At 43.4% G+C, this 144,179-nt stretch overlaps 2 protein-coding genes across 2 annotated transcripts; one reads left to right on the top strand and one right to left on the bottom strand.

Moving 5' to 3' along the window:
- The first annotated feature begins 24 nt into the window (after positions 1–24).
- LOC137675664 (uncharacterized) lies at positions 25–6,004 on the top strand. Its single transcript, XM_068421841.1, has 3 exons — positions 25–187; positions 1,238–1,353; positions 4,988–6,004. The coding sequence occupies exons 1-3, from the start codon at positions 25–27 to the stop codon at positions 6,002–6,004; spliced, it is 1,296 nt and encodes a 431-aa protein (XP_068277942.1).
- Positions 6,005–35,058: 29,054 nt separating this feature from the next.
- On the bottom strand, positions 35,059–127,775 carry LOC137675663 (fibroblast growth factor 10-like). The gene is made up of 3 exons (XM_068421840.1): positions 127,445–127,775; positions 41,006–41,109; positions 35,059–35,256 (listed from the first exon to the last, which is right to left on the bottom strand). Exons 1-3 carry the CDS (start codon positions 127,773–127,775, stop codon positions 35,059–35,061), a joined length of 633 nt encoding a protein of 210 aa, XP_068277941.1.
- Positions 127,776–144,179: the final 16,404 nt, after the last annotated feature.

Below are 144,179 nucleotides of genomic sequence, written 5' to 3'. Positions count from 1 at the left end.
ATCATTTGTATGTTATAACCACACATGATGCTTTGGAAAACCCTCTTCCTCGCCTTCGCCATCCTTGATGAGGGAAGAGGAAATGAGTCTCCAAAACTTGCCTGGGAACTAATTCAAGGGTTCGTGCGCATCTGGAACCATACTAACCAAGGAATTTATGTCCCAACTCCCAAGTCTTCAGGAGAAGGTATTGGCTTTTCTATAGTTAATCTTAACCTCTCCAAGTTGCTAGAAAATAAATTACATACAATCGTTAATGACTGTACCGCCAGTTGCACTTGGGGCAGAGTGAAAGCTCCATTTGAAAATCAGCTTAACGATACTTTTAGTAAGGCCTGGAGGGTGAACTAGGCTGCGTTTTATCAAATTCCCCTGGGAGATTGGACTGATCTTTGGAACAAACATGTAATAGATGGAATATGAGTAATCTGGTAACTCCCATACTGGACACTCCATCTACATTGCCAATTCTTCTTGTCCTAAAGATTTGGTGAACATACATAATGTGTCAGGTAAATGGTGGAGCCAAACTTACTGTGTGAATCCCCGCAGGATATAATGTACTCAAATCCCCTACTGTCCTCTACCTCCTGAAATGGAACCTTTTGAGCACCCCTATACTGTTAAGTAGTCCTCTCCATGGTGTATACAGATTCCGGATCACCCAGGACAGGAATATGGCAAAATTAATAGAACCAGATATGAGTGGGCTTGGTCCATCAAGCATATGTTGTATGGAGACACCAATCCTGATTATCCAGTTGATGAGAAATATGTTGAAGCCCCTTCCCCAGAATACTCCCAGTTAATGAACTGTACCACAACCCTAAATTGCACCACGGGTGCAGGAGTCCCCATTGAACTATAATGTATATATGTATATCCCTGAACTCCGAACCTTTATATGGGATATGTGTACTTGCTGGGGATACTCTTCCCAGGGCTTCTGAAATTTGGAGAAAAGGTGCAATGGAACCTGGAAAACGGAAAGAACTGCGATTAGGCATGGTTTTCCCACAAGCCATGGTCTGGAACACAGAAAGGTATGGGACAGGGACCTACAGGGTACTTGGGTACCCAGAGATGATGGTTACAAATGTAATACTGCATGGTACCCTGCCCCACAGGGAACATTATGGGGGTGCTCAAATGGAAAATTATATTCCCATCTTAATGTAAGAAAACATGCCAGATTACAGTGTGGAATAGAAATTCCTACAATTATGTGTCCTTCTAGAGTGTTCAATTTCTCAGTGCCTCATCAAAACAGAAGACACCAGGAAAATAATGGACCCCAGGCACAACCTGAGTGGGCAGTACATGGATTCCAAGTACCTGATTATTACACCTGGGGTATGACAACATCTCTGATGTTAGAAACTATAGTCACCCCATCTGTGACCCTCAGAAGACACCAATTTGTCTTAGAAAATCTAACCTGGCAAATACACATCCTAAGCAACTGGATCAATCATGCCTTCGGGGAAATGAATTTACAGATTCAACAGGTATCTAAAATGACTTTACAAAACCGATTAGCTTTAGATATGTTGTTGTTAAAAGAGCAGGGGGTATGTGAAATGTTAAATCTCACTGATGGAGAATGCTGTCTCACCATACACAATGCAACTACCACCATAGAAGCAGCACAAAAAAGGATGAAAGAAGTGTCGGATCAGACTGGAGAACTTCTCTAAGCAATGCAGATGAAAGACTGGTTTAATGGCTGGAGCCCTGGATCTTGGTTAAGGGCTTCTGTATGCTGCAGAGTCCAATCCCATTTCCTGTTTTTCCAGAGCAGGTCATACAGAGGACAGGCAATCACTGAAAATCCAGGTATATGCTTTCTCCAATAGCCCAATGTACCTAGCAATTGCTGTAATTCTGTCTTGTTGCCCAGAGTTTGCCCTTTCTCAATAGCTGACATTGTATCATCAGGTACCGCAACTGCTCCAGCTATCCACCAAGCTCCTAGGAATTTAATCTCTTGTCCAGGACCTTAAAATTTGGAAGACGGAATGTCTAGCCCATTCTTAGCAGATTCCAGATGACCTCAGCCACTTGCCCTACCTGTTCTTTGTTATCTCCACCAACTAGAATATCATCCATATATTGATATACATGGATACCTGATGGCACTTCTACGGTATCAAGAAGTTTAGCTAAGACATTGTGGGCAATGGTAGGGGAGTATTTGTATCCCTGAGGTAGTCAGTTAAAGGTGTATTGCACTCCTTGTCAAGGGAATGCAAACAGGGGTTTATCCTCTTCTCTTAGGGGAATCATAAAAAACATGTCCTTAACACCTAAAGTGGCCATCCATGGATGGACGGCTGCCTGGATTGCCATCACCACTGATGTTATGCTCAGGACAGCAGCAGTCAAGGGTGGAGTATGTCACGGGTTAAAGCTGGACCGGCTATTAAACCGGTGGCAGATGCTCTCTGTTAACCCGCCCCCCCCCCAGAAGGAAAAGGGAAAAGGGAGAGAGACTTACGGGTTGGAAAGTTAAAACAGTTTTAATGAACTATAATAATGAAAAAAAGTATAATAATAATAATATTGGAATAATCAAATATATACAAAACCAAGATCAAGCTCCCCCGATGTCGGCCACGTCACCACTGGCACTGCAGGGCAGACTCCAGGAAGGCCCAGGCTGGGCCCAGCGACAGTCGAGAACTGGATTCAGGGATGCACGGATCGGGATCGGGGGCAGCAGGAAAACGGACAGAGTCCTCCTTGGACACTGGCCAAAGGCTCAAGCCGCAGAATCAGCCCGAAGCAGCAGAAGCAGCCCAAGCAGACAGAGGCCCCCAAAAAACAGGAGAGAGATGAGACCCTCATGATCCCCCTGCTTTATACTAAGAATGACATGTATGGGATGGAATACCTTCGTTGGTCAATTTTGGGTCACCTGCCCTGTCCACTCCTCTCTGCAGGTGCGACCCCCCCTTCGGCTCTTCACTCGTAAGCAGTGAGGAATTTAGCAGTGACCTTGGTTTCTCTAAGACTAAGTACAGCAAGAGCCTTTCTGCATAACATCCCTCCCGGTGCCTCAGTGATAACTACAAACTTCGAGCCTTATCAGTCCTGGAAGCAGACACTGTTTGCAAAACATGCAGTTAGTTTCAGAAAGTGCAGTTCCTTAGAAGGGACTTAGCTGAAAGTAAAAATCACTGAAAGGAAAATTGGCCTGGTTTAGGCCAAACCAGGACAAGTATTTGGGGGTTGACCTGCTGGAAAGCAGCTCTGCGGAGAAGGACCTAGGAGTCCTGGTGGACAAGTTCATCACGAGCCAACAATGTGCCCTTTTGGCCAAGAAGGCCAATAGTATCCTGGGGTGCATTAGGAAGAGTGTGGCCAGCAGGTTGAGGGAGGTTATCCTCCCACTCTACACTGCCCTAGTGTGGGGATCTGTTCCTTGTCCCCCTTTTTTTTTCAGCATTGTCTCAGAAACCGTCCTATCCCACGTGCTCAGACGCCGTCTTCTGGGGTACAGGACTACCTGACCTTGATGACATTTTGTGAGGCAAGAAGTTAGTTGCTGACTAGGGGTGAGGGACGTCTCCGGCCTCCAGCCCTCCACTTCCCCCCGGAGAGACCCATCTGGGACATCGGGCGACAGCCTGGCAATGGGCCAATCCTATGGCGCGGGAACCGGACCTGTCCCGCCCTCGGGCCTGTGAGTGGTGCAAACTGTGACTGGCGGCTCCATGTCACATGACTCTGCAAAAATTCTCTATAAAAGAGGCCGTCTTGCCCCACCACGCGCGCGCCCACCCCCGATTGCCGAGAATCAACAAAGGACCCACGGGACGCCGCGGGATCCAGGGTGGTGACTATCCTTTCCCTCTCAACTGTTCTCTTTTCCTCTCTTCCTTTTAGTTACTTCTCTCTCTCTCTCTCTCTCTCTCTCTCCCCCCCCCCCCCCCCCCCTTCCTTGCTCACTAAGTTGCCTCATTGTTGGACTTAATAAAGTCAAAGTTAAGTTTATTGATACCATGCCTCGGTTGTGCTTTGTCCGAACTCAACGATCACGAATCTATTTTATTTCTGGTCAGGATTTTGGGGGTGCTTTACCTGCAGGCAGGTAAAGCATACCGGGTGATTTATACCGGGTGATTAATCAGGCGGGTCCCACGTGGACTGACTGCATTGAACCAGGCGGGTCCCACGTGGACTGACTGCATTGAACCAGGCGGGTCCCACGTGGACTGACTGCATTGGAGTTACTAATCAGGCGGGTCCTTCTCAGGACTGACTGCATTTAATTTCTAGATTTACTTTTACTAATCAGGCGGGTCCTTCTCAGGACTGACTGCATTTAATTTCTAGATTTACTTTTAACTAATCAGGCGGGTCCTTCTCAGGACTGACTGCATTTAATTTCTAGATTTACTTTTAACTAATCAGGCGGGTCCTTCTCAGGACTGACTGCATTTAATTTCTAGATTTACTAATTAGGCGGGTCCTTCTCAGGACTGAATGCATTTAATTTCTAGATTTCCTTTTACTAATCAGGCGGGTCCTTCTCAGGACTGACTGCATTTAATTTCTAGATTTACTTTTACTAATCAGGCGGGTCCTTCTCAGGACTGACTGCATTTAATTTCTAGATTTACCAATAAAGTGGATCTTAATCCGGAACCTGACATTTTAAATTGGCGTCACGGACAGGATCCTTGAGTTTCGGAAGGTATCAATAGCTTAGAGAGAATGGGCGCAAGTCTGAGTGCATCTGTTGAAACCCAAAATCAGGAATTAGAAGACCTGGCACAGACGCCGCAGGCACTAAAGCTTTTGGTGCAGTTGTTGCAAGAGCGGGTGGCAGATTTAGAGGAAAAAAAACTGTGAATTGGAGGAACAGGTTAAAACTCTGCAAGATGAAGTAGGGAATGAACAAGAGAATGTAAGGTGCTTGCAGGAGGCTTTTGTAGAAAAGTTACTTGCTTGTGACTGCAGGGGGGGACGGAATCGTCAACAGGGAACTGATGGAGCCCTGTCCTATGGTGATTATCACAAAGGGGCTGGTTTGTACCCCAGTGGAGAACCAGAGGAAGCGAGGATGCGATATGATTTACCGCAGGGTCCTCTGCAACCCCTTCAGCCGCTGGTCAAGGTAGAATATGCTTATGAGGATAGTGAGGACAGTAACCCTAAGATGGTTACTAAGGAGGTGCCATATACAGCAACTGAATTGGCTAAGTTGAAAAAAGAATATTCACGCAGTCCAAAGGAGTCTGAGACAGAGGATGTGTGGAGAGTGTCGTTAACTGGCGGAGATCAAATTATGTTGAGTGAAAGAGACGCTGAGGGATATTGGGGACCTGGAGTGTTTTTGACTACTGGTGATCATAGGGCCCCTTGGTCTCTCACCCAGCGAGCAGCTTATTGGGCTGGAGGTTTAAATCCCTTGGAAAGGGGAGATCCTCTTGCGCTTACAGGCTCGGTGGATCAGCTTGTGGAGAATGTGCAAAAGGCAGCTTGTTTGCAGATGATGTATGATCAGGAATTGAAGCTTAGGCAGGAATCCCCAATGATGATACCGGTAGATCCTGAGAGGATGACTCCCCTGATTAGAGGTTTGCCTGATTCATTGAAACCCTTAGGAATTCAATTACAAGGCACTATCAGAAATACCCCTCAGAGTGCACAGGTGACAGCTGCTTTAACCGGAGCTTTAACCCCGGATCGCCATATCCCAGGACAAAAAGTGTGGACGTGGGGGGAAGTAGCTCAAGAATTGATTAACTATGGGCGGAAATATGGTCCAGTGAAATCAGAACCTAAAAATGTGAGGCGTACGGAGGCGAAGTTTCCTCCAGTGAGGCCCTCTCCCCCAAACCTGGTGAACTTAAAGAGAGATAGTACATCTCGAAGGAAAGCGTTGTGGATAATAGGATTGTTTGTGGTAAGCTTAGCACTACGAGAGGCTGAGCGCACCATTCGTCAGCAACCAATCATTCTCAGAGGCCCCTTAAAATTGGGTTTATTACCTTAATCAGGGACCCCTCTCCCTGACGGGGTGGCACAACGAGCATCCGTGCGGAAATGGTATGCACAAATTGAACATTATTGTGGCATCTTTAATGTATCAGAAGGCACACCTAAAAAACTAGCTATACAGGAGGAATTCTCTTCAGATCGTGAGAATAACTTCCCACCTCCTGTCATACAAATAGTGCCTCCATTTTCCAAGCAATTACCGAATGTCTGGTTCACTGATGCCTCAGCCAAACGTGAGGGAAAAGTGTGGAAGTATCGAGCCGCTGCCTTACAAGCCCAGACTGATGGGAAAATCATAACAGAAGGTGAAGGTAGTGCACAAGTGGGTGAATTAATTGCTGTTTGGAGTGTATTCCCACATGAGGCTCAATCTTCTTCTCCTGTCTACATCTACACTGACTCTCTCACTGTCTTCAAGGAGTGGACTGAGTGGCTTCCTTTCTGGAAGCAAAAGGGGTGGGAAGTAAACCGGGTACTGGTATGGCAAAAGGAAAAGTGGCAGGACATTTTAAGAATTGTCAAACGAGGGAATTTTGCCATAGCCTGGGTAGCCTCTCATCAAAGCAGTGATGATCCAGCTAGTTGGTGGAACGGTGGGGCAGACAAATTGTCTCGTTTGGCTCGCCTGCAAAAAGAACCAATAACAGAAAATTGGGAGAGACTATTGGAGTGGTTATATGTCAGATGAGGACATACAGGAGCCAAAGATCTTTACTGTGAGGCACAAGCTCGAGGCTGGCCTGTCACTGGGGAAAACATAGTCCAAGCCTTGAAAGAATGGTTTTGCTCATTCCCAAGACCCCAATCAATTCCACCAGACAATGGTTAACCAAAACCTCACCTGATCCTTTCACTAATAGGACCGAGAAGTTTCTTTTTTTTTTTTTTTACAGGCTGTAAGATAGAAGTTCAGAGAAGAAGAAGAAGAAAGTAACATTTAGTGGAAGTTTTGATTGTGTGTATAGTTGTAAATTGTATAGCTTTAATAATCTTTGCAGTATGCCTTTATCACCATTGGCAAAATTGTTTTGGGCAGTTGTATGTTGTCTCGTCTGTACTGTTCAAAGCATGCCCGGCGAGAACCTTGCTTTCTTGTTTTCAGGTTTAACATGGGAAAATGAGTTCTTGTTCTTGGGGAAATTGATCGCTCAAGCTTTTAATCTTATTAATCGCTGGGTGTGTGGCGGACCGTTTGGTCTGGAAAGTTGGCTGTGGATCTCCATTCCTCTTGCTCCCGAGTGGACTGTGAGAAGAATCACCCTCATCTTGGCCCATACAATACCCTGCTCCTGGTCGCTATTGTATTAGTCAAACCCAAAAGGGAGGGTGGTACAATCAGTCCCTGGTGGGAGAAGGTTTTCCGATCCCCCACTAATTACACTCACTTTGGGGAAATATAGGTGCAAATTGTGTTTGGAAACAATGGGCAGGAGCATGGTAATGTAAACGGTGATGGAATTAAATGAATCGCATTAACTGTGGTGTGACAGGGAACCCCTTTGACCTGGGAACCATCTGAGTCAAAGGACTACCGCCCTGCCAGATCATGGCCAAGTCCTTTGCAAATGGGATGCGAACCCTGAAAGGTCATTATTGGATTTGCGGGCACCATGCATACAAAATACTACCAAAAAATTGGCCTGGGGTATGTTATATTGGGATGATATGACCACCGTTCTTCATACTTCTGAAAATGGACAGCTAAGAATTCGGAACCAAATTATATGATCCCCAACAAATTATTGAGTATTATGGACTCGCATCCTGGAACACTGTGGGGTTCCCACGGGACAATGGTGGGAACGAGCTACTGAACGAGCTATGTCCAGGCATGTCCAGGGGGTGGTAATGGGGTGGTGATGAACTAGCCAATCATAATACAGAACAAGGGCCTTGGCTATGAGACCAACAAGATATGGGGGAAGTTGAAAAATAAGAAAGAATGCTGCACCTGCAAGATATAACTTTTTAGCATAAGCCAATCAGAACTAATATAGAGGCGTGTGAACAAAGCATACTAACCAATCATAATAGAAATGACATGTACACAGAGTGTGTACAAAAATAGAATAGTATAAATGCACCCTCAATGGAATAGTATAAATGTACCCTCAGATACGTAAATAAACGAGATCTGCTTAACGATCATATTGGTCTGCGTGAGGTGTCTCCGTGCCCTCTCAACACCTGTCCTGAAGCATCAGTGGTGATGTGATCATCATCGGGGGGAAGCTCAGTAGCAGTTTTGTATACAGGTCATTATTTTTTATAGTCTTTCTTTTCCTTGTTATTGTTTACTATAACTGTTTTATCTTTCCAACCCATAAGTCTCTCTCCATTTTCTCTTTTCCTTTTCCCCTCTGGGGAAGGAGAAGGTTAACAGAGCGTCTGCCGTCCATTTAACCGCCCACCCAGCCTTAAATGGTGACAGATTTATTGGCACCCAACATGGGGCTCGAGGGGCACCCCTGACCAACTGGTCCCCTGAATAATTTGTATTTCACCTCCAGTGGGGGGAGACCCGGCTAGCTCAGCCAAGGGAGCATCAGAGTTCTTCCTTTGAGAGTCTCAAGGGGTTGGAAGTTGAAACAGTTTGCAACATGCCTGTGTCTTTGTCCCTGGGCACAATTCATTATCAGGTTTTCATACAGTTTTGCTCTGAGTTAAGTGTCCTGATATTGCCCTACCTGCCATACGCATTCTTTACTGGCGGTTTTTAAGGGCTGGGTGAAAGGCGTTGCTTTGTTATGGGTTTTAGTGTCTATGTACTCCATGCTGAAGTGGGCCATTATCACACCAATGGCTTATCTCTATGGAACAATGATGGGCAGCAGCGAGCAGGACTCAATAGCAGCGGCTTTAGCAGAGCACTTCCAGCACCTCCTGTCGACCATTGTTAATGACTACAGTTATAATTTTACCTTGGGGAATCATACTTTTCCTTTTTCCTCCCAAGCTGACTTCACCAGGTTTTGGGGATTTTGGATGTACTTGGGACCACCATAATAGCATGCTCCTATTACTGGTTCTCTCAAACATTTTTCAGGTGTGGTGTAAAGTTAAACATCAGTGCAAGTGCAGGTGTAGGAGTTGTGAAGCCACCTCAACTCCTACAAAGTGTGCTGCCTCCCCAACAAGCACCACAGCCATGCCACCCCTGACAACAGGCACTGCCACTATTCCAGCTCCAGCAATGGGCACTGCAGCTACACCAATGTAGGCGACTGCAGCCATAACCACTCCTATTCAACCGGTGTCAGTCGCCCCTGTAACCAGGAGAAAACACAAAAGAAAATCCGTTCATGTAGTGGAGGACAGTGAGGATGGAAGTGAGGGAGAGAGTCCTTCTCAGTCAGGGCCATCACAGGATGAGGAGTACAATGCAGAGGTAATGGTCCCTGAAGGAGCTAAGAAACATGTGGAATGATTTTAGCCACCATGAAGGTGAGCCAATTATCACCTGGTTGCTCAGATGCTGGGATAATGGGGCCAAGAGCTTGGACTTGGAGGGTAGAGAAACCAAGCAGTTGGGACCCCTGGCCAAAGAAGGGGGGCATTGATAAGGCACTTGGGAGAAAGGCAGATACTCTTAGCCTCTGGAGGCGACTCCTGTCAGCTGTAAAGACCAGATATCCCTTTAAGGATGATATCGTATGGTGCCCAAGTAAGTGGACCAACATGAAAAAAGGTATTAAGTTCCTGAGAGAACTGGCTGTGTGGGAGATGATCTATAGCAACCCACAGACAATTGTAGACCCTGATGAAATGCCATGCAGCCGACCTATGTTGCATAAGTTGGTGCAGAGTGCCCCATCAACATGTGCCCACACATTGTGAATATTAGTCTGGGGAGGAGAAGGAGAGATACCAACTGTGGGCGATGTGGCTAACCAAATACAACAGTATGAAGACAGTCTCTCCCCTCCCCTACAGGCTTGTGTCTCACCTGTAGAAAAAATGACAAAGCGATCTAAGAATTTATTTGATAGATTGTTTGACAGGTTGTCCAAGATGGAGAATAGATGCTACTCACCACCTGCATGGACCCACGTTGCAGCCAGCCAGAGAAGATGCCCTCCCACAAGACCGGCCCAAGAGAGATGGAACACACCTCGAGGTGTGTCGCAGACTGCTTTCCAATGTTGATGGGGGCTGGACAGAGCCCAGGCGCTGATTGGTTTTCACAATCTATGCCTGCTTGTTCTGAGAAACATCACAGAATTGTTACTTTGCCACAGTAGCTGTGAATGATTATTGATGATGATATTCCAGAACTGTTAGCAGTCCATCTCTCCTTGAGCCTGGAGACGTTTTATCTCTTGATTGCTGGGTGTGGCATCAGGTCTCTTGATTGCTTGGGTACAGCTGTGTGGCATCACTTGAGTCAGCAAGAGCAGCAAGTAGCTTCAGCTATTCCTCTTAGCTCTTGCTCTGGCATAATAGGCTTCCCACATTTCCCCCTTTTTTGTTTATTGTAATATGTGTTTCACAAGCAGTAAGTTTACCAATAAAGTCTGATGTTAAACCAGCAAATAAGGCAGTAAAGATTTCTCTGATAAATGCATGCGTCCCCGGAGGTCGGCGCTTGTTGGCATGTATTAGCTCTGGAATTACCACAGTTATCCAAGGAGCAGGAGAGGAGCGACCAAAGGAGCCATAACTGATTTAATGAGCCATTCACAGTTTCACTGTACTGCCCGTGTGTACTTAGACATGCATGGCGTAAACTTTGAGACAAGCATATGCTACTGGCAGGATCAACCAGGTAAGTATTGACAAGCAGTTTTACTTTACATTGCTCTGCTTGTAACCTGTTGCCGCTTGTCTGTGGCAAGCTCCGTTCGGTTGCTGGCTGGCCTGAGGCTATCCGCACCCCAGGGCCATTGAGCACTGACACCAATGTGAGGATGCAACAAATGGCGTTTATTTAACTGCGCAACAGCCTTATATAGTCGTCTTGTCCCGTACGAACTCGCACGATACTTGCACATCCTGCTCCTTTCACCACGCCTACCTTCCGTTACAGCCTGAGATTTTCCGGTCGCCGTACCCTAATCTACCTACAGTAACCCCCCCTTTTTTTTAATGTCTCGTTTTTGTTTTTTTTTTTGTTTGTTTGTTTGCTTTTTAGGGTTTTATTTTTTTGTTGTTGTTGTTTTTGTTTGTTTGTTTGTTTTTTGTGTTGGTGGTTTCAAATCAAACTTGATCAGTTGTGGTAAGATGCATCTGGCATACAATTATTCCTGTAAGGCTGCCTTTTGAACATTTTATGATCATTGACTATCATGAGCTCCAGATATTTCATTTCTTCAAAGATTCCACGAGATACTGCTCTCTTTCTTCTCTTCTCCTCAGCCACTGTAGTTCAGACAGAAAGGGCCATTCAGAACTAGATTCAGTCTCAAGGTCCTGCAACTTCTTGGAAGCTTGTGTTCCATAAGTTCTTTGGATGATATGGGGAATACTCATATTCTTTTATCATTCAGCCTTGTATCGGTGGCTGAGGCCAGATCCAGCCCGCTGGCAACGTGTTCTGAGGCTGTTTGTTTGTCAGGTTCTCGGATTGAGTATGTACACAACAGACCCTTGTGCCCCTCTTCCAGTTTCCCTGTACGGGGTTTCCATCTTTATCAAATTTCAATCGACATTGATTGCTCCAGTGATAGCCCCTTTTTACACCTAGGACATACTTTTTTGGGTGTTTTAGGTCTTCTCTGCTCATCCTTTGTCACATTTGGACAGTTCCTTCCAATATGTCCCATTTGGTTACATTCAAAACATTTTACTTCTGCTCATCCCATGATGAGTTGCTGAGCTAGGGCACTTGCCATTAAAGTAGCCCTATGCTCTTCAGTGCCTACGTTCTGACAGGCTTTGATAAATTCCGCTATGCTTCTGGAGGAGTTTCTTAGAGGGGCTAAAATTTTTTGTCAATCTGCATTTGCATTTTCATAGGCCAGTTGTAATAACAGTGTTTCTAATACATTTTCGTCATCGATGTGCGTGCTTAATGCAGTTTGTAAATGGTCAATGAATGTGACATAGGGTTCTTGGACTCCTTGTCTGACGGCCGCAAAAGAGGGTTGGCATTTCCCTACCTCCGGAACGCATTTCAAACGCTTCATAGCCAATGCAGAGATCTGTTGTAGTCATTGTCAAGGTAGCCTGGACTGTGCTTCTGGTGTTGAAAAGCGATTAGTTCCCAAATATTCATCTAAGTCATCCATATTTTCCAAACTGTCTATAGAAGCAGCCTCCTGGTACTCTGCCTGCCACACCGAATATTGTGCAGGCATTAAAATAATTCGTAAGAGTGATTTCCAATCATGTGGAGTCATAGTATATGAGTCCCCAATAACTGTTATTAAATTCAAAGTATAGTTACTGTGCAAACCATAGTCTCTTACCACCTTCCGTACTTCCTTAATCATTTCATAGGTAAGGTATTGGTATTCAGGGGGATGATTTGGGCGGTATGTTACCGGCATTGCTGTCAGCATGGTGAGATCTCCATTACGAGCAGCTTCCTCTCTGCATCTTTCTGATAGCATTTTATATTTCATTGTATGAGACACTGGTATCTTTTCAGATTTCATTACACGAGACTTTGGTGTTTTTTTCAGAGAAACCAATAGGTGGCTTGGCAGACACAGGATATGGAGGAGCTGTCGGTGCTCTGGCCGTAGCCGCTGCCGCTACTGCTGCTGGCTGCGAGATCTCTTGCACTGGAGGGACAGCAGCAGCCGTTTCTTTTGCTGATGTTAATCCTGGGAAATCTGGATTATAAGGATCGTTTGATTCTCCAGGGATTGTTTCACATGCAGGCTCCTTTTGCTCTTTCACATCCACCAAGGTATTAATAGGAGTGGATGCCTGAGATTTCAAATACTCCTCTGCAGGCTGAAGTGCAGAGAGTGCTGTGAAAATAACCCTCCATGTTCTTCCTAGTTTTTGTATTTCATTCCCCACTTTCACACAAATCTTTGCATCATAGGTCCCTGATACAGGGAACTAGGTACAGTTGTCTTTGATCCATGCCAACAACTGCGTCAATTCCACTAATTGAACCTTATAGCCTTATTCTCTCAGTAAACGCTGTAATATCTCAGTATGGAGCTTATGCTCTTGGGGACCAGCCTGTCCCATGTTTATTGCCATTGTGGAACTCACGGGTTCCTGGGAACTAGCGGCCTGTCCCATGTTTACTGCTATCATGGAACTCACCGGTTCCTGGGGTTCTCACTGGTCCTGTGGGACTTCGCTCGCAAAGTCACCGACGGATCAGGTCCCTGTTCAGGCGCCACTTGTCACGGACTGCTTTCCAATGTTGTTGTGGGCTGGACAGAGCCCAGGCGCTGATTGGTTTTCACAATCTATGCCTGCTTGTTCTGAGGAACATTGCAGAGTTGTTACTTCACTGCAGTACCTGTGAATAATAATAATAATGCTGCTGCTCCAGAAACGTTAGCAGTCCATCTCTCCTTGAGCCTGGAGACGTTTTATCTCTTGATTGCTGAGTATGGCATCACGTCTCTTGATTGCTTGGGCACAGCTGTGTGGCATCACGTGAGTCAGCAAGAGCAGCAAGTAGCTTCAGCTGTTCCTCTTGGCTCTTGCTCTGGCATAATAGGCTTCCCACAGAGGTGACCTGTGGCATACCTTGTGTGACTATAGAGAGGACATGAGCAGGTGGGATGGAAAACCCACTGCTGCCCTACGAGCACGGGTACGTGACTTGCGAGGTAAATCAAATACAAGAGAGGGTTCTTCCAGGAGGGTGGCTGCTCCAATTTCTAGTGGGCAGACCTCGAGGCAGAATAAATGGAATTCTAATCCCTCCCTGCCAGGCACAAGTAAACAGGATTAGAGGGGCCCTGCCTCCAGCCAGGTGGAGGAGAGGGATAACCGAGTTTACTGGACTGTGTGGATCTGATGGCCTGGCAGGTCAGAGCCAGAGGAGTATAAAGCCCTGGTAGACACCAACACACAGTGCACCCTGATGCCGTCAAATCATATGGGGACTGAATCCATCAGCATTTCTGGAGTGACAGGGGGATCTCAAAAGTTATCTGTATTGGAGGCTGAAGTGAGCCTGACTGGTAATGAATGGGAAAAGTACCCCATTGTGACTGGCCCAGAAGCTCCATGCATCCTTAGCATGGACTACCTCAAGAGAGGGTATTTTAAGGACCCAAAAGGGTATAGGTGGGCCTTTGGTATAGCAGCTGTAGAGACTGAGGACATTAAACAGCTGTCTACCTTGCCTGGCCTCTCAGAGGATCCTTCTGTTGTGGGGTTGCTGAAGGTAGAGGAACAGCAAGTGCCAATCGCTAACACAACAGTGCACCGATGCCAGTATCACACTAATCGAGATGCCATGATCCCCATTCACACACTGATTCGACAGCTAGAAAATCAAGGAGTGATTAGCAAGACTCACTCACCCTTTAATAGTCCTATATGGCCAGTGCAGAAGCCTAATGGAGAATGGAGATTAACAGTAGACTATCGTGGCCTAAAGGAAGTTACACCACCACTAAGAGCTGCCATGCCAGACATGCTAGAACTTCACTATGAACTGGAGTCAAAGGCAGCCAAGTGGTACGCCACCATAGACATTGCTAATGTGTTTTTCTCTATTCCCTTGGCACCAAAGTGCAGGCCACAGTTTGCTTTTACTTGGAGGGGTATCCAGTACACCTGGAATCAATTGCCCCAGGGGTGGAAACATAGTCCTACTATTTGCCATGGAGTGATCCAGACTGCACTGGAAAAGGGTGGAGTTCCAGAGCACTTGCAATATATCAATGATATCATCATATGGGGTGACACAGCAGCAGAAGTTTTTGCCAAAGGGGAGAAAATAATCCAAATTTTTCTGCAAGCTGATTTTGCTATAAAAAGAGGCAAAGTCGAGGGACCTGCACGAGAGAGACATTTTTTGGGAATTAAGTGGCAAGATGGGCGTCGCCAGATCCCAATAGAGGTGATCAACAAAATAATGTCTATGTCCCCATCAACGGACAAAAAAAGAAACACAAGCCGCCTTAGGCATTGTGGGCTTCTGGAGAATGCATATTCCAGATTACAGCCAGATTGTACACCCTTTTTATCAAGTAACGTGGAAGAAGAATAATTTTCAATGGGGCCCTGAACAATGACAGGCCTTTGAGCAGATTAAACAACAGACTGTGAATGCAGTAGCCCTTGGTCCAGTCCGCAAGGGAAAAGATATTAAAGATGTGCTCTACACAGCAGCTGGGGACAACGGTCCTACCTGAAGCCTCTGGCAGAAAACACCACAGGAAGCTCAAGGTCAACCCCTAGAATTTTGGAGTCAAGGGTACAAGGGCTCCGAGGCCAACTACACTCCAACTGAAAAAGAAATACTGGTAGCATATCACAGAATCACAGAATCAACTAGGTTGGAAGAGACCTCTGGGATCATCGAGTCCAACCATTGCCCTGACACCACCCTGTCAACTAGACCATGGCACTAAGTGCCATGTCCAGTCTTTTCTTAAACACATCCAGAGATGGTGACTCCACCACCTCCCTGGGCAGCCCATTCCAATGTCTAATAACCCTTTCTGAAAAGAAATTCTTCCTAATGTCCAACCTGAACCTCCCCTGGCGAAGCTTGAGGCTATGTCCTCTTGTCCTATCGCTAGGTGCCCGGGAGAAGAGGCCGACTCCCACTCCACTACAACCTCCCTTCAGGTAGTTGTAGACTGCAATAAGGTCACCTCTGAGCCTCCTCTTCTCCAGGCTAAACAACCCCAGCTCCTTCAGCCGTTCCTCATAGGTCAGACCCTCCAGACCCTTCACCAGCTTGGTCGCCCTCCTCTGGACTCGCTCCAACACCTCAACATCTTTCTTGAAGTGCGGGGCCCAGAACTGGACACAGTACTCAAGGTGCGGCCTCACCAGTGCCGAGTACAGAGGGACGATCACTTCCCTAGACCGGCTGGCTACACTATTCCTAATAGAGGCCAGGATGCCATTGGCCTTCTTGGCCACCTGGGCACACTGCTGGCTCATGTTTAGCCGGCTGTCGATCAGCACGCCCAAGTCTCTTTCCGCCGGGCCGCTCTCTAACCACTCTTCCCCCAGCCTGTAGTGCTGCATGGGGTTGTTGTGGCCAAAGTGTAAGACCCGGCACTTGTTCTTGTTGAACCTCATGCCGTTGGTCTCGGCCCATCTAGCTAACCTGTCCAGATCCCTCTGTAGGGCCTTCCTACCCTCCAGCAGATCGACACTCCCACCCAGCTTGGTGTCATCTGCAAATTTGCTGAGGGTGCACTCAATCCCTACATCTAGATCATCTATAAAGATATTGAACAGCACCGGCCCCAGAACTGAGCCCTGGGGAACACCGCTAGTGACCGGCCGCCAGCTGGACTTTGCCCCATTCACCACCACTCTCTGGGCTCGGCCATCCAGCCAGTTTTTAACCCATTGAAGAGTCCACCCATCCAAGCCCCGGGCAGCCAGTTTGTCTAGGAGGATGCTGTGGGAGACAGTGTCGAATGCCTTACTGAAGTCTAGATAGACTACATCCACAGCCCTGCCCTCATCTACTAAGCGGGTCACTTTGTCGTAGAAGGAGACCAGGTTGGTCAAGCAGGACCTGCCTTTCATGAATCCATGTTGGCTGGCCCCGATGCCCCGATTGTCCTGCATGTGCCATGTAATGGCACTCAGGATGATCTGTTCCATCACCTTGCCTGGCACCGAGGTCAGGCTGACAGGCCTATAGTTCCTGGATCAGCCTTCTGGCCCTTCTTGTAGATGGGCATTACATTTGCTAATTTCCAGTCAGCTGTAACTTCTCCAGTTAACCAGGACTGCCAGTAGATAATAGAGAGTGGTTTGGCAAGTTCATTTGCCAGTTCCTTCATTACTCTGGGGTGAATCCCATCCGGGCCCATAGCCTTGTGGGTGTCCAACTGGCACAGCAGGTCACTAACCGTCTCCTCCTGGATTACGGGAGGTTCACACAGCCCCCCGTCCCTAACTTCAGGCTCTGGGGGCCGAGTCTCCTGAGGACAACCGGTCTTGACATTAAAGACCAGTTAGAAGGAGTTATGAAGTTATATGAAGGAGTTAGAGCTGCTTCAGAGGTAATCAGCACTGATGCACAGCTCCTCCTAGCGCCTCGTTTACCAGTAATGTGCTGGATGTTCAAGGATAAGGTCCCCACTACTCATCATGCAACTGGTGGCACCTGGAGTAAATGTATTGCATTAATCACGCAACAGGCTCAAATAGGAAATGCCAGTCGCCCAGGAATCTCAGAAGTGATCAAGGACTGGCCAGAAGGTAAAGACTTTGGACTGCCACTGGAAGAGGAGGTGACACGTGCTGAAGAAGCCCCACCATATAACAAACTACCAGAGGATGAGAAGCAGTATGCCCTGTTCACCGATGGATCCTGCCGTCTTGTAGGAAAACAGAGGAGGTGGAAAGCTGCAGTATGTAATCCTTCATGACAAGTCACAGAAGCCACAGAAATACAAGGTGAATCAAGTCAATTTGCAGAGGTAAAAGCCATCCAGCTGGCTTTAGACATTGCTGAATGAGAAAAGTGGCCATGGCTTTATCTCTGTACTGAGTCGTGGATGGTGGCAAATGCCTTGTGGGGGTGGTTAAAGCAGTGGAAGCAGAGCAACTGGCAGTGCAGAGGTAAACCTGTTTGGGCTGCTGAATTGTGGCAAGATATTGCTGCCCAGCTAGAGAGACTAATTGTGGAAGTGCGTCATGTGGATGCCCACGTACCTAGAAGTCGAGCTGCTGAGGAACATCTCAACAACCAATGAGTGAACCAGGCTGCTAAACTATTTCAAGTAGATTTAGACTGGGAACACAGAGGTGAACTATTTCTAGCTTGATGGGGCCATGACACTTCAGGTCATCAAGGGAGAGATGCAACATATAGATGGGCTCGTGACCGAGGGGTGGACTTAACCATGGACACTATTGCGCAGGTTATTCACGATTGTGAAACATGCACCACAATCAAACAAGCAAAATGGTTAAACCTTTGTGGTATGGGGGGGGAGGCGGTGGTTGAAATATAAATATGGGGAGGCCTGGCAAATTGACTATATCACACTCTCGCAAACCCGCCAAGGCAAACACCATGTGCTTACAATGGTGGAAGCAACCACCAGATGGTTGGAAGCATATCCTGTGGCCCATGCCACTGCCAGGAACATTATTCTGTGCCTTGAAAAGAAAATCCTGTGGCAACATGGCACTCTAGAGAGAACTGAGTTGGACAATGGGACTAATTTCAAAAACAATCTCATAGACAACTGGGCCAAAGAACATGATATCGAGTGGGTATATCATATCCCCTATCATGCACTAGCTGCTGGTAAAATTGAATGGTACAATGGGTTATTAAAAACTAACCTGAAAGCAACAGGGTGTGGAAGCTTTAAAAATTGGGATAAGCATTTGGCACAAGCCACCTGATTAGTTAACACCAGGGGATCTATCAACCGAGCTGACCCTGCTCAGTCAGGACTTCTGCGTATGGTAGACGGAGATAAAGTCCCTGTGGTGCATGAAAGGCATTTGTTGGGGAAAAACTGTCTGTGTTTTTCTTGCTTCGGGCAAAGGCAAACCCATTCGTGGGATTGTTTTCGCCCAAGGACCTGGATGTACTTGGTGGGTGATGCTGGAGGATGGTGAAGTCCAACGTGTGCCTCAAGAGGATCTAATTCTGGGTTAGAATGCTCAGTTTTGAAGTGTATGATGTTAATCACTGCGTTAACGCAGTGGTGATGAGCCCAGGGCTAGCTTCATCAAGTGGCATCCAGTAACCTCTTCACAGTTGACATCTTTAACCCACAACCCATGGGCATGAACCATGACAAATTTTATACCATCTCTCCTGCCCTGAGAAACTGCTATGCCAGATGGAAACCCGCAATCACAAACTAGTGATATCTGTATATATGTTTGGAAATAGAAAAAAAGCAGTGGTGAACCGAGTATAACATGAATGATATGGAATAAGGGGTGGAATGTCCTGGTTTGGACTAGGGCAGACATTTAAGTCAAGTTTCTTTTAAGTGACTTTACTTCCTGAAGTTGACTCTACGCGCTTGTTGCCATGGGAACTAGGGTCCCTGTTGGGTCTCTTTGTCCCACAGAGGAAAGGACCGTAAAGTATTGCACCTGTGGGGAGGGGCAGACAGTGCAGGTGACCCAAATCTGACCAATGGTGTATTTCATCCCACCCATGTGATATACTCAGTTAAAAGCTAGGGGACCAGGAGGATTGTGCTCTTTTCCTCTATGGCCGACATCCTGGGAGGACTCTGCCCACGCTCCTGCCTTCACTCCTGAATCCGGTTCCCGCCTGCTGCTGCGTCTGGTTTGGAACTTCCCAGCGCCCGCCCTGCAGCGTCAGCGGTGACATGATCATCATGGGGCGGGGGGGAAGCTCAGTAGCGGTTTTGTATACAGTTCATTAATGATTATACTCTTTCTTTTCCTTTTTATCATTTATTAAAACTGTTTTAACTTTCCAACCCATAAGTCTCTCTCCCTTTTCTCTTTTCCTTTTGCCCTCTGGGGAAGGAGAAGGTTAACAGAGAGTGTCTGCTGTCCGTTTAACCACCCACCAGCCTTAAATGGTGACACCTAACCATTCTGTGATTCTGTGATTCTGTGTGTATTACTATTCAATTTTCTATAATCAATTGTTAAACGCCACCATCCATCAGGCTTACAGATGGGCCAAACTGGAGAATTGTATGGCAAGTGTGTGCGATTTATGATTTGCCTTTTCTTGAGATTGTTAATTACTTCTGTAATACCCCATTTTGCTGCAGTTGGCAGAGGATATTGAGAAATGCAAGTCACTTTAGATTGCGGTAGTGCGGGAACAAGTTGCAGCGTCCTAACATGGGTGGCTTCTGCACCTCGCCTTCCAAAGCTCCATATCTTGCCATTAGGTAGGCACCACCGCCTGCCTGCTAGTACATCAAATCCCAATATATTTCCCTTGTGAGGGCTTAGAGCCACCTCCACGGCCATCGTTCTTTTCTCCCTGGGTAGCCAAAGTTAAGTCCAAGCTAAAGGACTTTTTTCTCCTACACCCGTTACCCCTATTATGTTCATAGCTTTTCTTGAGGGTTTAATTCCTAATTCCTCAGCCTGTTGCTTATTTAAAGTGCTAATTTGAGCCCCTGTATCAATTAAATATTCTAAACTTAGCCGTCTTGGACCCATAGGAATATGTATATATGACAGGTTCCCTGTCAGCGGATCATTGGCAAGAATTCACCATGCGGAGTGGGTAGCCTGAACCCCAAACCATGGCTTCTAGTTGTTTAAGTCTTGCAACTCCTCTCACAGAGGTGCGAAAGGGTTAAGTTTCCACTCCTGAGGGAGTGTGGCTGCCGGGGCTTCCCTTTGATCCTTAGTTTTCCCCTCTATCAATGCCACCACTTTCTGTATATGGTCAGTGGATTGCCAGTGCAGCACTGCCCGGGGTATTCCCAATCCTAACGCCTTTTGCCACAGGTCATTCCTTTCCAGATCATAGGTTTGACCTGGTCTGTCTTGGGAGGGTGCAGGCTCCCTGTGGGGAGGCCGTTCCAGGTGAGGTTTGTGACTGGCTTGTTGGACCCTCCTATTCCTGTCTGCACTGCTACCTGGATCAGTCCATCCCATCTTGTGCCCGTGAATGACTAGATTGTGTAACGTCTCTGCCCAAGTCAATACATGTACCAGTGGGTTCTGAGGGTTTCGCTGATTGTGCTCTGTGGCCCGAGGAGAAGAAACTGGAATCCACACAATCCAATGTGAATCAAAGTGAAGATGCTTTATTAAGCATAAGCTGTCCCTTTTATACATTTGTACTTTCCCTGGCTGTAAGCATGTGCATTGCTATTGGTTAATATTACTGTCCACACTTCAAGCACACTCTTCTTTGATGTGTTGATTGGTTACTGCTCTGCCACTGGTCCTTTCTTAACTGGCTCCATCAGTTCCTGTTTCTTCTCCTCCGTGTTCGGCTCCCACCGGCTACTCCCTCAATTCTTGTTTGCTCAACTGCTGTTTTTCCTCATTTCTTCTCTCCAAGGTCAGCTTGTTGACACTAACTACATGACTCTTGCCACGCAGCTAGGCCCTCACTCCATACTCTCATACTTCTGGCTCATTACATGACCATTCTCCTCCAAAAACCCCTCTACAATTCCCCCTTTCTTTTCTTGAGCCAGAAAGGCCGTGTTTGTCATCCGCTGCAGGGCCCTTTGCAAGCAGGAGAATAAACACGGTAATACAAGCATGATAATACAAATCACGAACAATCCCATTAATAGCATTTTAATCAATCCGACCAGCCACCCTCCAATTCCCAGATTACCCAACCAATCATCCAGGAACCCATGCTGTTCCCATATTTTCTGTGTGACGTCCATGAGCTCTTTGATCTGCTTATGAATTGACTTGGAGCGATCATTCAGATCCATGCAACACATCCCATCAAAATCCTGACATCCATGACCATGTGCTAATAATAAAAAGTCTAGAGCAGCTCTATTTTGTAAGGTAGCATGTCGAACACTATCTACATCATTGGCTAATGCTTCTAAAATTCTAGAAGTGCGGTTAGCTCTTTTTGCAACCCAGCAAGCTAAATTTCGCAGTTGCGTCAACCCTTGGGCAGCACCGTTACATTCTATCACTATGTTAGTAACACTTCTTTTTTACCTGGCCTTATGTAGGTTAGTATGGTTAGTATGACTTTTCGCGTAGGCATTAGTAGACTTAATTTGCTTATCGTACACGAACCTCCCACCTTCTTACTGGGCAGCCTCGGCCAAGCCCTATCCCCATAAATCAGGAATAAACCCTTTGGTAATTTTTGCTTTCAGATCCGTTTAAGGGGACCCCCACTAGACATGTATGAAAGGGCTGTTCAGGCTGATCTAAGGAGGCACAAAACTGCGTCTGGTTCAGGCTCCGCATCAGAGTCACCCAAACGTTGTGACTCCCCTTCCATGGTGTCGGCAGAAGGACTATCGGCTGGTGTCCTCTTGTCAGCTCCAGGATCCAAAGCAGGCTTAACACAGCTGGTGGGAAACCACCGCGGCCCTGCATCTGTGGAGACACAAGCATACCCACATCCCCAGGTAACTAAATCCCACGGGCCTGTCCACTTTCCCGTTTGCAGGTCTCGTGCTAAACCTTTGCCCTGACAAGAGGATCGCCTCCCTGCAAAGACAAATAATGAGAGATAATTACAGGACACTCTTTCCCGGTTGGCACAGTTAAATGATTCAATGTGTACACAGCCTTTCACAGGCGAGCATGTGGAGTCTCAGAGCTCATTCCCCCTTTTTTTTTTTTCCCCCGAGAAGTTGCTTCAGAGTGTGGTGCACTTGTTCCACAATGGCCTGGCCTGTAGTATGTGTGTTATGTTCGTTTGCCACAGGTCCAAGGCTTGGCAGCCGTGTGGGTTAACCCCGCGTGGAAACACCCGTCCGGGTCCTAGGCATTGACATTCCGGACAAGCGGCGGTGATAGATTTCACGTCTGCAAAAGAGACCTTGAATTGACGGACTTATGCCCGAGCCCCTTGGTGAAAAAACTGGTGAGACAGAAACGCTTGATGAACTAGGTCTGGCACTGGAGGGGTCCAAGCGGGGGCTGCGAGGGCGTCGGCACGCACGTTCTCTTCACATATGAATCCTGGCAGACCAGTGTGGCTGCGAATATGCAAGATATAATATCTATGCATACGTCGGTTCACTACAGTCCATAGCATTTTTAGCAACGAAAATAATAGTTCTGAGTTTACCTCTTTGAGTAGCGCACGATCAACACGCTGCGCAATGTCTGCTACATAAGCAGAGTCCATAACAATGTTTACAGCACAATGCGAAAATGTTTTAAAAGCAACAATGGCAGCACTAAGTTCAACCAATTGAGGTGATCCCTGTACTAAATGCACCAATTCCTGCCATTGCCTTCCGTCATACCAGGTAACTACTGCTTTTCCCGATTTTCCAGAGCCATCAGTAAAGACCGTGGGGCCTTGTACTGGGCTATCCGCTGCCAGCGGCTTTTGAATCACTTGTAACTCTGAATGAGCTTGTAATAATTTGTGACTGGGAAGATGATAAGATACCTGCCCTTCAAATCCTTCCTGGGCCAATTGAAATGGTAAACTGTTTGCCATACACCAGCTCACATAATCGTGTTCAATGGGAATGATCAGTCGACTGGGGTCTCGGCCCGTGAGTTGAACGCATCGTGTGCGTCCTTTCGTGATTATTTTCGATATCAGCTCAGTCTGAGTGCTCACTATTTTTTCGTGGTTGAACGGATAAAAACAGCCACTCTAGAACATGTAGCGGATCCTGCCAGCGCTCATTCCACTGGCCCAGTAATCCCATGGGATGATAGTTGGCAATGGCTACATAGAAACTTACTGGTGTCTCTAAATCCACACGATGTACCTTTTTCTGTTGTATACCATTGACATATTGTGGGACTGTTTTTCATGCCTTGCGGTAATACCGTCCACTGATATCGTTGACAAGGCGCCATGTTGTTCCTACTAGGTATTGAAAAAGCTAATTAGCATTTGTCAGTTTCATGTAAAGGGATGGCGAAAAAAAACAATCTTTCAGATCAATAACCAAAATGTATAGTCTGCATCAATAACTCCTGGTAAAACAAATAGACCTTGCAAGGTTACACTAGGACGTCCGAGTAATAGTGCACTTAACCCGTTTCCAATAGGTCCCACGGCATTCATTGGTACCTTATGCACTTTGCTATTCTCTATTGTGATTGCGGTTGCTGTGGTAACATCCAGTCCGGCGCTCCCTGCGGTTCGGGCTGCGAGTTGACTGCTTAGGCCTGGAACTGGTTGGGAAGATTCATTTGTGTCAGCACGCGGTTCCTCCCCGCGTTCTTTCTCCAGTTTCCCTGCACTCTGCAGCTGCTTGTTATCAGCTGACCTTGAGCATTATGCTTAGACCTGCACTGCTTCACAAAATGCCCCAGCTTCCCACAGCAATGACACATCAAAACAGAGTTACCTCTCCCACTCAGCTTCGACTTCTTAAGGCAGTTTTTCTTAAAGTGACCTTCTTGCACGCATGTATAACAACGATGAAGTACCTTAACTGCTGCCGCAAATGTTTTTGCTAAATGCTCCATCTGAAATGTGGTGGTTCCTACTTTCTCACAAGCATCCATTAGTTCGGTTAAGGTGGGGTTACGATTTGCCATCCCTGCAATAACTTTCCTGCAGTCCTCGTTTGCGTTGTCCTTCGCTAACTCTAACAACAACGCTTCTTTAGCAGCCCCGTTTTGTATTTATTTGTCTAAGGCAAATCACTCCCCAATTGAATGACTCCCATTCGGGTGGGCTGCTTCCATCCCCCTGATATACCGGACAAGCCAATACCCCGCCACCCATAGCAGCCACGGCCCCGAAATCACTGTCCGCAAGTGCGTGCTCTCTTAATCTTCTCCAGAACCTGGCCGGGTCCGGGCCAGGCACAGTAACCTGGACTGACTGCAGCATGAATAACTCCTCCACGCTACCGCCTGACTTTCCCGACCCTCGAGCTCTGCAGCAATTATGTCCCGCTTCCGTCTCTTCTGAAAGGTCTATTAAGGGTGGCTCAGTCTCAGATTCGGGTAACGGGACGGTAGAAGGATCAATGTTCCGCTGCTGTTCCCTGGGCGGTGGGGGGGGCTCTGGCGGCGTGGAGGGTGGTGGTGGGGGAAGCTCTGGTGGTGCAGAGGGCGGTGGGGGAGGGTCTGGTGGCGCGGAGGGCGATGGAGGCGGGGGGACTCTGGTGGCGCGGAGGGCAAAGTCACTGTGAAAGGAGCTGTAGCCGCCTCAGCCGCCGCCTTTGCCTCTCTGTCCTCCTTCAATTGCTCCAGTGAGTCTATAACTAATCTCCACGTCGTCAACGACGCAGTGGCGATCTTGACCCCCTTGAGGCAGCCTCAAACAGAGAAATTCCAGCGCTTTGCCACATGCTAACTTTGAAAGCAGTCTGCGCCGTAGCTCGCAAATTATTCTTTTTACACCATAATTTACAATTATTTACACCAATTATTTACATCAATAGTCTCCGCAGCAAATGCTCATCGTATTTTACCCCTTCTCTTAGAGAGGATATGTAGGAGAAGCCTTACTATCGCACTTTCTTCTTTAGAAATATTTTGGCCCATCTCCTTTTCCCCGGCTGCTCACCTCACTGGGTGTCCCGTTGCAACGTACTTTTTTTTTCTTGCGGGTCGTCCTCCGGCCCGCCCCGGTCTTCAGTCCCACTGAGCTGTCCTCCAGCCGGTGTACCTCCTTCTGGGCTGTTTCCCGAACTTGCCATCGATTTACTAAATCAGTATCACGTCGGGGTCACCATCTGAGGAGAAGAAACAGGACTCCACACAATCCAATGTGAATCAAAGTGAAGATGCTTTTTTAAGCATAAGCTGTCCCTTTTATACATTTGTACTTTCCCTGGCTGCAAGCATGTGCATTGCTATTGGTTAATATTACTGTCCACACTTCAAGCACACTCTTCTTTGATGTGTTGATTGGTTACTGCTCTGCCACTGGTCCTTTTTGATTGGCTCCATCAGTTCCTGTTTCTTCTCCTCCATGTTCGGCTCCGCTCGGCTACTCCCTCAATTCTTGTTTGCTCAACTGCTGTTTTTCCTCATTTCTTCTCTCCAAGGTCAGCTTGTTGACACTAACTACATGACTCTTGTCACGCAGCTAGGCCCTCACTCCATACTCTCATACATCTGGCTCATTACATGACCATTCTCCTCCAAAAACCCCTCTACAATGGCCCTCTGAATTCTCTCTCTAAGGGATTGAACATGTATTTTCAAAGTGTCTGGCAGACCTTAATGAGAGGTCTAAGGTGGCTGGGGTCCACCCAGCCCCCAAACCGCCCTGCCTCAGCAGTATCCGATTATCACCAGTTAGAGAGACTCTCTACAAATACTCGGTTTCCGTCTCACCCGACTTGCCTGAAAACTTAGTTTGCAATTCACTGAGCTTGGGTCCTGTCCAGGGAATATTGCGGACTATGGTTTGGGAGTTTCCATCTTGCAGACCTGTGTGCCTTTCTGTTTTAATAAGAGGTCGCATATCTCTTTCCTCCAGCTCCTCTGCTTTTTCAGGGCTAATTTCATTAGGGTCTTCCCAGATGTCCCTATCCCAGTTCTCAGGATCTGTGCCTGAGATCAGCTTTCGGATTTGGACAAAGCTGGGGATTCTTTCTGCTTGTGCTAGCGTTATTTCAATTTTTTGTTCTAATAGACGCGTCTGCTCTCTTTCTCTTTTCAGTTCTCCTTTTAAACAATCTATTTCTATTTGTTTCCTTAAATTATCCTTTGCCATTCTGTCACAATCATTATTTTGTTCCTGTGCTTGAATCAAGCAGGTGCCTAGGATGGCACACATAGTTCCTTTACTTTTGCTATCTCAACTATTTCCATGTGTGGGAATATAACGGAAGATTGGCGAGGAGGATTGGAAACACACTCAAGTGACTTGCACCTGGGGTGTCGAAAAACACATATATCATACTAGTAACTGTTGTTTAGTCTTGTGTGCTGGACAAGTAGAACATCTGCATTCAGATAACATAGGCCTGTGATAAGGCTCAGGGGCACCTAATTGTTCATGCCTGAGATTCCTGCCCTGCTGTGAGAAAGATCAAAGCACAGTGGAAAACCACCACTTGCAAGAAACCCCTAATATACAGGCGAAAGCAGCAGGCCCGGAATCTCTCGCTCGCTCTCTAGCAGGAACCGAGCTCCGCAGTGCCTGCATCCCCGCTTGCGTGCCTTTGCCCTGGGTGCTGCTTCGGAGATCCCCCGGTTTGCGAGGTAACGGGAATAAATTTGTTCTTTGCATTTTATCCGTGGTCTTGTGGCTGTTCCTGCGTCCTGCCTGTGTTGGCTCACACACATTTTGGTGTAGTCGGCAGGATCCAGGAACAGCCATGCCACGGCTGAAAAAGAAGTCGGGGACTGGGGAGGCTGTGACGGTGACTCCCCGCATTCCAGGATGGCCCAATACTGAGGACTGGGCCCCTGTGGCCACTTTCCTGGCTACGCTGGCTCCGCCAGAAGCATGGCCTGAAATAGATGACAGGGTGGTGATTACCCCCCAGGCAATTGACACGGCTATGCGCGGGTTGCCATGGAAAACGGCATCAGATTCTTCTCGCAAATTAGCGGGGAGATTGGGATGGTTGTTAGCTACTGGTCTTAGAGCTTTTCACCATGAAAATGTTGCATTACGGAGTAGAGTGAGAGAATTAGAGAAGGAAGTCGGGACTTTACAGGATGCAAAGGTGATTGCGCATGAAGTAATTACTATTCAAGCAGAGCGGTGCTATGAGTTGCAAGATAATGTAGAGCGGTTGGCAGCGCGTATTGCTAATAGACGAAGGAATAAATATGGAAAAAGTAAGGTTTCGATTTCCCAAGTTCGTGCTCTCACTGCAAAACGGTCATGGGATCCTGAGGAATGGGATGGAAATATTGAGAGTGAATCCTCAGACTCTGAGATTGAGTTTGAATTTGATCCGGACTTAAAAGGCAGGGAGGTGGTGGAAGCACGACCCCTCATACAAATGATGGGGCAGCAGGAACAAGCGGACGGGGGAGTGCAGGTCACACGTACTTACACTCCGAAAGAATTAAGGGAATTTTTAGAGATCTATCAGCAGAAGAGCAGGGAAGGCATACTGGCATGGATTTTGCGAGCTTGGGACAGTGAGGCTGCATCTATTCATTTATTAGCAGGTGAAAAAGATTTATTAAGCCCTATAGCCCATGATGATCAGATACAGTGGGGATATGCTCAGTTGCAAAGTGTCAGGGGCCCTGATGGGCAAGTCATTACTGCACCTACGCTGTATCAGTGGTTGTGTGCAGCAGTTTTAACAGCATATGCAGAATCTGTTGAATTAGTGTCGTCCCTTGTAAGCTGGTGCACATTGGAAGAAGGTATTAATTTGGTGCGGCAAATGTGGAATGATTTTGTACAAGCCGGCATCCCACGATCAGAAATAGATGGGATCACAACATCAGAAATGTTCCGCAAATGGCAAAAATTAGCATTTACGTGAAAAAGCCGACCACCCCCAGCCCCACCACCAACTCCGCGCCCACCCTCTGCCCCTCCTGCCACCGCAATGCACGACACTACTTGGCAAATGAACTATAAAGTGGCTGTCTTGGGGCGGGGGTGGGGGGTTTACATGTATTAGCTCTGGTGAATACTGGAGCTGAAGTTACTGTATTGCATAGTATTGTTAATAATAAAGATGCCACATCACAGATCTGTGGATTGGGGGGAAATCTGACCCCCGCCCTCCAAGCTAAGGTGACCTTAACAATAGAAAATGCTACACCATTTACTGCGACCGTGTTAATTGCCCCAATTAAAGAATATTTCTTGAGTATTCATATGTTGACAGGACGAACAGTTGAAACTTTAAATGGTTGCTTCTGCTTTGGAAATTCGCAAGCAGGATTTGCTATTCGATCTATAACTGCCTTGCGTGCATTCCCAAAGTGGGATCCTGTTGTGCTGCCTGTGCCTGTCAAGGTGATAACAGTAAAAACAGTATCGTATTCTAGGGGGGGAGGAGGAAATTACCCAAACCAGATGGCACTTGGAGAATGGCTGTATATTACATAGAACTGAATAAAGTCCCCCACTCCCCCACCCCATGCAGTTACTGTACCAGACACGGTTACTCTTATAAAATAATCAGCAAAAGTTTACAACCCTGGAGAGTGGTGGTAGACCTTGCTAATGCTTTCTTTTTGCTAGCCATTGCTTCAGAAGGCCAAGACCAGTTTGCCTTTACCTGGCAACAAAAACAATATACTTTCCAAGTTTTGCCTCAGGGATACAAACACCGTCCCTCCATCTGCCACCAAATGATAGCAGTTGATGTTGCCCTATGGTCAGGTACTGTTACTGTTTATCATTATATTGATAATCTATTGATTATGGCAGAGTCACAACAAGAAATCGCAGCAGCTGCTGAATCACTGAAAGTGCATTTAAAGGACCAAGCCTGGGCAATTAATTCAAAGAAAATACAGGGCCCTAGTACTACCATACAATTTTTGGGAATAGATTGGCATGTACTTCTCCTCTTATTTTACATCTTTTGTTGATATTGGATTCTCGAGTTCTTGTATTTCAGGTATCTTTGACGAATACCTGTACCTTATCTAGAGAAGATAGCACTGGAACGGTGTTATTGGTGTCACAAACCCAACATCAAATTGAAGTTCAATCTGAAAAAAGCACATGCCCTGGATACATTTCTGCAAGGCCAACATGTAAATACTTAGATTTGGTGTAACTAACTCATCAGCTTTTTATATTAAGGGAAGATCAACAGCTGCAGATCTTTTGACAATGTGTTTCATTAGCATGCCAGTAGCTGTATTATACAATTATATTATGCTAAGTGATTGTAATATTAATGTTTTTTCATTTGCTATTTTTTCTGAGTAGGTAACGACTGTATGCCAATGAACATTACAACATTGATTGACAATGGGCTATTTCCTCCTCCAACACCATAAATGCAACCTCAACATCACTGATGAACCAGCCAGCACAGAGGACAATATTCAACATCTCCGGGACTTATAGCATCCAATGGAACAATCTACTGATGGTGCCTGGCTGGCTGAGGGGTTTCATTGGTTTACAGTATTATTCTATAGATATATATGTTTATTCCTTTTCCTATATGTATTCATCGCATGCCTCTGTATATTACTCTGTTCTATACCCAGCAAGCCAAAATGTACGCGTCCAGCTTTGTACTCCCCTGGAGAAGCGGTCTCTTGAGCGAGGGGGTGGAATGTGGGAATATAACGGAAGATTGGTGAGGAGGATTGTAAACACGCTCAAGTGACTTGCACCTGGGGTGTCGAAAAACACATATATCATGCTAGTAACTGTTGTTTAGTCTTGTGTGCTGGACAAGTAGAGCATCTGCATTCAGATAACATAGGCCTGTGATAAGGCTCAGGGGCACCTAATTGTTCATGCCTGAGATTCCTGCCCTGCTGTGAGAAAGATCAAAGCACAGTGGAAAACCACCACCTGCAAGAAACCCCTAATATACAGGTGAAAGCAGCAGGCCTGGAATCTCTCTCTCTCCAGCAGGAACCGAGCTCCGCGGTGCCTGCGTCCCCGCTTGCGTGCCTTTGCCCCGGGTGCTGCTTCAGATCTCCCCCCGGTTTGCGAGGTAACGGGAATAAATTTGCTCTTTGCATTTTATCCGTGGTTTTGTGGCTGTTCCTGCGTGCTGCCTGTGTCGGTTCACACACCATGGCATTGTTCTATTCTCTTCACAACCACTACTGGGTCAGACCACTTCTCCTTCACCCGTTGTATACCTGGGGGAGAAGGGCTACAGCCGTGCCTCCATAATAATTCCTCTATAGACATCCTGCCGACTACGCCAATTTAAATGTCGCAGAACGTCACAAAACCAAGCCAGACCAACTAACAAACTAGAAACAGGATTTACTTTACAAAATGGTAACAAAATCAAACTAAGTTTTACTTTAACCAAAACTGCTTTGAGACTCTGATGAACATTAACAATCCACAGGTTCAGAATGTCATTCAGGAGTTAATACTACACAACTGACTTAAGAATTCTTAAGGTTTATGGCCGATGACCCAAAATGTGCAATCACTCACCTAATAAAGGGAGGGCTCTCAACCTCGAGGAGTTTCCTTAGGTGGTGTCTCGACCCAAGGGGAGAGTCCCTGACTGCAGACCCTTTTGACCGAAATGCGTAGGTGCTGACCACCACTGTGTGGGCGTGGCAAGAGCTGTGACGGGAAGTTTTCATGGGCTTTTGTCAGGTCTTTGTTAAGTCTTTATGAGGCCTTTGTCAGGGTGGGTGCATCTGCCACAATTTCATCACTGAGATAAGATCCAGTAGTCAAAGACTGGTCACAAGAACTTGCCTTTCACAGTAGCATATTATGACTAGCCAAAGATCCAGTCAAAGACCAGCATAGGTCATATATTGGCTACCAGTTAAGAAAAGCACTGAAGACTGTAAATAGTAATAGCTGACTCACACATGCAAAAAATTAAAGGAAGTTACAAATGTTCAAGTGATTTTTTTTTAGTTGTTTTGTTTTGTGGCTATACAGCACCAAACCACATCCTGTAGTAGAACAGATCTTTTCCCTTTTTATTTTTATTGTGCAGTATGACTTCAGGTTAATAAAACAAACAAGGGACAATACTCTTATTCACTATTCCCCACTTTTTATTGTTTTTATTTAACTATAGCATACTATACATTGTTGCTCAGTGATTTTTGTTTCCCTTTGCTTTTTATAAATCCCTCCCCCTGTTTTCCTTTTGCCCAGGAGTCTGTTATGCTGAGGATGACAGAAAACGGAGCTTATGGTTGAGCATCTGTGATACTCTGAATGATAGTGTGTCTGCAGTTTGCTCCCACCACAGTGGGTATTATAGTATGCCAATCATGCAGGAATCATTGACTCCTTCAAGAATTTTGTTTCACCACTGTTCACGTCACAAATGGCTTCTGACTCACTTTGGAAAAGTGATATTTCCTGGTTTTGGCCTCTGAGCAGCATGGTGTTTTGAGTACTATGATAATGTTTAAGCATGATTTTTCCCCTGACCAACTCATCTAGGTAATTCTGTCAAAAGAGAACTTCATTTGTACCCTAAATGTTCTTTAAGTGGTCATCCAATACTGCATTTGTCCAATCTCACATTGAATGTTCACTGCAGGTGGTCCATTATGTCTTGTCAGTTTTAATTATTGATTACAAATTTTAAACAACAGAAACTCGCTTTTATCATGGTAGTTAAGTTTTGCTGTGACCTCCAATTACATTTAAAATCTGAAATTCTTGTTTCCCTTTCTAGAAAAATCTCATTTGTGAAGAAGCAAGCCGGAGATAAAGTACCATGAAAGATAATGTTAGCTATCAGCTAAAATGTTGTCTCTCAAATGACTTCCTGTTTTTAAAACAGCTGACTTTATTTAAGGACAGGAAATGTAATCTGACCATTTTGTATTTTATGGGAAAGCTATTAATTTTTGGTTTTGTTTTGTTTTTAAACCAGCTAATAAAAAACTAAAACTGGGAGGAGTGGCTGACACACAGGAAGGCTGCGCAGCCATTCAGAGAGACCTAGACAGGCTGGAGAGTTGGGCGGGGAGAAAGTTAATGAAATATAACAAGGGCAAGTGTAGAGTCCTGCATCTGGGCAAGAACAACCCCATGTATGAGTACAAGTTGGGGACAGACCTGTTGGAGAGCAGCGTAGGGGAAAGGGACCTGGGGGTCCTAGTGGACAGCAGGATGACCATGAGCCAGCAATGTGCCCTTGTGGCCAAGAAGGCCAATGGCATCCTGGGGTGTATTAGAAGGGGTGTGGTTAGCAGGTCAAGAGAGGTTCTCCTCCCCCTCTACTCTGCCCTGGTGAGGCCGCATCTGGAGTATTGTGTCCAGTTCTGGGCCCCTCAGTTCAAGAAGGACAGGGAACTGCTAGAGAGAGTCCAGCGCAGAGCCACGAAGATGATTAAGGGGGTGGAACATCTCCCTTATGAGGAGAGGCTGAGGGAGCTGGGTCTCTTCAGCTTGGAGAAGAGGAGACTGAGGGGTGACCTCATTAATGTTTATAAATATGTAAAGGGCAAGGGTCATGAGGATGGAGCCAGGCTCTTCTCAGTGACATCCCTTGACAGGACAAGGGGAAATGGGTGCAAGCTGGAACACAGGAGGTTCCACATAAATATGAGGAAAAACTTCTTTACGGTGAGGGTAACTGAACACTGGAACAGGCTGCCCAGAGAGGTTGTGGAGTCTTCTTCTCTGGAGACATTCAAAACCCAACTGGACATGTTCCTGTGTGATATGATCTAGGTAATCCTGCTCCGGCAGGGGGATTGGACTAGATGATCTTTCGAGGTCCCTTCCAATCCCTAACATTCTGTGATTCTGTGATTCTGTAATATTTAATAACAGATTAAGATTGAAGTGCTGGTTAAACATTGACTTAAATAAGTTATAGAAGATTCCAACACCACCAGCCTTTATAGAGGTTAAACATTCTCAAAAAGACACATTAATCAATTTTCTCCTTTGTTGCAAAATACAGTTTCCAAACAATAAAAATAAAACCTTTTTCACAACAAAAATATTGAAGATAGAACTGCAGCATCAATATAATCTCATACTTAAAGTATTTAGAACAAAATAATATTATACTACTTTTGTTTCTTACTACAGACACTGCAAAGGCTTATTTATTTATTTAGTAGAATACAATGTGAAGACAGTGGTACAAATTGTTTGATGTACTGTTTTCTATTTATCTGCTCTAACAAAATGAATTTCAATATGGTTACATTGGTGAGCTATCCAGAGCTCTCTAAAATTAAAGCAAAGCATAAAACAAACCTTATGTACCTTTAATTGAACAGACTTCATATTATGCTTAACTTTTTTATACTGCAGTTGCTCAAGTTAAGCCATGGGACTAGTAACACTTCATAAAAATGTGGTGGATATTATGTATTTTGAGCCTTCAGCTACTATGATGGATATGAAAGACATGCTAAAGCTGGATACCAGCACGGCTTTTTGATTGTCTCTCATATATCATATACATGTGAGTAATAATCTCTGAAATGCACGAGCATGATTTTGGATCTCCTATCCCTCAGTCCTTACTTAGATATTGCTCCCACTATATGTCCGTGATTCTACAAGCTGGTAACAAGGGCAAATGTGCTGAATGGGCGTATTAACTGAATAAGGAGTGCAGAAATGTGTTGCCTTCTTACTTAACTTTTAGAGGCCAAATTTTACACTTGGGAATTACATGCTGTTTAATTTAAATGTTTGCAATCTCAGTGTTTGTCCACGTCTAGGTTCCAGCCCAATGCTTGCTGCAGAATATCACACTGATTGCAATGCATATCTTAGTTCCAAATTGAAATGAAAGGCAGATGAATGTACACACAGATGCATTGACACCCAAGTACAGAAGTGCCCCCTTATCTCAATTTCAAAATAGCAGAATGACCCCTTGAACAAAGTATTTCTTGAAGTTTGTTCTTCAGTGCTGATAAGTAAAGAAAAACTCTCCAAAGACACCCAATACTATAAATCCAAGCACTGCTTGTTTGGTCTTTTTGCTTAAGTGCAAGACAGTTTAGGAAAAAAAAAGGATTATACACATTAAATTCTGCCTTTAAAGCCTTGCCTAATACCTATTCTCAGAGTACTTATGAGGTTTTGACATTTTAACCTATCAGCCTCTGTGTGAAGTACTGAGAAAAAGGGAAAATAACAAAGCAGCAAATGAGGAAAACATTTCAAATGAAAAAGATATTTAACATCCTATTAAATAAATAACTTAGAAATAAAAAGGAATGAAGTTAGAACATACAAGCAAACCATACTATTTGTTTTGTTTTACACTACTTTACTTATATACCTTAATCCTATCCATTCTTCCACAAGGCTTCTCTAGAAATGTCATTATTTGTGCACGTGATCCAAGCACTTCCAGTAAATGCTAGCATGTCTAACTGTTCATTGGATCATTAGGCTTGAATGAACAATTAAGGTCTTTGATATGAGTTAGTATTCTATAAATAACTTTCCCCATGAAGATCATTCAACAGATTGTCTCAAGTCCCTTAAGTTCTGTCGCAGAGATTAAAAAAAATTGTTAACACTGGCAATAACTTCCATCCCATTTGATCCAGCTTGTATCTTGATTATAAGATATGATACCAAACTAAATAAAAGTATTTCATGTGCCAGCAATGAGTACAAAACCTTCAAAGGCTTCCCTTGCTCTCTTTTCAAACAAGCAGATGTCTGTACTGTTTCCTTGCGTTTACTCTTAAAGAGCATTACCAAATATTCTTGACATAAGAGCCTTTGGTTCAACTGCATCGATAAAATACTTCCTTCATCTATGGCATTACTACCATTGGGAGAAAGTGAGCTGAAGTGTTTTTCCTTCTTGTTTTCTGTCCTCTCTTTGTGGCTCCCCTTCCATTCAGGGCCACGAACATTTGCCTTCCGTTGTGCTTCCAAATTAAGGATGCATACGTGTTATATCCATTTTCTTCTATTCTTTCCTTCAATTTGCAATCACTGTTAAACTCCTTCTGTTAAAAGAAGAAAATAAATGCACAAATTCAGAATAAACATAATCTTTCAGAGTTGCAGCATAGGTAAATAATTTCTAAGAATGTTTTGGAAGATTTGAGTGTTCTGTATGTGACACCCTTTTAAGATTATCACAGAATCACAGAATCACAGAATCACAGAATGTTAGGGATTGGAAGGGACCTCGAAAGATCATCTAGTCCAATCCCCCTGCCGGAGCAGGATTGCCTAGACCATATCACACAGGAACGCGTCCAGGCGGTTTTTGAATGTCTCCAGAGAAGGAGACTCCACAACCTCTCTGGGCAGCCTGTTCCAGTGTTCGGTCACCCTCACCGTAAAGAAGTTTTTCCTCAAATTTAAGTGGAACCTCCTGTGTTCCAGCTTGCACCCATTGCCCCTTGTCCTGTCAAGGGATGTCACTGAGAAGAGCCTGGCTCCATCCTCATGACCCTTGCCCTTTACATATTTATAAACATTAATGAGGTCACCCCTCAGTCTCCTCTTCTCCAAGCTAAAGAGACCCAGCTCCCTCAGCCTCTCCTCATAAGGGAGATGTTCCACTCCCTTAATCATCTTCGTGGCTCTGCGCTGGACTCTCTCTAGCAGTTCCCTGTCCTTCTTGAACTGAGGGGCCCAGAACTGGACACAATACTCCAGATGCAGCCTCACCAGGGCAGAGTAGAGGGGGAGGAGAACCTCTCTCGACCTGCTGACCACACCCCTTCTAATACACCCCAGGATGCCATTGGCCTTCTTGGCCACAAGGGCACACTGCTGGCTCATGGTCATCCTGTTGTCCACTAGGACCCCCAGGTCCCTTTCCCCTACGCTGGTCTCCAACAGCTCTGCCCCCAACTTGTACTGGTACATGGGGTTATTCTTGCCCAGATGCAGGACTGATATACAGTGTATTTTAAAGAAAAGTCCATAGCATTTAAAACAACATCAGTTAGACTGCAAAAAGTGAAACCAACAAAAGACATATTCAATTATTCAGTGCATAATTGTAGCAGTAAAATGATCTAATTCACTCACAGACAAAATGAAACTTCCCTGTGTTGGAATATGGCAACAATATTAAATCAAATTCTCAGTCATAAACTCAGAGTATGAGGTAGCAATCTTGGAATCATTCATCCTATTTTAGTTCTAACAAATATAACCCTTAAATATCTTGAACCAGATTATTGATACCATATGTTAAACAAATATGGATGGCATAGGCCTACTTCTTATTTAAAGTAAGATCCACATTAATAAAATGGACATAAGAATATTTAAAAATATATATTTGCCATTTCTATTAATTTAAACTAGAATTTTTAAAACAATTAATGTTCAGTACTTCGATACAGTAAGAATTTTCAGGTCTATAATTAATGTTTTATTTAGTTGCTGCTAAGATATGCTTATGTTTTCCTAACAGAATTGCACATACTCAAACTCAGTTTGGCTCCCAAAATGCATTTCAATTTTGGAATTAGTAGTTAGTTGAAAATGACTGTGGGGGAAGACACTATCAAGCAAAGACTCTCTGCAAAATGACCCTTGATACTGCCTGTATTCACAAAGCTACATACAGATCATTTAACTTTTACTTGCTGTAATATGCCACCTCCTGCTTCAAGGTATTAAGAAGACAGGTGACTATCAATCAGTCACAGTTCTAAATTGCAGTAATTTCTCCTATCTATCTGCCAGCACCTTACATCACAGAATCACAGAATCACAGAATCAATCAGGTTGGAAGAGACCTCTGGGATCATCGAGTCCAACCATTGCCCTGACACCACCATGTCAACTAGACCATGGCACTAAGTGCCACGTCCACTCTTTTCTTAAACACATCCAGAGATGCTAACTCCACCACCTCCCTGGGCAGCCCATTCCAATGTCTAATGACCCTTTCTGTGAAGAAATGCTTCCTAATGTCTAACCTGAACCTCCCCTGGCGAAGCTTGAGGCTGTGTTCTCTTGTCCTATCGCTAGTTGCCTGGGAGAAGAGGCCGACTTCCACTCCACTACAACCTCCCTTCAGGTAGTTGTAGACTGCAATAAGGTCATCTCTGAGCCTCCTCTTCTCCAGGCTAAACAACCCCAGCTCATAGAATCACAGAATCACAGAATGTTAGGGATTGGAAGGGACCTCGAAAGATCATCTAGTCCAATCCCCCTGCCAGAGCAGGATTACCTAGATCATGTCCCTAGATCAGCTCCCTCAGCCGTTCCTCGTAGGTCAGACCCTCCAGACCCTTCACCAGCTTGGTCGCCCTCCTCTGGACTCGCTCCAACACCTCAACATCTTTCTTGAAGTGCGGGGCCCAGAACTGGACATAGTACTCAAGGTGCGGCCTCACCAGTGCCGAGTACAGAGGGACGATCACTTCCCTAGACTGGCTGGCTACACTATTCCTAATAGAGGCCAGGATGCCATTGGCCTTCTTGGCCACCTGGGCACACTGCTGGCTCATGTTTAGCCGGCTGTCGATCAGCACCCCCAGGTCTCTTTCCGCCGGGCCGCTTTCTAATCACTCTTCCCCCAGCCTGTAGAGCTGCATGGGGTTGTTGTGGCCAAAGTGTAAGACCCGGCACTTGTTCTTGTTGAACCTCATGCCGTTGGTCTCGGCCCATCTAGCTAACCTGTCCAGATCCCTCTGTAGGGCCTTCCTACCCTCCAGCAGATCAACACTCCCACCCAGCTTGGTGTCATCTGCAAATTTACTGAGGGTGCATTCAATCCCTACATCTAGATCATCTATAAAGATATTGAATAGCACCGGCCCCAGAACTGAGCCCTGGGGAACACCGCTAGTGACCAGCCGCCAGTTGGACTTTGCCCCATTCACCACCACTCTCTGGGGTCGGCCATCCAGCCAGATTTTAACCCATCGAAGAGTCCACCCGTCCAAGCCCTGGGCAGCCAGTTTGTCTAGGAGGATGCTGTGGGAGACAGTGTTGAATGCCTTACTGAAGTCTAGATCATCTAGTTCCAACCCACCTGCCACAGGCAGGGACACCTTTCCACTAGACCAGGTTGCTCAAAGCCTCATCCAACCTGGCCTTAAACACTGCCAGGGAGGGGGCATCCACAACTTCTATGGGCAACCTGTTCCAGTGTCTCACCACCCTCACAGCAAAGAATTTCTTCCTAATATCTAATCTAAATCTACCCTCTTTCAGTTTAAAACCGTTACCCCTCAGCCTGTCACTACATGCCCTTGTAAAATGTCCCTCTCCAGCTTTCTTGTAGGCCCCCTTCAGGTACTGGAAGGCTGCTAGAAGGTCTCCCTGGAGCCTTCTCTTCTCCAGGCTGAACAACCCCAACTCTCTCAGCCTGTCTTCATAGGAGAGGTGCTCCAGCCCTCTGATCATCTTTGTGGCCCTCCTCTGGACTTGCTCCAACAGGTCCAAGTCCTTCTTATGTTGGGGGCCCCAGAGCTGAACGCAGTACTCCAGGTGGGGTCTCAAGAGAGCAGAGTAGAGGGGCAGAATTACCTCCCTCGACCTGCTGGCCAAGCTGCTTTCAATGCAGCCCAGGATATGGTTGGCTTTCTGGGCTGCAAGCGCACATTGCTGGCTCATGTTGAGCTTCTCGTCAACCATCACCCCCAAGTCCTTCTCCTCAGGGCTGCTCTCAATCCATTCTTCGCCCATCCTATATTTGTGCTTGGGATTGCCCTGACCCACATGCAGGACCTTGCACTTGGCCTTGTGGAACTTCATGCGGTTCGCACAGGCCCACTTCTCAAGCCTGTCAAGGTCCCTCTGGATGGCATCCCTTCCCTCCAGCGTGTCGACCGCACTACACAGCTTGGTATCATCGGCAAACTTGCTGAGGGCGCACTCAATACCACTGTCCATGTCACCGACAAAGATGTTGAACAGCACCAGTCCCAATACCGTTCCCTGAGGAACGCCACTCGTCGCTGGTCTCCACTTGGACATTGAGCCATTGACCACAACTCTTTGAATGCGACCATCCAGCCAATTCCTTATCCACCGAGTGGTCCATCCATCAAGTCCATGACTCTCCAATTTAGAGACAAGGATGTCATGTGGGACAGTGTCAAATGCTTTGCACAAGTCCAGGTAGATTACATCAGTTGCTCTTCCCCTATCCACCAGCGCTGTAACCCCATCGTAGAAGGCCACCAAATTTGTCATGCATGATTTGCCCATAGTGAAGCCATGTTGGCTGTCATCAATCACCTCCTTTATTTCCATGTGCCTCAATATAGTTTCCAGGAGTAAACTTTGTATATATAGGGTTGGAATGAACTCTCACCACACCAGCCATGGCTAACAACTTGGGTAGGAAAACTTATCTCAGGCTTTGGGATAGATCATCATGAACAACTATGTTAAACACTGTTCACTGAGACATGTGAATTGACTATGGTGATTTATGCTAACACCTTCACATATGTCCAGAAGCACACCCACAATCAATGAATGGAGCTTAACTGACAAATGGTGACTTTGTGAGCAACTCAGTATACCCTTATACCTCTCAATGGTGCAGGACTGAGCACTGATCATCCTGTATTTTTGAGCAGTGTAATTTTAGAAATTAAAATTCACATTTATGGGAGCTTAAAAAACATTTTTCTGTTCTGGTCTTTCCTTAATGTGATTCTTTGACACTGCCCAGGAGTTTAGGTCAGAAGTAACCTTATGAACCAGGAGTGACTAGCCACAGTGCAGATGAGGGAAGACAGTTTATATAGTTTGTATTAACTAAACCCTCCCCATAGAAATGCTTCCTTAAAAAAAAAGAGGGCCAAATGACTTCAACCCCCTCGAGTCTCAGTTGATTCTGCTGGTAGTCTCAGACTGACATTACTTCATCATTTTCAGCAGAGGTAGGCTTAGCTACATTGCCTGAGGATAAACCCAGCCCCAGTACCTATCTGTGAAGAGCTCTCTTTAAAGACTATGGATGTTCTGAATACTGAACAATCTGAAGATTGGCTCATAACCTTTGCAGATGACTTGAATAAGTTTACATTTATGTGGGCTCAAACTCACTGGAACTGGCAAAAAGCTGCAAAATTACAAACCAAACCAGATGTAATACCAGAACAATATTTGTTTGTTTGGTTGGTTGTTTTTTTTTTTTACTGAAAGTATCAGTAACCCCAAACTTACAAAAATACAGAGTATATATGGACAATTTTCAAATTATATACAAATTCTGCTCAGTCAAAGCTTATCGATCTGCTGATATATGTGTCTCTGTCTCTCTGTACTGCCCATAATCTTATGTATTAATTAATACAGTCAATTTAAAGCTGGCTACTCTAGAAATCTTCTTCTTGGCAGTCGTAGTTTGATAATTTGGTATATCTCCTCCATCAGCTGAAGTTTACAAGATTTTAGGTACACTTTATCCCCCTGGAATTACTGATATATGTGGCTGTACCTCAGAAAAAAACAGGGAAAATCAGCCTTAAAGATTACATTTTGTAGGACCCTCTCCATTGGCCACTACTTAATAAGAAACCCGACTGAAGCGGTAAGCATGATAAATCCCCCAGCAGCTGCTTTGGTATGATATGAGCCTTACAAACACCAGGGAGCTTGTGGAGAGGGGGGGCTGCTGGTTTACCATAGGATGAAATTTTGATGAACAGCTCATTTCAGCCCTGATTAGTAATAATACACAGTCAAGTGGGGTTTTCAGTAGGTAAGAGAGGGAACCGTGCTGCCTACTGCAATCCATTTAGAAGATAAAAAAATACTTACAGAGCCGTAGACTTTTCCTTTCTTGTTCATAGCTAAATAATAGTTGCTCTTAATGGACTTAACTGCCACAACTCCGATTTCTACAGATGTTATCTCCAATATGCCTAAAAAATAAAAATTGAGCTATTTAATCACTTCATTAGAGGATTTTCTTACTATAGAAAAGACCAATAAACCTGAAAAATACTAAACTTCTAATATTCAGAACCAACTGACCAACAAACTTTAGCAACGTTCTCCAAATCATTGCAAGAATATACACATTGTTTCAATTAACATGTTTCCTTTGCTAACCCTGCATTTTAAACCCCATAAATACTGAAACAGCTCCATTCTTCTTAGCATAGATTTTACTAAAATTTATCAGAAGAGACATCTGAACCACAGCGTTAAATTAAATCTATAGCATATGTCAATAGAATGTTAGATTTACCCCAATCTTCAAAAACAGTGGTAAACTATTTATTCCTTGTAGGACAGTTAGATAAACTAAATCCCTTGGCTGCACTGAGCTGATAAAATTAATTTTTGGCAAGTGTGTTGACATTTTGGGGTATAGTAAGACTAACTCTAACAGCCAAATTATCTTTGTCTTTCAGATATTGGAAATATTTTGTTGTGTTTGTAATAAATATGATTAAGTTTTTTTCTTTAAAACAAACTCTTTCTGGGATATTGGGTGGCTCAAGGGGCCAGTAATGGGAGACAGAGCTTTTCATCTCTATATTTTCTGCCCAAGAGCATACTGATTTGGAAGTAGTAGAAGTTACAACAACTTACATAGTGACTTTAGAGATCCCTTTTCAGCTATTACTAGAGTAACTGGATGGCTACATTGTTTGGGCATCGTGTCTTAATATAAGAGAAATATAGCTCCAACAAAATATCTTCTAAATGGTTTATCCAGGTAGTATGCCTGGCTCCAACCTTTCTTCTGATTTTTAAAGTAGTAGTAGTTAGAACAATAGTCCATTTAACTCAGTGGTCATGACAGGTCTACCACTGGGGAAATTACAGGAGGGGCAAAAGTGTTGAGAAATTTTAGAGAAAAACATCCTAGACCAAGCCAACAAACAATGTGACGAATAGATCAGCTGGAAAAACATTGATGACTTGCCAACTGCTTAAAAAAAAAGGAATCTGCAATAATTTCCTCCTAAATCTGTTCTATGCTTTTTGTCTGAGCAAAGAAGTACTGGGAAATCCATATGTTTTTTCATTTACTTAAAAATTCCTTATGATAACCACACACCAACTGAAGCCAACAGTGTAAATTGGTATTCAGTGCTTTTTCTGGAAATGCTGATTTTCTGTCCCTGAAAATTGAATGCAGTCTGTTCAGACTGTGGAACCATGTGGACTTTAGTGTGCAGCGAGGTAAGGAGGAAGGTTTTTCACTGAAAATTTTTTTGAAAATGGCTGATTTATATACAATGCAAAAGCTATTCTGTATGGCCATTGTACTGGTCTATGCAACTAAGGATTAGCAGAGGAGTTGAGGGTGTTACTTGTTCTGTGATTAGAAGTAGAGGCTTTGATGGTAGCTGGGCAGTGGCTGTGAATCAAGCATGACAAAGTAATAGCTGATTTTTATTGGGAAGCAAGCTGATGACATGTTTATGTGCATGAAGAAGAGAGAGAACATCAAACTAAGCAATTTAACATGAAAGACCTCCTTTTATTGTCAAGAAAGGAGAGGTGGCCTTTCCTGGATGCATTTTTTAATATATAAATATAGATTTTTTTTAGATATATAAATTACATACATTTTGATATGAAGATATATACATTCTAGTGCAATTACCAGAGACTTTGTATTTACTTAGCAAGAAGCATTAGGTTGGCCACAGCTAAAAGGTCTAGAGTCTTTGCATATGAGAAAGACTTCAGTGAGAACTGCAAGATAAACAATAGGTCTAGGATCTAGTAAAGCCCTTCAGAAAATGGGCCATATTAAACCAGAAATAATAATAATAAAAAAAAGTTTCTTGACCAAACCTATAAAGAGCTGAAAGAGGAGGATTATTTTGTTTTAATTTCTTTGTCAGTGCCTCACAATACAAACATTGATATCAAAATGCAAATATAAATGTTGATAGGCACAAATGATCATGTATTTAAAAAAAACAATTATAAAGCCTTCTGCTTTAAGGTTTTTATGGTAAGATTCTTAATTGCAGCATGAAAAATCAGCATTGCTAAGGATGGAGTTGCACATATAAACTAAAAAAAACTTCACATGTGCTGTGACAGATCTGAATATCCACTGAGTTTCTTATAGCTGTGTGAGAATAATTCTGCACTAGTCGCCACTCAGGCTTGAAACCCAATGGACTTGAACAAACAGAGTGAAGACACAGTTACATATGACACTGCAAGTCTGCTACCTGTGAGGGGGTAAGAACAACAGTTCCCAAAATCAACTCACTCCATTATCAGTGGCATCCAACTCAGTAGCAGCAAAGGCCCCTCTGATATCTGGAGCTGCCTAACTACTGCCAAGCAGAAAAAGATACGGCCAGTTAGATAAATGAAAACTCTAAACATAACTTCCATTAGTTACTTATATGTAATGTTAGCTTGAGAATTAGCATAAGGTGATTAGGTGGAAATAAAAGGAGCTATAACTTAGGGGAACTCTGTAATCTCGGAAGACCCAGAAAATGTGAGGGAAGAGTCAGTTAAGACCTACGACCTACTTTTAAGGTTAACTTATCTGCTCTTGCAAAGGAGCAATATATCATTTTCCATATGTAAGATGAAGAGAATTATACTCTCTAATCTCAAGAAAAGTTGTGAGGGCTCCTTAATTAGGTCTTGATAGCTCATATATACCAGTGTCATGCTATTGATACAAGCAGATCAGTGAATCCATACCAGCCAAAACCTATTATGTTTGTATTACTCTTAAAATGTTGCTCATTTTCACAGCAAAGAAAAGCCGAAGTTGCTTTCTTGATTTTCTGCAAGAGCATTAATATAGAGCAGTGGTCTTTAATATTTCTCTCCCATGAGTCATCCCCTAAAGTATTTGTGCTCAAAATCAGTTGAGTGCTTTAAGTTATATGGATGACAAGCTATTAGATGGTGTGAACACTGCTACAATGCCCACTTCTTTTTACGAGTGACCTTTTTTTTGGTATTTTCCATGCTAAAAAGTGATGAGAAGAATTTCGTTAATTCTTTCTACAGAAATCAATTGCTGTAACCAAACCGTGAAACCAGTAAAACTAGGCTGGGTCCATTTCTAGCAACAGCAGTAGCAAAAAATCAAAAAGAAAAAGATACTGGCATAACTTGTGCCATTATTAATTTTTTTATGTTGAAATGGATTAAATTGAGTTATATTTTGTCATATTATCCTTGTAACAATAACACCATATTAGACCATTTCAATTGACTATTACACTTGTGAAATTTTTGAGAGCAGCTGAAGGAGAACAGTGCTTAAATAAGAAACTTGCACTGAATTAACCCATTTTAACTGTTTTTCACGTGAATGATGGAGATAGATAGATAGATACACTGCCCAGTACAGTACCCAAGTTAAAGCAACAAAAGTATTCATATAATTCATGAAAATATAGTATTTTTTTTTTTATAAAGTTTGGTCACAATCTCACACTCCATTATATCCCCAATAGGGCAGCTGAAAGGAGGTCATGAGGAGAAATGTTAGTACATTTACATTATATACCACAGTAACTAGCTAGATTATACCTAGTTATGCTATTTAACTGGAGCCAAATGTAGCTGAATTCTTTGGAACTATGATCAGTTTGATCAGTTTGACCACCAATGATCCTGGATTTATTCTCACTGAGTGTGTTTTGTGTATTTGGAAGTTGGAAAATGTTATATAATTTTCAGTGATAATTTTGCATATTCTAACCTCTGCAGTATTTTGGGGGGAGAAGGGGGAATTTTAATAGATGTTTTTCTTTCAAATAAATATAATACTCTTGATCTATTACCCCTTGGGTAACAGGGATCTAATTTGGTACTTATCTACTTTGCTACTACCTGTACACCCCAGAGACTTCACTGGAGTTGCATGCTAGTTACAAGCACAGAACTAGCTTTTGTCTAGATTGCAAATTATTCATCATTATTTACAGATTTTTCTCCAGGATGAGATTCTGTTATGAGTTTGATTGATAGGAATCTTTTCATAGGTGTCAGCGATGTAAACACAAATTTCAGAGGTCAGCATGAGAGCACCAACTCACTGACATGGATCTACAAGCAGAAGTCATAAGGACTTTCCAGAACTTTGAAATAGACTGGATTTAAATTAAATTACTTTGATGTAAGGGTGAAAATATGTATTTGATTATTCATTATTAAATTCATCAGGAATGTATAAGAAAAAGAAATTGAGATATATAGCAGGAAGCTTAGAACTGTAGTGTTTTCACCATCTAATGAAACTGACTTCTTTGAGGGCACACAAAATTTTGTATTTTCCTCAAGGTTTATATAGTAGAGTCATGGGCCACGATTGGACTTCTATACTACTGCAATAAAAAGCATAATTTCCATGGGCTCTCAAGATTAACTCTGTAAAGTTTCATATTCTTCAAGTGCTGCAGGCTTGGAGGTAAGAGCCTATGTGTAGTCATAGACAATATGGCTGAAAGTATGCCAGACCACTGAGGGTACGCCACTGGCCTTAGTTACGAAAACCATTCTTGACAGATGATGATTGTTCTCAGACACCTTCAAAAAACAAGATTCTATGACCTCCTGGGTAACCTATTCCACTATCTACATTATAAGGTTTTTCTAGTATTTAATTTAAATGGCCTCGTTGCAATTTGAGCCCATTAATTCTTGTTTAAACTGTAAACTAATATGAAAAAGAGATTTTTTTTTTCTTTGCAGAAACCTTTTACATATTCAGGAACTATTATCACATCTACCTATCTTACCTTACCTTTTACTCTCTAAACAAGCCCAGTTTTCCATGCTTTCCTTAAAGCTTTCAGGTTTTCTAGACCTTTCAGTGCTCCTGTTCCTTGTCCCCGCTGCATGGCCATAGTACTCTTATTGAAGTATTATCAGTGTTGATACATAAAGGAACATTTCATATTTCCTTCAAAGGATTTATGCATACTCATACATTTATGCATACTTCCCTTTTTCACAGTAATATGATAATACTGATTCATGTCCAACTTGTGATCCACCACCCTTGGATACGTGGAAGAAATGTAAGCAATCATTCCTCATTCTATAGTTGCGAATTTGATTACTCCTAATTAAATTTCATACTTTGCACATGCCCCAGTGGTCTCTTATTTATTTTATCATTTCTCTAATTTGTCAGTGTTGTTTTGTGTTCTTATTTGGTCCTCCCAAATACTTGCAACTATTCCAAGTTTCATATTGCCTTCAACTTTTATAACCATATTTTCAATTATTTCAGTCAAGTTATTAATGAATATTTTATTAGGATACCTTGAGGAGACTCTTGTGGAACTTGATGCCTCTGTTCAGATTGGCAGTGAAAAACTGATAATTCCTGAGTATAGCTTTCCATACTGTAAGACTTTCACTTAGATTTTGCTTGCTGATCTTGGTTAAGAGAATATCATTAGACATTAGTTTCAAAAATCTTTCCCAAATTTATGGTATCTACTGCTTCTCTCCTATACATGAAGATTTTTATCTCATCACAGATGAAAATTAGGTTGGTTTGGTATTACTTCTCTTTGATTAATTCTTTGATTAATTCTCTTTGGTTAATAATTCTTAGGTGCTTATAACATATATTTAAAAATTACTTTTCCCATATTTTTTCTCAGGATATGCTGACTTGTCTCTAGGTCTTTGTTTTTTTCCCTTTTTAAAGAGAGGTATTATATTTACTACTTCCTTAGTCATCTGGGAAGTCATTTTTCTCCTCAAGTTTTCAGAATGAATCTCTAGAGGCTTGGCTGACCTACTCAGTAGAGTGGATAAATTTTATCAAGTAAAAAATAGATAAATCACCCAACTCATTTTCATCTTGTTCTTTTTCTATTCCAACCTATGTTAGCTTCTCTTCGGAGCTCATGTTTCTTTTCTGTGAAGACTGAAACAAAAAAGGCATTTCAAATACTACTTTGTATGTTTCTTGTATCTGATTTTATACCATTGCTTGGGCTCAGGCATTTCCATGGCTTAAAACTTTTCACTCTAAGAAAATGTGTAAAAAGTAAATAATTTCCATGGTATAATTTGACTTGTAATTAGGCTTGATAATAAGCACTACAAAAACTTAATATTCTTGGGGGGAAAATTCTCATTAGTAGTTAATTCTTTCTGGTTCCATGCTCTTTAGGAACTTGGAAAGGAAAACATAATAATAATTAAAAAAAAAAATTCTGCACCCTCTATTATGGTTTTAAAACAGATAGTACACTATTATTTTACAGTCGTAACTCTCTAAACTTCAACAATTACAACTAATCCACTTCGACCACATCCACTGTAAAAGCATGGTTTTCAATACCCAATCCATTTCCAACTCATTATAGAAACATTTTAAATATCAACTTGAGATGTGCCCTGTAGCTATGTATGTGCTCTCTTTACAGGTCCCAAAGGCTAGAAACGTATTCCCAATAGAAACCAAATATATTTATCTACTATCTCCATGGTGATAAAGACCATATAAAAGACTAATTATTAGAGCCCTTTCTCAGATCCACAAGAGGATTAAAGGAAAATAAGCTGCTTCTCCTTTCCTTATCTACTACTTTTATGACTTTAATTTCAGAGCAGAGCAAGGAGCACTCAACCAACACTCCTGTGTAGACCAAGTAAATGGAAGGATAGCAGCAGCAGGATACATGGGAAGAGAGAACCTCATTAGTGATGCAATAGTGAGAGCAAAGGAGGAGTATAAGTTTAAAGTCCTCCAAAGGACGAGTTTAAGTTTAGCTACAAGAATAGCAGGAATCAATTTATGCTAGTATACATCTTGACGTGTAACAGAAACAATTAATTCAGGAGCACAGTTAGTCTGCATTTTCCCCTCTAGTCAGTGAAGAGAGATAGGCAACTCCAAAGAACAGTTCTGAACACCACCACTCCTCTGTTAAATGTCCAAAGTTAGATGGGTTAAACTTAAGCAAAGGAAATGCAAGAAGTGACTTTGAGGACACACCTATACTGTCAGTTGAGTTCAGATCTGCCCTCACCTTGTCCATCACTTTCATCACTTACATGCAAGCATGTCACCAGATTTAGCCAAAGTGCTGGAACTATCTTTCAGGAGGGAAGATAAACACATTTTCTGCCTTCACATGGATTTAATTCATGCTGTGGAGATGGGATAGCTACAGGTAGAGCCAGCTGTACCTAGCTCTGTTAATCAGAGCTCAGATTTCTTGAGCTCCATGCTTTGAGCCAAGACAGGAAGAGGTACAGCCAGCTACGTGAATGTTGATGGAAAATATAAGGGTCTGAAGATCTCAGCGTGCTTGACCCCAACATTGCAAGATTTGATAACTTGTAGATTAGACACAGACACTGTCAGAATTAATTATCTGAAATGTTTCTGGGATGGAGGAGTTATAACTGATGACTCATAGTGACCAAGGAATGGTAGCAATTCACATGCCAAGAGAAAAAAAAAGGAAAACAAAAAACCCCCACCCCCACCTAGTATATATGGTTAGATGCAGGGTTGTAGTTATCTGATTTGTTAGCTTTCTTGACAAAGATGGCTTAAGGAGTTTCAGCCCTCCATTCCCCTAGATACTTTTTCCTGTCTCTGTGCTGAAATTCACCAACCCTTCAAATATAACTGTTTGTGGAGAAGCACTATAAACAAAATCATTGGAATGATCTGGCTTGGAAATAACTCTCAATAGAAAACAAATCAACCTAAAACCCTAAGGACTAAACAATCCAAGTTTTCGCAGTCATTCCTAGTAGTATATGTTTTCTAGACGTATTGCTCTCTTTCTGGTCTCTTTCCAATTGGCTAAGTTTTTTTGAAGTGAGATGCCCAAGAATGGACTGGTATTCTAAGACCTGATGGGTACTGAATTGAGCAGAAAGATTACTTCATGTGTTTATAAGGAAACTGGGATCCCAATCCAAATCCTAATTGAAACTTGGAAGTCCATATATGTTTCCATTTAGTAGACAGGACCAGGCACTCAGGATTTCTGCCAAATCTTAAATTTCTAGGTCTTCACAGAAATACATAGGACAGTCAAAAGCTTATAAGACTAGTATAGCTCAGTAAATTTTCTCAGGGGTGTATGGAGCTGCCTATTTCAACCTGTGTGGAATCCCAAGTTATCTTTCACATTCATAATCACTATGTTCACCTCCTGCATTTCACCATTTGTATAAGTTTCAATGTGAATAACAGCAAAGTGGAGAAACTGGATGGAGTGTGATGGACAGAGTTTGTATGCCTTAAACAACTTGTTTGACAACTCTGGCTGGAGGAGGGGATGGGTATTTGTCCTGGTTTCCCTGGGATTTGGTTTCAGTTTGTGGCCAGCCATGGTAATCAAGGCCCTCAGCAGTTAAATCTGGGGCAGCTGACCCTGGCTGGCCCACAGGTATATTCTATATCATTGACATCAAGCTCACTATAAAAGAGAGGGTTTGGTGGGAAGAGGGGGGGATTTTGTATGCTTTCTTTGCCTCTTATCTTTTGTTGTTATGATTCCTAGAGCAACTTGCCAGTGATTTATGGATGAGTATATTTTTTGTCTGTTTTGTGTTGTTGTTTATATTGATTTTCTTTATTTCATTAAATCTGGTTAACTTCATCCCATGAGTCTCCCTCTCTTTTTCCTAATTCCCTTCCTCATGTGGGAATGGAGACTAACTGTGGACTATTGTGGCCTGAACGAAGTCATACCACCGCTGAGTGCTGCCGTACTGGACATGTTAGAACTCCGTTATGAACTGGAGTTAAAGGCAGCAAAGTGGTATGCCACGATTGACATTGCAAATGCGTTTTTCTCCATTCCATTGGCAGCAGAGTGTAGGCAACAGTTTGTCTTCACCTGGAGGGGCATCCAGTACACTTGGAATCGACTGCCCCAGGGGTGGAAATATAGCCCCACCGTTTGCCATGGACTGGTCCAGACTGCACTGGAGAAGGGTGGAGCTCTGGAACACCTGCAATATATTGGTGACATCATTGTATGGGGTGATACAGCAGGAGAAGTTTTTGAGAAAGGGGAAAAAGTCATTCGAATCCTTCTAGAAGCTGGTTTTGCCATCAAATGCAGAAAGGTCAAGGGACCTGCAAAAGAGATCCAGTTTTTAGGGATCAAGTGGCAGGATGGCTGCTGTCACATCCCAATGGATGTGATCAACAAAATAACAGCCATGTCTGTCAACTAACAAAAAGGAGACACAGGCTTTCCTAGGTGTAGGAGGCTTCTGGAGCAGGCACATTCCCCATTACAGTCAGATTGTGAGCCCTCCATATGAAGTAACTCGAAAGAAGAATGACTTTAAATGGGGCCCTGAGCAACAACAGGCTGTTGAGCATATTAAACAAGAGATAGTCCATGCAGTGGCCCTTGGACCAGTTTGGATGGGACCAGAAGTAAAGAACATCCACTATACCGCAGCCGGAGAGACTGGTCCTACCTGGAGCCTCTGGCAAAAGGCACCGGGGGGGGACTCCAGGTCGACCCCTGGGGTTTTGGAGCCAGGGATACAGAGGATCAGAGGACTCTTATGCTCCAACAGAAAAAGAGATACTGGCAGCCTCTGAAGGAGTTGGAGCTGCCTCAGAAGTAATTGGCACTGAGGCACAGCTCCTCCTGGCACCCTGATTGCCAGTGTTGAACTGGATGGTTAAAGAACAGACCCCCTCTACACATCATGCAACCGATGCTACATGGAGTAAGTGGGTTGCATTGATTACTCAGCGGGCCTGAATAGGGAACCTTAATTGCCCAGGAATTCTGGAAGTAATCATGGACTGGCCGGAAGGGAAAGATTTTGGATTGTCACCAGAGGAGGAGGTCATGCGTGCTGAAGAGGCCCCACCATACAATAGACTATCCGGGAATGAGAAGCATCATGCCTTGTTCACCAATGGATCTTGCCACATTGTAGGCAAGCAGCGAAGGTAGAAAGCTGCTGTGTGGAGTCCTAGACAATGAGTGGCAGAAGCAGCTGAGGGAGAAGGTGAGTTGAGTCAGTATGCAGAAGTAAAAGCCATCCATCTGGCTCTAGACATTGCTGAGTGAGAAAAATGGCCAGTACTCTACCTGTATACTGACTCATGGATGGTGGTAAATGCCCTGTGGGGATGGCTGAAGCACTGGAAGTAAAACAACTGGCAGCACAGAAGCAAACCCATCTGGGCAGATGAATTATGGCAGGATATTGATACCCGATTAGAGAAGCTGGTTGAGAAGGTACGTCACGTAGATGCTCACGTACCCAAGAGCAGAGCCACTGAGGAACAACAAAACAACCAGCAGGTGGATCAAGCTGCTAAGATCAAAGTGTCCCAAGTAGACCTGGACTGGCAGCATAAAGGTGAATTAGTTTTAGCTTGGTGGGCCCATAATACATCAGGCCATCAAGGCAGAGATGCTACATACAAATGTGCCTGTGACCGATGGCTGGATTTGACTGTGGACACCATCTCACAGGTCATCCACGAATGTGAAACATGCGCTGCAATTAAACAAGCCAAAAGACTAAAACCCCTGTGGTATGGAGGATGATGGCTAAAATCTAAGTATGGAGAGGCCTGGAAAATTGATTACATCTTGCTTCCATGAACCCGACAAGGCAAGCGCTATGTGCTCACGATGGTGGAAGCAAGTACCAGCTGGTTGGAAACATACCCTGTGCCTCATGCCACTGCCCATAACACTGTTGTGGGCTTTGAGAAGTAGATTTTGTGGTGACATGGCACTCTGGAAAGAATAGAGTCAGACAAAGGGAATCATTTCCAAAATAGCCTCATAGGCACCTGGGCTAAAGAGCATGGTATTGAAGGGATATATCACATCCCCTACCATGCACCAGCAGCAAGGAAAGTTGAACAATGTAATGGACTGTTGAAGATGACACTGAAAGCAATGGGTGATGGGACTTTCAAAAATTGGGATGAACACTTAGCAAAGGCCACCTGGTTAGTTAATACCAGGGGATCTACCAACCGGGCTGGTCCTGCTCAATCCGAACTGTTGCGCACTGTAGAGGGGGATGAAGTCCCTGTGGTTCATGCAAGAAATTTGTTGGGGAAAACAGTTTGGATTACTCCTGCCTCGAGCAAAGGCAAACCTATGCGTGGAATTGCTTTTGCTCAAGGACCTGGATGCACCTGGTGGATGATGCAGGAGGATGGGCAAGTTAAATGTGTACCCCAAGAAGATTTATTCTGGTTTAGAATAGCAAATAACTGTATGATGCTAAGTGTCATTTATTATAGTAATTATCAGCCCAGACCCTGAACGTGGGCTGCAGCAGATACATGCACTGCAAGATCAAGATGCAATACACCATCCTGCTGTGCCCAACTTCAACAGTCCATAACACCATATGGAGGCCTGGTCCCGAGCTCCTAACTGAGTGGATCCCACCCTGACTTTTTTTCTGCCCTGAGAAATATTCTGAGAAATGGAACCCATGGATTCGGACTGAATTGATCCAATGGACTGGATAGTTATCTGTGTGGATGTGTATTTATGTTGAGGGATGGGGAAAACAGTAGTGACTTGATGTAAATGATATAGAATAAGGGGTGGAATCCTGTCCTGGTTTCACTGGGGTTTGGTTTCAGTTTGTGGCCAGCCATGGTGATCAAGGCCCTCAGCAGTTAAATCTGGGGCAGCTGACCCTGGCTGGCCCACAGGTGTATTCTATATCATTGACATCAAGCTCACTATAAAAGAGAGGGTTTGCTGGGAAGAGATGGGGCTTTTCTTGCTCTCCTTGCTTCTTCTCTCTGTTTGTTGTTGTGATTCCTGGAGCAACTTGCTAGTGATTTGTGGATGAGTATTATTTTTTTTTGTCTGTTTTGTGTTGTCATTTATATTGATTTTCTTCATTTTATTAAATCTTGTTAACTTTATCCCAAGAGTCTCTCTCTCTTTTTCCCAATTCCCTTCCTCATTTGGGGAAGGGACATTGGGTGAGAGAAAAACTGCTATTGTTTAGCCCCGGGTATGGGCTAAACCAAGATAGTACTACAGAGGCCTGCATATCTGGCAAGAGATAAGGGCCTTGGGAGCAGAACAATGCCTTTGCTGTGCCTTAATTGATGTGATTTACAGCTCTGGCTGGAGGAAGAGATAAGTCCTGTAGAGGCAGGAGGGTGTCTTTTCCTTGGGGTGAACCTACATCTTTGTAACATGAAGGCACCAACCACGCTTGTGCAGAAGTGGGGTCATACAGTGGACATCACAACTAGGGGAGATCACCGACTCATTTCAAGAACACTCTAAGACTACAAATGCGCAGGTGTCCCTATTAGCATGAGAAGCGAGAGGAGGGGGGAGACAAGAGGGATGTTACCACCCTCCCCTATCTTGCATGCAAATGACCTGAAGTATTTAGAACTTCTTGCTTGGGATACTGGTGTGCGCTCCCACCTGCCACCTGAGTACCGATCCTGATGGGAAGACTGATCCTGCACACAATTTACTGGAGGAGTGACTCTGCAAACAATTTACCGACTCTACAACTTACATCGCTGGATTCAAGGGTAATGATACCTCTTTTCTTCTCTCTCATAGTCTCTATCCTCTTTATCTTTTTCCTTTTCTCCCTTTTTCTCAATGCCTTTAGAAACCCAAGACACTTACGACCATGCCACTTTCCCTGTATTAATAAATTGTTCTTAATTTCATGCCAGTTATTTGGTGGCGTTTCACCTTAATTTACTCTAAGGGATTGTCCTGGTTTGCCTAAACCAGGCCGATTTTCCTTTCAGTGATTTTTTCCTTTTAGCTAAGTCTCCTCTAAGTAACTGCACTTTCTGAAACTAACTGCATGTTTTTGCAGACAGTGTCTGCTTCCAGGACTGATAACGCTCGAAGTTTGTAGTTATCACTGAGGCACCGGTAGGGATGTTGTGCAGAAAGGCTCTTGCTGTACTTAAGAACCAAGGTCACTGCTGAATTCCTCACTGCTTACGAGTGAAGAGCCGAAGGGGGGTCGCAGCTGCAGGGGGGAGCAGACAGGGCAGGTGACCCAAAATTGACCAACGAGGGTATGGTATTCCATCCCATACATGTCATTCTCAGTATAAAGCGGGGGGATCACGAGGGTCTCGCTCTCTTTCTGCTATGGCCGGTGTCCAAGGAGGACTCCGTCTGTTTTCCTACTGCCCCCGATCCCGATCCGTGCATTCCTGAATCCAGCTCTCGACCATCGCTAGGCCCAGGCTGAGCCTGCCCTGCAGTGCCGGTGGTGACGTGGCTGACTTCAGGGGAGCTCAATCTTGGTTTTGTATATATATTTGTATATATTTGATTATTTCTATTATTATTATTATACTTTTTTTTTCATTATTATAGTTTATTAAAACTGTTTTAATTTTCCAACCCAGAAGTCTCTCTCCCTTTTCCCTTTCCCTTTGGGGGGAGGGGGGGGGATAACAGAGGGCATCTGCCACAGGTTTAATAGCCAGTCCAGCTTTAAACTGTGACAGATTTATTGGCGCCCAACGTGGGGCCCGAGAGAAGCTCCGACAGGTTGCTCTGATAAGTTGAATCCCAGCTCCAGTGGGAGAAGACCCGGAGAGCTCAGCCAAGAGAGTATCAGATTTCTTCCTTTGAGATTTACGAGGGGTTGGAAATTAAAACAGATAGCTAAGATGATAATGTTATTTGTGAGCCTTGTGTTACCTCTTTTCTTTATAAAGCTTGTTTTACATTTAAGTGTAATCATACCTTACTTGCCGTATGCGCTGTGTGTTAGTGCTTTCATGTGGTTTAACAGGGCGTGCTGGTCGAAATGTGTCATTTTGGTATGGGTTTTGATACTGATTTATGTCGTGATAAACTGGGCAGTTATTATTCCGATCTCTTATCTCTATGATACAATGATGGGCAGCTTTAATCGCGAATCCGTAGCTGCGCACACCGGGCGTCTTTTAACTGATTTTGATAGTATCTGCTCCTTTTTTGCCAAGCTGATTCCTGCAAAATTCGAACAGGGCATGTTGTTATTTTCATGTGTCCTGAATGTGTTACTGGTGTGCTATGTGATTAGATGTCAGTGCAGCAACAGCGGGAGGTATCATGCTGCCCCTGTAACCAGGAGAAAACACTGAAAGAAATCAGCTAGTAAAGTGAAGGATGATGACTCAGAGGCTTCTAAGGCAGAGCCAGCACAGGACCCAGGTGAGGGCCCTTCTCAGTCAGAGTCAGGGCCTGACACAGAGGGGGGTTTCCTTGATCGTCTTTTTAAAGCAGACCCATTACACAAGAAGGACAAGAAAGGTCCTTCTAAAGCAGAACAATCACAGGAGGACTCGGAAGTAGAGATAACCTACCACTCCTTATCCCTGAAAGAACTGCAAAATATAAGAAAAGATTTTAGTCGTTATGACGGTGAGCCAATTATTACCTGGTTGCTCCGATGCTGGGATAATGGGGCGGATAGCATAGAATTGGATGGTAGAGAAGCCAGACAGTTGGGATCCCTGTCCAGAGATGGTGGTATTGATAAGATGCTTGCAAGAAGGTCGAACAGTATCAGTCTCTGGAGGCGACTCTTGTCAGCTGTAAAGAGCAGGTATCCCTATAAAGATGATGTTATGAGCCACCTAAGCAAATGGACCACTATAGAAAAAGGTACTAACTACCTTAGAGAACTAGCTGTGCAAGAGATCATTTATAAACACCCTCAGGACATTGTAGATCCTGTAAATCCTGATGAAGTGGAATGCAACCGATCCATGTTCCGGAAGGTTGTGAAGAGTGCTCCACCAACACATGCCCATACATTGTCAATATTAGTCTGGGGAGAAGATGCTATGGCACGACCTAACGTGGGCGAAATGGCTAACTATATGCGACAGTATGAAGATAGTATTTCTTCCCCACTGCAGGCCCGTGTCTCGGCTGTGGAAAAACTGACTAAGGAGAACAAGGACTCATTTAAACAACTGTCAGACAAACTGTCCAGGATCGAGAATAAACTTGACTCTCTACCTACACAGGCCCGTGTTGCAGCCTTTAGGAGGAAACGCCCTCCTACTGGACCGGCTCAAAGGAAACCGAACACGTCACGAGGTATCCTGTGGTTTACCCTGCGTGATTATGGGGAGGACATGAACAGATGGCATGGACAACCTACCAGTACCCTACAGGCATGAGTACGTGAGTTGCAAGCTAACAGAAATACCAGTGAGAATTTTCCTAGGAGGATGGCTGCTCTAGTTACCAATGAGCAGGACCCCAGTCACAGTAGATGGGCCTCAAATCCCTTTTTTCCAAGAGTGAATAGGGGAAATGAAGGTCCAATCCCTGTGAGCTGCACGAATCCAATCTTTAATTAGAGGGGCCCTGCCTCTAGCCAGGAGGAGGAGAGGGATAACCGGATTTATTGGACTGTGTGGATTCGATGGCCTGGCACATTAGAACCACAGAAGTATCGAGCCCTGGTAGACACTGGTGCACAGTGCACCCTCATGCCATCGAATCATAAAGGGACAGAATCTGTCAGTATCTCGGGAATAACAGGGGGATCTCAAGAGTTATCTGTATTGGAGGCCGAAGTGAGCCTAACTGAATGGAAAAAGCACCCCATTTTGACTGGTCCAGATGCTCCGTGCATCCTTGGCATAGACTACCTTAAGAAAGGGTATTTTAAGGACCCAAAAGGATATAGATGGGCCTTTGGTGTAGCAGATGTAGAGACTGAGGACATTCAACAGCTGTCTACCTTGCCTAGCCTCTCAGAGGATCCTTCTGTTGTGGGGTTGCTGAAAGTTGAAGAACAACAGGTGCCAATTGCTACTGCCACGGTGCACCGATGACAATATCGCACCAATCGAGACTCCCTGATCCCCATTCATAAACTGATTAGACAATTAGAAAATCAAGGAGTGATTAGCAAGACTCGCTCACCCTTTAATAGTCCTATATGGCCAGTGCAAAAGTCTAATGGAGAATGGAGATTAACTGTGGACTATCGTGGCCTAAATGAAGTTACACCACCGCTGAGTGCTGCTGTGCCAGACATGCTAGAACTTCAATACGAACTGGAGTCAAAGGCAGCCAAGTGGTACGCCACTATAGACATTGCTAATGCATTTTTCTCTATTCCCTTGGCACCAAAGTGCAGGCCACAGTTTGCTTTTACCTGGAGAGGTATCCAGTACACCTGGAATCGACTGCCCCAGGGGTGGAAACACAGTCCTACTATTTGCCACGGACTGATCCAGACTGCACTAGAAGAGGGTGGAGCTCCAGAACATTTGCAATATATTGATGACATCATTGTATGGGGTGATTCAAAAACTTCTGCTGCTGTCAAAGGGGAGAAAATAATCCAAATTCTTCTGCAAGCTGGTTTTGCCATAAAAAGAGGCAAGGTCAAGGGGCCTGCCCGGGAGATCCAGTTTTTAGGGATTAAATGGCAAGATGGGCGTCGCCAGATCCCAATAGAGGTGATCAACAAAATAACAGCTATGTCCCCACCAACTAACAAAAAGGAAACACAAGCCTTCTTAGGCGTTGTGGGTTTCTGGAGAATGCATATTCCAGATTACAGCCAGATTGTACGCCCTCTTTATCAGGTGACCAGAAAGAAAAATGACTTTCAGTGGGGCCCTGAACAACAACAGGCTTTTGAACAGATTAAACAAGAGATTGTGCATGCAGTAGCCCTTGGACCAGTCCGTATGGGACAAGATGTTAAAAATGTGCTCTACACCGCAGCTGGGGACAATGGTCCTACCTGGAGCCTCTGGCAGAAAGTGCCAGGGGAGACTCGAGGTCGACCCCTAGGATTTTGGAGTCGAGGATACAAGGGCTCTGAGGCCAATTACACCCCAACTGAAAAAGAGATACTGGCAGCATATGAAGGAGTTAGAGCTGCCTCAGAGGTAATTGGTACTGAAGCACAGCTTCTCCTGGCACCCCGATTACCAGTACTAGGCTGGATGTTCAAGGGTAAGGTTCCTACTACTCATCATGCAACTGATGCTACATGGAGTAAATGGATTGCATTAATTACACAGAGGGCTCGAATAGGAAACCCTAATCGCCCAGGAATCTTAGAAGTGATCATGGACTGGCCAGAAGGCAAAGACTTCGGAATGCCACCAGAAAAGGAGGTGACACGTGCTGAAGAAGCCCCACCATATAATGAACTACCAGAGGATGAGAAGCAGTATGTCCTGTTCACCGATGGATCCTGCCGTCTTGTAGGAAAGCATCGGAAGTGGAAAGCTGCTGTATGGAGTCCTATACGACGAGTCACAGAAGGACAAGGTGAATCAAGTCAATTTGCAGAGGTAAAAGCCATCCAGCTGGCTTTAGACATTGCTGAACGAGAAAAGTGGCCAAGGCTGTATCTTTATACTGACTCATGGATGGTAGCAAATGCCTTGTGGGGGTGGTTAAAACAGTGGAAGCGAAGCAACTGGCAGCGTAAAGGTAAACCTATTTGGGCTGCTGAACTGTGGCAAGATATTGCTGCTCGGCTAGACAAACTAGTCGTGAAGGCACGTCATGTAGATGGTCACGTACCTAAAAGTCGGGCAACTGAGGAACATCGAAACAACCAACAAGCAGATCAGGCTGCTAAAGTGTTCCAAATAGATTTGGACTGGGAACATAAAGGTGAACTATTTTTAGCTCGGTGGGCTCATGACACTTCAGGTCATTAAGGGAGAGATGCAACATACAGATGGGCTCGTGACTGAGGGGTGGACTTAACTATGGACTCTATTGCACAGGTTATCCATGATTGTGAAACATGCGCCGCAATTAAGCAAGCCAAACGGTTAAAACCTTTGTGGTATGGGGGGCGGTGGTTGAAATATAAATATGGGGAGGCCTGGCAAATTGACTACATCACACTCCCTCAGACCCACCAGAGTAAACGCTATGTGCTTACCATGGTGGAGGCGACCACTGGATGGTTGGAAACATACTCTGTGCCCCATGCCACTGCCCGGAACACTATTCTGGGCCTTGAAAAGCAAATCTTGTGGTGACATGGCACACCAGAGAGAATTGAGTCGGACAATGGGACTCATTTCAAAAACAGTCTCATAGATAACTGGGCCAAAGAGCATGGCATCGAATGGGTATATCACATCCCCTATCATGCACCAGCATCTGGGAAAGTTGAACGATACAATGGGCTGTTAAAAACTACCCTAAAAGCAATGGGAGGTGGAACCTTTAAAAACTGGGATAAGCATTTGGCACAAGCTACCTGGCTAGTCAACACCAGAGGATCTATCAACTGAGCTGGCCCTGCTCAGTCAGACCTTTTACATACAATAGAAGGGGATAAAGTCCCTGTGGTGCATGAAAGGAATCTGTTGGGAAAAACTGTCTGGGTTCTTCCTGCTACGGGCAAAGGTAAACCCGTTCATGGGATTGCTTTTGCTCAAGGACCTGGATGTACTTGGTGGGTGATGCTGCAGGATGGTGAAGTCCGATGTGTCCCTGAAGGTGATCTGATCTTGGGTGAGAATACTTAATTCTGAACTGCATGATGTTAATTGCTGCATAATCCTAACAGTGTTCATAAGTGTCTTTCAGGTTGAAGCAGTGGTGATGAGACCGGAGCTAGCTGCAAGTGGCGTCCAGTAACCTCCTCGAGACTGACATCTTTAACCTGCAACCCATGGGCACGAACTGTGACAAAGCTCATACCATCTTTCCTACCCTGGGAGACTCCTAGCCAGATGGAAACCCACAATCCTGAACTAAATGAACTTGATGAACTTTTTTTTTCTGTATAGAGATGAATCATAAACTAATGTTATCTGTATATATTTTAAAATGAAAAGGTAGTGGTGATCTGAGTATGACGTGAATGGTATGGAATAAGGGGTGGAATGTCCTGGTTTGCCTAAACCAGGCCGATTTTCCTTTCAGTGATTTTTTCCTTTTAGCTAAGTCTCCTCTAAGTAACTGCACTTTCTGAAACTAACTGCATGTTTTTGCAGACAGTGTCTGCTTCCAGGATTGATAACGCCCGAAGTTTGTAGTTATCACTGAGGCACCGGTAGGGATGTTGTGCAGAAAGGCTCTTGCTGTACTTATTCTTGAGAGAAACCAAGGTCACTGCTGAATTCCTCACTGCTTATGAGTGAAGAGCCGAAGGGGGGTCGCAGCTGCAGGGGGAAGCGGACAGGGCAGGTGACCCAAAATTGACCAACGAGGGTATGGTATTCCATCCCATACATGTCATTCTCAGTATAAAGCAGGGGGATCACGAGGGTCTCGCTCTCTTTCTGCTATGGCTGGTGTCCAGGGAGGACTCCGTCTGTTTTCCTGCTGCCCCCGATCCTGATCCGTGCGTTCCTGAATCCAGCTCTCGACCATCGCTAGGCCCAGCCTGGGCCTTCCCGGAGCCTGCCCTGCAGTGCCGGTGGTGATGTGGCTGACTTCAGGGGAGCTCAATCTTGGTTTTGTATATATATTTGTATATATTTGATTATTTCTATTATTATTATTATACTTTTTTTTTAATTATTATAGTTTATTAAAACTGTTTTAATTTTCCAACCCAGAAGTCTCTCTCCCTTTTCCCTTTCCCTTTCCCTTTGGGGGGAGGGGGGGGGATAACAGAGGGCATCTGCCACAGGTTTAATAGCCAGCCTAGCTTTAAACCGTGACAGGGATTTATGAACTAGTTGTGACCAGGTTAACATGGAGTTAAGGCTGTTCCATTTATTGCCCATCCTAACACACAAGGAATAATATATAGGCAGTGGCACTGCAGAAGAAACAGTCAAACGCATGGTGACTGCCAGAAGAAGTAGCTGGCCATCACCTACAATCTCGGGTGATCACCTACACCTACAATTTTCTGAGCTGACTGCTCAGGCAGAAGCTCCTAGGAGATACAGTACATTTATTCACAAATGGAGCACAAATTATAATTATTATAATCACTACTTAGGCACTGACAGGTATGAGCAGACAGAAGCGAGCCTGAGTGCTAAAGCAGTCACAGTATGTACAAATAGATGAAAAAAGGTAACCCTATGAGATGTATGAAAGTTGTGACACATTGTATTGAGTTTGCATGGCAAGGTTTTGGTAGCAGGGGGGCTACAGGGGTGGCTTCTGTGAGAAGATGCCAGAAGCTTCCCCCACGTCCTATAGAGCTAGTGTCAGTTGGCTCCAAGATGGACTTGCCGCTGACCAAAGCTGAGCTGGTAGCACCTCTGTGATAATATATTTAAGAAGGGGAAAAACTACTGTGCAACTGCAGGCGAAGAGAGGAGTGAGAATATGTGAGAGAAACAACTCTGCAGACACCAAGATCAGTGAAGAAGGAGGGGGAGGAGGTGCTCCAGGCACCAGAGCAGAGATTCTCCTGCAGCCTGTGGTGAAGACCATGGTGAGGCAGGCTGTCCCCCTGCAGCCCATGGAGGTCCATGGTGGAGCAGATATCCACCTGCAGCCCATGGAGGACCCCACGCCGGAGTAGGTGAATGCGTCTGAAGGAGGCTGTGACCCCATGGAGAGCCCGCATTAGAGCAGGCTCCTAGCAGGACCTGTGGAGAGAGGAGCCTGTGCTGGAGCAGGTTTGCTGTCAGGACTTGTGACCCTGTGGGGGACCCGCACTGGAGAAGTCTGTTCCTGAAGGACTGCACCCTGTGGAAAGGACCCATGTTGGAGTGGTTTGTGAAGAACTGCAGCCCATGGGAAGGACTCACATTGGAGAAGTTTGTGGAGGACTGTCTCCCGTGGGAGGGACTCCACGCTAGAGCAGGGGAAGAGTGTGAGGAGCCCTCCCTCGAGGAGGAAGGAGTGGCAGAGACAACATGTGATGAACTGACCCCAACCCCCATTTCCCATCCCCCTGTGCAGCTCTGGGGGAGGAGGTAGAGAAATTGGGAGTGAAGTTGAGCCCAGGAAGAAGGGAGGGGTGGAGGGAACGTGTTTTAAGATTTGGGTTTATTTCTCATTACCCTACTCTGATTTTGATTGGCAATAAATTAAATTAATTTCCCCAAGTTGAGTCTGTTTTGCCTGTGACGGTAATTGCCGAGTGATCTCCCTATCCTTATCTTGACCCACAAGCCTTTCATCATATTTTTCTCCTCCTGTCCAGTTGAGGAGGGGAATGATAGAGTGCCTTGGTGGGCACCTGGCCTCCAGCCAAGGTCAACCCACCACACTTATGAAACTCAGTGTACTACAGATGGCCTCTGCTACTTGTCTCTCAACAATCTTTATCCAAATGACAGGTTTGTTGCCTCCTACTGAGACTGTCTGACACATACTGTAGCTGTTGTTCTAGCTAAGGCTGCTCAGCTACACATCAAAATGAGACAACAGTTTCATTCAACAGTTATGTTTAATTTTGGGCCTCATTTGTTCTTATGATGGATCTCAACTTGACTCCCTATTATGCGAGACAACAGGACTGGAAAAATATGGTCTCTCATTTGCTAGTCTCAAATACTTATTTTCTTGTGGAAGGTAGGAGACAGAGGGAAGCTCACTGCATAACTGTACCACAAAGCTTGGGAATGTGCATTGCACCGCCTGTGGCAGATGGGATCCTCTCCTAAATATGTATGGGCACAATGACGTAGTTTTGGGGTAAAATAGAAAATCACAAAGTTCTGCAGGCTTCTCTTTAAGGGACCATGGCTAAGTACAGTTCCTAGCAGTATCCTGCTACTGCTATGTTTCTCTGGAAAAAAAGGATGTTTTAGTGTTTTCCCTGCAAATCAGAAACTTGCCAAATATACTAATCCACCACATCAATTAGTTGTTGATTCTAATGGTTTATGTCTGTCTGTGCCTTACACAGGAAAAAGGAATCCATGGTATTTTAAAATATGGGTTCCACATGTTTATAATGCAAACTACCCCTGGACAGCTATAATGATAGCTCTTTTTCACATAATTATCTTAGGTGGCAGTTACTCATCAATACTTTGAGCAGGTTTTTTCTACAATGACACAAATATTCCTAATATTGCTTGGTCACAATAATAACTTTTTTTTAAGGAAACTTCATAATGACTGTGAGGACAGAATGAACATATGAGAAGTGTAGATTAGGGCAGCTGCATGGTATGGGTGATCAGTATTAAGAAAATTACTGCAAACAGTATTTCAGTATATCTTAAAATTCCTAACTGTTGTTTGTCCCTTGTAGCTTTTTGTTCTCCCCAAATTCTTTTCTTGACTGACGTGGATGTGGTCAAATAAAAGGCAGGTCTCTGATTCTAATGCTCTTATTTACATAGTTTGGGTCAATGTTGTATATGGTTTAAGATGACCAGTCATAGATTATGAGTAGCTCATAACCCTGGTGGGTGCTTTGCAAGCAAACTACTGTCTAAACTTTTTCAGACAAAATATTTATTGAAAGAGACAATTAACATTGGCACTTGTTATTGGACAATCTTGGAGTAAATAAAGAGACAAAGTGAATGGACTAAAAAATCAATTGCAAGTTGTTACTGTATAAGATGTTAAAGCCAATAGTTTAGCAGCTGAAAAGAACTAGGTGATCTCTGATCACCAGTTCATTGCTTTGCTCATTCATTTTTTTGTTTTCCTTGACATAAATAATTCTTTGTACTTAATTCATCCTAAATTACAACCAATCAAAAAGACACCATTCAATAACTGCATGTATAATTCTTGTTATAATGTGTAGAGGTGTAGAGGCTTGGTTAAGTGAGAAGGGGCACGATCTTGTGCCACTGAGCAGTCTGAGCAACCCAGGCTTTGAGCTATGCAAGAGTTAACTCCAGAGCTCTGAGTATGTAAATCTGTGGACCGATCGCAGGTGCGATCAGGACGCATGATTAGCAGCCCCGCCTATATATCCGCTGCGTGCTTTGCTAAGAGAGAGGATACTTCCATGCTCACATTGAGATTGGGTCGTTGCTCCGGGCCGTCGCCCGACACCCGGTGAGCCGCCGCCCCGCTTCAACTGGTAGCAGAGGATGGTTCCCTTCGGCGTGCTCTCTCCGAGACTGCGGTAAGCAGCGATAAGGAGGGTGTTGGGAGTAGTGCTGCTCGGGTCAAAGAAGGCAGAGCAGACACTGGAAACGGCTGGGAGTAGTGCTGCTCGGGTCAGAGAAGGCAGAGCAGACACTGGAGACGGCTGAGAGTGGTGCTGCTCGGGTCAGAGAAGGCAGAGGAGACACTGGAGACGGCTGAGAGTGGTGCTGCTCGGGTCAAAGAAGGCAGAGCAGACACTGGAGACGGCCGGGAGTGGTGCTGCTCGGGTCAAAGAAGGCAGAGCAGACACTGGAAACAGCCGGGAGTGGTGCTGCTCGGGTCAAAGAAGGCAGAGCAGACACTGGAAACGGCTGAGAGTGGTGCTGCTCGGGTCAAAGAAGGCAGAGCAGACACTGGAAACGGCTGAGAGTGGTGCTGCTCGGGTCAGAGAAGGCAGAGCAGACACTGGAGATGGCTGAGAGAGTGCTGCTCGGGTCAGAGAAGGCAGAGCAGACACTGGAAACGGCTGAGAGTGGTGCTGCTCGGGTCAGAGAAGGCAGAGGAGACACTGGAGACGGCTGAGAGTGGTGCTGCTCGGGTCAAAGAAGGCAGAGCAGACACTGGAAACGGCTGAGAGTTCTGCTCGGGTCAAAGAAGGCAGAGCAGACACTGGAAACGGCTGAGAGTGGTGCTGCTCGGGTCAAAGAAGGCAGAGCAGACACTGGAAACGGCTGAGAGTGGTGCTGCTCGGGTCAAAGAAGGCAGAGCAGACACTGGAAACGGCTGAGAGTGGTGCTGCTCGGGTCAAAGAAGGCAGAGCAGACACTGGAAGAGTTGGCCACTCAGCTCCCAGGGTTAAAAAGGGCAGCCATGGAGACAGAGGCTGCAGCCGCGTTACTCGCAAGTATCCTCTCTAAGAGAGGGAGCGAGACAGCGGAAAAAACAGCTAATTAAGCTGATAAAGTTGGGCCAGCGCTGGGGACATTAAGACTATTGAGAGGGACCCCGAGGAAAAAGAAATTAGGGAGGTGCGTGGACTCTGGCAAGATGTGATAGAGACTTTAAAAACTATGAGGGCAGAAAGAGAGGTCGCCTGCATGGCTGCTGAGATGCTGGCGGTTCCGGAGGCCACCCCCCCCCCCCCCGCTAAAAAGGCAAAAACTTCTGGGGCTAGGGCTCGTTTCTTCGGGTTACCAGCAGTTAAGGGCATGTCGGCGCCGATACAACCGTCTGTAGCCGAAGCCCGTGCGGCGGTAGAGGCGGCAGCCGCTCAGGAACAGTGGCTCTTGCGAGAATTAAAGGATTTAAAGGTACAGCAACAAAACAGAGACAACGCCAGGGATGCTCCACTTCCACCTGCACCTCGGGCACCTAGGTGGAGTGGGAGCTTTTCCAGTACTACAACAGAATGGAGTAGCTACTTGGGAACCACATGACTGGAAAATTCTTCAACAAGCAAAAGCTGCAGTTACACAGTATGGAGTAAAATCAGATGCTACAAGGAATATAGTCATAAGTGTATTTGCAATATCAAATATACAGGTTTAGTACTTTTGCCTGTTAGTCATTGTTTTTCATGTGTGGCGTTTTGGTTGAGATGTTGAATGGTGGAAGAGTACTGTGGATGTGAATGTGGGAAGTAATTTTAATCATGTGCAATTGGTCATAGGGCCTAAACTGCAATAATTAACTTTTTGCTGATTTATTCAACAATGCCTTGTTGCTTTGTATGCATTAATGTTTGAGTGTAAAGATTGTGTGTATATCCAACAGGGAGCCACAGTATTTAAATTGACCAACCTAATGTTACAACTGCTTTGAGGTGGCCAAATGTAACTGAATTTTCTGTATTTGACAAGGGACTAGTAGAGGAACAGTTAAAAGCAGGACACATCAAACCCTCAGTTAGTCCTTGGGATACACCCATTTTTGTCTTATTGGTGTTACCATGTCTATTTTCTTGCCTGCAGAAAGCTTTAATGAAACTTGCAAATCAGGCCTGGCTTGCTCACAAACAAGAAGGGGGAATTGTAGAGGTGTAGAGGCTTGGTTAAGTGAGAAGGGGCACGATCTTGTGCCACTGAGCAGTCTGAGCAACCCAGGCTTTGAGCTACGCAAGAGTTAACTCCAGAGCTCTGAGTATGTAAATCTGTGGACCGATCGCAGGTGCGATCGGGACGCATGATTAGCAGCCCCGCCTATATATCCGCTGCGTGCTTTGCGAAGAGAGAGAGAGAACTTCCATGCTCACATTGAGATTGGGTCGTTGCTCCGGGCTGTCGCCCGACACCCGGTGAGCCGCCGCCCCGCTTCAGTAATGCTATGTGATCAACTTCTCATTTTTTAATGCTAGATTTGTACTTTGTCTTACATATTCTGTACACTTCCTTCAACATCAAAGGTATGCTGAAACATTAAAGCAAGTAACAAGGTCTGTACTCTAGCACAGAGATGTAAACTATTGCCCGCTATAGTGCAAGCACCTGATATATATCTTTCACAGTGTTTTCATCTTTAATATTTGACTGTCTCCTAACCTGGCTGGACCTGGTATCTCAGTCTTCTAGTATAAACAGGTTTTTTTAATCTCTGATGAGCAGTGATAAGTGTTGTCATCTTAAACATTCATTCAACACCTCATCAAAAAGCAGGATGACAAAATCATCAATCTTACACAGAAACTTAAAAGGCTGATCTGCAGAGCACAATCACTTCACATCCTTCTGCTTTCATTATCTTCAAGTCTCCTCCTATATTGTTTCCTATCATCTTGCCTGCTGACATCCGCAGGTAGCAGCTAACAAGCATGTTTCGCACACAGGATTATGTGATCTAAATTGCACGTGCTTGCACCTCATGTCTTGTCCTTTTATACAAACTCTGATTCCCTAGCCTGAGTTTCTGAAGTCTTTTTGTTTTTCCCTTTCCTTGAAATATGTAAGTCTTTTGAACAAACACAAAACTATGCTTGGGACAGTTAATGGACAGTACAATTCAGAAGGTTTGATACATTCTTTCCACCTTTTCTACTCAACCTTCCGTATTTAAATCGGGGTTTCTGCTTACTGGAGTCAAACAGCACAAAATCCCAATCAATTTCAATCAGTCACTCAACTGACAGTGACTCTGATTTCTGCTGTGATCCCAGCAGAATCCTTGTCAGGGGACATGTAGAGGGCAGGCAAAGAACCTCTCATATTCTCTATGTACTTTTATGTCAGGCTCAGACACACCTTTGCTTACACTGCTGTCTAACATTGCAAAGAGCATCTGACCCCTAGGCCAGTTGGTGAAAACTGGCTAACAATCATATTCACACCTTCTAGAGTTGTCTGGTGCATCCATGAGAGTGCTTGGATCAATTTTCCTCAGATTATTATCTCTAGAGACTTTACCCATAGCCCTCAGATATATCTATGGTTTTTCTGTTCTGAGTGTCTGACATATAGTGTGCTGTTTGTATAGTCTGATGCCAGGGTCATGTAGACATCCTCTTGCAGGGCCTGGCATGAGAGTGCATAAAACCAAAGGAACCAAGCCTGTCTTGGTCTTGTCCATATTCCCTCTCAGGAGTGGTCCCTGCAGTGAAGTATGCTGAGAATTTTGTGGAGGTTCATCTCAGGAGGAAATAGTTCATGCCAAAATAAAAGCTAAGAGTGAACTAACATACGTGCAGTGCAAAGGGTCAGGAATGCTGGATCCAAAAGCCACCTGGGGAGCTAAGTTATTTAACAGTGTAGACCTAGCCTTAGACAGCTATGGAGATGAGCAGTTGAAGAACAGAGCTGCCATATTTTTGTCTGGGATTTTGCATGTGGAGACAGACACTTCTGAGAAATGTCAGAGCTATGGTGTGTGTGCTGCTTGTACAGCCTGTGCACAGACAATAAATATAAAACTTTCTATGTACAGTGTCTTATTGCTTGTGCATGAACCAACTCCACAATTATATTCCAGGAAACATCAACACTTCTATACACATGCTGTGTAGCTGATGTATAGATAACAATAAATAAATAAGTAATGGGTTAAAAATAGGGAATAAAAGAAATCAGTTTTCCCAGGAAAGTAATCAGCAAAGTCCTGGCGTTGTCTGTGCTCAACATATTCATTCATGATCTGCAGTAATGGGTGAATACTGCCATGACTAAACCCTGCTGATTATACTAAACTATTCAGGATAGTAAATCTGAAAGGGAACTGGGAGTAACTGCAGAAGAATCTCAGGATCCAAGCTGACAGGGCAATAAAATACCAGATAAAATTCAATGTAGACGAATGTTGTAAAGTGATGCATACAGGGAAGAGTAATGTTAGGTTTATAAACATGGAACGTGTTACAGAATGGCTTATGGCCCAGCTATCACTTCTCAGTCTTATATACAGCACAGAAGAGTAATAGAGAATATTAAGAAAAGATTTTAATAAGGATGGTGAAAACTCTCTGTATTCATTAAAGACGCTTTGGAGTGTGTGAAGTCTTTAAGAGCAGGTGATAAGTGTCCGGCAGAGTTGATAAGTATCACCCATATGTACATTGTGGGACAAGGGGAGGCACCACATGATCTCTTGAGATTTTTTCCAGTCCTGTAAAGCTGTGTTTCCACATACAAGTCGTCAGTCAAATGTTTCTGAAAATGTTGGACTTCCTGTGCTACACAGCAGTATTCTGTACAGTATTTGCATAGGAAGTCCAACACTTCCAGAAATGTATGGACTTACAGTGTATATGGTGTGCAGGTGAGAAATATTCAAGATTTTTGGTTACCCAGTCAGAACTACTGCATGATATTTCTGATCAGTGCACTGGAATTCCAAAAGAAATGCAAAGAATTATTAAAAGCCCCACACAGTTGAAGAAGTCAGTTCAGATATGCGGTAGCTAAATCTATTGTCGTGCATCTGCACAATCATAATTCACTTCCATGCCACTACAAAGCAATTGGATTGCCTGACCCCACTCAGTCCCACCAGTTGCATTGTCAGCTGCCTATGAAAAAATGAAAGCCCTCGGAGAAAGCAGAAGGTAACAAAACCAGTCTCTGGTAGAAAAGATGAAAATAAATTTTTGTATCAGGATAGAAATTATATTGCAAATATTTCCTTCTTTATGACAATAGAGTAACATCAATATATTACTGACACTATTTCCAAGTGATTTATAATTTCCATGTCCCATATGTTTCATGTACATACTACACAACAGCTAGTGCTCCGTAAAATCTTTAATAAGACCAAGATGAAGAAATCCCAGTTAGCAAACCACCTTCTCAATTCTCTAGTATCAAAGTGGAACAGTTCTGATGCAAGGAGTTCTAGCAAGTTGCCTGAAGGATCTCAAAGCTGTCAGTGCAAATGCCAGCTGACAAGACCCAGTGCCCACTGACCTCAGCAATCACACAGACCTTTCTAATTGATCTTAACTCTTTGAATATCAATCTCTGATTTCCAATGTAACAATTCCAGTGGTGTGGGACACATAAAAGGGAGATCCGTGACCACATTCCCAAATCAAGGTAGACTACCCACAGTCAGGAAGACTGGAAGTTTCCACAGGCTGACCTAAGTTTATGCCAGATATATCCTTCCTCCTTAAATCTCATTTCAACAGGAGATGTCAGACAAATAAATAAGTGACCAGACTGGCACAGTTCTCTGCTGGTTCACCATTATTTCTTTGAAAACATCTTAAGTCCAGTGCTCAGAAATAGAAAGATTTTAATGAGCATTATGCTCTAATTTATGAAGCCTTATCTCTTCTTCTTAGTCAATGTATGATGTGTAGAGCCAGTGATCAGTACTGTCCCAAAATATACTGTAATCATCAGCTGATACTTCAGAAATTCCTTATTACTGTGCTGCTTCTGACAAAATATGAAAAGCTCTGAAAAGATGTTCTTGCAGATCTGTGGCCTGTGGTTGATTAAATCTACCATTTTCCTTAGCATAGAACTAATAATTAGTCTCTTCTCTGCTTGCCTGCCTATTATCTCATAAGTGCTATATCTTTGTTTACATAAAATCATAGAACCGTTTTGGTTGGAAAGGACCTTTAAGATCATCGAGTCCAACCGTTAACCTAACACTACCAAGTCCACCACTAAACCATGTCCCTAAGCACCACATCTATCTGCTTGATAACCCTTTCAGTGAAGAAAGTTTTCCTGATATCCAATCTAAACCTCCCCTGGCACAACTTGAGGCCGTTTCCTCTCGTCCTATCACTTGTTACTTGGGAGAAGAGACTAACACCCTCCTCATTACAACTTCATTTCAGGTAGTTGTAGAGAGCAATAAGGTCTCCCCTGAGCCTTCTTTTCTCCAGACTGAACAACCCCAGTTCCCTCAGCCACTCCTCATAAGACTTGTGCTCTAGACCCTTCACCAGCTTCGTTGCCCTTCTTTGGACTCATTCCAGCACCTCAATGTCTTTCTTATAGTGAGGGGCCCAAAACCGAACACAGTATTCAAGATGTGGCCTCACCAGTGCCAAGTAGAGGGGGACAATCACTTCCCTAGTCCTGCTGGCCACACTATTTCTGATACAAGCCAGGATGCTGTTGGCCTTCTTGGCCACCTGGGCACACTGCTGGCTCATATTCAGCCGGCCATCGATCAACACCCCCGGGTCCTTTTCCAGCAGGCAGCTTTCCAGCCACTCTTCCCCAAGCCTGTAGCATTGCATGGGGTTGTTGTGCCCCAAGTGCAGGACCCGACACTTGGCCTTGTTGAACCTCATACAGTTGGCCTTGGCCCATTGATCCAGCCTGTCCAGATCCCTCTGCAGAGCCTTCCTACCCTCAAGCAGATCAACACTCCCACCCAACTTGGTGTTGTCTGCAAACTTACTGAGGGTGCACTCGATCCCCTCATCCAGATCATTGATAAAGATATTAAAGAGAACTGGCCCCAAAAAACCATGAAACCTCCAAGCTATTCATTAACAAACCTGAATGAAAATTTCCAGCAGATGCAAAAGTTATTAGGAGAAAACAACTAGCATGAATGCATAAACCTTACTACTTCAAGAAATCTGGCTTACCTCTTAGTAACAAGTGGGCTAAAGAAAATCACTGATGAATTTGTTATAGAACCACTGTATAATGTCTTCCTATTCAGCCCTCATAAAATATTTCTTATCATATACGTTAAAAGCAGGCTATTACCTGTTTACTGTTAACAGACATACCCCTGAATGCCATTTCCCCTTTATGTACATATTAGTACACATATTACAATACCCTGAAAGAGTATGACCCTCATTCCAGGATCGTTAGGTATCAGAGCCAGTAAGATCAGTTTGAGAAGCCAGTAAACCTCACTGGTTCAGGAGCTCCAGTGTTGTGGGACATAGAAAAGATTTCCAGATGCCTTTTTGATTCATACAGTAATTTAGGTTGGAAAAGGAGGTCATCTGTTCCAAACCCCCTGCTCAGAAAAGGGCCAACTTCAAAGTTTCATTAAGTTGCTCTATTTCTTCTTTTTGGTATCTATGTTATCTCTCACATGGCTGTCCTGGAAAAGAGTTAAGTGACTTCCATGACTGAGGATCCTTAGAATCCATCTCTATCAACAATCTCTTCCAAAATTGGATTTGCCATATGCAAACTGAAACCTCAGTGGAAGTCACTGTGGCAGAACTGGCATCAGATTCAGAATCTCATCCTGATTACACTGAAAATTAATTAGAAGCATTAAGCTTGGAGAAGATGACTGACTTTTGACAAAAGATGGCTAATGGGGCACTGTAAAACATGCAAGAATACAGTGACAGCTGATTCTGATTTCTCTTCCAACATGTGGATTATGTTACATCCACCCAAGGTCTAAGCTTTCATCTCAAACAGTTGTGAAGGTGAAGGCTTCTGAGAGTCTCATTCTCTAATTATGCCTGACTTTGAATTCATTTAACTTAGACTAACATGCATAGGAAGTCAAGTTCTGTTAGCTGTTCCACCTTTCACCTTACCATGCATCTGGGAAATATTCAGATTAAGATCATAACTTTGCATTTTGGTATTAGCTACCTAAAAAAACATTAAGATGTCACCAACAATTTGCCTTTGACTGGGAAAATTAGAAGCATATTTGAGATGTAAACACTGTTGTGGCACTAATATTGCTGGTAATGATTAAAGGCTGCTACTTTAACTATAATGGAATAAACCAAAACTGACAGTCTTAGTCCACGCTCATTTTCAGTTAAAACAAGATAAGGAAATCCCAGTGGTATATCATATTAGGAAAGAGAAGGAAAGCTGGAAATATTTAGAGATGAATATTTTCAATGAGGTCTACAAATGAAAATCAGTATGTGTAAAGTACTGTAACAAATTTGTGGTTACAAAGCAGAAGTGTGGATAGGACCCAGATTGTCCTGCTATAACAGGTTTCTTGATCACTTGAACCTAGGAAGAATTACCTTTGAGTGTAAACAGGCTAGACCTATGCATACTCTAGAGGGCAGCATTTATCAGCCAATATATTTTGTATTCCTTAGCCAATTTATTAGATTATCATCACCATCATTTTTGTTTTACTTCAAGAAAAAATATTGGAAGTCAGATGCTGGTACATACAGGAGTTCAAGGGGGAGAGTAGCTGGGGCTATCCACATGCTGGAACAGGGAGATCCAAACTCCCTTTCCCTTTCTGTTTCCAACTCAAATTTAAGAACTCAAGTCTAAAGTTGGGGAGGGGGGAAGGGGCTTTCCCTTTTATAGTGAACCTGACATTAATGTTATAGAATACACCTGTGGGCCAGACTGGGTCACCTGCCCTGGATTTAACTGCTAAGGGCCTTGATCACCATACCACAGCTGGTCACAAACTGAAACAAAATGTAACAGAAACTTGATTCTATAAATTTTATCCCCACGAAACCAGGACAGTCATGTATGAAGGAACTACTAAATGTGGGTAACACTCTAGGAAAGGTAGAAATAGATGCAAAAATTTGACGCCACTGTCAAATATCACCCCACAAAAGGAGGTAGAAGGGGAAGAGAGAACATAACTTGCAAAATCCAAGAGGCGAGGCATTTTTCAGAGTCTCCTTCCCAAAGTGTACATATTTTTAAGTTAATTAAGTTAATCAATAACTTATTAATTTATCTAGTCAGTATATGCTTTAAGTTTAATATCAAAATTTAGTATGATTGCTCCTTTGAGATAAATAGAAAGTGTGCCTAATTCTGCCATCTTTACCCCTTAAGATTCTCCTCCATTCTCCCTGAGTTGCTTTGCCTGAAACCACAGGATGAATCGGTACTGTAAACAAAGCAGCACATCTATAATTACTTCTAGGTACCCAAGGCTAAAATAGTGAATACTGACTTACACTTAAACTAAAGTAACTTTGGCATTCATTTCCTTCAAACAAGCATTGGTTTCAAATACAGTTTTTTGAACATCTGTGACAATAAAACTCAATGTATTATATACATATGATGTGCAGAAACAACATATAAAATCACATGTGTAGGTGCTGGAGGTAGGAGTTTGCATGCTAGAGAGGAAGGAAAATACCACAGTGTAAACTGAAAACGGCTCTTCTGAAATCCTTGGAATTCACTAGTGTTTGTGACTAGAGAAACTTGGTTAACGTCACTTACCAGAACAATTAAAACAACACAACAGAGGTTTTGCAACAGTTGAGGCAGTACAAAGAGTTTTTAAAAAGGAAACGTGATTTGTCAACTTGTTAGTTCAACATCTGAGAAAGCAGCCCTGCCTGTGTGACAAACTCCCATGCAGGCTAGGAGCCTGCACTGATTTATCTAAATAATTTGATTTGAATGTAACACCCTTAGAGGCATTACACTGTATCTGATCAAAAATAAAAAACAGGCAAATAATATATTTAATGCCATCACATTGTTCAGATGAACTGTCTCCTGTTTTGTATTTGTACTGTAGTTAGCATAACGGGATTAGCACCACAGGTTTCTAGGTGCTCAGCACGCAATGTGTTGGCTCTGCAGAGGGGTTCAGTCCAGTGGCTTGACTGCTGCTGGTACTCAGGCAGCTAGTTTAAAGCTAGTTTGAAAAGCTCTGTAATACTATGGTGAAGCCTTTCTGTTTGACTCATTCTGATTCTCTGTGCTTAGTCACTCTCCTGCATTAGATGCTATCTTTTTGTGGGCCATTGGTCCAATTGACCAATGATCTTTCCACTTTTGTTCCTATGTTATGTTTTCAGATATAGTATTTATAAACTGGCATCTGGTTGTAAAGACTAATTTGCCATAAACAGTTTTACAGGTCCCTTTACTTAAAAGACACCAGAAAAACAAATGACTTTTAGGTTTAGCAACAAAACTAAACGGATAGAGGTCAAATTGAGGAAGATGGTGAGGATGACAAGGTTGAATGTTTATGGGTGAAGATCAGGGGGAAGGTCGGCAGGGTGGACATTGCGGTGGGAGTCTGTTATAGACCACCCAACCAGGATGAGCAGGCGGATGAGGCGTTTTACAAGCGGCTGTCGGAAGCCTCCCGGTCGCCGGCCCTTGTACTCGTGGGCGACTTCAACTTGCCGGATGTCTGCTGGAAATACAACATGGCAGAGAGGAAGCAATCTAGGAGGTTCCTCGAATGTGTGGAGGACAACTTCCTCATGCAAGTGGTAAATGAGCCCACTAGAGGAGGTGTGGGGTTCCCACGGGACAACGGTCAAGTACTGAACGAGCTATGTCCAGGCATGTCCAGGGGGTGGTAATGGGGTGGTGATGAACTAGCCAATCATAATACAGAACAAGGGCCTTGGCTATGAGACCAACAAGATATGGGAGAAGTTGAAAAATAAGAAAGAATGCTGCACCTGCAAGATATAACTTTTTAGCATAAGCCAATCAGAACTAATATAGAGGCGTGTGAACAAAGCATACTAACCAATCATAATAGAAATGACATGTACACACAGCGTGTACAAAAACAGAATAGTATAAATGTACCTTCAGATACGCGAATAAACGAGATCTGCTTAACGATCATATTGGTCTGCGTGCATTTACTCCGTGCCCTCTCAACAAGGAGGGGCCCTGCTTGACCTGTTGTTTGTGAACAGAGAAGGACTAGTGGGAGATGTGAGGGTCGGTGGCTGTCTTGGGAGTAGTGACCATGAAATGTTAGAGTTTTTGATAGTGGGGGAAGTAAGGAGGGGCAAGAGTAGAACTGCCTTAGATTTCCGGCGGGCTGACTTTAGCCTGTTTAAGAGGCTGGTGGACCGAGTCCCTTGGCAATCGGTCCTGGAGGGCAAAGGAGTCCAGGAAGGCTGGACATGCTTCAAAAGGGAATTGCTAAATATTCAGGAGCAGGCTGTCCCAGTCTGTAGGAAGACAAGCCGTCGGGGAAAAAGACCGGCCTGGTTAAACAGAGAACTTAGGCTAGAACTTAAGGAAAAAAAGAGAGCCTACTTGCTCTGGAAGAAGGGTCGGGTAACTTGGGAGGTCTATAGGGGCGTGGCCAGGTCGTGTAGGGAGAAGATTAGAAGGGCCAAAGCTCAATTAGAGCTTGATTTGGCTGCTACGGTCAAAGATAACAAAAAAAGTTTCGACAAATACATTAACAGCAAAAGGAGGGTCAAGGAGAGCCTCCACCACTTGCTGAATGAGGAGGGTAGTGTAGTGTCAGGGGATGAGGAAAAGGCAGAGGTGCTCAATGCCTTCTTTGCCTCGGTCTTTAATGTCAAGACCGGTTGTCCTCAGGAGACTCGGCCCCCAGAGCCTGAAGTTAGGGACGGGGGGCTGTGTGAACCTCCCATAATCCAGGAGGAGATGGTTAGTGACCTGCTGTGCCAGTTGGACACCCACAATGCTATGGGCCTGGATGGGATTCACCCCAGAGTAATGAAGGAACTGGCAAATGAACTTGCCAAACCACTCTCTATTATTTACTGGCAGTCCTGGTTAACTGGAGAAGTTCCAGCTGACTGGAAATTAGCAAATGTAACGCCCATCTACAAGAAGGGTCAGAAGGATGATCCAGGGAAGTATAGGCCTGTCAGCCTGACCTCGGTGCCAGGCAAGGTGATGGAACAGATCATCCTGAGTGCCATTACACGGCACATGCAGGACAATCGGGGCATCGGGGCCAGCCAACATGGATTCATGAAAGGCAGGTCCTGCTTGACCAACCTGATCTCCTTCTATGACAAAGTGACCTGCTTAGTAGATGAGGGCAGGGCTGTGGATGTAATCTATCTAGACTTCAGTAAGGCATTCGACACTGTCTCCCACAGCATCCTCCTAGACAAACTGGCTGCCCGGGGCTTGGATGGGTGGACTCTTAAATGGGTTAAAAACTGGCTGGATGGCCGAGCCCAGAGAGTGGTGGTGAATGGGGCAAAGTCCAGCTGGCGGCCGGTCACTAGCGGTGTTCCCCAGGGCTCAGTTCTGGGGCCAGTGCTGTTCAATATCTTTATAGATGATCTAGATGTAGGGATTGAGTGCGCCCTCAGCAAATTTGCAGATGACACCAAGCTGGGTGGGAGTGTCGATCTGCTGGAGGGTAGGAAGGCCCTACAGAGGGATTTGGACAGGTTAGATAGATGGGCCGAGACCAACGGCATGAGGTTCAACAAGAACAAGTGCCGGGTCTTACACTTCAGCCACAACAACCCCATGAAGCTCTACAGGCTGGGGGAAGAGTGGTTAGAAAGTGGCCTGGTGGAAAGAGACCTGGGGGTGCTGATCGACAGGCAGCTAAACATGAGCCAGCAGTGTGCCCAGGTGGCCAAGAAGGCCAATGGCATCCTGGCCTCTATTAGGAATAGTGTAGCCAGCCAGTCTAGGGAAGTGATCGTCCCTCTGTACTCGGCACTGGTGAGGCCGCACCTTGAGTACTGTGTCCAGTTCTGGGCCCCGCACTTCAAGAAAGATGTTGAGGTGTTGGAGCGAGTCCAGAGGAGGGCGACCAAGCTGGTGAAGGGTCTGGAGGGTCTGACCTATAAGGAACGGCTGAGGGAGCTGGGGTTGTTTAGCCTGGAGAAGAGGAGGCTCAAAGGTGACCTTATTGCAGTCTACAACTACCTGAAGGGAGGCTGTAGTGAAGTGGGAGTTGGCCTCTTCTCCCGGGCACCTAGCGATAGGACAAGAGGACATAGCCTCAAGCTTCGCCAGGGGAGGTTCAGGTTGGACATTAGGAAGAATTTCTTTTCAGAAAGGGTTATTAGACATTGGAATGGGCTGCCCAGGGAGGTGGTGGAGTCACCATCTCTGGATGTGTTTAAGAAAAGACTGGACATGGCACTTAGTGCCATGGTCTAGTTGACAGGGTGGTGTCAGGGCAACGGTTGGACTCGATGATCCCTGAGGTCTCTTCCAACCTGGTTGATTCTGTGATTCTGTGATTCTGTGAAGTCTTTATCTAACTTTGCAAGTATCTACATTTATCTTGTTCATAACATTAAAGTGTGTGTAGGAAAAAGTTTTTTTACACATGTATATATATGTATATTTTTCCATATGTACTAAACATATATATATATCATCGTATATATATGTACCTCACTATGTTTGTGATGTAAAAATATAGATCCAACCATATGAATGTAAGCTACTGAAATACTCTTTATGAAGGCTTCTTATATATATTGAGCATTTCACATATAATTTAGACATTTATTCCTAAACTCTGAAGTACATCTAACTGGATGCAAAATCCCTGGTATATTTCCCATCAGAAGCCAAATTGTTGCAGAGCTATCAAATTGTTCATACTCTCAAATGATATTGAACATTTATAAAGCGCACTAGCTAGTAATGAATATTTCTGATATAGAAAATTATGTATAAAAATTACAGGATCATACAAGCAGGCAAAATTATAGTGACCTCTTGTAAATAATTCATGTAGTCCAAGGGCACAGGGTGAATTTGCTTCTCTTAACATTTGATATATTTCAGCACAGGCATGAGACACCATTCATCTTCCCTTCTCATATTTCTACCTACAAGACAGATGTCAATGTTGTCTAATGGATAGATCTGGTCTAAGCTATTTCCCATCTGGAGGCAGGCAAACCAAAAGAAATAACAGCTAGAACCAGAGAAGGATGTCTTTCAGAAAGTATTCGAAGCTTTTCACTAATTATGGGTATCTTTTCAGCTCAGCTGTGTTTAGCCAACTTTTAGCAAACATCTATGAAAAACATGATTTGCTTTTGGTGATGTCAGATAACACATATGTTTAGATCCATATATCCCTAAAGATAATAATATCTACTACTAATAATCTAATTGATTAGTATTATGATCATTAATGCAGGTGTTTGCATCACTCTCCATGCCACAGAAATTTTCTGCCACATATCCCGATGATGATTTTTCACTAATCCTATAAGTAAGCAGAAACACCGTCAAATGACATAAAAGAGAATAAATAATGAAAACTGAAATTGATTGCAGTGTGTGCTTCAGCATGGGACTGAAATGTATCCACGCAGTGTGCTCACAGACTGACCGCAGATACATCACCAACGCATCATAAAAAAATTGGTCTGTACAGGGATACTTCATTAATAGAGATCACAATGAAACATTTGGCTGGCTTTGCTGAAAAGGAATTGTGAAATGTAATTATGAAATGCAGCGTTTGAAAACGGGTGTACAAAATGGCTGGAGTTTATAGCTTTTCTTCCTGTGAGCCATGAGCAGGGCTGGCAAATACAGTGGTGACAGCAGTTTTAGTAGAGATGTGTCAGCTATAGTTAAATCTCAGGTTTGCTCTCTGACTTCTCCACATAAAATATTTTCACTTTACAGCCTGGAAGTCTTGCCAACACTGGAAACCATCTACTGCTTGAAAAAATGGCTCAGATTCCTGAAAACATCACAAATAATAAAAATCAGAGTTTAGTGAATATTGCAGAATTAGTAGATATTAGAGTACACAAGAAAATTTACAGTTCATCATACAACTTCCAAGGCAACATTATTTTGCCTTGTTTATTGCAGTAATATTTTATTTTTGCCAGTAGAGTGGGCAAATAAGATAAATGCACAGTGACATTTAAGATTGGCCTAAAATCTAAAATGTTAATTTTTGTGCTAAATCTGCTTCCATCAAAATCAATGTTGAATCTCTCTCAACCCTGCATCCCTCTATCCCTTATAATAGCCTCCTCAGTATCTACTGATTGAGCATTTAGCCTTGAAGGACTCACTGAGTGTATCAGGTGCAGAGTAAATTTTCAAGGGTGGTTTATAGTCACCTTGCTCCTCTAGATTAGGGGCTAAGCATGCCATCAGTAAGAATAAGTAGATGCTGGTTTTCACTGATGTGAGAGAGGGACTCCTAGCTCCAGCTCATCTTGCTGCCAGCATGTTGTCTCTGTGCAAGCTCAAAATGCTGGGAGCTAATGATGGGAGCAGCTGCCCCTCAAATACAGCTTTATCAAGAGATTCAAATGCCTGCAAGCTTCTTGGATGTCCCTGCCATGCACTGTGGACCTCTTAAATACATAAACAGATATTTCTTTGATTGCAGTGGGTTGTACAAAAATCTGAATACAATACTGGTTTTGGTACTGGTTTTGGCTGGGAGAGAGTTACATTTCTTCATAGTAGCTTGTATGGGGCTGTGTTTTGGATTTGTGATGAGAACAGTGTTGATAACACGGGGATGTTTTAGTTACTGCTGAGCAGTGCTTACATAGCATCAAGGCTTTTTCTTCTCCTCACACTGCCCTGCCAGCGAGTAGGCTGGGGGGTGCACAAGAAGTTGGGAGGGGACACAGCTGGGACAGCTGACCCCAACTGACCAAAGGGATATTCCATACCATGTGACATCATGCTCAGCAACAAAACTGAGGGGGGGAGGAGGGAGGTTGGATGGGGTTGCTGTTGCTTGGGGACTGGCTGGGCATCAGTCGGTTGGTGGTGAGCAATTGGTTTGGGGTTTTACTTGCATCACTTGTTTTTCTTGGTTTTGTTTCTTTTCCTCTTCATTGTTGTTTTGTTTTGTTTTTTAAATTATTAAACTGTCTTTATCTCAGCCCATGAGTTTTGTCACTTTTACCCTCTCCAATTCTGAGCAAGCAGCTGTGTGGTGCTTAGTTGCCTACCAGGGTTAAACCATGACAGTTTTGAATCATTTAAGTTGCTTAAGTAATTATTATAGGCAATGTTACAGCACTCTCCATTATTAAACTGTCCACCATGTCTCTCTTTTGTATAAATGGAAAGATGCAAATCTGTAGCATTAAATTTGTTTTAATTAAAAAAGAATCAATATTAACATGTTATTTACTTTTAACATATTTACTTATCTAGATTATTTTCCATTTAATAAATATTATTTAATGAGAATGTTCAGCTGTATGACAACATATTAAGGCTGACACTAAAATCATGATATTAAATGAAGTAGTACATTTGCTAATGAAGTTAGGTGTCAAACACTTGAGTAGTAAAGTACATGGATGAAACACCTTGCATCAAAGTTTTAGCAGAGAAAATAACTTCTTCATTATGATTTGTTCAACTTATTCATGTCAGTAAGTCATCCATTCAAAGTTGAGAAGTGATTGAGATTTTGAAAGAAAGTAAAATTTGTATCAGGAAATAAATAAATGATTAAAAATAAGGTGTCAGAAGATGAGTTCTACTACTTCTAAAAACCCAAAGGAAACAGTAACCAGAAACAGCCAGTTTAGTACACTAACTGCATACACTTCTTTTGCTTAATAAATTAGTTCATAATAAATGCAAACCATGTTTAGACAAATTACTCTTTGTTTCCAACATGTCATTTAATGTAATTTAACTAACAAAACAATGTTAAATTGTTGTTGTTTATTTTTTTTAGTTACATGCTAATTCCTTTCCAAATGTGGCTTGACAAAAGCCATATGTAAATAATTATCTTGTAAATAACTAACTTATCCTCCACCATTTTCTAGCAAAACCAAAAAGGAAAAACTAAGAATCTGAATAATTTTTCATTAAGCCATATAACTACATATATACAAATCTGCAGATACTTTGTGGTTAGCAATAGTGTTAAACAGTACCAAGCAGTGAGAACCAACAAAAAAGACTAAAACAAACAAATGCAAAATGATTGTTTTTAAATTAAATATTCCTGTTGGATGCTTTAAATCATTATAATATAGAGTGGAGTAGTAAAACTGAGTTAAGTTACTTGTTATGTGAAGCAACTGCATCATATATTTAGTTCATAAACTGATAAACCTTAATTCCTGCTTAGAATTCCTCTCTTTTATTGTAAGCAGTCATCTTGTCTCTTTCCATATCTGTAGGGTTACTCCTCTCTATCTTCCTGCTTAGATATATTAACAGAGAAGTCTTACATCCTCTTTCAGCCTTTCTTTGCTTGGTTAAACAAGTCAGTTTTTTTCAGACTCCCTGGTAAAACTGTGCCTCTCCATTGCAGAGCTATCCACAGATTCTTGTCTGCCTCAGCTCCCATTTCCATTTTTTTCTTGACTAGAATTGTGCATTTTATTTCAGATGAGCTCTTAACAGTGCTTTGTAGAATGGACCCACAATTACTCCACCTCTACAGGAAATCTGTAATGCAGAACACTAGAGTCTTGCCTTTATATTTTCCATGGCTGCATCACATCAGAAATTCTTATTCATTCTGTGATGAAGCTGTATGCCAAAATCCTGCTTCCAGATTAATCAATACTTGCCTATAATATATATTCTTGTTACTAGCCCATAACGTTGCCTTGCTCTTTATACTATCGAATTTCCTCCCACCTCTCCACTCACCAATCTCATCAAATACTTCCCATATACTACTACTGCTTTATATTTTCAAGATTTCCCAATGTCACAGTGCTGAGACTATGCTTTCTTAAGTGCTCATACAGCACCTCGCAAAGTGGCCCTTGTGGTCCCAGAATCCAACTTCTTCATACAAAGAAAATTAAAAAAAACCACCAAACAACTAGAAACAATGAAAGAACAGCCTCACATCTTTTAGATGCACTTTCAAAAATATTCAGTACTTCTTTTTATGATAAGACTAAATCAGGATAACGTTACTATAGAGGAGAACCCATCTAATGTCTCTAGCTTGCAAACATACACAATTTAGGGCAATCTTCCTTTTGATTGCAGCAGCAGCAAATCAAATTAAATTCTTTTATTGGCTGTTTTATTAGGGAAAAGGAAGTTGCATTCACTAGGTGCTTGCTTACACACACACTTGCACCTAGTTTTAATTCACAACTTTGGTTTTCTAATGGTTGTTAATGTAGGGATAACTTATTGATGTGAACAAAAATAAAATTAATTATGAATTACAACTGATTGATTTGCTCTGGTGTAGTTTAGTAACTGGTCCTATTTCTTTGCTTTTTTTGCTTAAACAGTATCCATCAGAGAAAGTTGAATGGCAGTATCTGAATGGCAGTGTTTAGCACTTCTATGCAGTGTTTAGACTCAACCAGTCTTTCCTCCTGTTTTGTTTGTACTTTCATTATGATAGGCAGTAGCATTTATGAAAAAAGAAAACATGGTGAGATGCAAATTTAGGTCCAACTAAAAGGTATATGATCATGTAATTTTAAGCAGTTAAAGTAGAAAAATACTTAGAAGGCAATCCTAAAATTAAAAACAAAAATCCAGACTTGAGCCAGATGATATTCATTGGCATGCCATTGTGAGGTTTTTGCATGAACACCCACACCTCTAACAGCTTTTACATTTCATATGAGATCATCATATAATATTGTTAAAAAGAATTTTGGCCTGTGGAGATGAAGCCTCCAATGAGTACCATGAAATGAAGAAAAACTCAGTGATGCCTACAGTCTACTTAGGCCCCATGAGTATGATGGGAGTGGGATAGTGGTACTCCATGCACCTTACAAGAGAAGGAGAGGTGCGTGCCTGCTATCTCTAGCCACAACATTCGCCTTCAGACCAGGCTGCAATGGAAGGCCACAGCGTGCATTAAATGCCTCTCACACCCTAGGTATCAAGCGAGGACAGGATATATGAACCATGCCTTATTCTTTCCCTTTTCCCCCACAATACAAGAACAATATTTCCTCAAAGTAAGAGAATAAGCAGTATTTGCCAGAGAGGCATCTTCTAACTGAGCTAAGATCTGTATCTACTGGACTGGGACCAAAAGACTGCTCAGCCCCTTGGAGCATATTAATAACAAAAGACAGGTACACATCTCAAATTCCTGGATTCAGCTCACAAGTTAACAGGGCAAGATATGTGACACTTGGTCTGGTTCCAGCCAATCTTTATATAATGGAAGACATTTTCAAACTGTTATTTTTCAGAAGGAACAGGAGAGGAAAGAGAGGTGGTGGGGTGGCTCTACATTAGGGAGAGTTTTGATTGTATAGAGCTTAGGGACAGTGACGATAAGGTTGAGTGCCTATGGGTAAGAATCAGGGGGAAGGCCAGCAAGGCAGATATCCTGGTGGGAGTCTGTTATAGACCACCCAACCAGGATGAAGAGGCAGATGAACTATTCTACAAGTTTCACGATCGCTAGCCCTTGTTCTAGTAGGAGACTTTAATTTGCTGGATGTCTGCTGGAAACTCAACTCAGCGGAAAGGAGGCAGTCTAGGAGGTTCCTGGAGTGTGTGGAAGATAACTTCCTAACACAACTGGTTAGTGAGCCCACCAGGGGAGGTGCCCCGCTAGACCTGCTGTTTACAAACAGAGAAGGTCTGGTGGGAGATGTAGTGGTTGGAGGCCGTCTTGGGCACAACGACCACAAAATGATAGAATTTTCAATTCTTGGGGAAGGAAGGAAGGGGGTCAACAAAACCTCTACCTTGAACTTCCGGAGGGCGGACTTTGGCCTATTTAGGACACTGCTTCAGAGAGTCCCATGGGAAATAGTTCTTGATAACAAAGGGGTCCAGGAAAGCTGGACATACTTTAAGAAAGTAATCTTAAAGGTGCAGGAGCAGGCCATCCCCATGAGCCGAAAGACGAGCCGTGGGGGAAGAAGTCCGTCTTGGTTGAACAGGGAGCTTTCGCAGGAACTTAGGGAACAAAAGAAGGTTTATGATCTTTGGAAAAAGGGACAGGCAACTCAGGAAGAGTACAAGGATGTTGTTAGGTTATGTAGAAGGAAAATTAGAAAGGCGAAAGCTCAACTAGAACTCAATCTAGCCACTGCAGTAAAAGATAATAAAAAGTGTTTTTATAAATACATAAACAACAAAAGGAGATCAAGGGAATATCTCCATTCCTTATTGGATGCGGGGGGGAACATTGTGACCAGGGATGAGGAAAAGGCTGAGGTGCTTAATACCTTTTTTGCCTCAGTTTTTCACAGTAAGACCGGTTATCCTCAGGCAACTGCCCCCCTGAGCCAGTAGACAGGGACGGGGAGCAGAACAGACCCCCTATAATTCAAGAGGAAGTAGTTAGCAACTTGCTGTGCCACTTGGATGCTCACAAGTCTATGGGACTGGACAGTATCCACCCAAGGGTACTGAGGGAGTTGGCGGAAGAGCTTTCTAAGCTGCTCTCCATTATTTATTATCAGTCCTGGCTAACTGGGGAGGTCCCAGATGACTGGAGGCTGGCCAATGTAACGCCCATCCACAAGAAGGGCTGGAAGGAGGATCCCGGGAACTACAGGCCTGTCAGCCTGACCTCGGTGCCCGGCAAGGTCATGGAACAGATCATCTTGAGTGCGATTACACAGCACATACAGGACAACCAGGGGATCAGGCCTAGTCAGCATGGGTTTAGGAAAGGCAGGTCCTGCCTGACCAACCTGATCTCTTTTTATGACCAGGTGACCCACCTAGTGGATGAGGGAAAGGCTGTGGATGTAGTATACTTGGACTTCAGCAAAGCCTTTGATACTGTCTCCTATGGCATTCTCCTGGATAAGCTGGCAGCCCACAGCTTGGACAGGTGCACTCTTTGCTGGGTTAAGAACTGGCTGGATGGCTGGGCCCAGACAGTGGTGGTGAACAATACTGCATCCAGTTGGCATCCGGTCACTAGTGGTGTCCCCCAGGGCTCAGTACTGGGCCCAGTCCTGTATAGTATCTTTATTGATGATCTGGATGAGGGTATCGAGTGCACCCTCAGTAAATGCACGGACGACACTAAGTTGGGTGGGAGTGTTGATCTGCCTGAGGGTAGGGAGGCTCTGCAGAGGGATCTGGACAGGTTAGATAGATGGGCCAAGACCAATGGCATGAAGTTCAACAAGGCCAAGTGCCGGGTCCTACACTTTGGCCATAACAACCCCATACAGCACTACGGGCAGGGGGGAAGAGTGGTTGGAAAGTGGCCCAGTGGAAAAGAACCTTGGGGTATTGGTGGACAGCCAGCTGAATATGAGCCAGCAGTGTGCCCAGGTGACCAAAGCCAACAGCATCCTGGCGTGTATCAGGAACAGTGTGGCCAGCAGGACTAGGGAAGTAATTGTCCCCCTGTACTTGGCACTGATGTGGCCGCACCTTGAGTACTGTGTCCAGTTCTGGGCCCCTCACTTCAAGAAAGACACTGAGGTGCTGGAGCGAGTCCAGAGGAGGGCAACAAAGCTGGTGAAGGGTCTAGAGGGTATGTCCTATGAGGAGCAGCTGGGGGAACTGGGATTGTTTAGCCTGGAGAAAAGGAGGCTCAGGGGAGACCTAATTGCTCTCTACAACTACCTGAAAGGAGGTTGTAGCGGGGTGGGGGTCAGCCTCTTCTCCCAGGCAACTAGCAACAGGACTAGAGGACATAGCCTCAAGCTGCGCCAGGGGAGGTTCAGGTTAGACATTAGGAAAAATTTCTTCACAGAAAGGGTTATTAGGCATTGGAATGGGCTACCCAGGGAGGTGGTGGAGTCACCATCCCTGGATGTGTTTAAGAAAAGACTAGATGTGGCACTTAGTGCCATGGTCTAGTTGACACAGTGGTGTTAGGTCAAAGGTTGGACTCGATGATCCCTGAGGTCTCTTCCAACCTAGCTGATTCTGTGATTCTGTGTGATTTATCAATTTCGGGGTGATCCTGTTGCTCTCATACTTTTGTGCCATGAATTTCTGAGGAGTGCTTACTTCAGAGCTGACGAAGATCATAGAATCATAGAATGATTTGGGTTGGAAGGGACCTTAAAGATCATCTAGTTCCACCCCCCCTGCCATGGGCAGGGAAACCTTCCACTAGACCAGGTTGCTCAAGGCCCCATCCAACCTGGCCTTGAACACTGCCAGGGAGGGGGCATCCACAGCATCTCTGGGCAACCCGTTTCAGTGTCTCACCACCCTCACAGGAAAGAATTTATTCCTAATATCTAATCTAAATCTACCCTCTTTCAGTTTAAAACTGTTACCCCTCATCCTATCACTACATGCCCTTGTAAAAAGTCCCTCTCCAGCTTTCTTGTAGGCTAAAAAAGTTGCCAAAGATGCCAGAAGTTGACTGCTGTCTGCCCCCTGCTATGTACACAGAGCACTGCAGCGCTCTCATCTACAGCCAGAGGACCCTGCTTTTGTTGGTTCTTCTCTGCTTTCTGCATGGCTGAGGTTTTCAACCCTCAGAGAGTCACCAATTTGCCTCCAGGCTGGAGTTTGTAATGAAAGTCTTGGTGCCAGGATTTTGTACATTCTATTCTGCCTCTAGCCAGGATGAGGAAACTTTCAAAATAATTATCATTGACATCAAGCTCACTATAAAAGAGAGGGTTTGCTGAGAGGAGGTGGGCCTCCCCCCTCTGTTTGTCATAGATTGGCCCGAAAGCCAAGATCTTGGAACACTGCCAGAGGAGGAGGTCATGCGCGCTGAAGAGGCCCGATCATACAACAGACTCTCAGAGAATGAGAAGCATCATGCCTTGTTCACCAATGGATCTTGCCACATTGTAGGCAAGCAGCGAAAGTGGAAAGCTGCTGTGTGGAGTCCTATGCGACAAATGGCAGAAGCGGCAGAGGGACACGGTGAGTCGAGTCAGTTTGCAGAGGTAAAAGCCATCCAGCTGGCTCTAGATATGGCTGACTGAGAAAAATAGCCAGTACTCTACCTGCACACTGACTCATGGATGGTAGCAAACACCCTGTGAGGATGGCTGAAGCAATGGAAGAAAAACAACTGGCAGTTCAGAGGCAAACCCATCTGGGCAGCTGAATTATGGCAGGATATTGCTACCTGATTAGAGAAGCTGGTTGAGAAGGCACGTCACGTAGATGCTCACGTACCAAAGAGCAGAGCCACTGAGGAACAGCAAAAGAACCATCAGGTGGATCAAGTTGCTAAGATTCAAGTGGCTCAAGTAGATCTGGACTGGCAGCATAAAGGTGAACTACTTTTAGCTCCGTGGGCCCATAATACATTGGGCCATCAAGGCAGAGATGCTACATACAGATGGGCCTGTGACCGAGGGGTGGATTTGACCATGGACACCATCACACAGGTCATCCACAAATGTGAAATGTACTGCAATTAAACAAGCCAAACGGCTGAAACCCCTGTGGTATGGAGGATGATGGCTGAAATAGAAGTATGGAGAGGCCTGGAAAATTGATTACATGTCGCTTCCACGAACCTGCCAAGGCAAGGGCTATGTGCTCACAATGGTGGAAGCAAGTACTGGCTGCTTGGAAACATACCCCGTGCCTCATGCCACTGCCTGTAACACTACTCTGGGCCTTGAAAAGCAGATTTTGTGGTGACATGGCACTCCGGAAAGAATCGAGTCAGACAACGGGACTCATTTCTGAAATAGCTTCATAGACACCTGGGCTAAAGAGCATGGTATTGAATGGATATATCACATCCCCTACCATGCACCAGCTGCCGGGAAAGTGGAATGATGTAATGGATTGTTGAAGATGACACTGAAAGCAATGGGTGATGGGACTTTCAAAAATTGGGATGAACACTTAGCAAAGGCCACCTGGTTAGTTAATACCAGGGGATCTACCAACCGGGCTGGTCCTGCTCAATCCGAACTGTTGTGCACTGTAGAGGGGGATAAAGTCCCTGTGGTTCATGCAAGAAATTTGTTGGGGAAAACAGTTTGGATTACTTGTGCCTTGAGCAAATGCAAACTCACATGTGGAATTGCTTTTGCTCAAGGACCTGGGTGCACCTGGTGGATGGTGCAGGAGGATGGGCAAGCTAAATGTGTACCCCAAGGAGATTTAATTCTGGGTGAGAATAGTCAATAACTGTGATGCTAAGTGTCATTTCTTATAGTAAGAATCACCCCAGACCCTGAACATGGGCTGCAGCAGATACATGCACTACAAGATCAAGATGCAATACACCATCCTACTGTGCCCAACTTCAACAGTCCATGACAGTGTATTGAGGCCTGGTCCTGATCTCCTAACTGAGTGGATCCCACACCAATTTTTTCCTGCCCTGAGAGACTGTGATGAGGAATGGAACCCCTGGATTCGGACTGAATTGATTCAATGGACTTCTTGGAAAGATGGCCCATGGACTGGAGAGAGTATCTGTGTGGATGTGTATGTATGTTGAGGGTTGGGGAAAATAGTAGTGACTTGATGTAAATTATATAGAATAAGGGGTGGAATCCTGTCCTGGTTTCATTGGGATTTTGTTTCAGTTTGTGGCCAGCCATGGTGATGAAGGCCCTCAGCAGTTAAATCCAGGGCAGCTGACCCTGGCTGGCCCACAGGTGTATTCTATATCATTGACATCAAGCTCACTATAAAAGGGAGGGTTTGCTGAGAAGAGGTAAGACTGAAGAACCATCTTGTCTAAGGATAAGACACCTTGGAATGCTGTGTTTGAAGGCAATGCTGCAACATCATCTCAACTAAACGTTCCTCCTGTATATAAAGGAAAGAAACTATCAAAGCACATCGATGAACTTGAGGGTCTGATGTATACAATGTAAATATTTTAGTAGCAGTGAAACATTGTCCATTTGTCTCTTCTAAGCTTTCAATCCAGTTTAGCAGGAAGCCAAATGGTCCTAGGATGTTACATAAATTTGGTGACATCTGAAAGAAGTGGCGTGCTCAGTCTGACAGACAGGTTTTGCATGGGAATATGTCATATTAGGAAAGTTATAAAGCAGCTGGAGACTTAATACAGAATCTGTGATGGATAAAATCCAGGGCTACTGGCTGTGCTATTGCTTGCCCTTAGTCACACCATCTCTACTCAACCAACACATGCAACATATTAACAATGCAATAATTAGTACACATTCCTGTCTGCTACTTAAAACTTCACTCACAGATGCTGCTTTGGTTTAATCTCAATTTTATTACCTTTGATGATTCCCTGCACTTCTTAATACCAGGCTCCATTGCTATTCATTAGCTGAAGCCAGGTTTCTAACAGGAATGCCCCTGCTTTCATTTCATGTGGCTAAATTCTGTAAATTACTCTAAATTCTTCCTCCAAATCCCCTACAATGTATGTTCATGCATGTGTGTATATAGGCAAAACAACTGTAGCCATGACAACAAAACCAGGCAGCTAGATAACAAGCCAAATGATTAATTAATTAAAAACAAAACAAACCAAAAAGTTATTTTGCAGTAAACCACCTTGAGTAAGATAAGATCTGTTATTTAATCTATTCTTTGTAAATACACACTCACACATATACACCTACTCTTTTTAATTCTCATGGTTTCACTACACCTGTAGCACTAAAAGACACCTAATACTCTCCTATAGCTGGGCAGTGAGACCTGGTCATCTTATATATGTATTTCTGCTAAGAAAATACTGATGAGATGCATGTCAGCAATGACATTCTTGTTTATAACTTTAAATAACCAGATCTCTTATCTCTTATCTTATTGTTCTGGTGTAGAGGGGTTTTTGGAGGAGAATGGTCATGTAATGAGCCAGAAGTATGAGAGTATGGAGTGAGGGCCTAGCTGCGTGACAAGAGTCATGTAGTTAGTGTCAACAAGCCGACCTTGGAGAGAAGAGATGAGGAAAAACAGCAGTTGAGCAAACAAGAATTGAGGGAGTAGCCAAGGGGAGCCGAACACGGAGGAGAAGAAACAAGAACTGATGGAGCCAATTAAGAAAGGACCAGTGGCAGAGCAGTAACCAATCAACACATCAAAGAAGAGTGTGCTTGAAGTGTGGACAGTAATATTAACCAATAGCAATGCACAAGCTTACAGCCAGGGAAAGTACAAATGTATAAAAGGGACAGCTTATGCTTAATAAAGCGTCTTCACTTTGATTCACATTGGATTGTGTGGAGTCCTGTTTCTTCTCCTCAGATGGTGACCCCGACGTGATACTGATTTAGTAAATCGATGGCAAGTTCGGGGAATAGCCCAGAAGGAGGTACACCGGCTGGAGGACAGCTCAGCAGGACTGAAGACCGGGGCGGGCCGGAGGACGACCCGCAAGAAAAGAAAAGTACGTTGCAATGGGACACCCAGTGAGGTGAGCAGCCGGGGAAAAGGAGATGGGCCAAAATATTTGTAAAGAAGAAAGTGCGATAGTAAGGCTTCTCCTACATATCCTCTCTAAGAGAGGGGTAAAATACGATGAGCATATGCTGCGGAGACTATTGATGTAAATAATTGGTGTAAATAATTGTAAATTATGGTGTAAAAAGAATAATTTGCCAGCTACGGCGCAGACTGCTTTCGAAGTTAGTACGTGGCAAAGCGCTGGAATTTCTCTGTTTGAGGCTGCCTCAAGGAGGGACAAGATCGCCACTGCGTCATTGACGACGTGGAGATTAGTTATAGACTCACCGGAGCAATTGAAAGCGGACAGAGAGGCAAAGGCGGCGGCTGAGGCGGCTACAGCTCCTTTCACAGTGACTTTGTCCTCCGCACTGCCAGAGCCACCCCCCCTTCACCCTCCGCGCCGCCAGAGCTCCCCCCCACACCGTCCAGGGAACAGCAGCGGAACATTGATCCTTCTACTGTCCCATTACCCGAATCTGAGACTGAGCCACCCTTAATAGACCTCTCTGAAGAGACGGAAGCGGGACATAATTGCTGCAGAGCCCGAGGGTCGGGAAAGTCAGGCGATAGCGTGGAGGAGTTATTCACGCTGCAGCCAATCCAGGTTACTGTGCCTGGCCCGGACCCGGCCGGGTTCTGGAGAAAGTTAAGAGAGCACGCACTTGCGGACGGAGATTTCGGGGCCGCGGCTGCTATGGGTGGTGGGGTATTGGCTTGTCCAGTATATCGAGGGGATGGATATGGCCCACCTGAATGGGAGCCATTCAATTGGGGAGTGATTTGCCTTAGACAAATAAATACAAAACGGGGCTGCTAAAGAAGCGTTGTTGTTACAGTTAGCGAAGGACAACGCAAACGAGGACTGCAGGAAAGTTATTGCAGGGATGGCAAATCGTAACCCCACCTTAACCGAACTAATGGATGCTTGCGGGAAAGTAGGAACCACCACATTTCAGATGGAGCATTTAGCAAAAACTTTTGCGGCAGCAGTTAAGGTACTTCATCGTTGTTATACATGCAGGCAAGAAGGTCACTTTAAGAAAAACTGCCTTAAGAAGTCGAAGCTGAATGGGAGAGGTAACTGTTTTGATGTGTCATTGCTGTGGGAAGCTGGGGCATTTTGTGAAGCAGTGCAGGTCTAAGTGTAATGCTCAAGGTCAGCTGATAACAACCAGCTGCAGAGTGCAGGGAAACTGGAGAAAGAACGCGGGGCAGAACCATGTGCTGACACAAATGAATCTTCCCAACCAGTTCCAGGCCTAAGCAGTCAACTCGCAGCCCGAACTGCAGGGAGCGCAGGACTGGATGTTACCACAGCAACCGCAATCACAATAGAGAATAGCAGAGTGCATAAGGTACCACTGAATGCCGTGGGACCTATTGGAAACGGGTTAAGTGCACTATTACTCAGACGTCCTAGTGTAACCTTGCAAGGTCTATTTGTTTTACCAGGAGTTATTGATGCAGACTATACATTTTGGTTATTGCTCTGAAAGATGATTGTTTTTTTTCACCATCCCTTTACATGAAACTGACAAATGCTAATTATCTTTTTCAATACCTAGTAGGAACAACATGGCGCCTTGTCAACGATATCAGTGGACGGTATTACCGCAAGGCATGAAAAACAATCCCACAATATGTCAATGGTATACAACAGAAAAAGGTACATCGTGTGGATTTAGAGACACCAGTAAGTTTCTATGTAGCCATTGCCAACTATCATCCCATGGGATTACTGGGCCAGTGGAATGAGCGCTGGCAGGATCCGCTACATGTTCTAGAGTAGCTGTTTTTATCCGTTCAACCACAAAAAACCAGTGAGCACTCAGATTGGGCTGATATCGAAAATAATCATGAAAGGACGCACACGATGCGTTCAACTCACGGGCCGAGACCCCAGTCGACTGATAATTCCAATTGAACGCGATTATGTAAGCTGGTGTATGGCAAACAGTTTACCATTTCAATTGGCCCTGGAAGGATTTGAAGGGCAGGTATCTTATCATCTTCCCAGTCACAAATTATTACAAGCTCATTCAGAGTTACAAGTGATTCAAAAGCCGCTGGCAGCGGATAACACAGTACAAGGCCCCACGGTCTTTACTGATGGCTCTGGAAAATCAGGAAAAGCAGTGGTTACCTGGTATGACGGAAGGCAATGGCAGGAACTGGTGCATTTAGTACAGGGATCACCTCAATTGGTTGAACTTAGTGCTGCCATTGTTGCTTTTAAAACATTTTCGCATTGTGCTGTAAACATTGTTACGGACTCTGCTTATGTAGCAGACATTGCGCAGCGTGTTGATTGTGCGCTGCTCAAAGAGGTAAACTCAGAACAATTATTTTCGTTACTAAAAATTCTATGGACTGTAGTGAACCAACGTATGCATAGGTATTATATCTTGCATATTGACAGCCACACCGGTCTGCCAGGATTCATATGTGAAGGGAACGTGCGTGCCGACACCCTCGCAGCCCCCACTTGGACCCCTCCAGCGCCATCAAGTGTTTCTGTCTCACCAGTTTTTTCACCAAGGGGCTCGGGCGTTAGTCCGTCAATTCAAGGTCTCTTTTGCAGACGCGAAATCTATCACCGCCACTTGTCCGGAGTGTCAATGCCTAGGACCCGGACTGGTGTTTCCACGTGGGGTTAACCCGCACGGCTGCCAAGCCTTGGACCTGTGGCAAACGAACATAACACACATACTACAGGCCAGGCCATTGTGGAACAAGTGCACCACACTCTGAAGCAACTTCTCGGGGGGAAAAAAAAAAAAAAAAAGGGAATGAGCTCTGAGACCCCGCATGCTCGCCTATGGAAGGCTGTGTATACACATTGAATCATTTAACTGTGCCAACCGGGAAAGAGTGTCCTGTAATTATCTCTCATTATTTGCCTTTGCAGGGAGGCGATCCTCTTGTCAGGGCAAAGGTTTAGCACGAGACCTGCAAACAGGAAAGTGGACAGGCCCGTGGGATTTAGTTACCTGGGGATGTGGGTATGCTTGTGTCTCCACAGATGCAGGGCCACGGTGGTTTCCCACCAGCTGTGTTAAGCCTGCTTTGGATCCTGGAGCTGACAAGAGGACACCAGCCGATAGTCCTTCCGCCAACACCGTGGAAGGGGAGTCACAACGTTTGGGTGGCTCTGATGCGGAGCCTGAACCAGACGCAGTTTTGTGTCTCCTTAGCTCAGCCTGAACAACCCTTTCATACATGTCTAGTGGGGGTCCCCTTAAACAGATCTGAAAGCAAAAATTACCAAAGGGTTTATTCCTAATTTGTGGGGATAGGACTTGGCCAAGGTTGCCCAGTAAGAAGGTGAGGTTCGTGTACGATAAGCAAATTAAGTCTACTAATGCCTACGCGAAAAGTCATACTAACCATACTAACCTACATAAGGCCAGGTAAAAAAGAAGTGTCACTAACATAGGGATAGAATGTAACGGTGCTGCCCCAGGGTTGACGCAACTGCGAAATTTAGCTTGCTAGGTAGCAAAAAGAGCTAACCAAACTTCTAGAGTTTTAGAAGCATTAGCCAATGATGTAGATAGTATTTGACATGCTACCTTACAAAATAGAGCTGCTATAGACTTTTTATTATTAGCACATGGTCATGGATGTCAGGATTTTGATGGGATGTGTTGCATGGATCTGAATGATCACTCTAAGTCAATTCATAAGTAGATCAAAGAGCTCATGGACGTCACACAGAAAATATGGGAACAGCATGGGTTCCTGGATGATTGGTTGGGTAATCTGGGAATTGGAGGGTGGCTGGTCGGATTGATTAAAATGCTATTAATGGGATTGTTCGTGATTTGTATTATCATGCTTGTATTACCGTGTTTATTCTCCTGCTTGCAAAGGGCCCTGCAGCAGATGATAAACATGGCCTTTCTGGCTCAAGAAAAGAAAGGGGGAATTGTAGAGGGGTTTTTGGAGGAGAATGGTCATGTAATGAGCCAGAAGTATGAGAGTATGGAGTGAGGGCCTAGCTGCGTGACAAGAGTCATGTAGTTAGTGTCAACAAGCCGACCTTGGAGAGAAGAAATGAGGAAAACCAGCAGTTGAGCAAACAAGAATTGAGGGAGTAGCCAAGGGGAGCCGAACATGGAGGAGAAGAAACAGGAAGTGATGGAGCCAATCAAAAAGGACCAGTGGCAGAGCAGTAACCAATCAACACATCAAAGAAGAGTGTGCTTGAAGTGTGGACAGTAATATTAACCAATAGCAATGCACATGCTTACAGCCAGGGAAAGTACAAATGTATAAAAGGGACAGCTTATGCTTAATAAAGCGTCTTCACTTTGATTCACATTGGATTGTGTGGAGTACTGTTTCTTCTCCTCATTCTGGGCCTTATCTTGCCTTTCTTATCTACTCCTAACTGTTTTGTTGCAATATATGTGAGCAGAGTGAAATCATTTGGCATATCTTTCTGAACAGCAGCTATAAATGCTTGAATGTGCAAAAAACTATGCACATTTGGACACTATCAGTGGATACCCAAAGGCTTAGCTTCCAGCATCAAAGATTTTAAAGTTCTTTTAATTTAAAAAAAATATGAAGGGAAAGATTTCATACAAATACAAGTTGTCAAGGTTTGGCTTGAATTGATCCAAACAAAATAATACTTTAAAAAATCTTAACCTGCCTCTTTGCTTATTGGTACAGCAAAATATGCTAAGTAAAAGGAAAAAAAACACATTACCTAGTTTGCAATAACTGGAAATATTCACAGTAAAGCCAGAAATTGTGAAGCCTAGCAGACGTTGACTTTAATGAACATTTTAGGATTGAGTTGTTGCAAGTGTTTATACAAATCATTCAAAAGGGAACAGGGCTGGTATTTTTGTCCACGTAGAAATCTTTCTAGAACTTGAATTTTCTTTTAACATTTGTATTCAGTGAAACCAAAACTAGAAAACTAATGCTCGGAAGAATGGGTAGCATATGTCTAGGCTGACAGCACAAGAGTTGCATGAGCCCTTTACAGCTGCAGTTGTTGATTTTCAGACAGCTTTATTTGAAACTGGCTTAAATACATTGTATTTTCAAATTTTGTCCTACCTCCTTTTTTCCTAGAGGAGAGTTTAATTTCACCTTCAAACTTCAGAGATATTCCTAGCTACAATTTCAATCCGTCTCTCTCTTTTTCTGATATGTAATTTAGAAGAGTGTTGTCTCATTACACAATCAACATGAATTTAAGAATGGTGCAATGGTTTAACTTCTCTTACCCATAACGAGCAATTTTACAATATGGACATTTCATATCATGTTCTGTTTCAAGATATGTCTTACACTGCTCTACTTACTGATGGGATGGAATAAACAAACAAAACCAACAAGCTACTCAAATTCCTCATATCAGACAATGACTAATTAAGCGTTAGCATCCAGGAAGGGTGTAAAACCAAACAAGGGATGACTTGAGATTGTTTGCCACACTCTTAATCAAAAAACTACTTATGAAACATATGACTGCTCATCTTGATAATGGAAAAATAAACAACAAACATAACTCATAAAAGCTAGGGTGTACAGATTTTGTCTAACTGAAAGTGCCTGGGCAACTTGCAAGGAGACCAAAGCTGATCCTGCAAACTCCTCCATCCAAGTGATATTTATCCACAAGAAAATTATCCAAGTGACTACAACAGGATTTTGATACAAAGAATGAGATCTTTTAAATTGTACACATACACGTGGGATTGAGTGCACTCTCAGCAAATTTGCAGATGACACCAAGCTGAGTGGTGCAGTTGACATGCCTGAGGGATGGGATGCCAGAGGAACCTGGACAAGCTTGAGAAGTGGGCCCATGTGAACCTCGTGAGGTTCAACAAGGCCAAGTGCAAGGTCCTGCATGTGGGTCGGGGCAACCCCTGGCATCAATACAAGCTAGGGGATGAAGGGATTGAGAGCAGCCCTCCAGAAAAGGACTTGGGGGTACTGGTGGATGAAAAGCTGGACATGAGCCAGCAATGTGCGCTCACAGCCCAGAAAGCCAACCCTATCCTGGGCTGCATCAAAAGAAGCATGACCAGCAGGTCGAGAGAAGTGATTCTGCCCCTCTACTCTGCGCTGGCGAGACCTGATTGCAGCCTTTCAATACTTAAAGGGGGCTTATAAGAAAGATGGGGACAGAGTTTTTAATAGGGCCTGTAGTGATAGGACAAGGGGTAATGGTTTTAAACTAAAAGAGGGTAGATTCAGACTAGATATAGGGAAGAAATTTTTTATGATGAGGGTGGTGAAACACTGGAACAGGTTGCCCAGAGAGGTTGCAGATGACCCATCCCTGGAAACATTCAAGGTCAGGTTGGATGGAGCTCTGAGCAACCTGATCTAGTTGAAGATGCCCCTGCTCACTGCAGGGGGGTTGGACTAGATGACCTTTAAATGTCCCTTCCAACCCAAACCATTCTTTGATTCTAATTTACAAAAAATGGAAAAGGCCACACTTGTTTTGAGAACCAAGATCTCATTCGAGAGACGATAATAAGGTGTGCTAATTCCCATGGGCCAACTTCTACCATGGAATATTTAACTCTCATTTTTTCACTTGCACTAGGAGCTAAAAGACCCTTTTCCCAGTGCATGGTTCTCCTGGAACCAGCAACATCTCACCTGTCCAAAAGGGAAGTCAGCTACACAGACTCTTGCTTACAGGGAATAAAAGCTCCACTTTAGACTGTTCCATTCTAAAGCAAACTCTTTCCAAGTTGTCTTAGAAAAACCAACTATCGCATAGCAGTTAATTGCTATTTACAGGCATTATTATATCAACAACAGCTTAGTCTGTTTCAATTAATATGAAGTACAATTCAACTCTCCTTCCACCCACTCTCCTGCAAACCAATATTAAATATAAACTCAATTTAACACCACTCTGCCAAAATTTAATAATTTCATTAACTGGACTACCTAACACTCTTTTATTACATAACATATTAGATGACATAAACATAATTTTTGGCATATGTGTATTTTAATTCAAAACCCAAGTTGGACAGTACAATGCAACATTTGGCAAATGACAATCTTGTCTTGGCTTTTGTAGTCACAATGTCTAAAGAAAAGTAGACATTTACTGGCAACAGCAAACAGCAGAATTTATGTCTTTTCCTTTTCACAATTCACAGTATCATGCTGGCATTTGTTATACATTTCTAAGCACGTTTTGACAGCTAAATATGTCCCACATCATATCTCAATGTAATGGCTGTTTTACATTATATTTTTGTATTTAATCCACTTCAAAAAAATGATGATCCAATTATTTTTGGTACAAAAGAATTCCTTAGAAATTCTGGTAATTAAATCTAGCAACCTGGAGAATTCCTTGAGTGGTCTATGATTTTTTTTTTTTCACTGTTATCTCATATAGGCAAATTCAAGACAGCTCCTATGCAAGCAATATCCAAGTTGCTTCAAGCATACAAGTCATATCAGATTTAAAAGATTATTGTGCTGCTGCTCTGAAGAAGCAGGAATGAGGTGAGACAGAAGTGAATTGCCACTCTCTAAGCTCATTGGCTGACCTTCCAACCCTTCCTCAACTTGTTCCTGCACATTCCAAAGCATAAAGCTGCTTCTTCTCTTCAAAAACAGTAAAAAAAAATGCCATTGGAATGTAAGAAAACATCATAACAAGAGATGGAGGGAAGCAGTTACTTGCACATTCACTTCTCTGTTTTGCATAGGAGATGATAACCAATTTCACTGGAGTTTGAGGTGAAATAAAATAATCTTAAATGAGACATGATTTTCCTGAGGACTGCTTTTTGTTTGAAAACCTTATGCTTTCTGGTTTTAACCTAACTACTACAAGGATTCTATTAAAAAGAGAGCAATGATTTATCAGTATGTTTACACTGCACTCTTGACAACACTTCTGTTAAATCAGTTTTATTATTTTCCCAACGAAAGTTAGCTTCTGGGTCAATATGAAATTTTCACAGGACAACAGAGAAAAAATGGTTTTTAAACTAGCAAAACGTGATAACAGAACCTCAAAAGTTCTTGACAAGTACAATATATGAAAATTACTTCAAGCTATTATTAAAAAAAGAAAATTAGGTACTTTAAATAAAAAGTATCGGTGGATAAGGAATTGGCTGGATGGTCGCACTCAGAGTTGGGGTCAACAGCACAATGTCCAAGTGGACAACAGTGATGAGTGGCATTCCTCAGGGGTCGGTATCGGGACCGGTCCTGTTTAACATCTTTGTTGGTGACATGGACAGTAGGATTGAGTGTGCACTCAGCATGTTTGTCGATGACACCAAGCTGGGTGGTTCAGTCGACATGCTGGAAGGAAGGGATGCTACACAGAGGGACCTTGACAGGCTTGAGAGCTGGGCCTGTGCAAATTGCATGAAGTTTAACAAGGCCAAGTGCAAGGTCCTGCACGTGGGTCAGAGCAATCCCAAGCACAAATACAGGCTGGGTGGAGAATGGATTGAGAGCAGCCCTGAGGAGAAGGACTTGGAGGTGATGGTTGATGAGAAGCTCAACATGAGCCAGCAATGTGCGCTTGCAGCCCAGAAGGCCAATCGTATCCTGGGCTGCATCAAAAGAAGCACGGCCAGCAGGTCGAGGGAGGTAATTCTGCCCCTCTATTCCGCTCTCTTAAGACCCCACCTGGAGTACTCCGTCCAGCTCTAGGGCCCCCAACATAAGAAGGACTTGGACCTGTTGGAGCAATTCCAGAGGAGGGCCACAAAGATGATCAGAGGGCTGGAGCACCTCTCCTATGAAGACAGGCTGAGAGAGTTGGGGCTGTTCAGCCTGGAGAAGAGAAGGCTCCAGGGAGACCTTATAGCAGCCTTCCAGTACTTGAAGGGGGCCTACAGGAAAGCGGGAGAGGGACTTTTTACAAGGGGAAGTAGTGATAGGATGAGGGGGAATGGTTTTAAACTGAAAGAGGGTAGATTTAGATTAGATATTAGGAAGAAATTTTTTATGATGAGGGTGGTGAGACACTGGAACAGGTTACCCAGAGAAGTTGTGGATGCCACCTCCCTGGCAGTGTTTAAGGTCATGTTGGATGAGACTTTGAGCAACGTGGTCTAGAGGAAAGGTGTCCCTGCCCGTGGCAGGGGGGTTGGAACTAGATGATCTTTAAGGTCCCTTCCAACCGAAACCATTCTATGATTCTATGAAAAAAAAATAATTATGTGGTGACCATTATCTCCATATCTCCAGCTGCAACGGTCCACACTTCTATGACATCTTGATGCATCAGGGGAGCACTGATAGCTTTGGTTGATATATCTATCTTAGAATGGCAGGAACAATTGAAATTATACCTAAAGGCATCAGTAAATACTATAGTGAAAAGATCTGTCACAATAAGGAAAAAAAAAAAAAAAATTGTCAACACATTCTTTTTACCCCTCCTCGACATGGAAGCAAGAGACCACATAAAACACACAGTTTCCTAAAGTGCTTTTCTAAATACAAATGTGTGTTTAGCATAAAAAAAAAAAAATACAACTTCATGAATAGAAGTCCTGGTTCCTCAGATTGCACTGTATCCAGAACAAATGGCAGTTGTCTTGCTACTCCTGAAAAAAAATTGGGGGAAGCAATGCTTTGCTTGGGGAGGAGAAAACAAGCATATTTCCTAATGTTTACCCTATACCCATTGATAATACTGGGGAATGAAGCCAAGGAAGTAAACGTAGAGCACTGCCTGTTCCCTTCTACATGTGGGACAGAGAGATAATGACCCATGGGCAAGTTTCTGCATGGAAAGCAACAGTTCTGTGCACAGTGTTAAGCCATTATGGGCATGCCCCCTAATTCTCTGTTATTTCTAATTCAATAATTCAATAAATCTTAGGGACTGAAGCTACCTAAGGACTGGCTGGAACTGTCTATTCCTTCAGTCATACAGACATCAGTGCCTTGAGCCTCAAGTATTAACAGACATTTTACAGACGGTCAAACTGCTTGCCTGGACCAAGGACTTGGACATAGGCCTGTGCAAAACAAAACATAGTTGTTCTCTGTGTTTAGCATCATGTCAGTGAAGACCCTGATTATTTTGGCAAATACTACTACAACTCTCTTCTGAGCATTTATTTGCTCACTCTCCAATTCATTTCTTATTTTGAAATTAGTAAGCTATATATAGAACTTTTAAGACCAAACATTATTTCATTTGAAAATATCATTAAATTTGATTTTCCTATAGAAATAATGGGTTTCAACCAAATTTTCAATTTAACTTTCTAAAAACTATAATAAAATTTATTTTTCATACTTTTAAAAGAAAAATAGAAACATCTTGTTAAGCTAAATATAGTAAAGAAATATTTCAATTTTGACAATTTTCATTATATATTTTGAACTAATTCCCACAAAATGCCCTGCTTAATCTAAACTGACATTATTTTGGACTTTGATTTTGTAGGAAAGTCTGTTTCAGTATTTCGTATTTACTCTGGAAAATGCTTTGACATTTCAACATCTTTCAGAAAGCAGGAAAAATTAGTTCCTTCCCAAAAACACCCATAAACCAATACTCTACTTTCAAATTTAAAGGGAAGCCTCATATGCAAATCAATGAGAGTAAAACATTATGTGATAAATTGTTTCAATTCACCTTTGTCTACATCAGCTATATTCTGACCATCACTCTTAACAGAGTACTTCAACCTTTTTAACACTCTGCTCTGTCAAACACACTGTAAACCAGGCCCATTTCTATAGTCCACATTTCTTTTACTTACTGGGCTAAGGGCAGCCTTTGCCAAGTGGCACATGTAAGGCTTGTTTGGGGGATTTGTTAGCTTTGGCAATCTTAGAATTCTTCTTATTAGGCCTGGGACATGATGTACAATTCTGGTTTAAGATCAGGCACCTAGAAGCAGTTCTAGAAAGGCAGGAGAATGAAAGCAACATCTTACAAGAAAAGGGCATGTCGACACAGAACCAACCAGAAAAAAAACACAAAAGATACTTCAAATTAAACTGCCCCCAAAAAGATATTAAACTTGGGTTTGGAAAACAAGACAGCTATGTTTCCAGGGTGTCACACAGGAATTAATATGCTCCACCAAGATGCATAGCTTATTAGCCTATGTGGATGTAGCTACATTGCTTCATGTCCAGAACCAGCAGGAAGATGGTGGGCTACATCTCCCCACACTGTTCGCTGTTTAGCAATGAACTTGGCATATTAAGTTTAGCAGAAGAAAAAAGGAAGAATATAACTGTTCCCCACATGTATGTTGTGGTGGCGAACTCTAAAGAAGAAAAGCTGTGGGGCAGTGAAGGATGTTACTGGCAAAAGAGCGGGAAGAGTAGCACTGACTATGAATGCATTTTGACTGAAAACAAGAATTATTTGTAGCCCTTAGAGGAGTGAGATTCTGGAACAGCCTTCAGCTAAGTAGTATGGTGAGCAGAACCTACCTGGTTTTAATTGAACTTGATAAACTTCTGAACAAATTTATATAATAAGCACTGGTGATAACAGAGGCTATATTAGGATTCCCAGAATGTTTTATTTGGTCCTGCTTTCCTGTGCCTTGACACATTTTTAATTAACAGACATACACCAAGTGTAACAAATGCCCATGGCGAGGCTGTGCATGCAGCAGAGCTCCGCAGTCGTAAGCCACACAGCAATGCTGGCTGCTTCCTGATCCTGGGACACACAGCCTGCTCGACCACTTTGAAGTGATCCACCAAAAGCTGATGTTAAAAGAAGCCAGAGAAAGATGAGTAGAGACCTTTTTTTTGGTACCATAAGTTCACTGGTTACATATGACATGGCTTTGTAGGACTTCCCTGTTCTAGGTCAAGAGCCACAAACCACTCCCCACCTACCTATAGCTCTCAAACTGCCACAGACTGGATGTCTGTAGGTGAGAGAGGCCATCTGGAAGTGCCCATCTTGTGGAAGAGGAAGCATTCTGGAAGTGTAGTAAAGATGCCGCTGATATCGTGCATAGACTGCTGTTCCACAGAAACTGCTGAAGCTGTCCAGTAGGAATGGTTCCAATATCAGTGTTTTAGCTTTGAAGTTTATGCAGATAAATAGAAGACAGAGTTTATAAGGTAATTGCAGGGCACAAAAGATGAGGAGCTTATTGTGTGAATTCAGAGTGCTCCTGCCTCCCCACTGCAGCTTGCAGTACAAAGAATTCTTTTTTCATTTCCTTTTCCTATTTATCCCACAACTGACTTTTTCCTTTGGCTATTTCAGCCTTCTGTAAAGCAACTTTTTCCAGGATTGATACAACCCATAAAATCAACTGGTATTTTCTCCTGGATTAGATTCTAAGGTGGTATTATTACTTTTAAAGGTGCTGAAATGATACTCTTGATAGAAATTGAAATCACTGTGTGAATAAATTGGCTACTTTACATTGTCAATTTGAGAGAAATACAAGGAATACATAACTGAGATCCTGGACTGCTACACTTAGATATAGGGTCAAAACTCCATCCTCTCTGTTCAAAGTCTATACGATTTTGATGATTTTATATCAAATGTCACTCCTTTTAACACTCCCTTTACTTTTTTCCTTCTAAAACATCCTGGATCTCTGTTATGAATCATGACTAAAGGGGCAAAAAAAAATAATCTATACCAGCTAGTCTTTATGTGATTTCATGTCCTACCTCTCTCAATGGCAGTACCAGATATTTCAAAGGACTGAAAAATTCTGCTGTAAAATTCTTCCTGGCTACACCTTGAAGAAGTCTGATCTCAGTGTCCCTAGAAACTTTTAGATCTCAACTGCTGAGAAATCCAGATATTCAAATATCTCTGATTTCAGTAGGAATTATGTTCTTTCCTGCACTGTCAGAAAAGCCTCCTGACTGCAGCTGTTCATCACTGTCCCCAGATGGAGCTTAGCTCCTCTCCAAACACTCCAGTGTACACTTGCTTTAGATAATATCAACCAGGATGGCTAAAATCTTGTATTTAAACTAGTAAAGCTAATCTGGGTGATTTTGCATGGGGGAAATTATGGAATGCTCACATGAGCTGGTGAGATTTAGAATCATAGAATCGTCTTGGTTGGAAAGACCATTCAGATCATCAAGTCCAACCATTAACCTAGCGCTGCCAAGTCCACCACTAAACCATGACCATAAGTACCACATCTACATGTCTTTTAAATACCTCCAGAGATGGTGACTCAACCACTTCCCTGGGCAGCCTGTTCCAATGTTTGAGAACCCTTTTGGTGAAGAAATTTTTCCTAATATCCAACCTAAACCTCCCCTGGCACAACTTGAGACCTTTTCCTCTTGTCCTATCATTTGTTACTTGGGAGAAGAGACCGACACCCACCTCGCTACAACCTCCTTTCAGGTAGTTGTAGAGAGCAATAAGGTCTCCCCTGAGCCTCCTTTTCTCCAGGCTAAACAACCCCAGTTCCCTGCTCTAGACCCTTCACCAGCTTCGTTGCCCTTGTTTGAACTCTCTCCAGCACCTTGATGTCTTTCTTGTAGTGAGAGGTCCAAAACTGAACACAGTATTCGAGGTGCGGCCTCACCAGTGCCGAGTACAGGGGGACAATCACTTCCCTAGTCCTGCTGGCCATGCTATTTCTGATACAAGCCAGGATGCCGTTGGCCTTCTTGGCCACCTGGGCACACTGCTGGCTCATATTCAGCCAGCTATCGATCAACACCCCCAGGTCCTTTTCTGCCAGGCAGCTTTCCAGCCACTCTTCCCCCAGCCTGTAGCATTGCATGGGGTTGTTGTGCCCCAAGTGCAGGCAATTTAGTAACCTCCAGCAGAGGTACTGGTAGAGGCATCCACAGCCTTAGATTTCTCACTGTCTTTGCAAATAACTACTCAAATCCCTGAATCCCTGATTGCAAGTCTCTTCATTTCTTCAATGTCAGACCTGTTTCTCCTGCCTTTCTATAGGCAATTTTCTTTTGTTCCTGAGTGAATACCTTTTCTTCAGTTAAAACTCTCCTAAACACTAAGTCCTCCATAAAAGCTTAACAATGTGAGAAGGAAGCAATTAAAATTATGAATTTAGAATCCATGTGCAAAATCTGCTGGCTTTCAGACTGAAGGACAGACTCTCTCCAGCTGGTATCAGTGGCAAATACATTAACAGCATTTAAAACATTTATCATCCTTCATGATAAAACAAACTCAGTTCCCAAACTCTTCCAAAGGATAGCTTATTGGTTTACCAGCAGCTCCTAGCTTTGCTCTTTAAGAACAATTAATTTGCAAACATTGTTAATTTTCTTGACTCCACTGGTTGAAGGGCATCTTACCAAGAGAAGCCACATTCCAATACCTCTGTATTTAGACAGAACTGCATATTGTCTATTTTCAATCACTTCTGTAAACATTTCTTCTACTTTCTGTATCTTTAACTAGTGTTAAAATCATCATTTAATCTATCATACATATACATCTATGTTGGAAACATACTCTGCTATACAAAATAAACAGAATTACACTTTACCCTTCAATTCCCATTTCTATTACGAACATGAATGGCATCCTTTGTGTTGTGAATATAAAATAAGGAACAGAGTAGAATCATCAATCCAATCCAGGGATTTATGGTGGAATAAGCTTGAATAAAGATAAAAGAGAGAAAATCCAGGTCTTTAAACTCTCTGCCTCAGTCCCTGTCTCTGAAAAAGGAGAAAATAACCCAGCCATATTTCAAGGTTCGGTTAGATAATGTCTGTAGAGATGAAAAAGTCTAACACTGAACAGCAAACCTAAGATCTGTAGCACAGTATTTCTAGATTTTCTTTAACAACTGAGAATTTTGACTACTTGTTACTTTCATTTTTGCTGCAACTCAACAAACTTTCTGCCACTACTTATCAAAAGTAAACATGGAGTTACTGCTCCAAGTATAGATGTATCACTACAGTAAAACAGTTTGTTGGCCTAACACAGGACTCTGTAATACTGTCTTTTTATAAAGAGCTCTTATCCAGTTGAAAAGTTCACCTTACCATATTGGTCATTTTTGTTTAGAGGTATTTTAAATTTTTGCTTCTAATGAAAGCCAATTAGAAAAATGAGGGCAAGAGGTTAGACATACATCTGGTCTCCCTATTTAACATAGAGGTTTATCTTTTGCATGTTGCTGATGAGAATTTAGAAGGGGGCCACAAAGGAAAAGAAAAACTTCCCTGCCCTAACACTTTTTTCTGTTATGAAAACAGCAGCCTCCATTTCTCATTTGACATATGAAATAGCTCTGCCATAAAACCCTGTATTTTTCAGCTTTGTGTTTAATCGTCAGAGCCAAGAAAAGGAGGTGAAGAAATAAGACAGATCTTACTTGAGCTGACACTGTTTAAGAAGTAGGCTATGGCAGGCATGGCTCTCATTATATTTAAGTGAATTAGTCTGTTTCCTTTAAAAAAGGAGGGGGAAAAAAGGAGAGATTAACAAGCCACCAAGGGCCTGCTGTAAGATTTTGACCCTTTTAGTGGCTTGTGACATATGACTTATGAATATGAGCTCTCCTTTAAAATCAGAATACAAATCTGCCATTTGGACGAGGAATGAAAAAAAAGTAACAACAACAAACTCTGCTACAAGGTCTCGTTAACTAGAATTCATTAGCAAGGTATTTATTGGAACAGGAGAATGAGAAGTTCTTTAACTGACTAAACTGAGATTATTATTAGATATCTAGAAGTCTCTAACATTTGTCATCCTTTGCTGGGTAAAGCATATACTATGGTCCTCCTGAAGGCATTAATCTAATGTGTCGAAATACTGCAATAATGATACAGATTTATACTTATTCTCAAGATGTTTCACATCGTGAGAGGTTTTGCATCATACACTTGATAGAGAGAGCTCTCAGAGGTGCTCACAGCAATAGCTACACAAGGATTACACCTGAAAATGTAAGTGTGCTCTTCAGTTGTTAGGGCCCTTACAGATGCTTTGGAAACTTCATCTTATGTGGTACATTAGTTGCATTGTCATGCAATCTACTCTTGCATTACCAGTACATCTGTAAGTGCGTAACAGTTTTGCACTTAGAACTTCCATAGCTTGGCACACAAAACACATCTATAAATGAAGAGGTTATATATATTTATGACTGACTACTGTGAAAAGCATAGAATCATAGAATGTCCCAAGTTGGAAGGAACCCAGAAAGTGTAATCTGGCTGGTGGTCTTCCAATGAAATATTTCTGAAAATGATTAGATCTCATGCACTGGAAGAAAGAGAGATTCTGAAACTACCATTACAAAATATTTAGTTGAAAAGTCAACAATACAAATATTAGAAAATGCCAGACTACAGTTTAATCAAACACCAAAAATATGTTCCCATCCCCATTATGGACTTAACGAGAAGCATCTGGTAAGCTCAGCTATAACTTCTTGTGTTAAGCACAATGTAACAGGAAGTAGTTAGATGTTTTTACATACTGGTTTTCCTGCTCATCATTACAGGTATTTCCTGAGTCTGCATTGGTGTGTGAGCACAGATACTTGTACCCCTCACATCTGTGGCTCCCTTTTTAAGGATTTTAAACTGTGATTAAAGTTTGGAGGTCCCTGGATAAGAGTGCTAACACTTCCTCCATCTGCACAGTGGCAATATTTTTGTAGCATTATTGAATTTAATAGTTCAGACAGCACTAAAGATCTTCCTGAATATAAGCACCATGGCTTGCTTTTTTTTATTTCATTTTGGACACAGGAGTTACTATAATTCAGTCTGTACTGAAAAGCTAGATCAGGCTTTGTTATGCCTTGAATACAGCTGAAAACAAAAAGGTTTCATCTTGCTGACCTTTATGGCCTACTGTGTACATCTACAAAATCAGCAAAACCGAAAAGGGAAGAGTTCCACAGAAAATTATAGATATTTTACAATAGTGTTTGTCTCCAAATCCTCATCTTTGCAAAATGTTTCCTGTTTCATAAGCAGAATCAGCTGCAAGCAGAGTCCACAAATGCATATGTGGCAGAACTGAAGGAACAAACCAAGCATGGTGAATTTTGAGCAAAGCTGGATAATGCTTTGAGGAATTATTTGGTGTGTGGTCTGAGGCAAGAAGCCACAGATAGGTGGAAGTTAATCTTATGTACTCCCCAGCTGCAGATATGTCTTTTTCAGAGCAGACTGCAGCAGGAGACACAGAAATGACCAAGAGACCAGATTAATACCACGTGAGCCAAGTGTCAGCCTCATTATATGTGTTCTCACTAAAGTTGAACAGACTTTAACTTGGATGGCTGTCATTTCAAAGAGAAGTTGTGACATGTAAAAGTAACTGTAATAAATTAAACTGAAAGAATAATGTCTGTGACACTAAAGGGAAGTATCAATAATAAAAAAAAAATAGGGGAAAAAACCCAAACAAACCAAACAGATAATTCCAGTAGCTTAACTCCAACACAGACAGCATTTCAGGGAAATTAAGGCAGTCCCAAAAAATGTATCATAGGGACAAACACTATAAATATTAGGCAGGGATCATACTCAAATTTCTTTGACTGATAGGCCTGACAGTAAACAGAAAAGAGTGAAATTGCAATTATATTTTAACTGTTTAATCATGGAAATGATATAGATCCTTGAGCTGAAACATCCTAATGTTCAGACCTTTAAAGGAAAGTAAATTTTGACATCTTTCAACTATAATGGTCAAGCAGCACAACCAGATCTAGAGCTCAGCTTGACAGAAGGACAGATCCAATTTGTGCCTACACCCATGCTGTTTGGTTAGGAGCTATTTTGCCATTAACTTTTGTATTATGCTATGCAACAAATTTGTTGAGTAATCTTGACAGAGTGCTTGCAAGAGAAGCTAGAGAATACTTTTTGGGGCGGGGGGAATCTTAAGGTGTTTGTCCTTTAACTAGAAAAAACTAACTCTGCTAGAGTTAAGAAGTAGCTTACTCTTTCCCATTATATAAAGAGGACAAAACTACCCTTGCTATTCCTTATATCCAAACCTTTCTGTAAAAAGAGAATTATTACTCTCCTGGTGGGCTTTTTTTCTGGCATTCATCACAGTGTTACTGGTGTGTTTCACAAATAATTTGTTTTCAGAACACCCATGCTCATGTAGGAAGTATTACTATCCTCATTTTATAAGGAGTCAAAGAGAGATTATTATCAAATACATTTATAAATTTGGGGGTAAAACAGATAAACATATATAGGACCTGATATTTCACAATACCTAACACTTTATAGCACTTCCTATACTCAAAGTTTAGTTCCCACAGACTATCCTTGTGCCAAATTGTTCAGTTTTCTTTCCTTTCCCTTTAAATAGATTCCTCCTCTGTGTTGCTTGACCATCAGCAGGAGGAGCATGGAGAACTCAGAAAGAGTCCCCCAGCTCCCTTTATGCCCATGATATCTTCACAGCTCATTGTGAAGGACATGAGCCTTTAGTTACCCACAGTCCCAGGTCATTATTCCAGCCCTTATGCATTTCAGTCTTGTTTTGATAAAAAAAATCCATCGTGGTCATTAAGAACATTTCTAAAGTTAAAAAAAAAACCAAACTCTTTCACAAAGAATGCTGGTGTTGGACCTTTTCTTTCCCAACCAATTTAGTTGCAGCCTTGAAGGAGTAGCTGTTCTGTAAGGTATACCATCCAGCTGAAATGCATTTCCTCATCCAAAAGCCTATAGCAAGGTATTTTACACACTGCATTTACTAATAGTAATCTTTCTGTCTCTTCCATACAGTGATCTTAAAATGTTTTTAGCAATGTCAGTGGGTTCAGTCTTGTAGCTCCTTAATACACAATTATCATCAGCTTTGAAGCAATCAGCAGTCACTGTTCTTGACTGGTTTATGCCATATGAGAAAAGGAAGTACCAAGGAATAACTAAGTAATATATAGCTGTTACATAGTCTAAATGCCATAGGATGTACAGATTGGGTTCCAATTACCACTTCTCAGGTTATTCAGGCACGTGAAGCTGTGAGAGAAATGGTCCATTTCTCTACATCGTACTTGGAGCAGAGATTTTTGTTAGCATTGTCCCCTTTCCCGCAGCACCTCCCACAGTATGTTGGCAATAGGAAACATCATCATTACCAGGATGGATAGAATTGCCAGTCTACATGATCTCAGCATCTCCTTCCATCCTTTTTGGCCTAGGACTAAGGCTGCCCACAAAGCAAAACCCAAGGGAAGCAGCAAAACCCAAGGGAAGCAGCAAAACCCAAGGGAAGCAGCAAAACCCAAGGGAAGCAGCAAAACCCAAGGGAAGCAGCAAAACCCAAGGGAAGCAGCAAAACCCAAGGGAAGCAGCAAAACCCAAGGGAAGCAGCAAAACCCAAGGGAAGCAGCAAAACCCAAGGGAAGCAGCAAAACCCAAGGGAAGCAGCAAAACCCAAGGGAAGCAGCAAAACCCAAGGGAAGCAGCAAAACCCAAGGGAAGCAGCAAAACCCAAGGGAAGCAGCAAAACCCAAGGGAAGCAGCAAAACCCAAGGGAAGCAGCAAAACCACTTGAACTGAATCCACTTCTGGGGCTCAGAAAGGGCATAATTTGCACCTCCTACTGCTAACTTCAGTAAATTTTGTTTTAGCTGCTTAAGTGGTTTAAACTATGCATTGCCTTAAGAAGCTTGTGTGGGGCCACAGGTCTTTGGAAGTAGAAGTGATGCTGGTCTGTGAATAAAAGCTAACAGAGATTACAGTAAATGTTACTGTTCATAATAATCAGCATACTTGCACAACATGTGCCTTCACCCCCTATCTTCATCTGTAAGTAAAAAAGCTGAAACAATCACAATTTCCTTCCATTTCTTACATGCTACTCACTTTCCAAGCTATTTCTGTCAGAACGAGGTAAACTTATAATTTAAAGAGCTTACAATGGTTTGGATGTCTGGTTGTACCATCTGGTGAAACTCAGCTCATACTAACTTTCTGCTCCAGTTCACACATGGTGATGCCTTAGCGCAGCCCTTTGGCCAAATTATCTACTGCTGACACAGATACCCAGTAAGGGTAGCACCAAAATCACATGTGTATCTCTCACGGGAGGAGGTTATCTTTTCAGCATCTAAAGAGCTAGCTGAGCAACCAGGACTAGACCTTGAAGCAGACTAGCAAAAAGCAGCCACAGCTCAGCTCACACGATTAGCTCTTTCTGCTGCTTTTTTTCATGTTACTATTTAATTTTGCAGCTCCAGATCCTCAGAGAGCATGCAATTTCTGTATTGCAGTTATTAGTACTAGCGTTTTGACAAAGGAAAGGTGTTCTGTCATCAGAACATGGGCCACATGCACTGCTCTGCTTCCCCTGAGGCAGGGGAGAAGGACACAGTGAAGTCAGCTAAGGTTAAAGTTTGGGGAAGGTTTTTGTTACCTTCCTTGCCTCCAAGGGTCAGGTACCACAGGTACTAAGATACTTCGTGTGGATGGAGAGGTACTTCCAGATCAACATGGTTTACACTTTTAATGTTTACCCCCAGGAAAACCATAGGGAAAAAATAAGTATCTGGGAAATACACAGAGAACAAACTGTTCTGTTGAAGTCAAAAGACCCTTTCAGTGAACATCAGGAGCTTTAGCATCTCCTAAAATGTCATAAAATTGTATGAAAAAGCAGCACTAAAACTGCAGACTTATAAAATCCACTTCATATTAGTCATCCTGTATTCTATTCTAGAGCATATATTCCTTTGCTCACTGTAGTAACAAACAGTTACTGAATATATGAGCTTGTAACTATGTAACTACTTCAAATCTTAAAGATAAGCTTACGAAATATGACATACTTAATAACACTAAACATATCAGTCATAAAAATACCCTATTCCATTGTCCTCATTTAGCCCGCCCCCAGGGCTAAACAATAACAGTTTTTCCTCTCACCCAATGTCCCTTTCCCAACTGAGGAAGGAAATTGGGAAAAGAAGGGAGACTCATGGGTTAAAATTAAACAGATATAATAAAATAAGGAAACCAATATAAATGCTAACACAAAACACAGAAGTATACTTAGCTACAGATTGCAGTAGGCTGTCGAGGAATAGCAATTGTCAGCAATTAGAAAGAAAGAAAGAAAAGCAAAAACAGCTCCACCTCTACCCCAGCAAGCCCTCCCTTTTATAGTGAACTTGATTGTTTATGACATAGAATACACCTGTGGGCCAGCCAGGGTCAGCTGCCCTGGGTTTAACTGCCAATAGCCCTGATCACCATTGCTGGCCACAAACTGAAACTAAATCCCAATGAAACCAGGACAGGATTCCACCCCTTATTCTATATCATTTACATCAAGTCACTACTATTTTCCCCATCTCTCAACATAAATACACATTCACACAGATATTCTCTCCAGTCCATAAGCCATCTCTCCAAGAAGCCCATTGAATCAATTCAGTCCAAATCCATGGGTTCCATTTCTCATCCTAGTCTCTCAGGGCAGGGAAAACATTGGTGTGGGATTCACTCAGTTAGGAGCTCGGGACCAGGTCTCAGTACAGTGTTATGGACTGTTGAAGTTGGGCACAGCAGGATGGTGTATTGCATCTTGATCTTGCAGTGCATGTATCTGCTGCAGCCCACGTTCAGGGTCTGGGGTGATTCTTACTATAATAAATGACACTTAGCATCATACAGTTAGTGACTATTCTCACCCAGAATTAAATCTCCTTGGGGTACACATTTAGCTTGCCCATCCTCCTGCATCATCCACCACATGCACACAGGTCCTTGAGCAAAAGCAATTCCATGCATAGGTTTGCCTTTGCTCGAGGCAGGAGTAATCCAAACTGTTTTCCCCAACATATTTCTTGCATGAACCACAGGGACTTCATCCCCCTCTACAGTGCACAACAGCTCGGATTGAGCAGGACCAGCCCGACTGACAGATCCCCTGGTATTAACTAACCAGGTGGCCTTTGCTAAGTGTTCATCCCAATTTTTGAAAGTCCCATCACCCATTGCTTTCAGGGTAGTCTTCAACAGTCCATTACATCATTCCACTTTCCTGGCGGCTGGTGCATGGTAGGGGATGTGATATATCCATTCAATACCATGCTCTTTAGCCCAGGTGTCTATGAGGCTATTTCAGAAATGAGTCCCCTTGTCTGACTCTATTCTTTCCGGAGTGCCATGTCACCACAAAATCTACTTCTCAAGGCCCACAATAGTGTTACGGGCAGTGGCATGAGGCATGGGGTATGTTTCCAACCAGCCGGTACTTGCTTCCAACATTATGAGCACATAGCCCTTGCCTTGGCAGGTTCGTGGAAGCGAGATGTAATCAATCTGCCAGGCCTCTCCATACTTAGATTTTAGCCATCATCCTCCATACCACAGGGGTTTCAGCTGTTTGGCTTGTTTAACTGCAGCGCATATTTCACATTCGTGGATGACCTGTGCGATGGTGTCCGTGGTCAAATCCACCCCTTGGTCATGGGCTCAACTCTATGTAGCATCTCTGCCTTAATGGCCTGATGTTTTATGGGCCCACCAAGCTAAAAATAATTCATCTTTGTGCTGCCAGTCCAGGTCTACTTGGGACACTTTGATCTTAGCAGCTTGATCCACCTCCTGGTTGTTTTGTCGTTCCTCAGTGGCTCTGCTATTGGTGACGTGAGCATCTACGTGATGTACCTTCACAACCAGCTTCTCTAATCAGGTAGCAATATCCTGCCATAATTCGGCTGCCCAGATGGGTTTGCCTCTGTACTTCCAGTTGTTTTTCTTCCATTGCTTCAGCCATCCCCACAGGGCATTTGCTACCATCCATGAGTCAGTGTACAGGTAGAGTACTGGCCATTTTTCCCACTCAGCAATATCTAGAGCCAGCTGGATGACTTTTACTTCTGCAAACTGACTCTACTCACCTTGTCCCTCAGCCGCCACTGCCACTCATCACATAGGACTCCACACAGCAGCTTTCCACTTTTGCTGCTTGCCTACAATGCGACAAGATCCATGAGTGAACAAGGCATGATGCTTCTCATTCTCTGAGAGTTTATTGTATGGTGGGGCCTCTTCAGCGCGCGTGACCTCCTCCTCTGGCAACACACCCAAATCTTTGCCTTCCGGGCATTCCATGATTACTTCCAAAATCCCGGGGCGATTGAGGTTCCCTATTCAGGCCTGCTGAGTAATCAATGAAACCCACTTACTCCATATAGCATTGGTTGCATGATGTGTAGAAGGGGTCTTTCCTTTAAACATCCAGTTCAACACTGGCAATCTGGGTGCCAGGAGGAGCTGTGCCTCAGTGCCAATTACTTCTGAGGCAGCTCCAACTCCTTCATAGGCTGCCAGTATCTCTTTTTTATGTTGGAGCATAAGAGTCCTCTGATCCTCTGTATCCCCAGCTCCAAAACAACAGGGGGCGACCTGGAGTCCCCCCCGGTGCCTTTTGCCAGATGCTCCATGTAGGACTATTCTCCCCGGCTGCAGTATAGAGGACATTCTTTACTTCTAGTCCCATCCGGACTGGTCCAAGGGCCACTGCATGAACTCTCTCTTGTTTAATTTGCTCAGAAGCCTGTTGTTGCTCAAGGCCCTATTTAAAGTCATTCTTCTTTCAAGTTACTTCGTAGAGAGGGCTCACAATCTGACTGTAATGGGGAATGTGCATCCTCCAGAAGCCTACTACACCTAGGAAAGCTTGGGTCTCCTTTTTGTTAGTTGGCAGAGACATGGCTGTTATTTTGTTAATCGCATCCATTGGGATCTGATGGTGGCCATCTTGCCACTTGATCCCTAAAAACTGGATCTCTTTTACAGGTCCCTTGACCTTTCCATGTTTGATGGCAAAACCAGCTTCTAGAAGGATTTGAATTACTTTTTCCCCCTTTCTCAAAAACTTCTCCTGCTGTATTACCCCATACAATGATGCCATCAATATATTGCAGGTGTTCCAGAGCTCCACCCTTCTCCAGTGCAGTATGGACCAGTGTGAGAGAGTGAAATGTAAAGCGATTGTCTCAAAGTTTGCTTGTGTGTGCTGGCTTGACTGGTACGACCGACCGTGGAACTGTGGAATTCACAAGCTTGTTGATGCAACACACCACTCTTCTGCTTATCAGTCGCTGACCATTGTCCACCAAGAACATCCTGTTTACTCTGAGTGATAAGCGAGGCCTAAGGTATGTAAATAGCGCATTAGACGTATGCACATATGCAAAACTATAGCCACACCTTTGTCAAGACGACGAAACCCACTCCCTTACCTACATGGTATAAAGGAAGACCACCCCCGACACACGGTGCCAGACCACCATCAGAAGACTGAACACCGAAGACAAACAGAGGACCTGCGGGACACCGCTGGATCCTGGGTGGTGACTATCCTATCCTTGCTATACTGTCTGTAATCTCAGCCTATTTTTTCCTTCTGTCTCTTAGTTTCTTTTCCGTGTCTTTCCTCCTCTTTCACAAAATATCATTGTCCACTTATCATTCTCCAAGTTAACATAGCCAACTGTGAATCAATACCGTGCCTCGTTTGTGCTTTATCTTCATCTCAAGGATCAACTAAGAACCCTTTCATAGGGGAGGGGAATCCTTTGCTGCTCCCGAGTGCATCGGGAGGGAAAGGGGGGGAAATTATTTTTATGGGGCTCTAACCCATACGGGTGGGGGCTGACCGTGGAGTTTTTAGGGGGCTCCAACCCATGCTGGCTGGGCAGGGCTGACTGAGGAGGGATGCGATCTGATCAGTCATAGCTGGTGAACCCCCCGCTCCAGTGGAACCTTATCAGTTCTTGACAACCAGTACATGGCAAATGGTGGGGCTATGTTTCCACCCCTGGGGCAGTCAATTCCATGTGTACTGGATGCCCCTCCAGGTGAAGGCAAACTGTTGCCTACACTCTGCTGCCAAAGGAATGGAGAAAAATGCATTTGCAATGTCAATCATGGCATACCACTTCGCTGCCTTAGACTCCAGCTCATAATAGAGTTCTGACATGTCTGGTACAGCAGCACTCAGCTGTGGTGTGACTTCATTCAGGCCACGATAGTCCACAGTCTCCATTCCCCATTAGACTTTCACACTGGCCATAGGGGACTGTTGAAGGGGGAGCGTGTTTTGCTGATCACTCCTTGGTTCTACAATTGAAGGATCAGCTCATGGATGGGTATCAGGGAGTCTCTATTAGTACGATATTGCCATTGGTAGACCGTTGTAGTGGCAATAGACACCTTTTGCTCCTCGACCCTCAGCAGCCCCACAATAGAAGGGTCCTCTGATAGACCAGGCAGGGTAGACAGCTGTTTCATTTCTTCCATCTCCCTAGCCACTACACCAAACGCCCACCGGTAGCCCCTCGGGTCCTTGAAATATCCTCTTCTCAGGTAATCTATACCAAGAAAGCATGGGGCATCTGGGCCAGTCACAATAGGGTGCATCTGCCACTCAGTCCCAGACTCACTTCAGCTTCCAATACAGTCAGCACTTGTGAGCCCCCTGTCACTCCCAAGATAGAAATCGATTCTGTCCCTTGATAGTTTGACGGTATTATGGTGCAGTGTGCCTTATACTGCTGTGGTTCTGATGGGTCAGGCCATCAAATCCACACAGTCCAAAAAACACGGATGTCCCTATCCTCCACCTGGCTGGAGGCAGGGCCCCCTAATCCTGAACATAGTGTTAGTTATCGACATCTTGGTTCGAGCAGCTCATGTAGATTTGATCCCCATTGTTCACATCTGGTAAATAGGGATCTGAAGCCCATCTGCGCTGTCTGGAGAGCTTCCCATTGGAAAATGGAGCAACAAATCTCCTGGAAGAAGCCCCATTCCTAATGGGTTCACCTTGCAACTCATGTACATGTGTCCGTAAAGCCGAGGTAGGTTTTCCATCCCATTTTTTCATGTCCTCTCCATGGTCACACAGGAAAAACCACAGGGCACCTCATGATGTATACAGTCTCTCCTGAGCAGATCTTGCAGGGGAACGCTGTCTCCTGATGGTTGAGATATTCTTCGGTGCAGGTGGGGAGTGGGGTCTGTCCTCCATGTGGGACAATTTCTCCAACACCTCACTGAGCAATTCTGTGGATTTGTCAGATGGTTTTTCCACAGCTGAGACATTGACCCATGGGAAGGAAAAGACATTGTCTGCATACTGCCACATATGGTTATCTATGTCGCCCACCATTGGTGCATTGGCATCTGCCCAGCTAAATCATGCTCATGTGTTGCTATATGATGGTGGCACAGTCTGTACCCACTTGCAACACATGGGTCTGGTAACTTTGAGTGCATCTGGATCTAGTGGTGTCTGCGAGTCATCCAGGTCCTCAAAAATCAGCTCCCGCACAGCTATTTCTCTTAGATTCTTAACACCTTTCTCAAGGATTGCCCACTTGCCTGGGTGGTATATGACATCATCCCTGAACAGATACCTTTTCCTTACACTTTGGAGGAATCACCACTAGAGTGAGGGTCTCTACACCACTTGCAAACCCCTATCAATATCCACTTCTTTAGCCATTGGTCCCAGCTGCTTGGCTTCTCTACCCTCTAACTCAAAACCATCAGCTCCATTATCCCAGCAGCGGAGCAGCCAAATAACAAGTTGCTCGCCTTCATGATGGCTGTAATCTCTACATATGTCTCGCAGCTCACTCAGGGATAGGGATCCAGTTGTTACCTCTGGCTCAGCCTCCTGTGATGTCTCTGGTCGGCCATCATGACTTGCCCTTTTTGTGGTTTTCATCTTCTTTACAGGGGTGACCAATACCAGCACTGGTTGAGTCCCTAGGTTAGCCACATCACCCATCACTGGGGGCTGATTAGCTGCAGCCCTCACTGCCAAGGTCTGGGTCATCGCAGCAAGTGCTACCTGGAGTTGAGCAATCACAGTGCCCAGTGCAGTGATCTGCATAACCTCTGCACTAGCCAGGGTGCCTGCTGTAGGGAGTGGCAGGGTCTGAGTAGCTGTGGGTGCTGGGACAGCTGCAGTGTCTGTCACAGGGGCTGGAGCTGCTGTGGTGCTCATTACAGGGGATACAGCAGCTGTGCTGTATCCACCTTTATACCAATGTTTAAGTAAGAGCAAGAACTGAAAGACATTCAAAAGGCCTGACAATATGAGCATGGTGGTCAAAATATCCCATCGGTATTCAAAATTCTCAAAAGCCAGTGAGATCAGCCTCGAGGGAAAAGGAAAGTACATGTCACCCACTCCCATTCCATAGAAATCAGAAATGGTCAGTCCTAAAAGAATTTATGATACCATAAACCAATGTCAAACAGCATAGCAGAGTGATACCTTTAAGTCTATGCCCAGAAATGACAAACCACACAAAAGTGGTAACAAACAGCAGCAAAACCACACATTTGGTTAGCCACCACAAAAGCAACTGTAAAACCAAACCCCAGAGAATTCCACCCAGTAACCCTGCTATTGACACCAACATAATGCATGCTTGTAACAAAAACAGTCAAATATGTGAAAACTTCATCCCTCCAAGACTCTTAGAGCAAAAAGTCTACAGTTCTCCCAGGTGATCTATTTACATTGGGCACCAAATAAACTGTCTTCATTTAGCCTGCACACAGGGCTAAACAGAAACACTTTTTTCTCTCACCCAATGTCCCTTCTGCAACAGGGGTTACAGCAAGTTGTCCAGAAATAGCAATCAGCAATAATTGCAGGCAGAAGAAGAGAGCAAAAAGAGCCCCACCTCTCCCACCCAAGCCCTCCCTTTTATAGTGAACTTGATTGTTAATGATATAGAATACACCTGTGGGCTAGCCTGGGTCAGCTGCCGTGCATTTAACTGCTAATGGCCCTGATCACCATGGCTGGCCACAAACTGAAACAAAATCCCAATGAAACCAGGACATCCATCCCCAAAAGATTAAAACACTTAGAAGTCTAGGATATCTCTATGTTCTTCAGGTGTATGTTTCTCATAACAAATATAGGAGATAGTACTAGCATAGTGAAAAATTGAAGAAAAACCAACCAAACACAACACCCAACTTTTTTCTTCTTTAACACAGGTTTGCTTGTGGCTGCTTTAAATAGCTTATTACTTCCAAGGGCAAGTTTGCTCACCTTTCTGCTTGCAAGTAGTCCATACTGACTTTGACACTAGGAATAAAGCAGGTTATTAATCCTCTTGAAGAGGATAATCTGGAGAAGAGAATCCCAGAGCATCTACCAAATAGTATCTCTAGAATATGGTCAGAGAAGATACAATGAAGTTGGGGGTGGGAGTGGGAAGAGTTTATATCCCAATACCAATTACACACTTTTAGACAAATTCAACAGGCACCTTAATGGCTTCATAGGTTCAGGCTGTGAGCAAACTGATGATGCAGTGAGATGAGACAGGACAATTCAATATCACCAACAGTTCACTGCTGCCAAAATGGGTAGGCCATGCTTCCCCTCTCCCCACTTCTCTCCCACTCATGACATATGCTGCCCCTATTTCTTTCTTATCCTTTCTACTGTTGCTCTGGTACTCATCACACTTCCCATCCCCTTCCTCTAATGTGGGTACAATATCATTGATTTATACTCAGCCTCCACTTAGCACCATGCCTTAATTCCAATTAAACAACATCCCGAATGCTTCCAAAATGCTCCAGCATTCCCTCCCCAACTCCCACACACACTGACTACAGCTGCACAGATGTGCATCAGGAACCTGAAAGAAAACTTATATTTTCTTTATTTCTAGGCAATGTTTTGAACCTCTAATATCAGTGGCAGAAGGAAGAGCAACTAGACTCCTCAGGCCCCCCATTTTCACCTCTGCTCCCCATGTAGGAGGAAGAGTCAGGAACTGCAAAAAACAACTAAGTTTCTTGTCCTTCACATGTGGTTTTCCACCATGAAAGAAGTAGGCATCATATTTCTTTACTAAATCAAGGTTTATGAAAGATCTGATCTTTGTTTTTATATAAAATTCATGAGCATTCATGTTTCTAGAATCCGTAGCCTTTTCCTCTCTTGCACAACATTAGAAATTGCGAAAGGGGGGAGGGAGAAAAGGAATGAAACTTTTTGGTGTAGTTTCAACATTTCATTTTTTTGAAAGTCAGTTTTGATGCGTGTGAAAACTCCTCTTTAACTGTAGAAGATATACACTACTGACAGATTATTTAGAGGTAAATGTGAAAGGGCACAGGCTAATAATTCTTTAGGCTAACTATAAAATAGGGGAATGCTTTACAGCTCACACTGTGAGTATATCAGCCCAGTAATTGGATGCACGTGTTAGTAGCAGTAAAAAGGCACTGTCCAGTTGTCCACTTTACATGGGAACCTACTTTGAATGTATTCTTTGATTTACTGTTGCAATTAGAACTGAATGTTCAAAGAAAGAACACGAGTGACCTAATTTAAAAGCAAAGAGTGTCTTTAAAGCCATTATTTAGCATGTGACCTGGCTCACTTGTAACTATCATTTCTTTCCTCTGCAACTTCCATTTGTTGCACTGTACTCATGAAGTAGCATAATCAGTTTTATTAATCCACTCAGCTAATTAATTGTTTTAATATCCATTCAGTGATTCAAGTGTAAGCTACTTCCTCCTCACTCCTCCCCTTGAATATTTTCATTTTCTTCATAAACACAGAGAGCTTTCCCAGGCTGACTTTTCAAAACTTCATGTAACAGTGTTTCCTGTCTCCTTTTTACTATGTTGTAACTAACAGAGACGTTTTACAACAAATTGGCACTAGCAACAAAAGCAATTAATACTGCTAGGAAAAGATCTTTCCAGTTAACAGAACTAATGGTTGCAAGTACCATTGACTACTTTTTTGTGTTCAAAGTATCTGAACAATGAAAGGCCACAAGATATTAAAATATTGCATCAAAATAAGTTGTTGAAGCAAAAGCAGGAAAATTTGTTTGATAAGTATGTACAGTTAGACTAGCGGTACTAGTATACCTATCGACCAAGAAACATACATTTGCTCATATTAACTAAATGCATCCTGTTTCTGATCTGACGATTTGTTTTTCATAGCCCAAAGCAAGCAAAGCTTACTTCTCCATGCAGTCTCATCAAGCTGACATTGGTTGGTAATGCTGATAAACATTCAAACTATTTGTGCTGTTCAAAGTGTCAAAGAGGTCATTAGATGATAAACCCCAGAATATTAGGATAAGGTAGTTCAGTGTCTTATGGTGACTGCAAGCAATGGTAGCAAGTGTTCAAAATGTGCAAACTGAAAATTCAACTCAGTGCTATTTTAGGGAAGAAAGGACTGTAAGAGCTTGATTCAGAAAGCTCTTCAGAAAACTGAGAAAACAAACAAAAACAGGCCATGAAGGGAGCATTATAACAAATCCCAAGTTGACCGAATAATTTCTCTGCTTTGCTGACACTATTTCTATCATCCCAAATATTAAGCTTAAGAGTAAAAATACAATATTGTTTACAAAGATGTTTTTTCCCTATTTAGAACCTTCCTTCTGCGATTATATTACTCGCTCAGAGGAAAAGTCAGGAATCCTCCATGAGAGGAGATGTCCTATGTTCATACAGGTACCTGCTATTTTTAACTTAAGACACACAGGTTAACAAGATTTGCTAATTTTTCCTTTTCCAAAATGAAAGGCTCTGTGGAAGAAAATTCCCCTATTTCAGGATCTGATCTGACTCCCATTTGAAGTAAAAAGGCCCCTATTCGCACACACAGCTCAAAGAAATCTGAAATTCATCTTAAAATGCCTTATTTCAAACCAGAGGATCTTATCCTATGACTGAATGCATCCAAGATGTTTCAAAAGTGTAAGCACATTCTATAGTGCTCACTCAGCTAACACCATCTTCAAGGGAAGCTTTGACCGAGCCACTACCTGAGAACCCTCCCATTAAAACAGCAGCACGGCATCTATAACCTGTTATGCCCCTTGGTCTCATTCTTCTGAGGTTTTAAGAACAACAAACTTCCAATTACCCCTAACTCTTTCTTTTCTGCAAGTGGCTATAAGTTAGATTTATGAAGACAAAAAGACTTCTTACAACTGTATATTTTGAACAGATTTATAACAGGGCTACAGTATCAGCATGGATGGTCCACAAGGCAGGAATGCAGTAAGGGTAACAGGAGAATGTCATGTAGACATTAAATAGTACAATTCTTTCCACACACATAAATCTTAAGTGCCTAGGGTCATATACTGCTGGTTATAAAGTATGTAACTGAGTTCTGCAGGGAAAAGAAAAAAAATAAAGACTTAAAGTGAGAAACCATCTCCATAAGAACATATAAATTTCATATTACAGAACCTAAGATTCAAAGTACTTCACTAAGACAGTATTATTTCCTATTTTAAGTCTTTTTAATCAGTAAAAAAATAAAGCAGAACTCTATGGAGAGTAAAACAACAAAACACATACGCCCACTAATCAGTCTTTAGAAAAACGGAGAAAAGTTCTCACATAAATTTACAAACACCAGCTTGTGAGGAGTCGATAACCCCAAACAGCTAGCTTAAAAAATGTTCAGTAGCAAAATAACATATTTTACCAAGTATTCTAATCTGGTTTGAGCTGTACATCTGAGGTTAATGTACCTATCAAGCTTTATTATTCTATTATACCTGAGGTATAATCAAAAAACTGAGTATCAAACTGAGTGTATTTAATCAAAACACTTTTAATGCTATTTTTATGTATATAACCCAATATATAGTATAAATCTCTATTTATATGTCATGTATATATGCACACACTTAAAACAGTAGTAATGTTCAGCATTTCTAGCAATTAGAGTGGTTGTTTACAATCTTTTGGGCTACAGAACAAGGCTCAAAACTTTCTTGCTATTAGTCATTATGTTGCTAATCTGATCCCACGCTAACTAAAGCAAAAACAGACTATCAGGGACTTCAACAGATCCTAAAGCTACATATAAAAGAGAATCGCATACTCAGGGAAAAAGCCTGGAATAGGTTAGCTTGTGAGAAGTAGCTAATTATTTCATGCTAGCTCCCCCAGTAAACACTCTTATTCTGCAATCGCAGTGCCTTTGCACTGTTTGGATTAATCCACTGTGGATGCTCAGAAGGCCAATTAATAGCCTCTCAGCTGGTGTAAGACCTTTTAGCTTTGCTTGAGCTAAATTAGCTCATACAGCTGAGGATCCATCCCCTTCTTGTCCACCTACTTCGAGCAGAGGTGACACCAGACAGTGGCTGTGCTGCCATCTACCGTAGGTTTTGCATAGCACTGCTTGGTCCAAAGCCCGCAGGAATCGCTCCAGCAATTCTTCCCACTAATATCCAGGCTCAATGACACAGACTCCACTCCCTAAACACGTACCTAAATAATGGCCTGATCCTGCAATCCTTGCTCAGGCAGAACTCCCCCTACAGACTGCAGGTTAGCTGCTGCTAATTAAGCATTGCATATTGTGTTACCATTCTTCAGCTACTAAGATCGGTCCTGTAAATTTGAAGTGTGTGCTTCATAACACTTAACAATTGCCTTAGAAGTCAAAAACAGCATAACACTTGAAAATATGTTCAAGTTTTCCTGAACCAGCTTATCATATATCATATAGCCCAATGCATGCTATTCATTAAACCCAAAGGGTTTCACTATCTTCAAGAAAGCTTTCTGGGTGCAAGTAAGATCTGGATCTGGACAGGTTAGATAGATGGGCCGAGACCAACGGCATGAGGTTCAACAAGAACAAGTGCCGGGTCTTACACTTTAGCTACAACAACCCCCTGCAGCGCTACAGGCTGGGGGAAGAGTGGTTAGAAAGCGGTCCGTCGGAAAGAGACCTGGGGGTGCTGATCGACAGCCAGCTAAACATGAGCCAGCAGTGTGCCCAGGTGGCCAAGAAGGCCAATGGCATCCTGGCCTCTATTAGGAATAGTGTAGCCAGGCGGTCTAGGGAAGTGATCATCCCTCTATACTCGGCACTGGTGAGGCCGCACCTTGAATACTGTGTCCAGTTCTGGGCCCCGCACTTCAAGAAAGATGTTGAGGTGTTGGAGCGAGTCCAGAGGAGGGCGACCAAGCTGGTGAAGGGTCTGGAGGGTCTGACCTATGAGGAACGGCTGAGGGAGCTGGGGTTGTTTAGCCTGGAGAAGAGGAGGCTCAGAGGTGACCTTATTGCAGTCTACAACTACCTGAAGGGAGGCTGTAGTGAAGTGGGAGTTGGCCTCTTCTCCCAGGCACCTAGCGATAGGACAAGAGGACATAGCCTCAAGCTTCGCCAGGGGAGGTTCAGGTTGGACATTAGGAAGAATTTCTTTTCAGAAAGGGTTATTAGACATTGGAATGGGCTGCCCAGGGAGGTGGTGGAGTCACCATCTCTGGATGTGTTTAAGAAAAGACTGGACATGGCACTTAGTGCCATGGTCTAGTCGACAGGGTGGTGTCAGGGCAACGGTTGGACTCGATGATCCCTGAGGTCTCTTCCAACCTGGTTGATTCTGTGATTCTGTAAAGTCAGAATCTGCACATGTGCAGTTTTTTTCTCCATTTTTATATATGGCTTAAGCTCCTCTTGGTCAGCCTAGATCTCAAGTTATAGCAAAAGGTTTTGTAATTACTCTTTGGAGGTTTTTTGGTTTTGTTTTCCCCCCACAAGTACTTAAGTCACCAGAAAGCAGTACAGCTCTCCTTATTCATGCATGCAAATGGCTCTATCAAGAACAGGGGCAAGAGACTTCACAGCTGTGGTGCTGAGGGATGAGCTAGTACTGAGTAGTTGCATTTTGAGGACAAAACTGCAGATGTAAGGAACAATAAAACAAAACCTAAAAAGTGTCCTACTTCTATCTAGCGACTGACACCCTCCATCTATGCCAAATGCTGCAAGTTCCCCCAGCCTCCTGACAGAGCAGTCAGAAGCCACCTCTGTTCCCATTACCCTGTAGGTAGAGAAAGGCTGATGGAATAGTTCCAAGCAATCAAGTTGGAAAACATCTGCCAAAGTAAACTTATTTAGTGCACTCTACACAATATTTATAGAGCAAATCTATGAATGCTACTTGAGCCATTTTAAAGGCCAGGGACTAAATTCTGTTTTCTGAATGTTTGTTCTGACTTTCTCCAACTGTTCTTATTTGAGTGCTTAACTGGCAGCCAGCCATGAAAGCTATTGTCTAATTGTACATCTTACAGCCCTACAGATAAGGCTTTACTGCAGCATAAATGGATTTTAAACATTAGCATATGAGAAAAAGAAAATTAGCCCCCAAATTAGAATATTTCAAACAAAGTCTTGTGTGCCTATAGTCACTATTATTTGTTTAGGAAAGCATGGTTTTGAAAGAGGAGCTTATATTAGAGATTAAATAGCCTTTAATGTTAAACAGGCTACAATTTAGTGGGCTGGCTGGCTGACCCTTCATGCATGGCAGAAATTTCTTTGCATGTAATTACATATTTTAGACTACCTTAATGATACTACATATTTGCATGGAATCAGTCCAGCTGGGGATTACAGTGGCATTCTGATTGCACAGCTACATGTGCAGTTATGAAAAGCACAGATTTTGTGAATCACTTGCAACATTTTGCTACACAGACACCCTTGAAATTAAGGCACAGTAAATATTTACTTAAATGGTCTCAGCCTATGTGCTTTTACAGAAAACACAATTTCCTACTGCAAATTATAATGACTATTAAAGAACATACAACTGTTTGACCTGTCTTCTGCTAGCAAGATCCTAATTGTTTTGTATTTAAAGATGTACACTACATCTGACTTTGTGATGTAAGTGTGGTTAGCAAGTTACAAGTTTTAAGACAATGAGAATCTTTTCTTCACTGGACATAAACCTGAGGGACAGGATGCAACTATGTATAGTAACAGCATTGGTTTGCATTTATATAAAAAAATTCCATTCTTCTCTCAGTAGATACTCTGCATATGTGACAATAACCGTGACATCACCAAGAATGCCAATTCTCTTTCTGATGCACTGACTGGAAAACTAGGGGAAAAAAAAAAAAAAAATCACACCCTATAGTTACAGGGGGTTGTTCTTGCACATAGACTGAAAGAGTAGAAAGATTTATATGTGCATTTCAGTGTATTCTACCTCTTCTTGGCAAGATCTCGCAGAAGCTCATGCATGTGTACAACTTTACTCACTGAACAGTTCTGCTGGCTAAGTGGGACTGCTCTGATGAGTAGTTACTTCTCTGAATACACTGTTGTCAGACTGGGCCCCTTATAGCCTTCTGGCAGTGATATTCTATGCAGAATGGCTTGGTGTTCTCAGAGATGCACACAAAGCTTTCAGAATCCCATTTTAGGGGAATGACACTGTCCTCCTCCACAAATAGAAGTAATCTAAGAAATACAGTGCTAGGACCTAGTTCCACACAAATTCAAAGTGAAGCCTTCATCGTAACTCTGTTTTTCAAGAATTTGGCTTTCTATGAAATATAGAAAGGGAGGTGGTAAGATTCAGCTGCTTTGATATCTAAAGCTTTTACAAACATTAAGTGCATGATAAAGCATGAAGTTGCAAGGTGGAGCAAGTGAAATAGTGACAATACGATACAGCAGCCCTCTCCTCCCTGTTTGCAAGCCTATATTAGGAACAGGCTGCCCAGGGAAGAGGTAGAGTCACCATCCCTGGAGGTATTTAAAAGACGTGTAGATGTGGTGCTTAGGGACATGGTTTAGTGGTGGACTTGGCAGTGCTAGGTTAACGGTTGGACTTGATGATCTTAAAGGTCCGTTCCAACCAAAATGATTCTATGATTTTATGATTATGGGTATTTAATAAAAAATACAGTGGAATTAACAGCAATGTCTATCATACAGCATGGCAACCTGCTGAAGTACTCCATACTTTACACATTAGCTAATGAGGGATCTACTTAAGTTCCTTTAAATTGTTTTAATTTAACAGAAGATTTATCCCCAGGTTTATCTGGATTTATGCAAGACAGTCCAAGAACCAAAAAGTGATTCTCCACCAGTGAAGCAAGTCAGAGAGTTTCCTCCAACAATTGCATAACAGAGTTTACTTTTTCAGCATGCTCCTATAGCGGGATGCAGTCACTTAAATTACAATGCAATATATTGCGATTTACTACAGTTACTTCAATTTGAGATTGCACAGGCAGGAAAATCGAAAAAAAAAGGGTACATTTCTAGCACTGACAGCCAAAAATACATTACCAGAAGCATGCTATTACTAAAAGCCTAATTAGTACTACAGAAAAGCTTGAAACTACGGCCATGGAAACGGCCATATTACTTTTAATTTGAAATAATTTCTTTAAAAAAAAAAAAAAAAAAGAGACAATGAAATGCGTGTGAGGTCTGTGCGAATCCAGCCCCAGATGTTTACAATGGAACGAGTAGTAAGTAGTATAGCGGCGCCACAACCCGAGAGCGGCGGGGCGCAGCGCGCACGCCAGGGACGCGGCAGGCACGAGCATCGCCTTACCGCAGGAGGCTGCGCGCCCGCGCACTGGCTCCCAAAGCCCGCCGGGCACTCCCACGGCAGAGAGCAAACCCAGGCAAAACCCCAGCCCGAATGAAAACACCCTTTTCCGTCCTCGGGGAGGAGGGAGCGCGGAGCAGACAGCGAAGAGTATGTGTGTGTGCGCGCGCGTGGAGGAAATCGATGCATTGTTTCAATATAGCGTTCTCATCAAGGCACTTTAATGACAGGGAATAATGATTTTCAGATTCAGGAGACAATGCCCCCCCCCCCCCGCCACATCCTTACAAATCTTTCTAATTTGCTCTTCTGCCAGGCAAAGAAACAAACTGTGCTCGGCGAAACTATTTGCAAAACAAATGTAACCGGAGAGATTTGCAGATACGGGCTGGCGGGGATCCCGGAGGACCCGAGCCCACCCCACCCCATCTCACTTCTGCCCCGCGCCCCCTCCCCGCTGAGGCGTCATCTTCCCCCCCCTTCCCCCCCCGCGAGAGGGCTCGGGCGCTCCGGAGCCGGGGCTGCCGCGCCCGAGTCGCTCGAGGGGGGGAGGCAACAGCCGCTGCCCGGCAGCAGAGCCGTACTTACTGAAGGGGCAGTTCTCCTTCTTGGTGCCGCTGACCTTGCCGTTCTTCTCGATCTTGAGAAAGTACTTGTTGTAAGAGTAGAGCTTCCTCTTACGCACGTCTCCTTGGAGGTGATTGTAGCTCCGCACGTGTCTCCCCGCACTGGAAGGAGAGGAGAAGGACGAGGGGAAGGAGGAGAATGATGAAGAGTTGGTGGCCTCCGGGGACAGCATGTCCTGGCCGAGGTCATGGCAGGTGACAGGCACAGAAGACAACAAGAAGAGCAGCAGCAAGCAGCAACAAGGCAGGTGGGAAAAGGCTGAGGCACCATTTGTCAGTATCCATTTGCACATTGTACTGAAACTCCAGGTGCTGGAAAATGTCTTATCAAATGAAACATACTGGAAGGGTAAAACCTGATAAAATGCAAGTGGAGAGACAGTGGTTGCTGCTTCTGGTTAGATTCCTCTGAGCTCTGATCTGGCCTGAAGTAAGTGCACCAACATCCATAACTCAGGGGACAAATCGCCTCAGAAGTTGCTGCCTTTTAGTCCTTCGAGTCCTCCCTCAGAAAAAAAGAGCTGTTGGGTTGTTTTTTTGGGGGGGGGTTGGTGTGGTTAATCCTCTTTCCTTTTTCCCTTCCCCCCCCCCCATACACACACAGTCCCCAACCTGGTTTGAGACTTCCCAGTGGTTATTTTGTTCTCTTCCTCACTCCTTTCTTCACCATCTTAGATGCAAAAAGGTCTGAAAAATAGATGACAGCAAAGTGAACAACAACAAAAAAAATAAATAATACCCAGCAGAAAAGAGTGATAAAAGGAATTTTTCACACACCCACCTTTACCCATACACACTCACACTTTGTGGTTTTGCACCTTCTTCTGATCCCCACCCCCTCGCCTTTTTGCAAATCCCAAACCAGTTGCACAACTCGTCCTTTCTCACTGACAACCCTAGAGGAGACAGTTTCTTCGTTTTGCTTTGAATTCTCCAGAACAGTATTAAAAAAAAAAAATTAAGGGAGAGAACTAGAAATCCCAACTTGTCTCTCCCCCTTTGGTTGTGAACAGGTTGGAAGCTGTAGCCTAAATGTCAGCAGTTACAAGTCAGAGGTGGGATGTGGCTCTGGTGGTCAACCCTTATTTGCAGGGGGTCAAGCAGGGGTGGGACATCTGAAATCCTTTTACAGTTGGAGCGAGTGGTGCCTGCTGCTGCTGCTGAGAAGGAGAGGGAGAGCAACTCCCAAAACTTCCTCAGCAGCTGCAGCAGCTGGCTCGCTGCTAATTGCTCCTAAAGCGTTCTTCTCCGAGCGCCGGTCACCAGCACGGCTCGGAGACTCATGCTTTACTAATTTCTCTTTCTTCCAGGCTGAACCAATCCCCTCTAGGGAGGCTTCCCTCCTCCCATTCACCACCCCCCCGCCCCCCCAAAAGAAACTTGTTTTCTAGTGGAGGATTTTATTTTATTTTTTTGGTAGTGAAGTGCTTGAGAAAGCCACCTAGAGCTTGTTGCCTGCTAGATCTCCCCCTCCCTCTGCTGGAGGAGGGGTTGGATGGAGAGATTGGAAAGAAGTATATACTACAGGCAGACCCTGGAAAAGCAGATTATATGCTGGTCAGAGAGAGTAAAAAGGGAAGAGATGTAATTAGCTCCTTTTCCTTCTTTGACAGCTTCCATGGAGGTCTTTCTCCCTCCTTTAATGAATCACTGTTTTCTCGCTTCCGTTGCTGAAATAAAAAGTTTGTACTTTAGCCTGCTCTTCCTTTTAAGCCTCTCAAGATTTATTGTGTCTCTTTCCCCACCCTCACCCTCCTTTTCTCAAAAGAAATCAGGGCCCTAAATGACCATTTTCTAATTACTAACATGAGTCATTTACTGAATCACGCATCTGACTTCAAAGCAAAGGAGGCTTTATTGGGATTGCAAAGGTTTCCCCATAAAAACTGACTGAATGTTTTGCTTTTTTTTTAACTAATGCAGTTTCCTTTGCCAGAAAGAAACAAATTTTCCATTTTCAAGGCTATTTTAAAGCAATTTTTCAAGCTATTATTTTCCTGGAAGGGCATATGTTGGTTTTTCCTTTGATTCCATATCTCCTAATGGATTTGTCATTTCACATACTGAATGTTATGACAGATTCATATTTCTAGCCCATCACTGAACTGTCAACTTTCCCAGTAATTTACAGGCATCTTCGATATGATGTACTATCTTTTAACACCAGGATAAGAGATCAGGGACTGACAGGATATGGGCAGCATGCAAGACATTAAATTTTGGTTCAGTATTTAGTATTGTAAAATAACTGGTTTGGAATGCAAGTAGGTGGAATGTTCGCTAAGAGAATGAAGTAGCAGAGAAGTGAAGTGGTACAGAAACACAGTGAGTTACTCAATACGTAAAACCGGAACTTTTTTGAAGTAGAGGCAGTTTAATAACACAGATCAGTGGAATGCAATGGAAAACCACCTATGCAATTACATTTGGCATTTGGAGTCAATCTTAATTTAAACAACAGAAAATGCAGAAAAGAACAATTAGCTCTAAAATTAGACTGATTCATTAGATTAGGGTGTTAAATATATTGTTAACATCACAACAGAAATTAGAAATTATTTTCTTCATTTACGGTGTTTATTCTGGAGACAGTTGGCTCCTAAATTTATGTGTTCAGCTTCTGGGGGGTGACATTTAAGCAGCCTTAAATATGAAACCATTTAATGTTAGAATCAATATGTTTTATGTTGTTGTTTATGGTACTTCAGAGTATTTATTCTGCATGTATTTGCACTGAGCACATAGCATTTCAGAAAATTTTTGGTGAATCTGATTTAGGCTTTCCTTTTGTGGCATCTAAGAAAAAAAGAAATAAAACCAAAATGAAAAGCAAAAGCCTACTCTACAATGAATGCCTGACAGCTTACATGTATATCTACAAAGCTGATGTCAGTGTTCGCTTGCTGTCTAGGTCAGGAAAGGTACAACATGTTATTTCTAAAATTGATGTTCTTTTGATTCCAACAGTTTAAATCATAAATAATTACCATAATGTCTTAAAACTATACATTTGAAGAAACCTTTAATTTTTTCTCTTTTTCCTGTCAAATGCTGGAAAATACAATGAATTGGCATTTTAGGATCTCTGGTGGCAGGAGAAAATAGCAGTTGAGAATCAAACAGATATATTTAACCCCTAATCCTTTAAAAAATAGGTACCATCTTGAATTTACTCTTCTCAAGAAGAGTTCTTCTTAGACCTATTTCTAGCTTGTGATTGGCTGTATGTTGGTTGTAAGATCTTGTGGTTAAGAACAAAACCCACATATCCAGAATTTCATATTAAATCTGCTTCTGGCAGGTGCAACATTCAGTGCCGTACTTAAAACTACTACAACGCATAGAGTCCTTTTCTGTCCCGTGTGATGACAGGGAGGGCATTTACAAAACAGAGTCCAAATGAAAAGCTGACATAGCTTTTTAGATTATATCTCATTCTTTTTTCTACTTTCTGTATAGCCTTTCTTTTATAGCACAGTTGAATCCCTAAATACCCCACTACTTTGTATTGTCAGGTCACCTCTTAGATTAGCCTGAGAAAGCCTGAGAAAAGTTCCACAGGAAAGATGCACTATTTAACAGAATTCAATCTGTCCCAATAGATTTGAATCACTAACATAAATGTATGAATGTAGATTATATCTCTGTAATGAGGCCTGAATCATTCTCAGTTACTTCAAAGGACTGAAATTCAACCTTCCTTTTTAGCAACAATCAGACCTTAATGGGTTCCTTTATTAATTGTTCCGTTGCGAAGTTTTGACCTTCAGTACAGGTCCTAGATTAGAAATGGTACCTGCTGCTTCTAAAACAGTGTTTCTGTTTTGCCTCTTACTGCTCTAAGATTTTGTGAAAAGTTTCCTGCACTGCAGTTTTATAAATGCTGAATTATATTGACTCATCCAGAATGAAATAAAGAAAACCCTTTCTAAAAAATGCACAAAAAAATAGAAAATATTTTAAGGATTTTCTTTTTGGGCTGTTTTCTTTCCAAAGAATGTTCAGGGAAATGAATCGCACAGGTGGATTTTAATGAAAAATAGTCTAAAAAATATTTTTTTATACTTTTAGCAATCACTTATGTCATGTTTTTGTCTTTTGATCAGCAAAGAGGGATGTTTTTGAGTTGCTTTTTTTTTTTCCCCTGTGGTAAGTAGATTACTTGAATCAGAGAAGGAATATTTTAAGGTAGTTGGAATAGATTTTGCCTTGTATGATTTCCCTTAGGCAAGGCGTTATCTTTTCTGGTGTTGTAAATAAGTTCTGTCTATGCCTTTGAGTGTTAATATAATCAACTCACTCTCAGATGTCACCAGCCCCTCAGTTTGGATTGCTAGATAGCAATCATGACCATTTGCTGCTTACAGTATGATGAGAGATGCACATCCATCTTCTGGTCATGGGACCAAATTCTGTTTGCATTCAAGGTGTTGGGAAATTTGCCAGTGATTTCATTGAGAGAGATTTGGGCCAGGAATGTCACTGCCAGAAAGGCAGCTCTGCCAGAAATGATGCAAGGAATGCCAAATGTCAGTGATGGCTCAGATGCCTCCGTCTATATGTCAGTTCCAAACTGCAGAACTTGGCAGTGGTGTAAAACACTAATCTCGGTTATAAAAAAAAGTCAGTGGCACATAATGTCCACAGTCACCAACCAGCAATGAGACAAGCTGTTTGATTTGAGATGCAGTGCAACTTGCTGAAATCTTTACACTGCACTGCAAAATGACCATCATTGTCTTTATTTTTCACCTTTTCATGTACCTTCATGTCATTTAAAAAGTGTCTAAATACTAATATTATTCTATTTTTATGTATAGAATGAATAAGCCCTTAAGTTGTCAAAGATCAAGACTGAAGGAGGTGTAACCATCTGTGTGTCATATGTAGCTGGAATAAGACATGTAAAGCCAGAATACTATTTTAGCTGCCTGTAGTGGGATTTGATAGTGTGTGGAACATACTCCTCGGCTCCTCTGTGCACATTCCTTTCCAACTAAGCATCCAAAACTGGCAAAGAACTCGAGCAGAGTTTAGCAGAGGTTAATAAAATGCTTGTTTCAGCATTTCTTTTTTATTTCAAAATCACTTGTGTTTCTAGGTCAGATATAACAACAGACACGTGCAAAATGAGTCTGAGAGAACCAAAATTTAGTTCAGCCAGACCTAGTTCCACCCAGTCTACAGAATTGCCAGTGAGAATGGCCAAGGGCCTTGCCCAGGCTGAGGCTAGTCCTCAGAAAGAGTAAGATGGTCCTCACTCTCTGAGAGCTGGTGGAAGAATGAAGGGTTGGCTGGGCTAGCGCTGCCACTGGCAATGAGTAATGATTAGTTGGAATATACCATGTTTTATGTTTTTCTTTTAAGTAACAGAATCAAAATATGGCAGCTCTTAGGACCACACACATCATCTTGTATACAGACATATAAATTCTGGGACCAGGCAGGATTTGGTCACTGAGATTTGCCCTGTTACTTAGATTAGTAGGATGTGCTTCTTTCTCATGGATGTACTGACAAAGCTGTCTGAAAGCTGCACTTCAAGCAGACAGTTAAGAAAATTGTTTATTTTTCTTAAAATGCTAATTATGGCTATTCTCTTAGAATATGTTTATGGTTATTGTCCTGGTTTCAGTGGGATGTGGTTTCAGTTTGTGGCCAGCCATGGTGATCAAGGCCCTTAGCAGTTAAATCCAGGGCAGCTGATCCTGGCTGGCCCACAGGTGTATTCTATATCATTAACATCAAGTTCACTATAAAAGGGAGGGCTTGGTAGGAAAAGATGGAGCTTTTCTTGCTTTCTTTCTAGACATTATGATTCCTGGAGCAACTTGCTGGAGCTCTGGAGATAAGTATAATTTTGTATTTTTTGTGTTGTTGTTTATATTGATTTCTTTATTTCATTAAGTCTGTTTAGATTCAACTAGTCAAAGTGCTATGCCATAACTGATATTGTAAATGTGTTTTTATCCCTTCCTTTGGCAGTAGAGTGTAGGCAACAGTTTGCCTACACCTGGAATTGATTGCCCCAAGGGTAGAAATATAGTCCCACCATTTGTCATGGACTGGTCCAGACTGCACTGGAGAAGGGTGAAGCTCTAGAACACCTGCAGTATTATTGATGAGATCATTGTATGGGATAATATAGCAGGAGAAGTTTTTGAGAAAGGGGGAAAAGTAATTGGAATCCTTCTAGAAGCTGGTTTTGCTATCAAATTGACTAAGGTCAAGGGACCTGCAAAAGAGATCCATTTTTTAAGGGTCAAGTGGCAAGAGGGCCACCATCAGATCCTAATGGATGTGATTAACAAAATAACAGCTATGTCTCTGCCAAATAACAAAAAGGAGACACAGGCTTTCCTAGGTGTAGTAGGCTTCTGGAGAATGCACATTCCCCATTGCAGTCAGATTGTGAGCCCTCTCTATGGAGTGACTCGGAAGAAGAATGACTTGAAATGGGGCCCTGAGCAACAACAGGCTTTTGAGCAAATTAAACAAGAGATAGTCTATGCAGTGGCCCTTGGACCAGTCCCCAGGGGACCAGATGTAAAGAATGTCCTCTACACTGCAGCTGGGGAGAAGGATCCTACCTGGAGCCTCTGGCAAAAGGCACCTGGGGAGACTTGAGGTTGACCCCTGGGGTTTTGGAGCTGGTGGTATTTTGGAGCAGAGGACTCTTATACTCTAACAAAAAAAGATACTGTTAGCCTCTGAAGGAGTTGGAACTGCCTCAGAAGTGGCACTGAGGTACAGCTCCTCCTGGCACCCTGATTGCCAGTGTTGAACTGGATCTTTAAAGGGCAGACCCCCACTACACATCATGCAACTGATGCTAAGTGGAGTAAGTGAGTTGAACTGATTACTCAGGGGGAACCTTAATCACACAAGAATTCTGGAAGTAATCATGGACTGTCCCAAAAGTAAAGGTTTTTGGAATGTTGCCAGAGGAAGAGGTCATGCGTGCTGAAGAGGCCCCACCATACAATAGACTATCAGAGAATGAGAAGCATCATGCCTTGTTCACTGATGGATCTTGCTGCATTGTAGGCAAGCAGCAAAAGTGGAAACTGCTGTGTGGAATCCTATGCGATGAGTGGCAGAAGCAGCTGAGGGAGAAGGTGAGTCAAGTCAGTATGCAGAAGTAAAAGCCATCCAGCTGGCTCTAGATATTGCTGAGTGAGAAAAATGGCCAGTACTCTACCTGTATACTGACTCATGGATGGTGGTAAATGCCCTGTGGTGATGGCTGAAGCACTGGAAGAAAAACAACTGGCAGCACAGAGGCAAACCCATCTGGGCAGATGAATTATAGCAGGATATTGCTACCTGATTACAGAAGCTGGTTGTGAAGGTATGTCACGTAGATGCTCACGTACCAAAGAGCAGAGCCACTGACGAACAACAAAAGAACCATCAGGTGGATTAAGCTGCTAAGATCAAAGTGTCCCAAGTAGACCTGGACTGGCAGCATAAAGGTGAATTAGTTTAAGCTTGGTGGGCCCATTATACATTGGTCCATCAAGGCAGAGATGCTATGTAGAGTTGAGCCCATGACCGAGGGGTGGATTTGACCATGGACACTATTGCACAGGTCATCCACGAATGTGAAATTGCGTGGCAATTAAAGGAGCTAAAAGACTGAAACCCCTCTGGTATGGAAGATGATGGCTGAAATATAAGTATGGAGAGGCCTGGAAAATTGATTACATGTCGCTTCTACAAACCTGCCAAGGCAAGCGCTACATGCTCACGATGGTAGAAGTACTGGCTGGTTGGAAACATACCCTGTGCCTCATGCCACTGCCCATAACACTATTATGGGCCTTGAAAAGCAGATTTTGTGGTGACATGGTTCTCTGGAAAGAACAGAGTCAGACAAAGGGACTCATTTCTGAAATAGCCTCATAGACACCTGGGTGAAAGAGCATGGTATTGAATGGATATATTGCATCCCCTACCATGCATCTGCTGCTGGGAAAGTGGAATGATGTAATGGATTGTTGAAGACTACCCTGAAAGCAATGGGTGATGGGACTTCCAAAAATTGGGATGAACACTTAGTAAAGGCCACCTGGTTAGTTAATCCCAGGGGATCTATCAACTGGGCTGGTCCTGTTCAATCCGAACTGTTGTGCACTGTAGAGGGGGATGAAGTCCCTGTGGTTCATGCAAGAAATATGTTGGGGAAAACAGTTTGGATTACTCCTGCCTCGAGCAAAGGCAAACCCATGTGTGGAATTGCTTTTGCTCAAGGACCTGTGTGCACGTGGTGGATGATGCAGGAGGATGGGGAAGTTAAATGTGTATCCCAAGGAGATTTGATTCTGGGTGAAAATAGCCAATAACTGTATGATGCTAAGTGTCACTCATTATAGTAAGAATCACCCCAGACCCTGAACATGGGCTGCAGCAGATACATGCACTGCAAGATCAAGATGCAATACACCATCTTGCTGCACCCAACTTCCACAGTCCATAACACTGTATTGAGGCCTGGTCCCGAGCTGCTAACTGAGTGAATCCCACACCAATGTTTTTTCCTGCCCTGAGAAATATTATGAGAAATGGACCTCACGGATTTGGGCTGAATTGATTGAATGGACTTCTTTGAGAGATGGCCCATGAACTGGAGAGAATATCTGTGTGTATATGTGGATGTGTATTTATGTTGAGGGATGGGGAAAATAGTGGTGACTTGATGTAAATGATATAGAATAAGGGGTGGAATCCTTTCCTGGTTTTATTGGGATTTGGTTTCAGTTTGTGGCCAGCCATGGTGATCAGGGCCATTAGCAGTTAAATCCAGGGCAGCTGACCCAGGCTGGCCCACAGATGTATTCTATATCATTGACATCAAGCTCACTATAAAAGGGAGGACTTGCTGGGGAGAGGTGGGGCTTTTCCTGCCCTCCTTGTCTCTTCCTCATTTCTAATGAGTGTGCTTCCTGGAGCAACTTGTCAGTGCTCTGTAGATAAGTATAGTTTTGTCTCTTTTGTCATTTATATTTATATATTTATTTCATATAATCTGTTTAATTTTAACCCACAAGCCTCCCTCTTTTTCCCAATTCCTTTCCTTGTTTGGGGAAGGGGCATTGGGTAATAGAAAAACTGTTTATTGTTTAGCCCTGTGTGCAGGCTAAATGTAGACAGTTATGCTATGTCTGACAAATTAGAGATATTTGTGAATAATGTATATATGACATCTGAAAATTTCTGTGTGATTTTTGTCTGATAAATACAGCTATTAAAAAAAGAAGATATAATTAAAAAAATGTGTTCTACAGAGGTCAGCTAGAAGAGACTATAGACTCCCATACATTGAGCTGCAGTGCCATAAATAGAAATTTGCATGGGTTGGACACTGACTGTGTTTAGTAATGGTCTGCTGGCAACCAGTTTTGCATACTCTGTGGCACAAAAATAATTTATAAGGTAATATTTTCAAGGAGTTACTTTAATATTGGAGGGTTTGTTGTTCTTTCTCATTTGATACAGAACTACCATGAATGCAGACCACTTAAATGCTCCTATAAATATGAACGATTAAGGAAAAACTGTCAGAAACTGCCAGGAGTCATCAAATGTTAGTCAGGTCTATGCAGAATTCTTTCTCTCTCTTCCTTCCCCCCCCCCCCCCCCCCCCCCCCCCAATCTCATTTAAGCCTACATTTTCCACAGGGAAACCTATCAGGGCTTTGAGGAAATACTTTGTGTTCTGATATATGCTCCCTCCACATAATCCACAGGTGTATTAGTTTTTTCTTGTAATGGATAATGCTGATGGTAATGAACCCCCCCCCCCCACTGCTTATTCTAACTGTTTATACAACTTGTTTTCTTCTTTTGAAGATACACTATAAACATTTTCACTAATCATTCCCAGGATCCAAACCTTCAGATGAAAGAAGGTGTTGGCTTATTTGTGACATTGAAGCTCCTGTTCCCTGGAGGAAGCTTTCCAGAAATAAAGATAATTTGGTACTTAAATATGTAAGACCATCTTTCTATCTTTGAATTGTATCTGTTAATTTACTGGAAAAGGTCTTTGTATGGGATGTAACTGAGACAAAACCAAAAGAAGTTATACAACTTTTTTATAAACAGGGGTGTGTACCCTGAAAGGTGCTAATTATCCAGTACTCCTTCTGGATGAAACCAAGATCCCTTTTACAAAGGCAACAAAGCCAAACCAAAACTCTGCACCTCTGCTAGGCTCCATCCTCCTTGAGTGCTACTGGAAGGGAGTGAAGAAGTCACTTCTAAGCATTGCTTGTGGAGCTATTTGAAACAGAGCTGACAGCTAGAACATCAGCCTAACATGCTTGCCTCACTGCAGGCAACCAGGAGAGCCAGCTGGTCTCCCTCTGAGCTAGTTAATAGCTCACACATTGCTGCCTCTTTGTCAGTTAATTTGTAGCAGTTAGTGGAATTACTTCTGTGAGTGTCACAGTTCAAAGCTGGCCTGGCTATTAAACCTGTAGCAGATGCTCTCTGTTAACCCTCCCCTCCCCCCTGCCCCAAAGGGAAAAGGGAGAGACTTGTGGGTTGGAAAGTTAAAACAGTTTTAATAAAATATAATAATGGAAAAGAGTACAATAATATTGGAATAATCTAATGTATACATACAAAACCAAGATCGAGTTCTCCCGATGTCGGTCACGTCACCACTGGCACTGCAGGGCAGGCTCTGGGAAGGCCCAGGCTTGGCCCAGCAATGGTCAAGAACTGTATTCAGGGATGCACAGATTGGGATGAGGGGCAGCAGGAAAACATAGTCCTCTTTGGACACTGGCCATACCAGAAGGGTGAGAAGAAAGGGCCGAAGGCTCAAGCCGCAGAAGCAGCCCAATCAGGCAGAGGCCCCCAAACAGGCCGAGACTCTCGTGATCCCCCTGCTTTATACTGAGAATGACATGTATGGGATGGAATACCTTGGTTGGTCAATTTTGGGTCACCTGCCCTGTCTGCTCCTCCCTGCAGGTGCGACCCCCCCTTTGTCTCTTCACTCGTAAGCAGTGAGGAATTTAGCAGTGACCTTGGTTTCTCCAAGAATAAGTACAGCAAGAGCCTTTCTGCATAACATCCCTCCCAGTGCCTCAGTGATAACTATAAACTTTGAGCATTATCAGTCCTGGAAGCAGACACTGTCTGCAAAACATGCAGTTAGTTTCAGAAAGTGCAGCTACTTAGAAGAGACTTAGCTGAAAGTAAAAATCACTGAAAGGAAAATTGGCCTGGTTTAGACCAAACCAGGACATTCCACCCCTTATTCCATACCATTCATGTCATGCTCAGATCATCACTACCTTTTCATTTTCAAATATATACAGATAGCACTAGTTTATGATTCATCTCTATACAAAAAAGTTCATTTAGTTCATGAGTGTGGGCTTCCATCTGGCTAGTAGTCTCTCAGGGCAGGAGAGATGGTATGAGTGTTGTCATGCTTCGTGCCCATGGGTTGCAGGTTAAAGATGTCAGTCTCGAGGAGGTTACTGGATACCACTTGATGAAGCTAGCTCTGATCTCATCACCCTTGCCTTAACCTGGAAGACACTTATGAACACTGTTAGTATTATGTAACAATTAACATCATACAGTTCAGAATTAAGTATTCTCACCCAGAATTAGATCACCTTCAGGGACACATTGGACTCCACCATCCTGCAGCATCACCCACCAAGTACATCCAGGTCCTTGAGCGAAAGCAATCCCACGAATGGGTTTACCTTTGCCCGTAGCAGGAAGAACCCAGACAGTTTTTCCCAACAGATTCCTTTCATGTACCACAGGGACTTTATCCACTTCTACTGTATGTAAAAGGTCTGACTGAGCAGGGCCAGCTTGGTTGATAGATCCTCTGGTGTTAACTAACCAGGTAGCTTGTGCCAAATGCTTATCCCAATTTTTAAAGGTTCTACCGCCCATTGCTTTTAGGGTAGTTTTTAACAGCCCATTGTACCTTTCAATTTTCCCAGAGGCTGGTGCATGATAGGGGATATGATATACCGATTCGATGCCATGCTCTTTGGCCCAGTTGTCTATGAGACTGTTTTTGAAATGAGTCCCATTGTCCGACTCAATTCTCTCTGGCGTGCCGTGTCGCCACAAGATTTGCTTTTCAAGGCCCAGAATAGTGTTCCGGGTGGTGGCATGGGGCACAGAGTATGTTTCCAGCCATTCAGTGGTTGCTTCCACCACGGTAAGCACGTAGCATTTACCCTGGTGTGTTTGAGGGAGTGTGATATAGTCAATCTGCCAGGCCTCCCCATATTTATATTTCAACCACTGCCCCCCATACCACAAAGGTTTTAACTGTTTGGCTTGCTTAATTGCGGCGCACGTTTCACAGTCGTGGATAACCTGTGCAATAGAGTCCATGGTTAAGTCCACCCCTCGGTCACGAGCCCATCTATATGTTGCATCTCTCCCTTGATGACCTGAAGTGTCATGAGCCCACCGAGCTAAAAATAGTTCACCTTTATGTTCCCAGTCCAAATCTATTTGGAACACTTTAGCAGCCTGATCTGCTTGTTGGTTGTTTTGATGTTCCTCAGTTGCCCGACTTTTAGGTACGTGAGCATCTACGTGATGTACCTTCACGACTAGTTTCTCTAGCTGAGCAGCAATATCTTGCCACAATTTGGTAGCCCAAACAGATTTACCTTTGCGCTGCCAGTTGCTTCGCTTCCACTGCTTTAACCACCCCCACAAGGCATTTGCCACCATCCATGAGTCAGTATAGAGATACAGCCTTGGCCACTTTTCTCGTTCAGCAATGTCTAAAGCCAGCTGGATGGCTTTTACCTCTGCGAATTGACTTGATTCACCTTGTCCTCAGAAAATGTCGTCAAGGTCAGGTAGTCCTTTACCCCAGAAGATGGCATCTGAGCACGTGGGATAGGACGGTTTCTGAGACAATGCCGAAAAAAAAAGGGAGACAAGGAACAGATCCCTACACCACCCCGTGGTTCAGAAATCGTCAATATCAGTGGGTCAATTCCAGGGGGTGTAGAAAGGTAAGGGTAGAAAAAGATAAGAGGTTAAAAGAAGGAAAAGGGAAGAGAAAAGCATACAAGGAAATAAAGATAAGTCCAATGATTTGCGATTGATATCATTCTAATAAACAGAATGAGACACCTCCTCTTCTTTACAGAAGTCTAACAACAATATCATCAATAACGACAAACAACTTTTGATAAAATTATAGTACAGTTATAACATGTCGTAAACAAAATGAGAAAAGAGTTATATAATGTAACCACATCTCCATTATCATCAATTTTCAAGAAACAATGAGAGTCATTTAATTTTGCACAAACTCCTCCTTCTTCTGCTAGCAGGTAATCGAGAACCAGCCAATTTTGATTGGTTCTCGAGCACCGCTGATTGGTTCATTGGTGTTCCAGGTTGCGGGTCCATAATACTCAATAATTCGTTGGGGATCATATAATTTGATTCCCAATTCTTAGCTGTCAATTTCCAGAAGTAAGAAGAATGGTGGTCATATCATCCCAATGTAACATACCCCAGTCCAATTTTTTGGTAGCATTTTGTATGCATGGCGCCCGCAAATCCAATAATGACCTTTCAGGGTTCGCATCCCGTTTGCAAAGGACTTGGCCATGATCTGGCAGGGCGGTAGTCCTTTGACTCAGATGGCTCCCGGGCCAAAGGGGTCCCCTGTCACGTCACAGTTAATGCGATTCATTTCATTCCGTCACCATTTGCATTGCCATGCTCCTGCCCATTGTTTCCAAACACAATTTGCACCTAATATTTCCCCAAAGTGAGTGTAATTAGTGGGGGACCGGGAAACCTTCTCCCACCAGAGATTGATTGTACCACCTTCCATTGTGGTTGGCTTCAAGGGTATGTCCATGTGCAATTGCTAGTTCCCAACTATATATATATATATATATATATATATATCCCTCCCTTTTGGGTTTGACTAATACAATAGCGACCAGGAGCAGGGTATTGTATGGGCCAAGATGAGGGTGATTCTTCTCACAATCCACTCGGGAGCAAGAGGAATGGAGATCTACGGCCAACTTTCCAGACCAAATGGTCCACCACACACCCAGCAATTAGTAAGATTAAAAGCTTGAGCGATCGATTTTCCCAACAAGAACTCATTTTCCCATGTTAAACCTGAAAACAAGGAAGCAAGGCTCTCGCCGGGCGTGCTTCGAACAGTACAGGCGAGACAACATACAACTGCCCAAAACAATTTTGCCAATGGTGATAAAGGCATACTGCAAAGATTATTAAAGCTATACAATTTACAACTATACACACAATCAAAACTTCCATTAAATGTTACTTTCTTCTTCTTCTTCTCTGAACTTCTATCTTACAACCTGTAAAAAAGGAAACTTCTCGGTCCTATTAGTGAAAGAACCAGATGAGGTTTTGGTTAAAATGATGGAACAATCCATCGTGTATTAATTTTATGCTCCTTTCCCAGGGCATCTTTTGCTTTCCAAGCATATTCATTAAACAGGGTAACAAGTACCAGTGGAACTTCTCCCACGGTAGGGAGTTTTACCAGTACTGGTTGTCCTGGATGATAAGATGAATTTATGGGATGATCTGGGCCTTTGGGGGCAGGTATAATTGTTGGGGGCTCCGGATAAAAAGCCGTAATTTTTGGACTTCCAAATTTTCCCCAACGGTTGTTTACCAAAGTGAGAGCATCCCATAACCGGCTTGCCCATCCTGGGTCATGCGGTTTTAGAAATCGCTTTAGTAAACCATTGGTCCTTTCCGCTATCCCATTTGCTTGGGGGTAGTAGGGAGTGTGGAAAATCCATTTGATCCCTTCTTCGGTTGCCCAATCTTGAACAACCTTAGCTGTAAAATGTGAACCATTATCCAATTGAATTGATTGAGGTTTTGGGAAAGAACTAGACCATCCTTTTAAGGCTTGGACTATGCTTTCCCCAGTGGCTCGGGCAAAAGCTTCTGCCTGTACCAGTCCCGATACTACTTCCACTCCCACTAACACATATTGTTTTCCTTCTGATTTGCGGAAAGGTCCGATATAATCTATTTGCCATGTTTCCCACAGTCCTTTTCCGCTTTTAATGTGTAAGGGAGGGCTGTCTAGGGGACACACTAGGTCGTGCCATGTCATTTTCTCCCCAGACCAATATTGACAGTGTATGGGTATATGTCAGTGGAGCACTCTGCTCAACCTTCCGGAACATGGATCGGTTGCATTCCACTTCATCAGGATTTACAGGATCTACAATTTCCCGTGGGTGTCTATAAATGATCTCTTGCACATCTAGTTCTCTAAGGTAGTTAATACCTTTTTCTATAGTGGTCCATTTGCTTAGGTAGCTCATAACATCATCTTTATAGGGATACCTGCTCTTTACAGCTGACAAGAGTCGCCTCCAGAGACTGATAGTGTTTGACTTTTTCGCAAGCGCCTTATCAATACCACCATCTCTGGACAGGGATCCCAACTGTCTGGCTTCTCTACCATCCAAGTCCATGCTATCCACCCCATTATCCCAGCATCAGAGCAACCAGGTAATAATTGGCTCGCCTTCATGACGGCTGAAGTCTTTCCTTATATTTCTCAGGTCCTTCAGGGATAGGGAGTGGTAGGTTACCTCTACGTTCGAGTCCTCCTCCTGTGATAGTTCTGCTTTTGAAGGACCTTTCTTCTGTGATGGGTCTGCTTTAAAAAGATGATCAAGGAAACCCTCATCTGTGTCGGGCCCTGACTCTGCCTGAGAAGGGCCCTCACCTGGGTCATGTGATGGCTCTGCCTTAGAAGGCTTTGAGTCATCATCCTTCTCTTCAGGAGCTGATTTCTTTTGGTATTTCTTCCTGGTTACAGGGGCGATTGGTACCGGCACAGATCGGGTAGATGCTGGGGTTTGAGTGTATTTAGTGGCTGTAGCGGCAGCACGTGCTGTAGGAGCTAAGGTGGCTGCATAACACCTACACCTGTCCCTGCACCGACATTTAATCTTATACCCCATCAGAAACACATTCAGGGCAACCGAAAATAAAAACATGCCACCTAGACAGCCCCATCCAATTTTCGCAAAATCTAGTGGAATCAGCTTGGCAGAAAAGGGGAAGGTACTATTTCCCGAAGTAAAATTGGAAGTGTAATCATTAACAAAATCAGCTAAAGGACGCCTGGAGTGCGCAGATGAAGTCGCTGCTACCAATTTGCAATTAAAGCTGCCCATCATTGTGTCATAGAGATAAGAGATCGGAATAGTAACAGCCCAGTTTATCACGGCATAAATCAGTATCAAACCCCATACCAAAACGAAACATTTCGACCAGCGCCCACTGCTAAACCGCACATAAGCATTAAGAAGAAGCAAGCAATAACACAGTGCCCACGGCAGGTAAGGCAGCATTGCAATACTCAACCGTGAAAGAAACTCTATAAAGAGATGAGATAACAGTGTTCAAAAATGACATTATCATCTTAATCTGTTTTAATTTCCAACCCCTCGTAAATCTCAAAGGAAGAAATCTGATACTCTCTCAGCTGAGCTCTCCAGGTCTCCTCCCGCTGGAGCTGGGATTCGACTTATCAGAGCAACCTGTCGGAGCTTCTCTCGAGCCCCACGTTGGGCGCCAATAAATCTGTCACATTTTAAAGCTGGGCCGGCTATTAAACCTGTGGCAGACGCTCTCTGTTAACCTTCTCCCCC

Source organism: Nyctibius grandis, chromosome W (genome assembly GCF_013368605.1).
Source record: "Nyctibius grandis isolate bNycGra1 chromosome W, bNycGra1.pri, whole genome shotgun sequence".
Classification (NCBI taxonomy): domain Eukaryota; kingdom Metazoa; phylum Chordata; class Aves; order Nyctibiiformes; family Nyctibiidae; genus Nyctibius; species Nyctibius grandis.
This window is presented reverse-complemented; position numbering and strand designations above follow the sequence as displayed.

Coding starts and splice junctions, on each gene's coding strand:
- LOC137675664 (XM_068421841.1), top strand. CDS start 25: ATGATGCTTTGGAAAACCCTCTTCCTCGCCTTCGCCATCCTTGATGAG. Junction 188..1,237: donor TCCCAAGTCTTCAGGAGAAG/GTATTGGCTTTT, acceptor GTGTCCTTCTAG/AGTGTTCAATTTCTCAGTGC. Junction 1,354..4,987: donor ACCTGATTATTACACCTGGG/GTATGACAACAT, acceptor AATCGTCAACAG/GGAACTGATGGAGCCCTGTC.
- LOC137675663 (XM_068421840.1), bottom strand. CDS start 127,775: ATGTGCAAATGGATACTGACAAATGGTGCCTCAGCCTTTTCCCACCTG. Junction 41,110..127,444: donor GAAGGAGAACTGCCCCTTCA/GTAAGTACGGCT, acceptor TTTATTTTTTAG/GCATATTGGAGATAACATCT. Junction 35,257..41,005: donor AAGGAAAAGTCTACGGCTCT/GTAAGTATTTTT, acceptor TTCTTTTAACAG/AAGGAGTTTAACAGTGATTG.